Source organism: Mobula hypostoma, chromosome 9, assembly GCF_963921235.1.
Source record: "Mobula hypostoma chromosome 9, sMobHyp1.1, whole genome shotgun sequence".
NCBI classification, from domain to species: Eukaryota; Metazoa; Chordata; class Chondrichthyes; order Myliobatiformes; family Myliobatidae; genus Mobula; species Mobula hypostoma.
Window position 1 is genome coordinate 44,848,492 of NC_086105.1, and position 144,179 is coordinate 44,992,670.

At 41.4% G+C, this 144,179-nt stretch overlaps 1 protein-coding gene across 2 annotated transcripts; it reads left to right on the plus strand.

Annotated features, from left to right (window-relative positions):
* Positions 1-4,361: 4,361 nt before the first annotated feature.
* Positions 4,362-68,032, plus strand: LOC134351695 (glucoside xylosyltransferase 1-like). 2 transcript variants are annotated; one of them, XM_063058209.1, is made up of 8 exons: positions 4,362-4,701; positions 29,738-29,830; positions 45,126-45,321; positions 45,954-46,085; positions 49,497-49,748; positions 56,160-56,283; positions 56,572-56,744; positions 64,216-68,032. In XM_063058209.1, the coding sequence occupies exons 1-8, from the start codon at positions 4,553-4,555 to the stop codon at positions 64,375-64,377; spliced, it is 1,281 nt and encodes a 426-aa protein (XP_062914279.1). In that variant the 5' UTR covers positions 4,362-4,552; the 3' UTR covers positions 64,378-68,032. The 2 variants fall into 2 exon arrangements, with proteins under 2 accessions (XP_062914279.1, XP_062914280.1); XM_063058210.1 differs by lacking the exon at positions 29,738-29,830 and having other exon boundaries at positions 64,216-68,031.
* The last annotated feature ends 76,147 nt before the right edge of the window (positions 68,033-144,179 follow it).

The following is a 144,179-nucleotide window of genomic DNA, read 5'->3' on the forward strand; positions in this document are numbered from 1 at the left end:
ATCACAATTTATTTGGCCAGGCCGGCTTCTGTTTAGGCGTTGAAGTTTTGTTCATGTTCACTTTCATTCCTGACTGCAACTCAATTGCTCCCATTTCTTTTGATACAGCATTTTCAACTGCTCTTTTAAATGAGATGTGCTTCATATAGGAACCATTTTGAATACTTTCTTCTAAGATTCCACAAACTGAAAATCTCCCAGTGCATTAAGCCCATCACTGAACTGACAATGCTCAAACAATCTCTTCAATCCAGCCACGTACACTGAAATGGATACATGCCCCTACCTTTTGATTCTGCTTATGAAACATAAAGTGTTCTGCAATCAACAATGGTTTCGGTTCTAAGTGTTCTTGCATAGAAGAACATTTAAATAAATCCAAGAAGACAGCCTAACCTGTTGAAGCGCAGCGAGACATTCAAGTTTTAAAAAAAGCGCAACATGTTTGTTTCATCACTACTGTTACGTTCTAAACTCCAGAAATATCTGCAAGGCTCATTTGGTTGTTTGGAGCAGTAAATTGCCTCAGCGAACTGTATGCATTTAAACCCAATGCACTCAGCAAAACTGGCACTCGCTTTTCATTGGCTATTTCACTTGCTTCAATTCAAACAGTACACAATATCCACTTATCTCATGTAGAATTGAATGTGTCTATCTTTCTGATGCAGCCAGCCGTTTTTGGTTTTTTAAAATTTATGACTGTTATCACTTAGTCCTCACTGTTTATGAACCCATGAATTTTGTCCGTTTTCTACCTTTTTTAAAAAAAACTCTACTGTCTTTCTCTTGTCCTTGAGAAGAAACACACGTGTTGCGCTTTTTTAAAAAAACTTGAATGTCTCGCTGTGCTTCAACAGGTTAGGCTGTCGTCTTGGGTTTATTTAAAGTGTCCTTGTTACTACTGTTACGTTCTATAATTCCAGAAATTAATCAAAAGAAAAACATAGGAGACCGGCATAAACATGTTGACTCTTAGGTTTGTTTTTACTTTTAGTGAGGTGTACACTTATGATGTGGTGGTGTGATGACGTATACCATTCATGTACTTTTACATATAACCCATAATGAATTATTTAAATGAAGAATGCTTAATCAAACAATATATTTATAATATTACTCAAATATTTCCAAAATATTCAATACACAACAATATCTAATGAAAGATTGCTGGTCCTGGTACAGCAGAGATTCACAAGATTGATCACAAGGCTGAAAGACAGAGATATATCCAACTAAATCATGTTCCATATGGAATCGGAGAGAGTTTACAAAGGAGACCATTCAGTCCACTTTGCCTATGCTAGTTGAAAAAGGACTACCCATCCTAATCCCACCTTCAGCACTTGAATTATTTTCCTGCAGGCCATGGTATTCCAAGTCATAGTCAGGCACTTTTTAAACGTGGCATGGGTATCTGCATCTACCATCCTTTCATCCAGATCTCTACCAAACTCTTGGTAATTTTTTTGTGCTCATTTTCTTTCTAGATCTTGAATGTTAAATTAAGGCCCCTTTTTACCCCCCCCAACCCCCAACTAAGGGAAACAGATTCCCCCTATATACATACATTACCAAGGCTTCTCATAACTTTACATATTTCAATTGTCTTGCCTTGGCCTCCTTTACAGCAACCCAGATAGAGGGGAAAGAAAGCGTAGGATGGTGGTGTTCTCTTTTTCAATTATATTTGTTCAGGGATTATCAGTTTCATTGCAGCAACCCCTTTTTTTTGCATTAAAAAATGAACACAAAATTACCATAAGATTAGATTTACTTAAATGTGTTTATAAAATCTGTCTGAAGTAGATTACTATAAAAATTGCTCAAACAAAATAAAAAATCTTTACAAAAATTATCTGTAGCTTTCTAGTAAATGAACGCTCAAGGGGAACATGGTACACTTCATTCAGTTATGAGTTGCTTTGAGGCAATATTTCTGATTAAATAAAATTGCAATATCACTGACTGGCAAATATGTTTTATGACAAAATATAACAGTTACTGAAGATTTAATTTATGTGTATTGTCTATAGTTGTGAAATGGGTGGTATTCTTGTGGAGATTATGAATTAAAATCTCACTTCAAGGGCTCCAATATTCCAACAGTCCTTGGTGCACTTAAAATAAAAACACCCTACATGCTTATGCCATCAGCTCATTCAGTTTACTCACACTTACAGTATGTTAGTGTTCATTACCTTAAAAATTTTCACTTCTGCCCTTGACATGTTTATTGTGTTTTTGGCTGTGACAACATATGCAAAACATTACAACGCACACCAAATGCTGGAGGAACTGAGCAGGCCAGGCAGCCTCTATTGAGGAGTAAACAGTCGACATTTTGGGCCGAGACCCTTCATTAGGACTGGAAAAAAAGGATGAGGAGTCAGAGTAAGAAGTGGGGAGGAGGGGAGGAAGATGGTAGATGATAGGTGAAATCAGAAGTGGGGGAGGGGTGAAGTAAAGAGCTGGGAAGTCAATTGATGAAGAGATAAAAGGCTGGAGAAGGGGTAATCTGATAGGAGAGGATAAGACACCATGGAAGAAAGGGAAGGTGGAGGAGCACTTTACCTTTATCTCCTTCACCAATTACACAACAGTTCAGCATCCAAACAAAAATGAATTAAAAGTGCATTGGAGTATTCATTAAAATGATATTTGATGGTCTAGGGAACATGTATGCTCGTCCAATCCTGAGTGTATTGGACAACCAGAATTCTACCATAGCGATCAGGATCTGAGGGGATACAGACAAGCTTCTATTTCCTTTAATAAATGTTTTTGACTGTGAACTACGGTAGATGGAATAATTTCTGGAAAAATGTGAGGTTGCAACCCAAGTAGAAAAACAGAAATGCTGTGCATTTTTTTTTAATGATGAGATTTAAAACAGGTGGAAATGTAGATAAAAAGAAAAAAAAACTAAGATGGACAGAAAAGGTTTAGAATATTACAGGTCAAATGCAGAAACATAGAAAACCTACAGCACAATACAGGCACTTTAGCCCACAAAGCTGTGCCGAACATGTCCTTACCTTAGAACTACCAAGGCTTACCCATAGCCCTGTATTTTTCTAAGCTCTATGTACCATCTGGGAGTCTCTTAAAAGACCCTATCGTATCTGCCTCCACCACTGCCGCCGGCAGCCCATTCCACGCACTCACCACTCTCTGCATAAAACACTTATTCCTGACATCTCCTCTGTACCTGCCTCCAAGCAGCTTAAAACTATGCCCTCTCATGCTAGCCATTTCAGCCCTGGGAAAAAACCTCTGACTATCTACACGATCAATGCCTCTCATTATCTTGTACACCTCTATCAGGTCACCTCTCATCCTCCATTGCTCCAAGGAGAAAAGGCCAAGTTCACTCAACCTATTCTCATAAGGCATGCTCCCCAATCCAGGCAACATCTTTGTAGGTCTCCCCCGCACCCTTTCTATGGTTTCCACATCCTTCCTGTAGTGAGGCGACCAGAATTGAGCATATTACTCCAAGTGGGGTCTGACCAGGGTCCTATATAGCTGCAACATTACCTCTCGGCTCTTAAACTCAATCCCACGGTTGATGAAGGCCAATGCACCGTATGCCTTCTTAACCACAGAGTCAACCTGCTTAGCTGCTTTGAGTGCCCTATGGACTCGGACCCCAAGATCCCTCTGATCCTCCACATTTAGCATTAATGCTATATTCTGCATCATATTTAACCTACCAAATATCTTACACTTATCTGGGCTGAACTCCATCTGACACTTCTCAGCCCAGTTTTGCATCCTGTCAATGTCCCGCTGTAACCTCTGACAGCCTCCACACTATCCACAACACCCCCAACCTTTGTGTCATCAGCAAATTTACTAACTCAAATGTTGGCAACTAGGACTAGCTTAGATGAGCATCTTGGTTAACATTGGCTAACATTGGCTAGATGGGCCAAACAGCCTGTTTCATTGCTGAATAGCATGAGGATATGGGAAGCAAGCAAAGGGACCTGACTGTCATTGTGCCCAAGTCATTTGGAGCTAATTCATAAGTGAAACTTCCTCCTATCTTTTACATAGCAAAGCCCTTTATAAAATATACTATAATAAATGCGGAGTTTTTTTGAATGTAACGAAAACAATAGAAAATGTTGCAAATACTCAGCATTGCAGACAGCACTTGTGGAGAGATAACTTTTCAGGTCAATAACGCTGCACTGTAATTTTGACATTTTATAGCATTGCTTCAATTTCTTTCGGAACTGCATTGGTCGAGCCAAAGAGCGCGCGCTGAAGCAGTCCTGTTGCTAGGCAACCAGTCTGCCGCGGCTCCTCCACGGAGAAGACGCCAATAAAGTCGGCAACGATTGGACGCGCCTGACAGCATCATCGTGACTGACGGAAGGAAAAGTTCCGAGGGGAAGAATGTGGGCGGGGTTGCCATATAACCTTTCCTTTAATAAAAAGTTTTTGCCAGAGATGAAAAAAAGAGCTTGTGGCACCTTTCCAACGGTGCGAGTGTTCTAGCTTGATTGCAAACGTCGAGCCAGCAGGCGCAGCGGTGAACGGCATGCGGCGCTACCTGCGGGCCGTGCTGCTGTGTTTGGCCTTCGCCTTCATCCTCGTCCTTTATGTTTTCAACGAAATCGCGGGAGCGGAAGAGGGCGTTCGCGGACAGCCCGCTTGGAATAGGAGAAATGGAGGGCGCGAAGCGAGCAGGTAAAGCGGAGGCCTGTGTTTAAGTGAGGGTGGGGTGGGGGAAGGTAGCGATGGGGGTTGGGTCGCGGGGGGGTGGGGGGAGGCCGAGACCGCGACCGCGACCGCGACCGCGCGGGGGCGGTGTTAAAACCCGCGGCCACGGCGCTCCTTCTGTTGCGAGCGCCCCCTGACGCTTTGGAGGTGCAATACCGTCGCTGTGGGCAATGTGGTCGGCTAGTGGCGCAGCGAGATCAGCGCCGGGCTCGAGAACAGAGGTTCCCGAGTTCGATCCAGTGACTGGTTGATGTAGAGCTCGCAACTAACACACACACACACACCTCCAGTTTCAATATCCCACGGGGAATATTGTGGAGGATCAAATACCCAAATTTGTGGGGTGGGGAGGATAATAGGTGGCTTGATTGTAATGGACACTTGCAGGCGGGAAGTCATTAAGACAAATCGAGCAAGATTTGCAAAGTAAATGATAGAACTCTTGAGGATTGAGACATAACTTTACCCCCGTTTGTATTTCCCTCAGCTTGTACTTATGTGGTTATGTGCCTTTTTGTTTATTTTGTCACATAAGTAGTTTATAACGTATGTTATTTAAAGATAATGTAAAATATGCTATTCATATTTGTAATTGATAAGCACGAGATGCTGGAGGAGTTCAGCAAGCATCAATGGGAGGATAAATAGTAGAACCTGCGCAAGTGGTAAAAATGAGTACAATTATGACATTTAGAAGGAATTTGGACAGTTACCTGAATAGGAAATGTTTAGAGGGGTAAAGATCAAACACAGGCAAATGGGACTAGCTCAGATAAGCAACTTGGTCACTATGGACCTGTTACTGTCATGTTTAACTCAATGAATCTGAGTGAATCCGTGTGTGTGCTTTCTCGGCCACACTGCTTTTGTAATACATAATTCGGTGTTTTGGAGAGTCGTATAATAGAAGAAGCATTTTCTTCAATTCAATTCAAGTTTAATTGCTATTCATCCGTAAATGAATAATATGAAAGTAAGCTAGCTGGTAATATTTTTAAAAAATGGTCCCCACAATGTATAAAAGTCTTGGCTAGATTCAAAAACTGAACAACGGATCTTCTCTGAATTTAAGCATGACATAACATCGCGTAACCATTGAGCTTGAGTAGACGGAGCAGCATCCTTCCATTTCAGCAAGAGCACCCTCCTAGCTATAAGAGAAATAAAAGCCAAAATATGTAAATCAGGAGTCTCCAAAATAAAGTCTTTTCCTCCAACAATACCAAATAATGCGGCCAAGGTACCGAGAAAGTTTGAAATACTTCCTTCCAGTATCTTTCTAGGCTCGGACATGTCCAAAACATGTGAATTAATAAAGCTTCGGGGGACTTCCGGTAGCGCTCATGGAGTGAAGTCGCGTTCTTGACTCGCTCCATTACCTCTGAGTTTTTTTTCTCTATGGTCAGCTATACTTTAATTAACCATTAAGGCATCAATTCTTACAATACTTTGAATTAAACTGAATTCTCCGACAATTGGATGATACTTAGATCTGCTATGTCTAAGAACGGGAAAAACGGCAAGGATGGTAAACCTCCGGTTAAACCGAAAGCTACGGATTTCCCCCCGACTGAATCACCGGTGACTTTGAAAGCGATATCGGAGTTAATTCAGAGGGAAATTTCAACCTCTGTTAGGGAGATGATTCGTACGGAAATTGCAGGCTCTGTTAAAGACCTAATTCATACGGAAATCTCAACTAATCTCCAGAAAATTGCCGATTCAATTGATAAGATGCAAACATTTATTGCGGAACATCAGTCGGCTATATCTGATCTTCAAAAATTCGCGCAACAAAGTGAGCTTAAGATGGGGAAAATCGAAGAAACAATTAATGTAATGAAGAAGAAACTTGACTTTTTGACTTTTAAAAACTCTGACTTGGAATCTAGAATGCGACGGCAGAATTTACGAATGATCGGGGTGAGGGAAGCTGTGGAATCCAACAACCCCATGAAATATTTTTCTCAACTTTTAAAAGATGCATTCCCTACTGTATTTCCTGACCAACCACCGCTTCTGGATCGTGTTCACAGAATCCCATCATACTCGTCTAGGTCAGATAGACCTAGGCATGTTATTTTACGTTTTCATTATTTTCAAGACAAGGAGAGACTGTTTCGATTCGCTCGATCTAAAGGTTTCATTGATTTTTCGGATCTTAAGTTCCGATTCGTGGAAGATTTCAGTAAACCAATCTGGGACCAACGGGTTCGTTACAGATCCGTGATGTCGGAATTCTATAAGATGGACTTAAGACCAGCGCTGCTGTACCCTGCACGTCTAAGGATTCGCATGTCAGATGGAGCCCTTCGTTTTTTTGATTCTCCATCGGATGCCCAGAGTTATCTGGATCAACTTTCATCTTCAACATCTTAATTGCCTTTTTTTTTAATTATCTCCGTTGATCGGAGGCTGTGAATTGGTTGGTTTTAACTTTTTCATGCCCTATCTGGGCAGAAAAGTTTACTTTTGATTTCTTAATATGGTTGCTAAACTTTCTTTTTAACTGCGTCATTTCTTTCTTTTCCCAGGGGATTCTGGGTGGTTACTTCCCTTTTGTCATCTTACGTATTTCCTGTGTGGCCTTAAATTTTGTAGTTTTTTAAAATTTTATTCTGTTTTGCTTTTTATAACCACTTTATGTCAATAATCTTATTTTTTCTTGTTGCTGTGTCTATTCATGGGTTTGAGGTTTATTGTGGTTTTTTTTTAATATATATTTTCCGGCTTTTGTTCTGTTCTGTGTGTATTTTAATTGAGCTACCTTTTTTTTTACTTTTTTTACTGTTTTACAATTAGCTGATCCTTTTCATATTTATACCTTTTTTTTTAGGGAGCGTATACCGGAAGTCATGGGGGTAGTTTTAGCGCTTGCTTCTTTCTGGCGGGTCTGCTTTAGATTTTGCCTTGGGGTCTTGGGGCGGGGGGGGGGTGGTGGGAGGGGCTTCACGTTTTAGTTTGTTTCTCTTTGGGCTATATACATTATTGAAGTACTGGTTGCGTCCTTTTTCCCGGTATCTTTTGTATGTTCTGTTTCCTCTCCGGGTTTGTGGGTCGCGCCTATCGTCAATCCTCCTTGTTGTGGGTTGACTTTAGGATTTATGGAGTCTATTATTAATTTTGTCTCCTGGAATACTAATGGTCTTAATCATCCTATTAAAAGGAAAAAAGTTTTTAAAGTGTTCCGGAGACTTAAAGCACAAATTTTATTTTTACAAGAGACCCATGTACGGAGGGGAGACAGACTACGTTTTTTCAAATTCTGGAAGGGACAACAATTTCATTCGAACTCCAATGCTAAGATTCGAGGCGTCTCTATTTTTATAGATTCCTCAGTTACTTTTATACAACAGGATATTATCTCTGATCCGAATGGTAGATTTTTATTGGTTAGTGGTTTACTATTTAATAAAAAAGTAGTTTTGGTTAATGTTTATGCTCCTAATATGGATTGTCCGGAATTTTATAAATCATTGTTTGATCAGTTTCCGAATTTGAACGAGTTTTCATTGATCTGGGGCGGAGATCTTAATACCTGTTTGTCTCCAGCTTTGGACCGTTCGGCTCCTTTACAGACTTTACCTAATAAATCTGCAAATCTGATTAATTTTTTCCTTTCTGATTCTGGGTCGACGGACATTTGGCGTTTTCTGCATCCTCAGGAAAAAGATTTTTCCTTCTTTTCACATGTTCATCATTCCTATTCAAGAATTGATTATTTTTTCATTGATTCTCGTCTTATTCCTTCAGTGATTAAATGTGATTATGATTCTATAACCATTTCGGATCATGCTCCACTTAAGCTTTCTATTAAAATTATGGCCAATATACCAAATAATAGACAATGGCGTTTTAATTCGCTGTTGCTTCAGGACTCGGACTTTGTTAATTTTATGAATGAACAGATTGAGCTTTTTTTTACAATTAACCATACAGAAGATATTTCGGTTAACACTCTTTGGGACACTTTTAAAGCCTATATTCGGGGTCAGATTATTTCGTATTCTGTTGCTTTGAGGAAGAAACAGAAGCAGGAGGAGATGGCAATTGTGGACAAGATTAAAGAAATTGATAAGAAATATGTTATGGCTCCTTCTGAGGAGTTATACAAACAAAGAACTGAACTTCAAATGGAACACAGTTTACTACTCTCGTCCTCGATTGTAAACCAATTAAAGAAAACAAGAAGTGACTTTTATGTTCACAGTGACAAAATTGGCAAGCTGCTGGCTAATCAATTGAAATCTAATTATGTTAAATCTCAAATCAATCAGATTTATAACCAAAATGATCGATTGATACTGGATCATGTGGGGATTAATCAAACCTTTTGTGATTTTTATTCTTCTTTATATCAATCAGAGTCTCCTCGAGATTCTAAATATATGAATGATTTTTTAGATAAGTTAGACTTCCCTCAGATTTCACAGGATATGTCTTCTTTATTAGATACTTCCATTACAATGGATGAGATTAAGAATGTTATTTTTTCTATGAATCTGGGGAAAGCTCCTGGCCCTGATGGGTTTACCGTTGAATTTTATAAATGTTTTGCTTCTTTATTGATTCCTTGGCTCTGTAGGGTTTTTGAGGCTTCTTTGAAACTTGGTAAACTTCCGGAATCTTTTAATAGAGCATCAATTTCTCTAATACTAAAGAAGGATAAAGACCCTGCTCAATGTGCATCTTATAGACCAATATCTTTATTAAATGTTGATTCTAAAGTTTTTTCTAAGTTATTAGCAAATAGACTAGAAAAAGTACTTCCTTCTATTATTTCGGAAGACCAAACGGGTTTTATTAAAGGTCGTTACTCTTTTTATAATATTCGTACATTGTTAAATATCGTTTATACTCCCTCACAAAATGTTCCTGAGTGTGTTATTTCTTTAGATGCCGAGAAAGCTTTTGATAGAGTAGAATGGCCTTATTTATTTAAGGTGCTTGAAATGTTCAATTTTAGCTTGAAATTTATATCCTGGATTAAACTGTTATATCACTCCCCTGTAGCCTCGGTTCGTACTAACTCTTTAAACTCACCTTTTTTTCCTCTCTTTCGTGGTACTCGACAAGGCTGTCCTCTTAGTCCCCTATTATTTGATATTGCATTAGAACCTCTTGCAATTGCTATTCGAGAATCTTCAAATATTACTGGGATAACTCGGGGATTAAAGTCCCATAAATTATCACTCTATGCTGATGATTTACTTTTATATATTTCTAATCCTGAGAGATCCATTCCTGCTGTTTTAGAGTTATTAGCACAATTTGGTCTTTTCTCAGGTTATAAATTAAATCTTAGTAAGAGTGAACTTTTTCCGATTAATAAACATCTTCCCTTATATTATAAATTTCCATTTAAATTGATTAATAATTACTTTTCATATCTTGGGATTAAAATTACTTGTAAATACAAAGATTTATTTAAGACTAACTTTTTACCATTAATAGACCATATTACTCAACTTTCATCTAAATGGTTTCCCTTATATTTAACTTTGATTGGTCGTATTAATGCAGTTAAGATGTTTTTTTTGCCAAAATTTTTATATGTGTTTCAGGCATTACCAATTTTCGTTCCAAAATCTTTTTTTGATAAAGTTGACTCTAAAATTTCTTCATTTATTTGGCAGAATAAGAATCCGAGACTGGGTAAAATACATTTACAGAAAGCTAAGAGAGATGGAGGTTTAGCATTACCTAACTTTAGATTCTATTATTGGGCTATTAATATTCGACATATGAAATTTTGGTTACTTGACCAGGACGTACTATCTATTCCTAAATGGGTAGCATTGGAATTACAATCTGTTCAGGGTTATACACTTGGTTCTATTTTAGGCTCCTCTCTCCCTTTTGATTCGAAACGTCTTAAGCAGGTCTCTAACCCGATAGTTAAATATGCTTTGCGCATTTGGTTTCAATTCAGAAAATTTTTTGATCTTAATCAATTCGGGTTAGCGATTCCTATTTTAGGTAACATATTTTTTCCTCCCTCTTTTACGGATCGCGCTTTTCAAACTTGGAAGACTAAGGGTATTTTACGGTTTTTGGATTTATTTTTAGATGGTTCCCTTATGTCTTTTGAACAATTATCTAATAAATATAACTTATCAAGAATACATTTTTTTAGATATTTACAAGTTAGAAATTTCCTAAGTACTATACTTTCTTCCTTTCCAATGCTTCCTCCTACATATATTTTAGATTCGATAATTAACCTTAATCCATGTCAGAAAGGTGCATCGGCTATGATTTATAATATTATTATGAAACTTAGGAAAGCTCCATTTGATAAGATTAGGGTAGATTGGGAACAGGAATTGGGGCTTACCATTTCTGTGGATGATTGGGGGCAGATTTTACAATTAGTTAATACTTCCTCTATTTGTGCTAAACATTCCCTAATTCAATTTAAAGTGGTTCAGAGAGCACATATGTCCAAAGATAAGTTAGCGCGTTTTTACTCGCATATTAATCCTTTCTGTGATAGATGTTCGGGGCAGATAGCCTCTTTAACTCATATGTTTTGGTCTTGCCCTACTTTGGAAACTTTTTGGAGAGATATTTTCAATATTATTTCTAAGGTATTAAATATAGATATCTCTCCTCACCCTATTACTGCTATCTTTGGACTACCTAAAATTTCTAGTAATCTTTCCCCTTCAGCCCGTAGAATGATTGCATTTCTTACTTTAATGGCGAAAAGATGTATTTTACAACATTGGAAAGAGCTTAATGCTCCAACTACCTTTTTTTGGTTTTCTCAGACGATTTTATGTTTGAATTTGGAGAAAATTAGAAGTAACCTTTATGATTCTTCATTTAAATTTGAACAGATTTGGGGACCTTTTATTCGATATTTTCATTTAATGTAATATTTACCCTTCTTGTTTTTTTTTCACTGTTTTTAATGGAGGTCGGGATTGAGGACGTGATTTTAAGTTTAACTCTGTTTGGTTTCAAGTTAGCCCATTGCTTTGCCTTGCTTTTAGTTAGCTGCACGGTGGGTTTTTTTTGGGGGTTTTTTTTTTTTTCTTTTTTTTTCCATTGATATATATAAAATTTAGTATACTATTATGTTATCTTGGTTTCTTATGTTTAAATTACATTGTTTGTAGTATTTTCTTTTTGGTATTGATATCTTTTGGAATTTTATTATACTTTAACATTGTATTAATGTTTATATGGCTTACCTTTTTTGTATACTTACTCAATAAAGATTTAAAAAAAAGAAAGCTTCTCCATTATTACATCTATCACAGAAAGGAGATGTATCCGAATAAAAACGAGACAGCTTATCTTTAGACATGTGAGTCCTATGAACCACTTTAAATTGTAAGAGGGAATGACAGGCACATAACGATGAAGTGTTCACCAATTAACAAATTTCATTCCAAATTTCCTCAGAGATTGAAGTCTGTAAATCTTGTTCTTAAAGATTTTTAATTTTGTCTATAGGAACATTTCTCATTCCTAGCAACATACCATAAATATTGGATATTGAACCATTATAAAAAGGTTTCAGATTAAAAATTACATGTAATAAGTCCTTATCGGAACTTAAAGGAAATGTATATAATTGAGAACGTAGAAAGTCTCTAATTTGTAAATAACAAAAAAAGTGAGTTTTGGGTAACCTATATTTAGCTGACATTTGCTCAAAAGAAAGACGACTTCCTCCACAAACAAATCCTGGAAGCATTTAATACCCAATCTATCCCATTCTTTAAAAACTGAATCGGTCATTGAAGGTTTAAAAAAGTAGAACAAATGGGACTAGACAAAGAAAATCTCAATAGACCAAAGAATTTCCTAAATTGTACACAGATCCTCAAATTATGTTTAACTACCAAATTTTCAGTTAGTTTACTAAAAGATAAAGGAAATGAGGATTCGAGAAGAGAAATAATAGAAAATTTATTGACAGCTTCTAAATCTGTCCCTGGCCCATGCAGTTGTCCCCACAAGCTTCAAGATCGTCACCATCATGCCAGTGCCGAAGCATTCCACTGCCACGGGCCTGAATGACCTCCGCCCAGTTGCACTCACTCCCATCATCGCAAAGTGCTTTGAGAGACTGGTTCTATCATATCTGAAATCCTGTTTGCCCACTACCCTGGATCCCCATCAATTTGCCTATCACACCAACAGGTCAACAGAGAACACCATCTCCATGGCACTTCACTCTGCCCTGACCCACTTGGACAGCCCCAACTCTTACGTCAGAATGCTGTTCATTGACTTTAGTTCGGCATTCAATACTGTGATCCCCTCCAAGCTGATCACCAAACTTTGCCAGCTTGGTATCAGCTCATCCCCCTGCAATTGGACCTTGGACTTTCTGACTAACAGACCCCAATCAGTTAAGTTAGACAACCTGCCCAAAACTCTCACCCTGAACATTGGCGTGCCTCAAGGCTGTGTGCTGAGCTCTCTTCTGTACTCCCTTTTCACCTATGACTGCGTTCCTGTACTTGGTTCTAACTCCATAATCAAGTTTGCAGACGACACCACGGTGGTTGACCTGATCAGAGGTGATGATGAGACAGCCTACAGGGATGAGGTCCAGCACCTGGCCATGTGGTGTGCCGACAACAACCTGGCCCTTAACACCCAGAATCATTGATCATTGTGGACTTCAGGCATGCTAGGAGCCACACTCACGTCCCCATCTACATCAACGGAGCTGTAGTGGAGCAAGCTGTATCAAGCTTCAAATTCCTTGGTGTCCACATTTCCAAGGATCTCACCTAGTCCTTGAACTCCTCCATCCTGGTCAAAAAGGCACAACAGCGCCTTTATTTCCTGCAGAGCATCAGGAAAGCCCACCTCTGTCCCAGGATAATGACAGATTTTTACCGCTGTACCATTGAGAGCATACTCACCAACTGCATCTCAGTGTGGTATGGCAATTGTCTCGTATTGGACCGCAAAGCACTCCAGCGTGTGGTGAAAACTGCCCAGCGGATTATCGGCACCCAATTGCCCACCATTGAGAACATCTACCATAAATGCTGCTTGGGCAGGGTGAAAAGCATTATTAAGGATGCATCTCACCCTAACCATGGACTTTTTACTCTCCTCCCATCCGGTAGGCGCGACAGGAGCCTCTGCTCCCACACCAGATGGCACAGGAAGAGCTTCTTCCCTGAGGCTGTGACCCTGCTGAACCTCACATCACAGCACGAAGCAGTATTGCACCCATATTGTACTGTCTCAGTACTTTTATATCTGTGTGCTGTAGCACTTACTTTTTATTTGCAGTTATTTTGTAAATAACACAATTCTTTGCATTTCTGGTCAGATGCTAACTGCATTTCATTGGCTTTGTACGTGGCACAATGACAATAAAGTAAATCTAATCTAATCTAAAGAAACCCATATTGGACAGTCCACCGGTAATATTAAAGAGGATTCCAAAAGTTTCTTCAGATACATAATGTCAAAGAGAGGTGAGAGTGGATGTTGAACCACTGGAAAACTGTGCTGCACAACAAAGAAATGGCTTATGAACTGAGTAAGTATTTTGCATCAGTCTTCACCTTGGAAAACACTGGCAGTATGGGGAAGTTCCAGGTGTCAGGGGTCATGAAGTGTGTGAAGTTACTCTTACTAGAGAGAAGGTTCTTGGGAAACGGAAAGATCTGAAGGTAGGTAAGTCACCTGGACCAGATGGTGTATACCCCAGGGTTCTGAATGAGGTGGCTGAAGTGATAGTGGAGATATTAATATTGATCTTTCAAGAATCACTAGATTTTGGAATGGTTCTGGAAGACTGGAAAATTGCAAATGTCACTCCACTCTTCAAGAATGGAGAGAGGCAGACAAATGGAAACTATAGGCCAGTTAGTCTGACCTCAGTGGTTGCAAAGATGTTGGAATCAATTATTAAGGTGAGGTCCCAGGGTACTCGGAAGCACATGATAAAATAGGCTGTAGTCAGCATGGTTTCCTCAAGGGAAAATCTTGCCTGACAAATCTGTTGGAATTCTTTGAAGAAGTAACAAGCAGGGCAAACAAAGGAGAATTGGTTGATGTTGTGTGCTAGGATTTTCAGAAGGCCTTTGTCAAGGTGCCACACATGAGGCTGCTTAACAAGCTACGAGCCTATGGTATTACAGGAAGGATAAAGCAGTGGCTGATTGGCAGGAGGTAAAGAGTGGGAATAAAGGGAGCCTTTTCTAGTTGGCTGCTAGTGACTAGTAGTGTTCTGCATGGGTCTGTGTTGGGATCGATTCTTGTGTTATATGCCAATGAGTTGGATGATGAAATTGATGGTTTTGTTGCAAAGTTTGTAGATATGAAGATAGGTGGAGGAGCAGGTGGTCTTGAGGAAATAGAGAAGCTACAGAAGGACTTAGATTAGGAGAATGGACAAAGAAGTGGCAAATGGAATACGGTGTTGGGAAGTGTATGCTCATGCACTTCAGGAGAAGAAATGAAAGGCCTGACTATTTTCTACATGGTGAGGATTCAAAGGAGGTTCATGAAAATTATGAGAAATTCTGTAGATGCTGGAAATCCTAATGAAGGGTCTTGGGCCGAAATGTTGACTGTGTACTCTTTTTCCATACATGCTGCCTGGCCTGCTGAGTCCCTCCAGCATTTTGGGTGTGTTTAGTGAAAACTATTCCAGGATCGAATGGCATGTCATATGTAGAGTGTTTGATGGCTCTGGGCCTGTACTCACTAGAATTCAGAAGAATGAGGGGAGACCTCATTAAAACTTATCAAATGGTGAAAGGCCTTGATAGAGTCATTGTGGAGAAGATGTTTCCTATGATGGGAGAATCTAAGGCTAGAATAGTCACAGCCACAGAATAGAGGGGTGTCCTTTTAGAACAGAGATAAGGAGGAATTTCTTTAGCTAGAGAATAGTGAATATGTGGAATTCTTTGCCACAGGCAGCTGTGGAGGCCAAGTCTTTATGTACATTTAAGGCAGAGGTTGATAGGTTCTTGATTGGTTAGGGCTTGAAGGGATATGGGGAGAAGGCAGGAGACTGGGGCTGAGAGGAAAATTGAATCAGCCATGATAAAATGGCAGAGCAGACTCAATGGGCCAAATGGCATAATTCTGCTCCTATTTCTTATGGTCTTATGTTGAGTTGGCAGTTTCTTTATCACTGTCTGTTCAGTTTTCTTCTGTTCTGTCAACTCTTAATAAAACAATCATAAAGGAACAAATATTGTACCTCATTCTTGACTTCTAAAACAACCTTGGATTTAAACGCTAGAATCCAGAAAGTGGTGTAGTCAGTGACAGGATATTCCGGAGTTTATGAGTTTGTTAGACTCGAAAACAAAAGGTGGGAATTTTTAGTATGCATTATAAGGGGTAACAACTGATTCTGTTACTCCTTTGTCTGAGGGGAAAAAAAAGTTCTGGCTTTGAATATCGGATGGAGATCAGGATTGAGGACTGCTGTGTTGCTATTTAAGTTAGACCAAGTTTGACATCCAGGAACTTGAAACTGCTCACACTCTCCACTTCAGATCTGTTTGAAGATTGGTATGTGTTCCTTTGTCTTACCCTTCCAGAAGTCCTGAATCAGCTCTTTTGTCTTACTGTCATTGAGTGCCAGGTTGTTGCTGTGACACTACTCCACTAGTTGGCATATCTCGCTTCTTTACACCCTCATCTCCATCTGAAATTCTACCAACAATGCTTGTAACATCAGCAAATTTATAGATGGTATTTGAGCTATGCCTAGCCACACAGTCATGGGTGTAGAGAGAGTAGAGTAGTGGGCTAAGTACATACCCCTGAGGTGCACCAGTGGTGATCGTCAATGAGGAGGAGATATTATTACCAATCCGCACAGATTGTCTTCTGGTTAGGAAATCGAGGATCCAATTGCAGAGGGAGGTACAAAGGTCCAGCTTCTGAAATTTATCAATCAGAATTGTGGGAATGGTGTTAAATCCTGAGCTATAGTTGATGAACAGCATTCTGACCTGGGTGTTGGTATTGTCCAGCTGGTTTAAGGCCATGTGAAGAACCACTGAGATTGTGTCTGCCGTTGATCTTTTGTGGTGATAGGCAAATTGCAGTGGGTCCAGGTCCTTGCTAAGGCAGGAGTTCAATCTTGTCATGTCCACCCTCAGAGCATTTCATCATTGGAGATGTGAGTGCTACTGGCCAATAGTCATTAAGGTAGCTCACATTATTATTGTTATGCACTGGTATAATTGTTGCCTTTTTGAAGCAAGTGGGAACTTCTGCCTGTAGCAGAGAGAGATTGAAAATGTCCTTGAATATGCCCACCATTTGGTTGGCACAAGTTTTCAGAGCCTTACCAGGTACTCCATTGGTATCTTCCACATTGTGAGGGCTCACCCTCTTTAAAGACTGCCTAACATCAGCCTCCAGGACAGAGATCACAGGATCACTGGGTGCAGCAGGGATCTTCACAGCTGCAGTTATATTCTCCTTTTCAAAGCGTGCATAGAAAGCGTTGAGTTCATCTGATAGTGAAGCATTGCTGCCATTCTTGCTATTGGGTTTCGCTTTGTACGAGGTAATGTCTTGCAAATCCTGTCAGAGTTGTTGTACATCTGATGTTGCCTCCAACCTCGTTCAAAATTGTCTCTTTGCCCTTGAAATAGCTCTCTGCAAGTCATACCTGGTTTTCTGGCACAGACCTGGGTCACCAGACTGGAATGTCACAGGTCTAGTCTATATCTTTTTTACCCCTTTAAAGGCAATCATGAACAGGATAGTTCAAACTCATCTAAGTGTGCCTACTAATCTGTCTAACCGTGTTATAATCTTATGAATACTTTAAAGAATATATACCCTTTGATATTCCTTCAGCAAAGAAGTTTTTTTTGATTATTTCATATGTAACCTATATACCACAAGTTTTCTTGCCTCTGAATTTTCAGATGTAATGATTCTAAATGTGTGATTTAGAAGCAATGGTGGTGGTGGGGGGGTGGAAATTGTTGGATCGGACTGTTTTTAATTGTCATTTTATTTGTAGTTTAGCAGTTAATCATCTGTTTGTATTTTAAGTAGTCTTTATAAGCATAACAGTTTACTATGCCTCTACTGGCTATACAAAATATAATTTTGGAATGTTTGCACTGCATTAGCAGAATTAAGTGTTTTTCTCATTAACTTGTACTGCAGTATTGACTAAGTACAGTACTTTGTAATTGAATTATTATTAGCTATAGACTGGAATGGAATTTTCCTCATCTCTTTTGGGTATAAAATAATCCATTTTGGGTTAGGCACCATTTTTTTGTTTTTGAATCTTAGCTTTCCCTGTCATTGCCTGTTCAGTTTTCTTCTGTTCTATCAACTCTTAGTAAAACGACCATGACGCAACAACCATATTCCTGATTTCTAAAGAACCTTGGATTTAAACATCAGAATCCATCAGCAGAAATTGCATTAAACTTGAAGGCTGGTGGGATGGGAACTCTATTCTCAGAATCAGATTCAATACTTTATTTTTTGTAACTCACCTGCTTGCTGCACATGGACTCTCACTCCTCCTCCTAGACAGAGTAAATATTTGTTGTCCTGCCAAAACTGCACTGCGTGTACACTCAGTACCTCAGTCCTCTGCTGCTATAGCCCATTCACTTCAGGGTTCAATGTGTTGTGCATTCAGGGATGCTCTTCTCCACACCACTGTTGTAATGTGTGGTTATTTGAGTTACTCTTGCCTTCCTGTCAGCTTGAACCAATCTGTCCATTCTCCTCTAACCTCTCTCATTAGCAGGGCATTTTTGCCCACAGGACTGCAGCTCACTGGATTTTTTTTCTCATCATTCTCTGTAAACTCTAGAGACCTGTGTGTGAAAATACCAGTAAAGCAGCAGTTTCTGACATATTCAGACCACCTGTTTGGGACCAACAATCAAAGTCACTTGGATCACATTTCTTCCTCATTCTGACATTTGATCTGGGCAACAACTGAGCCTCTTGACTATGTCTGCATGCTTTTATGCATTGGGTTGCTGCCACATGATTGGCTGGTTAGGTATTTGCATTGATGAGCATGTGTACAGGTGCACCTAATAAAGTGGCCAATGAGTGTAATAGGCACTGCAATACCTGTATATATTTATAAACACAAAATATTCTGCAGATGCTGGGACAAAGCAACACTTACAACAAGCTGGAGGAACTCAGCAGGTCGGGCAGCATCCATGGAAACGATCAGTCAACGTTTCGGGCCGGAACCCTTCATCAGGACTGTAGAGGGAAGGGGCAGAGGCCCTGTAAAGAAGGTGGGGGGAGGGTGGGAAGGAGAAGGCTGGAAGGTTCCAGGTGAAAAACCAGTAAGGGGAAAGATAAAGGTGTGGGGGAGGGGAAGCAGGGAGGTGATAGGTAGGAAAGGTGAAGAAGGAATAGAGGACAGCACAATGGGTAGTAGAAGGAGGCGGAACCATGAGGGAGGTAGTAGGTAGCTGGGGGAAGGGCAGAGTGAAACTGGGATAGAAGGGAAGGGAATTACCGGAAGTTGGAGAATTCTATGTTCATACCAAGGGGCTGGAGACTACCCAGACAGTATATGAAGTGTTGCTTCTCCAACCTGAGTTTAGCCTCATCATGCCAGTAGAGGAGGCCATGTATGGACATGTCTGAATGGGAATGTGAAGCAGAGTTGAAGTGGGTGGCAACCGGGAGATCCTGTCTGTTGTGGCGGACGGAGTAGAGGTGCTCAACGAAGTGATCTCCCAGTCTGCGTCGGGTTTCACCGATGTAGAGGAGGCCGCACTGGGAGCACTGGATGCAATAGATGACCACAACAGACTCACAAGTGAAGTGTTGCCTCACGTGGAAGAACTGTTTGGGGCCCTGAATGGTGGCAAGAGAGCAGGTGTAGCACTTACGCTTACAGGGATAAATGCCGAGTGGGAGATCTGTGGGGAGGGACGTGTGGATCAGGGAGTCATGGAGGGTGCGATCCCTGCGGAAAGCGGAGAGGGGTGGAAAGGGAAAGATTTGCTTAGTGGTGGGGTCCTGTTGAAGGTGGCGGAAGTTGCGGAGGATAATGTGCTGGATCCGAAGGCTGGTGGGATGGTAGGTTAGGATAAGGGAACTCTGTCCCTGTTGTGGTGGCGGGAGGATGGGGTGAGGGCCAAAGTGCGGGAAATGGAGGAGATGCAGGTGAGGGTATCATTGATGACGGCAGAAGGGAAACCACGATCCTTAAAGTAAGAGGACATTTGAGATGTCCTGGAACTGAAAACCTCATCCTGGGATCTCATCGTCTGCCTGCTGTGCCTCTGCCAGCGCTCCATAGTCCACCCCTTGGGACAGGGCCTGTATGGTAGGTCTGGATAGTGCGTCCGCCACGACTTTGTCCTTTCCCAAGACATGCCGGATGTCCGTTGTGTACTCGGAGATGTAGGACAGATGTCGCTGCTGGCGGGACGACCAGGGGTCGGACACCTTCGTGAACGCAAAGGTAAGTGGTTTGTGGTCTGTGAACACGGTGAAGGGCCTACCTTCTAAGAAGTACCTGAAATGCTGGATTGCCAGGTATAGTGCCAATAGCTCCTGGTCGAAAGCACTGTATTTGAGCTCGGGTGGTTGTAGGTGTTTGCTGAAGAACGCCAGGGGTTGCCAGCGACCCTCGATGAGTTGTTCCAGCACTCCACCGACTGCTGTGTTGGATGCGTCCACCGTGAGGGCAGTAGGAACGTCCATTCTGGGGTGCACTAGCATCGCGGCGTTTGGCAAGGCTTCTTTGGTTTTAACGAAAGCAGCTGCGGCCTCGTTTGTCCCAGGTAATGTCCTTGCCCTTACCCGACATCAGGGTGAACAGGGGGCGCATGATTCGGGCAGCTGAGGGGAGGAAACAGTTGTAGAAATTCACCATACCCACGAATTCCTGCAGGCCTTTGATTGTATTGGGTCAGGGGAAGTGGCGGACCGCGTTGGGGGTTGCCCTGTCTTTAGTAATCCTGTGGCCCAGGAAGTCGATGGTGTCGAGTCCAAACTGGCATTTGGCCGGGTTAATTGTAAGGCCGAATTCGTTCAGTCGGGCGTAGAGTTGACGGAGGTGGGACAGATGCTCCTGACGACTACTGCTGGCTATGAGGATGTCGTCCAAATAGATGAATGCAAAGTCCAGGTCGCATCCCACCGCGTCCATTAGCCGCTGGAATGTCTGTGCAGCATTCTTTAGGCCGAGCGGCATTCGGAGGAATTCGAAAAGGCCGAATGGGGTGAGGAGTGCTGTTTTGGGGATGTCGTCCAGATGTACTGGGATTTGATGGTATCCCCGGACAAGGTCTATCTTGGAAAAGATCCTTACACCGTGTAGGTTTGCTGCAAAGTCTTGAATGTGCAGCACAGGGTAGCGGTCTGGCATTGTAGCCTCGTTCAGTCTGGTAGTCGCCGCATGGTCTCCAGCCCCTCCCCCCCCCCCCCCGGTTGCCTTGGGCATCATGTGCAGTGGGGAGGCCCATGGGGGCTGTCAGACTGTTGTATGATCTCCAATTCCTCCATCTTCTTGAACTCCTCCTTCGCCAGTCAGAGCTTGTCCGGGGGAAGTCTTGGAGCACGGGCGTGGAGGGGTGGTCCCTGGGTTGGGATGTGGTGCTGTACTCCGTGTCTGGGCATGGCTGCCGTGAATTGCGGTGTTAGAACTGATGGGAAATCCACCAGGACCCTGGCAAATTCGTCGTTGGACAGCGTGATGGAGTCCAGGTGTGGGGCTGGCAACTTGGTTTCACCCAGGGAGAACGTTTGAAAAGACTTCACGTGGACGAGTCACTTCCCTTGCAAGTTGACCAGCAGGCTGTGAGCTCGCAGAAAATCCACCCCCAGGAGTGGTTGGGCCACGGCGGCCAGTGTAAAGTCCCACGTGAACCGGCTGGAGCTAAACTGAGGCCGCACCGTGCGGGTGCCGTAAGTCCGTATTGTGCTGCCATTTGCGGCCCTCAGGGTGGGTCCTGGTTTTCTGTCGCGGGTGTGTAACTCGTTGGAGGTAAAACGCTGATCTCCGCTCCAGTGTCGACCAAAAAGCGGCGTCCCGACTGCTTGTCTCAGACATACAGGAGGCTGTCCTGATGGCCAGCCGCCGTAGCCATCAGTGGCGGCTGGCCCTGGCGTTTCCCGGAAATTTGCAGGGCGGTCTACAACGGTGGGCCTCTGTGCCCCACCGCTGGTGGTAGAAGCACCATTGTTCGTTGAACTCCTCACTCACGTCGCCAGGTTTTGTAGGCTCTGCTGCCGGGCCTGGTCTGATCTGCCATTGGGCACGCGGCTTAGTGATCTGTGCGACGGATGCCCCTCTCTCCTTCTTGGCATTCCACAGCACATCTGCCTGGGCTGCCACCTTCCGGGGGTCGCTGAAATCTGCATCGGACAGCAGCAGGCATATGTCCTTGGGCAGTTGCTCTAGGAACGCCTGCTCAAACATGAGGCAGGGTTTGTGTCTTTCAGCTAGGGCCAGCATTTCGTTCATTAATGCCGACAGCGGCCTGTCTCCCAAACCATCCAGGTGCAGTAAGCTGGCAGCTCGGTTGCACTGTGAGAGTCAGAAAGTCCTTATGAGCAGGGCTTTGAATGCTGTGTATTTGCTGTCCTCCGGGGGCGACTTTGTACAACTTGTGCCGCTGTCTCCTGGTCGAGGGAGCTCACCACGTAGTAGTAATGAGGTTATCTGCCGAATGTAGAATTGGGCTTCTGCTTGTTCGAACCATAGGCGAGGTCGCAGCGTCCAGAAGCTTGGCAGTTTTAACGAAACTGCGTGAACAGATGCAGCGTCGGTCATCTCTGGTCCAAATTTTGTTTGGGCCGTCAGGGTCACCAAATGCAGCGATGTGCTACACACAGCACTAGAATAACAACACGTAGTCGGTGAGTTGTAGTTACGAAATAAGAGATTTATTCGAACTTCGCGGCCTCCTTTAAAGCCTTCCTGTTCCCGCCCTCCCCGAGCGGGACTGCTGTGGGGAATGCATAATTGCAGACCCCGCGCGCGGGTTTTTCCCCCGCTGGTGAAGATGGCCTGGCGCCCTTTTTGGGGCCGGCCTCTCTGCCAGCATGCACCGTTTTGTGAGCCGGTTCGAGTGTGCTGGAAAGTGGGTCACATTTACTGAGATAGTGAAAAGTTGCGGTTTGCAGCCATCCAGACAAATAATCTCCGTACATAAGTACATCGGGCAGTAATAAGGAAAAGGGAGTGTAGAAAACTGTGCTACACTACAGACACAGAAATAAAGTGCAAGGACCACAATGAAGTAGATTGAAAAAGCAGGAATTCATCTTTTAGTATGTGAGAGGTCTATTCAACAATTTGGTAACAGCAGGAATGACACTATCCTCGAGCCTCGTGGTACGTGCTCACAAGCCTTTTGCCTATGGAAGAGAGAATGTCCAGGGTTGGAAGGGGTCCTTGAGTGTGTTGGCTACTTTCCGGAGAGAGCAAGAAGTGTGGAGGAGAGACTGGCTTGTATGATGGACAGGACTTCATTTGCAATTCTGTGGTCTTGGTTAGTGCAGTTGCTATTCTAAGCTAGGATGCATTTTGAGGTGCCATTGTAAAAGTTGTGAGACTCATCAGGAATTCCTTGGCCTTCTGATGAACTAGTGTCATTGATGTTCTTTCTTGGTCATGGTATCCACATGTCTGGACCAGGGCAACAAATTGTTCATGATATTTGCACTTTGGAACTTGTAGCTCTCGACCATCTTTACCTCAGTACCATTGATACAGATAGGCATGTGTACTTTACCCGCTCCCTAAAATCAATGACTAGCTTCTTTGCTGAAATTTACAGAAAGGTTGCTACCTTGACATATGCTGCTAGGCTGTCTATCTCCTCTTTGTACTCTGTCTCGTTGTTTGGTATCCAGCTCATAACTGTGGTGTCATGTGCAAACTTGTAAATGGAAGTACAGCAGACTTTGGTCACAGAGTCATGAGTGTATAGGGAGTTGAGGAAGAGGCTGAGGATGTGCCTTGAGGGGCTTAGTGGTGAGGATAATTTTGAAGGTACTGTTGCCAACCCTTGCTGATTGAAGTCTGTTGGTCAAGACATTAAGTTGCAGAGTCTTAGCTCATTGAGTTTGTATGGAATTATGAAAATAAATAGGAGATAGAAGAAACTGCAGATGTTGGAATCTAGAGCAAAAACTATAAGATGCTGGAGGAACTCAACGGCTCAGGTAGCATCTGAAGAGGGAAATGGACAGTTGATGTTTTGGGTTGAGACCCTTCAACCAGACTGAGAGAGGGAAGATAATCAGTATAAAAAGATGAAGGGAAGGAGTGGAGCAAACACTAACAAAGCAATAGGTGGTTCCAGGTGAGAAGGGGTGATGGGAAGTTGGAGGGGAGAGTGGAAAGGTGGAAGGTGATAGGTGAATGTGATAAAGGTTAAAGATAGAATCTGATAGAAGAAAGTGGAGCAGGGAATCAAATGACAGGAAGGAAGGCAGATGGGAACAGAGGGGGCAGGGGAAATCAGTGGGAGGAGTGTGAGTGATGGGCAGGTGTATTGGGTGGAAGAGGGGGAAGGACCGAGGTGAGTGCATGGTCTGAGTGTAGGAAGAACTGGTTGGATCAATAGGACAGAGAAAGGGGATTGATAGAAAGAGCAGTTTATCTGGATTTGGAGAATTCAGTTTATACCATTCTGTTACAGATTACCCGGGTGGAATTTGAGGTGTTGTTCTTCTGGTTTGTGTTTAGCACCCAGGCAGTGTGGGAATGGAGCAAAGAATTAAAATGTCTCAAAGCCAGGAGCTCAGGGCAGCCAAAACAGACAGTGTGCATCTGGACTAACTGGTGTAGGGAAGGCCACATTAGGAGAACTTGATGCAATAAATGAAGCCGAGGGGCATCTCTCACCTGGAACGGCTGTATAGCGACCTCATTGCCAAGTGAGGTTAAGTGCAAACTAGGAGAATAGGTCCTCCAACTCTGCCTGGCTAATCCCTGTGCCCCTTCCTCTCCTCCTAATCTACCCAGTGCTTGCTATACTCAGCTCAACCCTCCATCACTATCTTTTACTTCCTCGAACCCTTCTTCCTCCTACTCCAACTTTCCATTACTCACACCAGGTCCCATGCTTCATCTTTCTCTCTGATAAGATTTAATCATCAGCCTTTTGTTGCCTCCACCTCCCAGCTCTGTCACTATTCCCGTATCCCCTCCTCCATTTGCCTATCACTCCTCCTCCTCTGGATTCACCTATTGCTTGCTAGCTTTTTCTCCACCCTTTCAGCTTTTTATACCGGATATCTCCCTTTTATCTTTCAATCCAGATGAAGGATCTCTACATAGTGTTGACCCCCGATTTTTCTCAACAGGTGCTTCCTCCCCCACCAAGTTCCTTCAGCATCCAGCAACAGGAGTCTGACATCAGTGCCTTTGTTATCCAGATGAATGTAGGGCCAGGGAGGTGGCATTAGCTGTGTATCTGTCTCAGTGGTAAACAAATTGGATTAAGGAAGTATAAGAGGCTAGAACTGATGTGTGCAATGACCAGTCTCTCATAGCACTTCATGATAATACATGTCAGATACACTGGATGGTGGTAGTCATGAAGGCAGTTCCCTTATTTTTCATCAACAGGATGATAGTGGTCTTCTCAAAGCAAATGAAAACTTCAAATTTAGATTAAGAAAGAGTTAAATATGTTTGGAAATTTTATGTTTGTATTTAATGACCATTAGCCATTTGAAAGCAACTTTCATTACCTTTGAAATCAGATCCTCCTTTTCATTAATCGCTAATTAAATCTGCCCACGACACTGCATTGATCGGCCTAATCTCAAATAATAATGAGGCAGCCTACAGAGAAGAAGTCATCTCTCTGACACAGTGGTGTCAAGAAAACAACCTCTCCCTCAGTGTCACAATGTTGTGGATTACAGGAGGCATGGAGACGGGCTGACCTTTATGTTCTGGCTGGACTTTGTCCTTAAACTGCTGGAGAACACTGCGGAAAGAACAGGTGCTGTTTTCTCCCAGTAGGGATCAGTTTTTAGTTCCAAGTGCTCCTGCCACATTTTGTCACCCTGCAACCTTCTCCTTCAATCTCTTTAAATTGTGGAGGACAGCAAGTATATAAATGTCTCTCTCTAGCAGACTTCATCATGACGAGTATTTCTACTATTTTTTAATTGTACATATAATTTTTTTGTGTTCTTTCACTGGGCAGCAGTGAACCATCTGATTGACCTATCAGAGTTCTGTTTGGAAACTAGTTGACTTGATCAGCATTTCTGATCTGGCTATTGTTCACGATTGCATTTAATAAAGAAAAACAAACCCCTATTGACATCAATGGATCTGGGGGTTGAGAGGGTAAACCGCTTTAAGCTCCTCGGTATCCACATCACCGAAGAGCTCACGTGGTCTGTACATACTAGCTGTGTGGTGAAAAAGCCACAGCAGCACCTCTTTCGCCTCAGACGGTTGAGGAAGTTTGGTATGGGCCCCCAAATTCTAAGAACTTTCTACAGGGGCACAATTGAGAGCATCCTGACTGGCTGCATCACTGCCTGGTATGGGAATTGTACTTCCTTTAATCACAGGACTCTACAGAAAGTGGTGTGGACAGCCCAGCATATTTGTAGTTGTGAACTTCCCATGGTTCAGGACATTTACAAAGACAGGTGTGAGAAAAGGGCCCGAAGGATCATTGAGGACCCAAGTCACCCCAGCCACAATCTATTCCAGCTGCTACCATCCGGGAAATGGTACCACAGCATAAAAGCCAGGACCAACAGGCTCCGAGACAGCTTCTTCCACCAGGCCATCAGACTGATTAACTCATGCTGATATGAGTGTATTTCTGTTTACATTGACTGTTCTATTTATTAGAAATTACTATGATTGCACATTTAGACGAGATGATTTTTACTCCTCATGTATGTGAAGGATGTAAGAAGTAAAGTCAATTCATTCATTCATTAGGAATGTCATTTACTGAGTTATTTAGAATTGGGTCAAAAGAACTGTTCTTGGTAACCTGTCTGTTTTCAGTCCTATCTTTGAAACCATTCACACAGTTGTATCAATGAAACATGTTAAATAGGTCATTATCAGCTGCTTTCTGTTACTATAAATCGGGCTGACACAGGTAATAAATTATTAAGTGTTGCTATTGAATCCTTAGTATTGTGATCTGATATCAAAAGCAGTGCCATTCTGGAAACTGCTCCATTCAAAGCCAATCGGCATTATCTACCTTCCCAAAAAGGGTATAACTATTACTTTCAATCATATTCTTATTTTCCTATCCCTTTGTGAACTTACATAATTTTGGAAGTCCTCCAGAGATTATAAACCTGGGAAAATGTTCTTCTAAAATAATTTCTAACTCTTGATACACTTGAGAAGGGACTTCTTTCCTGTTTTTACCCACATTGCTAATACTAACATCCATTACAATTATATGCTTCCTGCTCTTAAATCCTATAGCCTCTGAAGATGGTTTGATTACTAAGGATGTTATCTTTTTCTTAATAATGAAATCCCCTGTGGCTACCATTTAGTCCCCCCCCCCCCCATCTGAGTCTCCTGTTCTAATTAGTCATTATTCACATTTTAGCTGTCCATCCTTGTCCTCACAGTTTGACCTTGTTGCAACGTGCTCCTCATTTCTTAGTTTGTGTTAACCATTAACCTCAAGATTCAAATACAGTGGATTCTGGTTAATTGGGCCATCAGTTATCGGAGAGCTGCTTATTTGGGATAACTCTTAAAGAACAAAATCCAATCTAGAAAATAGCTGGGATCCCTTTCATTTATTTGGGACACTATGCTGCTTGATTGGGACAGGAGATTGGTGCTGAACAGTTTCTTACAGTCGCATGTACTTGTGTCTCGCTGTTAGACACTACACTGTGCTTTGAGCAAATAGTTTCTAAATAGCTCCAGCTGCGTGTGTGTTGAGTTCAAAAAGCAGTGATATTTGTCACTAATAGTTGGTGAAAAATGAGCAGTAAGACAATTCAGAACAGTTTTGTTTACTGCGGTTTTAAGAATTCAGGCTTGGAGATGCCAGAAACATCTGGGAGCGAAAATGAAATAATTTCACTACTTCAAAAAGTTGGGACCTATGAAGAATTTGAAGGTATCAACAGTCATCTTGAATGTTGTAATGAAAATGAAAATTTCGAGGATGCAGTCGTCTAAATCTTTGTCTGTCTGAAGATGGTCCATTTTCTGCACTAGGTGTCTGCGCTGATTTCGTTCATTTACAGTAAATCAAAACACGGCAGTGTACACTGGATAAATTCCTCCATTGATAACAGTTCTATAGTACTGTGGTTCAAAAGTCAAGTTTAATGTCAGAGAAATGCGTACAATATACATCCTGAAATGCTAGAGAAGTGCCCCAAAGAATGAACAACAGTTAAACATGAGAACCCCAAAGTCTCCCACAGCTCCCCCGTCCCACATGTAAGCGGCAGCAAGCAACGATCCCCCTCCCCCCATCGTAAATAAACGTGAATCGATACTATCACCGAGCCCAAGCGTGTGCTAAGCGATAGCAAAGACACAGACCTTGCAGTTACCCCAAAAGATTCGCATTTCATCTGAATTCGACAACCTACAGGTTCTCTCTCTCCCTGGCAATGGAGAGGGAGGTATCCCCCATTTTCACAGCAGGGGAGAGACATAACAACAACCTGCTGGTTTACGATGTTAAAAGTCCATTTCGTCACTTTGTGGTAGTGTTGCTTATGTTTTAATTTGTTCTGTATTTCATTTAAATACATAATTTGTTACTCAGTTAAACTGTAGTTTGTATTTTTTTAAATACCTTTTTTAACTATTTCCATGAAACTTCAGCCAATTTGAACAGCCGCATAATTGGGCCAGAATGAACTGATCCCAATGTATCCCAATTAATCAGAATCCACTGTACTTACCAGAGAATTTAGCTGTGACAGAATTCCTTATGTTAACTCTGTTTCTATACGACCCCAATTAAATCATTCTTGAACAAGATTCTGCTAAAATGGGCATCTGGGATAAAGTAGATGGCGCAAGTTCACAACACTCCCTCGGTCGACATCTTCCAGATAGCCCACGAAAATATCTATTTTACTACTTTTATGCCTATTTTTCACCTTAAATGTATTTCTGCGACCGTTAGAACCTGCAGTTTACAGATTGGAGATCATTTGAGTGATCCAGCTAATGTGTTCAACTCCATTTCACCGATTAAAGCGTTGAGGAAGATTGGGGCATTGAGAAAAATGCAGATGGCAAGCAGGAATTCAGCGCCAACTGCCTTCCATTTGATCACTGCCAGAGAAGGAGTCTGTGAGCGGCCTGTCGCCGTGGCAGGCGGATAGGCCTCTGTGCTCGTGTGGTGTCCCTCTCTTTCTATGAATGTCGGTGATACCAGAGAATGGTATCGTGCTTCTGCATTCACGGATTGGACTATTGTGTTTACGGACTGTGGACTTTTTCTGACTTGGGGTTTTTATATTTTCTGTTTTGTTGTGTGAGGGGAAGGGTTTTGGGGGTCAATGTACTTATTCCATTTTATACAAAGGGAGGGGTTTTGGGGGATGATGATTGAGGTGCCGTTCTTTTTTTGTGCAGGGCATGGGGTTGGTGTTTCTCTCGGAACAACTTTCATGTTCTTTCTTTGTTTCGGGGCTGCCTGGAGAAGACAGATTTCAGAGTTGTATATGGATACATGTTTTGATAATAAATTAATCTTTGAACCTTTGAAATTTGGAACTAGTAATGGAACAGATGCAATGCGAACTAACTCCTCCCTGTTTTGTAGCAAACTGGAAAATATGGAGTTGATTTCCATCCTGACTTAATTGCATGTTGGATTTTTTTTGCTGTTTCAGCTCAGTAGTTTTAGATATACATGTAGCTTCATTAAATATTGTAATATATGACCTTTTATTGACAATATATAAGTAGATTGAATTAAACAGCACTTTTGATGGGTTTCTTAATACTAAGTTATTTTGTTGTATTTTGATAGAGTTGGTAGTGATTTTTGATATATAGACCACTTTGTTTTTATTCAATTAGGTGTAAAGATATATCTGTGTCTTTCTGGAATCCATATTGGATGCTGCCCACTGATGTTTGTGCAGTGAACTGCTTTTGGGATTCTGCATTTAGGTAGGCTGCCTTGTAATTTTATAGATTCATAGCTTTTTATTTCTCCCCACAATGCTAATCCTATGTGGATTTGTTATATCCAGGTTTTAAAAGGAGAAAGGATGAAGTAGGAGTAATCTAATTTCAAAATGATATCGTGAAAGTTTAGTTATTCAGTTCTTGCCAGATTTGATGGGTGTTAGTTAAATAAATGTGCCAGTTTACTGAGCCCAGGCATTCTGTCAGCACTATCTTGATGTTAGCCTGGCTATTTCCTCTAAACTGCTGGTTAATGGAGCGAGTTAATTAACCATTCTACTCTATAGAAAGTGATCTTGCTAATCTTGAAGAGGACATGACATTATTCTCTTTTTTCCATCAATGAGGGAATGGACATGTATTCTGGGAAAGGGAGACAAAAGGATGCATAAGAGGTCATTGGAAGCAACTTTTTAATTACCTTTTATGATATTGGATGTTGGTTAATCATTCATACTTCTTAACAATCTCATGTATTTTTCACAGTATGTAGTGGTTTGTCCCCACTTACTGGCAAAAAGTGGTATAGCAGTTAAACTAACAGTGTACCATTTTTGATTGACTAAGTATTAGCACATTGCCCACATGATGTAATTGTGCAACCAGTGATTATTTTATCTAAGGTATTTTTCTTATCTTGATTATGAAAATAATGAATTTTTCAGAGGGGCCAACTTTATCTTCTCCTTTTATCTTCGCCTCCTTTGCGGTTCGTTCATCTCCACTTCGTTTCTCAGCTCTTTACTTAGTTTGCATAGTGTTTGCATGTTTTGTTTGTACTTTAAAATGAGGGATCAGAAAATAACAGAGATCCAACAAGGTGAAAAGAGATTTTACATTTAAAGTTAACCTGAAGCAGAGATACAAGTTACATACCCCTCATGCTTGGGGCCAGAAGTGTTTTAGATTTTGGAGTATATAATGAGATAGCTTGGAATTGCCATCATTTCTGACTCTGAATTTATGTGGTACTGGTAAGCAGTCTTTGTCTTACTTAACAATAAAAATTATTACCTACTATTAACATAATGTGTGGAGGGTAAGAAAATAAGCACAGCAGCATTGGGAGAATACCTGAAACAGCTATAGAATAACAACTAACAATGGCAGGCTTTTATTTTTAACCTACAATGCTTTTTTTTGATTAAAAGGTTATAATATACTGTGTTTTATATTTTGTTTTTATTCTTTACATAATCAGCATTGTAGACTTGTTCTGGTGTTAGATGTTTATCAGTGACTATCACGGCAAATTCATCAATGAATTTCTCTGCTGCTTCGTGATTAGCAGAGGTTTTAAAAATTTAATGCATTTTCTTAATTTTCTACAGCAACCCTGCTGAATATTCACAATTTCCTTCAATTTTCCATTTGATGTGATAGATCTTTGCTTGTTTCATCATCAGCATACATTAACTCTGCTGATGAATCCATTCTTTCAATACATGCTCAACATCTTCATTTTTCGCTTTATGCAGTATTTTTCTATTTTTCATTAACTCCTGTTCAGTGCATATGTGAGGTCACATCTCAGAGCTGTGTGTGGTGTGCGGAGACCTGCGCATCACCTAGGGATCTTCTCAGCGCTCTGTGGAATTTTCCATTTGCGACGTCGTGTCAGTGCACAGAAGTTTTTCAGATAAGGGGTACTCAACCTGTATTACCATATTGTTGGAGGTGTCCACTCTGGACATTAAACATAGCCTTTGACTGTCTGCTTAGATACCTGTATCAAGAGTTCACAGCTCTGTTCAATGTAAGGAATTAAACTTTGCAGTGTCCCAGCTGGCATTTATCTCCTTAAATTCTGTTCATGACTAACTATGTAAAATAGATTAAATTTTGTCATTCCTGTTTTGTCTAAATTAAGCGGTGTTTTTATCTGAAAGTCCAACTACACGTCTAAAGTACTCCATTACTTGTGAAGCATTTTGGGGCATGAGAGATGGTGTCTATGTACAAATTCTCCCTTTACGTTGTATGGTTAGGACCAGTAAGTGCATCTTGTGTGCAGTAGTTCTACAAGTTCTCCTAGGGTTGTGAATGCCTCATTTTGCATACCCTGTACATATGAATGAGCATTTGGCAGACCAGCTGGATGGATTTGCTGGCTGCTGTGGAGCTGCAGACATCCTCTGCTGGTTGGGAACAGAACATTTTCATGCACCTTATGTGAGATATAGTGTGTTTATGGTCTGCTTTGGATTCAGCATACCTGATTCATGGTATCTAAATTCGATGTTGGTTCCTTGGCAATGATGAGAGAGAAATTCTTTCTTTATTAAGACATTAACTGTCTCCTTGTAAAGTAACACAGTCAATTCTTTAATGAATCTGAATTTTTTGGAAGATCATTCCCTATAATTCTTTCCCGTTCTTCAGTATTCTTACTTGTATGAAGTTCACCCATTACTTCCATGTTTACTCTTTTACATTAGTCTGGTGCCAAGACCCCATTCTAGGCTTCTCTTCATAAACTCCTTGCTTGGGTGCCAGAATTTGTTGGTAATACAACTATGAAGTGCCCAGGTATGTGTACTTTATAAATGCAAATCGATCGTGTGACATAAATTGGTTAACTTTTTTTCCAGTTTTGGTCTGCTGTTGTTTATTTCTTTCTCTAAGCATCACATAGTGTTCTGGAGTTGTTTTTGTGTCTCTAATAGCTGCAAGCCCCCTTCGCCACCTACTTTGAGACAAAATGACACAAGTTGCTGTAATCCTTTTGTAAACCAGTCATCTGATGCTCAAGATCAGTTTTCTAGCTCTTCTCTTTGGACCAGCAAACTGGCTGGTTCAGAGACTGGCGCCCCTCCCTGCCCACTTCTCAGGCCTGTACAGGCAGGCACCTCTCACTCTCCACCCAGCTAACAGGAGTAACCTGCCACTCATTTACAAATCATTACCTGCAGACCATTTAAACCCAGGTCTCATCCATAATCCTTGTTCACATATGAACCAGCTAGCTTCAACTCGTTTACTGCTAAATCATCTCTGCTGCTCTGCTTTTGCATTTCCTGACAGGATGATTGAATCAACAATAAACCCAGCAGAGTATGCTCACTTAAAGGAGGTTGTCTGTTGACTGGAGCTCATGATCCCAAAGCACCAGGAAATCAATGACCATCTGCTTGCTACTCTTAACCAACTCTCTATTTCGATACTGTAACCCTTTCCTAATCAACCTACTCTCTTGGAGTCCAGGATTCCAGTGCCCAAACTGGAATCCAGTGCCCAACCTGCTGCTGTAACTTCCTGTCCTGGTGTATCTTGCGTTTCAAACACCACCTCTATACGTTATTTTTTTCTTAAAGCGCTTAACTCCGAGTGGAGTCATTGGGATGCCGTCATGACAGTGTTTTTTTTTTGGCAGGCTTTCTTATTTTTACGAGGCTGAGTTGCTATCTTAATGCTCAACCCAGCACGGATGGAAAGCGTGCAAGGGAGCCGGCTGGATTTGAACTTGGGAGCCTTCGCTCCGAAGTCCGGCGCTGATGCCACTACGCCACCAGCTGGCTCTGTATGTTATGGACTGAGCTAAAATTACCTTCATCATTTCCCTCTTGACTGGGTGAGCTTTGGCCTGGGCTGCTGCTAACTGAGACAATAAAACCACCATTTGCAATAAATATGAAGAACTTACTGCTGAGATGTGTTGGGATTTTGACCACCTGGGAAGGAGATGGGAGGCAGTAAATTGGATTCTTTGCCTTCGTCAAGACTCACAGTCAGTGCTGGATTACACCGTGGAATTCAGGACCCTCATGGTGGAGAGTGGATGGAATACGGAAGTACTGCTGGCCCACTACCATCGCAGCTTCTTGGAGTGCTTTAAAGACCAGCTGTCTACCCAGGAGATGCCTAGTGACCTTGCAAGCCTCATCACCCTGGCCCTCCAAATTGACAAGCATCTTTCGGAATGGCCCTCCAGATCACCAGCCCAGAGCCCCAGTTCCGTTCCCAGAACCATTTCAGGCTGTAGACTCCTCATCATTGATGCCTCCAAAACCAGGCAGTTAGGGAGAGCTCCTTTTACTCCCCCACCCCCCCCCCACCAAAAGTGTGGGCATTGGTGGAGAAACAAATTATGCACTTACTGATCACATGTATCAAATCCATGCTTTCATGATCATCCATGCATCAAATGCTCACTGTGTCTGGGTAAATGGCACTACCATGTAGAGACGAGACGAGTGCCCTTCTATCTGGTAAGCTCCCCCTGGTCTGTCATGCCAGCACCACAGCTTGACTGAAGCTCTCTGTCCATTTCCAAACCCCAGTGGCTCCATGTATACAGGAGGCTCCTTTCTGGTGGACCCTGCCACAGGAGGCTCCTTTCTGGTGGACCCTGCCACAGGAGGCAACTTTCTGGACTGAACTCTAATGTGCAGTTTGGACTCCCTACCGAGCCCATTTCTCACCTCTTCTGCATCACTGCTATTGATCCTTCGTGGTCTAGGATGGTCAGATCAGGCACATGAGCATTGTGGAGCACAGTGAGTCCATCTAATTCCTCCTTATTGACTCGCCCAATGCTCTTTACCCTTGGCTCTCCACTCGTGACTGTCACTTCACCTGGTCATTTGGTTCACTGCTATGTTGGAGACCCACCTCCCAGGCCACCTGTTTACAACCTCAGCTGACCTCATCCCTTAAGTCCGAGGAAATGGAGGAAACTCTCAACCTTACCAAACATAGTAGTCATAGTCATACTTTATTGATCCTGGGGGAAATTGGTTTTCGTTACAGTTGCACCATAAATAATAAATAGTAATAGAACCATAAATAGTTAAATAGTAATATGTAAATTATGCCAGTAAATTATGAAATAAGTCCAGGACCAGCCTATTGGCTCAGGGTGTCTGACACTCTAAGGGAGGAGTTGTAAAGTTTGATGGCCACAGGCAGGAATGACTTCCTACGACGCTCTGTGTTGCATCTCGGTGGAATGAGTCTCTGACTGAATGTACTTCTGTGCCCACCCAGTACATTATGTAGTGGATGGGAGACATTGTCCAAGATGGCATGCAACTTGGACAGCATCCTCTTTTCAGACACCACCGTGAGATACCATGACTTAGCTATCACCTTCAGAAAAGGGAAGCTAGCACCCTACAGCCTCACAGACCACCCCCAAGTCTGGGAACCATCCCTCCCTGAGGTCGTCTGTTCTTCCTCTCCGCTCCTGAGACTCAAGCCATGAATGACTATATGGCCGAAGCACTGTAGCACGGCTTCATTCAACTGTCACAGTCCCCAGCTGGTGCAAGATTCTTCATCTTCAAAAAGAAAGACAGGGGTCTTCATTCCTGTATTGGCTACCATGGACTCAATAAAATCATCATTAAGAACCGCTACCATCTCTCCTTCATCTTAGAGCATCCAAAGCACTCTGCAGGGTCCAGATCTTCATCAAACTAGATCTACCGGGCACATACAACCTGATGCACATTCACCAGGAGCTGAGTAGAAGATCGCATTCATAGCACCCACTAGCCACTATAAATACCTGGTGATGCCTTTCAGACTTTCCAACAGTCCAGCCATTTTCCAAGGCTTCATCAACAAGCTTCTCTAGGACATGCTACACAGGTATGTGTTTGTCTGCCTTGATGACATCCTCATCTTCTCCAAGGACCCCCCAAGACTATATTTATTACGTCCGTTCAGTCCTTCAGTATCTTCTTGAAAATCAACTCTACAACAACTTAGAGAAATACCAGTTCCACGCAGTGATTTCCTTCCTGGATTATGTCCCTTCATCCCAAGGCATAACCATTGATCCAGAGAAAGTGCATGCCCCATCCTTGCTTTCTCAAACAGCTACAGTGCTTCTTGGGCTTTGCCAACTTCAAATGCTGTTTCATCAGGAACTACCACTAAATCACCTCTCCTCTCACCTCCTTCACCAGGTCACCAACTTCATGGATAACCTGGTGTGTTGTCGTGAATCATGCCTTCAAGGATCTCAAGAGACACTTTACCACTGCCCCCATTCTCCACACTCTGAACCCCTACGGACCTTTAGTAGTAGAGGTGAATGCATCTGACATGGCCATCCTCTCCCAATGAGGACTGGATGGGAAGGCACACCCTTGTGTTTTCTCATGCAAGTTCAACTGCACACAATGCCGTTATGGAGTCGGAGATGGAACTCTATTCTATTTTGTCTAGCCCCTTATGGCTTGTTATTTTGCAGTTTATTTGTAAAATATTGTTTACTGCTATATCACTTCCACTGCTCTGTTTTTGGGTCAAGCCTCTACATTTCCTGGCAATTCCCTCCACCCCCATGTCCACAAGGTCCAGAGTCAGAGTTCCAAGCAGGGAGGAGCGAGGTCTGGTGACCCCCTGGGTTCACAAATCAGCAAGTCTGGAGTTCAGGACCTAACTTTTGGTTATCAGTGGTTCCATTAGGTTGATACCAAGGATTGAGGCCCAAGGATCGAATCATAGCTCCAGAAGCCAAGGCCCATTGGCCTGAGTCCTGGGTCTGTAACTCTCTGAGGTAATCAAAGATCTAGTGTCTCAGATCTGAGTCTGCTGGAGGCAAAAAAAAATAGTGTCTAGTGTCTCAGATCTGAGTATGCTGGAGGCCAAAAAAGATGGATTAGAGGATTATGTATTTGCATGGGTGGGAGGAAGGAATGGGACTTGTTTTGCTGTTGTTGTTTGTTGTGTTGTGTTCTGCGTTGTTCTGCCAAGCATTTTGGGGATGCTGTGTTGGCATTGGAATGTGTGGTGACACTTGTCGGCTACCCCCAGCACATATTTGGGTGTGTTGGTTTTTAATGCAAACAACGTATTGCAGTGTATGTTTCAATGTGCACATGATAAATAAACTTTAATTTTGAATATTCATTGGCTCAATACAAATAAAACAATTTGGAAATGCTGATCAGGTCAGACCACTTACCCAATGAAAGAAAATGACTTAATATTTCAAACTGGTGATCTGTTGCTACTCCTGGTATGATGTGGCTACCAAAGACACCTTCTCACAGTTCTTCACAAGTAATTGGTAGAGATGATACACCTTCCTGCCTCATAGGCTGGCAATGTCTCCTTCCATGTTAAACACTGATTTATGTGCTTTCAATCTGGCATACTGCTTTTGTTACTTGCAGTGTGATCTCTCTGACACTGCAGTGTCCAAATGAGATTTGGGTGATTACTTCATGGAATTCCTTATTCAGTCAGAAAATTTGACTTTGAGCTTCTGGTCACTCATCATTTTAATGTTCTATTTATCCTACTTGCATGGTGACCTCTGTCCTTTCTTTCCTGCACTGGTCTAATGAAACATAGAATCGTTCCTCATCATTCACTTAAGCCCTTAACAGCCTCCAGGCTTAATATTGTTTTAACAGTTTTGGGACTGTGTGGTTGATAATGATTCTGCTGTTATCATTTAACCCTGCACCCATTTTTCTACATCACATTTCTTTTGCACATCATCCTTTTTAATCTTTGTTTAATTATCGATTAATTATCAGTTTTTTTTTCTTGTTTCCTTTCACCTCTGTGCAAGTTGAATCTTCTAGTTTAATGCAGCGGTCCCCAACTGCCGGGCCGTGGACCGGTACCGGGCCGCAAAGCATGCCCTACCGGGCCGCGAGAAAACGATATGATTTGGCGATATGAGTCAGCTGCACCTTTCCTCATTCCCTGTCACAGCCACTGTTGAGCTTGAACGCACGCGAGGTCATTACCCGCGCGTCATCCATGTCAGCGCGGGAAGAAGATCAGCTCCCCGAGTTTGCAAGTGACGGCGGGCTGTAAAGTATGTTTGACATAACATCTCTGCCAGCATTCTGGATCAAAGTCAAGGCTAAATATCCTGAGATAGCCACAAAAGCACTGAAAACTTTGCTTCCATTTCCAATATATCTCTGCAATGAATGCAACGAAAACTAAATTGCGGAATAGACTGGACATAAGGCACCCCATTCGAGTATCGCTGTCTCCCATCACCACTCAATGGCACCGTCTTGTTGCAGGGAAACAAGCCCAGGGCTCCCACTGATTCAGCGATATTGGTGTGTTGCAATGATTTTATATGTTCATACGGGGAAAATATGTGCTGTGTGTTTAATATCCAAACGATACTTAAAATGTTATGATGCTATTGACTTATATAACCATATAACAATTACAGCACGGAAACAGGCCATCTCTGCCTAGTCAGTGCTGAACGCTACTCTCACCTAGTCCCACCGACCTGCACTCAGCCCATAACCCCTCCATTCCTTTCCTGTTCATATACCTATCCAATTTTTCTTTAAATGATAATATCGAACCTGCCTCTACCACTTCTACTGGAAGTTCGTTTCACACTTACTTCAAGCTCCACTGTCCTCCCCTGATAATTGACTTATCACTATATTCATGCGAGAAAAATATGCACCGTGTGTTTAATATTAAATTCGTTAGATAAACCCTTTCAGAAACGAAATTGAGTATATTAGCCACTTATCACCTATATTCCAGTCGTGATCAACACCACCCCCACCCCTCCCCCTCCCCCTCTGAACAGAATCGCCGAAAACAATTTGCAGGAAAAATTGGCACATACAACACGCATGCGCACTGGTGCCCGTGCAAGGCTTCATGGTCATTGTAGTCTTTCTCGGGGTGAACCCAACGTATTTGACTGCTACTCTTGTCTGTTGGCAACCCTACCTCCCCCCACCGTCGGCCAGTCCGCAAGAATATTGTCAATAGTAAACTGGTCCGCAGTGCAAAAAAGGTTGGGGACCCCCTGGTTTAATGGAAGGCTGTTGAGTTAAAAATTGTTTCTCTCTTCTCAGAAACTGCATGATCTGATTTTGCCCCCAATATTTTGCATTTTGTTCCTGGCTTTCAGCATCAATAGCATTTCATTTTTGTGTTAATGTTATTTTACTTTAATTACTGTTACAATTGTCAAGTCTAATCACTTGCAGTGCAAATTCCACAATAGCAGGTAAAATTCTGTCAAAAATAAATCAATCGATCAGTTAACCAAGACGCAAAATTAAAAAAAAAGTTTTGATTCAAAAATGACTGATGTTAAAGTTAGAAATGAAAGATATTGAAAGGACAAAAATGTAATGGAGCTATAAAGAGACTGTTGTTTGAACCATTACCTGTCTGGTCTGTTTTAATCACTTAGTCATTTGCAGGGTGTGAATGTGCTGTTAGTCTCCAGCCTGCCCATTCCTAACTGTCCTTGAGAATATGGTGATGGTCAGTTCCTGGACTGCTGTATGCAGTGTCATTAAAGAGTGCAAGATGGTCTCATGGATGTGATGTGCTTAAATAACAAGTAAGATATAAATTGAAGAGAGCTGTATAGTATTCAATAAATGAATTTCAAATCTTGATGATTTATGAAGAGGTGGATGATGCTTGGATCAAAGATACTACCTCAAGGACCTCCTGCTGTAATGTCCTGGGCTGAGATGACTGGCCTCCAACAACTACTTCTTTCATTGCATAAACACAAGAGATTCTGCAGATGCTGCAAATCTAGAATAACATAAAAAATCCTGGAAGAACTCAGCCGGCCTGACAGAATCTATGGAGAGGAATAAACAGTTGACATTTCAGTTTGAGATCCTTCATCAGGACGACTTTCACTTTAATTCCAACCAGTGGACAGGTTTCTGCTTGATTTTGTATTGGCTTATTTTTTTTCTAGAGTGTTGTTCCAAAGTTGATTTTGAAAGCAAAATATTTTGCTTCATTTTAGTCGTTTAGCTGAAACATCTCTAATAACAGGCTTCCAACGTTGCTTATGACAAATATTAAGCTAATTGGCAAATTTCTTTTGTCTGCTCTTTGTCTCCTTCCCAAATGCTTTTTCTCCAATTTAATGAAACCTTCTCCAAATTTACTTAATTCTGGAAAACTATAAGTAATGCACCAAATTTCTGACTACATACTTCTTTTAAACCACTGGGATAAGTATCATATTTCTCATTCTAGTTCCACCCTACTATCAAACGTCTGATTTACAGCTTTTTTTTTAGTACATCACATGCATTCTCTATGGTCAAGATAGGTGCATAATACCTGAAATTTTTCTGCAATCTCCTTGTTTTTGCAATCGTAATTCACAGACTTGTCTTCAACAAGATCAGCACTAAGTTTAAAAATAACACCATCTATGAATATACTTGCTCTCTAGTAACTTGGTCTTATACTAACCATCCATTCCGCATATCTGGGGTTAAAGATAAAGGAAAATGCCTTGCACTTTGCATCCATGCACTAGCTCCATTATGATAAACAAAAATAAAGTTGTTCATGGAGCTACCTCCTTTATAGTCAATGATTATAAAGCGGAACATTTTGGATATAGCAGGTCCAGCAGCATCTGGGAAGAGAGCTGCTTTTTGTTTCTTTCCTTTTCATGAGTTGAATTATTCATGATTCACAATATAATGTGGCAAAGTTTTAATCTGATTTGTTTCTGGTGTTGCTTAGATTTAGACCGTATTTGTTGATCACAAGCAAGAGAAAAACTCTAGATGCTGGAACTCCAAGCAACACACACAAAATGCTGGAGGAACTCAACAGGCCAGGCAGCTTCTATGGAATGGAGTACAGTCAGCCTTTCATGCCGAGACCCTTCATCAGGACTCAATGAAGAAGGGTTGTGATGAAAGGTCTTCGCCCAAAACATTGACTGTACTGTTTTCCATAGATGCTGCCTGGACTGCTGAGCTCCTCCAGCATTTTGTGTGTGTATTTGTTAATGTTTATTTGTAATAGTTGTACTGAGGATTAGTAAATCATTTCAAAATAAAAAGGGATGTGTCCTCACTCACTCCTAAAGTCATTGTTTCAAAGTGCAAATAAGCTATTTTTGAAAAAAAAGGATTAAGTAGAAATTGCTAAGGAATAAATGAGAAGACAAACCAAAAATAGCAAAGGATATGGGGTATTTAATTTATTCGTTATATGCCATTTAAAATTAATCTTGTCAGCCCCTCTTTTTGATGTATTTTGTTAGATACAAACATATTAGCAGCTGTATTAGTATTTTTGTACTGTGACAGTTTGAACTGCTTTCTGATGCTCTGTGGTGGGCAGCAGGTCACCTTCCATAGGAAGAGGCTTGTCAAATATTTTGGGTTGCTCTGCAGGCAATAAACTCTAATGTTGGAATTTATACCTGAACAGTAGCAGATGCTCTCACATTTGTGTTACTGGTTCCACATCTGCATAAAAGAGTTTTAGCTTTTTTAGTCCATTGTAGAGGTTTAACTATGGAAAATAACATACTAAAGCTGAACATCATTTAATATCCTTTGTGGAATTAGCTGCCTTTTTAACAATTGCTTTAAAAATCTTAGCCAAAATGTGATTTATAAGATGCAATAATGGTAATATCTGGAATTAGATATATCTCCAAAGAATCTCACTTCATTAGTCCATGCAATTCAAACAAAAGGTTATTACATTTGCACTTAATTTTAGACAGCTTCTAACTTCAAAGATGGATGCCAGGAGTCAAACGTAATAATAGTGCAACACGAGCAATGTGTTCTGGTGTGTTATTAAGGAAATATTTATACTGACTGTTGTAAATTTTTAAAAAATCAATGTGTAAGCATGGTATTGTTCAATTAATAGACCAAATAATTTGACTTCTGTTCTCACCTGGTAACCTCAAAGACAGTATAGATTTAATTTTGTCTTTGACGAGTTTAAAATAGTAAGTCTAAGTGCAAAATACCCGGAGATGCTAGAAGCCTGAAATAAATACAGAAAATGCTTAATGGATGAGGCAGTATCTGTAAAAGCAGAGAGTTCAATAATTTTTCCTTGGGTTAAATATCTTTCCCAGGAATGGTGCCACGATCTTACTCTCTGCAGTACTGTGAATAAATTGCAGTTCGTGCTGATAATTATTTTAGAAGGCAGTCGTATTCGTAGTTTTGTTAGCTGGTTTAAATTCATTTTTCTGCTTAGCAATTCAATGAAACTAGCTGATGCTAATCTTAAAGAATGTTTCTTCTGCATCGTATTTCTGGTTTATGCTTCCATACTGTAAAAAGCTAGAAACTGCAAACTTTTTGCCAGTTTTGGTAATGAAGATTATTTGGTTAAGAAACAGATCAAATGACTGTGTGTGTGTGTGTGTGTGTGTGTGTGTGTGTGTGTGTGTGTCATCAGTGGCTATTTTAATACATGTCCATTTGTCTTAAGAAGTGCAATTGGTAAGCTTCACATTTCTTGCTGACTTATCTACATCTAGTCTTTAATCATAAAAAGTTTATGTGCACTATGGAACTTAACTTTGAATGCTGAAATTTATTTATTATTCATTTATAAATTAATCAATGATCCCTGCTAAAACCTTAATCAGAGATTGCTAGAGGAATCAGGAGGCTGAATTTTGCTGTGATATTCAATGAATATTTAACTGGAAATGAGTACAGGAGATAAGATGTTTTCCTGGATTGGAATAGAGAGCAAATTGCATCTGGAAATGCTAGAAGTGCTATGTAAAATAAAAGTCATTGTTATTCTTCCCCAGGCATCTATCCCATGATTTGTCAATGTCAGCCAGCCTTATTGATAAATTATTAGCAACATCATTTTGCAGGTTCCATTATTAAACTGTGTGTCAAGATTTGGAAAAGTTGTTTAAAAGCTGGTTTATTAATCTACTGAACTATCCATTTGAAATACTTATCAGGTTCTTGATTCAGTGGTGAAAATGTACCTGTTAGAAAGTATTTGTATCTCCATTTGAAATTGATCCAGATGAAATGGACCAATGGTATAGATGTGATGGGGAAAAGTATCTTTCACTCTTGTGGTATTTGTTCAGGTGGGTGAGGCTGCTACTGCATGGAAACAAAAGCCTGGTTTTAGTTCTTCAGTGACTTAATGAAGAGCCAAGATATCAGATTATGGAGTGCCAAGTTTAATATCTAGCTCATTGTTTATGGAACTGATTTCCATTAGTGTGGTAGACAGTAGTGCGTTGCCAAATACAACTATTAGCCCAGGTTTGTGACCGATGTTTAACAAATCTTTTCTATTTGTCCATGTATGAACCTTGGGTAGATTAGCAATGGCTATGATTGGCCATCACAGTCAACACCATCAAAAGTGCACATTTAATAGGACTGTACCACTTTCTTTTAAAAAAAAATATATTTTTCACATTTTTAAAATTATTTCCTTCCCAAGTAAGATAAATTCACGAATTACTGAGAGGATATTTGTTTATCAGTCATTCCCCACTGGGTAGAGTTAGCTCAAATTCTGTTTCTTGTAGAATATTGTTGCCAGAGTGAGTGAGTTACTGATTCAAAATTTGCAATAAAACGATGCCACTTAGTCTTTAAGAATATGGTTCAATTTTAGATCAGTGTTTACTTGTCTGTATATAGTTTGAAGTGGGAGCAGTTACAATGTTGATCAAACTGATATTTACTGTATTTTTAATACAATATCTTCCTCTTGACATTTGTGACTTTTGAATTATTATACACCACCTTCTAATAGTTCTCCAAGCAGATACATCTTTCTTATTTAATTGCTACTTGTCCAATGCTGCTAGAAAATTGCCTGCAGAGCTTTTTGTTCACACTCCTACATTGTCAACCCCTAGCACTTTTTTTCAATAATCTATCCTTGGCCCTCTCCTATCTCTCAACCAAATACTGACCCTTGGTGATATTTATCTGAAAGTACACTTCCACATGTATACTGTCAGCATCTGGTTTTCTATTGCCCCTTTACTGATTTCCAGTTGTAGCCATTGGATTCTTCACTTCACCCCATCCCCATCTTCAACTGTGCAAACATTTAACATGAAATTGCAATCTGACAAATACTGAAGAAATTTAGTAGAAATTTCTGCATCTTGTTCCTATCGCAGACACTGCTTGGAATCCACTGACTCCATTTCACTCAGCTTTATGCTGATGGACCACCCTGAGTTTGTTCTGATGTTACGTAAATGCAAGTTAACTTTTTTTTTCCTGAAACCCCTTTGTATTGGGCGTCTTTAGAGATGTGGCTCGTTAGCCTCTCACTAACAGCCACTGGACTCAGCGGTGAGAATATCACCTTTCTCAACCTCCGTACATCTAAGGTCGATATGACTTTGGTCCCACCAAACCCATGAGGTTGGGGTGCCTCACCTACCTGAATCCCAGTCTGTATGAATACTGCCCCCATGCAATCGCCCTTCAGCAGAGAATAACAAACTGTACATTGTACACAATTATAAAGGAAGTATATTTATGAATGTTAATTTAACTAAACAGTTATTAAAGAAAAAAAACCAAAAGGGCTCATCATAATTAAACAGTCAAATGTGCACAGGTTGGAGCTCAATCTTCCAAAAGCCATTGGGTCTGATGTACACATAGCGCCAACTCCTATTCACTGATCCCTGGAAGAATTCCCCCTCTTGGGTTCCATCAGATATTGCATCCTGCTGGATCGAGCTTCTTCTCTCTTCATCTCCCACTGAAAAAGACCTTGATCCACCTCAGTGTCCATCACAAAACCTCTCCCTCAACATTTTCTAGAACCTCTCCCAGTTCCACCCTCCTGATTGGATGACACAACATTCCTCAGCATCTCACATCTTTAACAGTAACCCAAACACTATCAGCAGAACACACTGCTTCTACAGAAAACCATTACATGAAATACCCTACAATATTAGCAGTAAAATCTTTACCAGGATGTTACATTCCGGAGATTTGTTAAAATTAATGATTAATAGTACTGCTAAAACAACCTACCCTTAAATCTAATTAGGAGACAAGATTGAACAAGACATTGAGATTTGCAGCTCATTTCATATGAAGTGTAAAGAGAAGAGGAATATTTACACTGATATTATAGTACCAGAGTCTTGAGTTCAATCCTGAGCTTGGTCTTGTCTTTGTGAAATTTCCTCATGGATCTGCAGTTATGATTTATTTTAAAAGTGTATTGAAGGGTTTTTTTTCACCTTTACCATTTGACAATAATATTATGGTCTTCATGAAATCTGTCTGAATTTTAATTTATAAAATTGGATGGATTCTACAGTAGATTGGACAGCCAATGCAGCATTCTCTTGCCCAATGGTAAAACCTTTAAATGAGATTTGGAAACATATTTCTCATCATTGTATAAGGAAAACACACACTTTTTTATCAGTAGATACATTAGTCATGGATTTAAAATTATTTTGACTTTTGGTGGTTTTAAAAATACAATTACTCTCATGTTGAAAATGCATTTTAACATTTTAGTGTAATTAATTTCACAGGTATGAAGTAGGAAGATTGAGGTCTACAGGCTTGTTAGAAAATTCTTCAGGGAGGATGCATCTGGCGGTGGTAGCTTGTGGCGAGAGACTGGAAGAAACACTAACTATGCTAAAATCTGCTGTTCTATTTAGTCAAAAACCACTTTATTTCCACATATTTGCAGAGGATGAACTCCATGATAAATTCAATAGCTCAGTAAGTACCTGCTTTGATATTTACACCATTTTTATACAAGTGTATCAAAATCAGTAAGTGAAATGGATTTGTTGAATTTTGCATGGTAATTTTAAAAAATCTAATAAATTTAACTTATTTCTTGTTTAGCTAAACATTTTGTGCGCTGGCAGTCCCTATGTATGGGGAAGAGGGTATTTTGCTCCAAGAAGAAAAAGATAAACTGCGTCATTTGTGCGTGCATCTAGAACTGAGAATATAAAAAAATAAATTGTGTTATTATTTTATGTTTATTTCTTTGCATAAGTTTTATGAGAGTGATTTTTATTTCCTATCTCAAATTTCTGGGTGGTGATTTGCGATTTTTCGTTACCCAATTAGTCATAATGTAGGGGTTGACTGTATTTAGACTTACTTTTGCAATTTCTTTATGCTTGAAGTTGACAGTGGCTCTGGTATCTCTTGTAAGTACTGGAATGAAAAAAAACTTAGATTTTATCTTGTATCCTATCAATATGAAAAAGGTCATGAAATTGGCTGGAGAAGTTGTCCCAATGCATTGTGGTCCCAATTGTGTCATTTTCTTTTACCACTTGCTGGCAGAAAATAACTTGTAGAAAGTGCTTTTGATAACCTTTCTGTTTTACATGCAGCTGGAAAACTGGAAGAAGGAATTTCATCAGAAGTTCAGTCACACCATCTATCCAATAACATTTCCAGCTGATACTGCAGCAGTATGGAAGAAACTCTTCAAACCTTGTGCTTCACAGCGACTCTTCTTACCTGTAAGAAATATTTAAGAGGAATGTGGGAGTGAGTTAGGGTTAGCTTCAGAGGGATCTGCAGATAGCAGTCTACAGAGAACTTTTGGACCTAAAGAACAGATTGTGGGGAGAGAGAATGTAGGTAGAGCAGTTCTCCTCTAACTTTGAAATCCAGGTTATTCAGTGTTTGGATCAGCTACAGCCCAAGCATTCAAATCTCCACTTTACTGAGTGGAGATCAAAAGCAGAGGCAGAGTGCCCATAGGGAGGACTTTCCCTTTTACACTTTGCTATGCCTCAATCTAGTCCTCCGTAAAACCCCGGAAACAGTGAATCACTTCCCATATCTTGAAAGCTGCAGTTCAAGAAAGGCTGACATCGATGATGAAATCCACTATCACCTTCATTGTGCCAGTACAGCCTTTGTCTGTCTCAGGAATCATGTATTTGATGATCAAGGCCCCAAACCCAGCACGGAGTTCATGGCTTATCGGGTTTCAATGATCTCTGGCTTCCTTTGTGATCTGAGACAATGGCTGCTAATGAGAGGTAGAATAAGCAGACTAAAGTTAAAGTTCTTGTTTAGGTCAACATTTCCTGCAATAAGACTATATTCCCATTCCTTCAATTCCAGTGGGCTGGTCACCTTATTTCCATGCCCAACACTTGACTCCTGAAACAATCATGTTTCCTTGAATTCCTTCATAGTCAGAGTTTTTAGGTGAATAGTGGGAATTAGATTCCCACTAATGGAAAAAATAAATATGAGATTCTGCAGATGCTGGAAATCCTGTGCACACACACAAATTGCTGGAGGAACTCAGTAAGTCAGGCAGCATCTATGGAGCGGGGTAAACAGTTGATGTTTCAGATTCAAGAATTATCTCAAAACATTCTTGGAAGATTTGTGAGGTCCTTATTGACATGTGTGTTGTTGGTCTGTGACTGCTCAAATGGACAAGGAACATTGAGGATGTAATTGACAACTTTGAATCACTTTGTTAGGATACACAGAAGCTGAATATAAATGACAGAAGTTGTGCGCTATTTTTGGAATTATTTACCCAACCTGGCAATCAAATGCAACCAGCGTCTGAGTCTTCAAGTTTCTTATTGGTTTTGTTATCCAACTTGAAGCCCACAGCACTGGAGTCAATGCAAATGACCCCCCCCCGCCCCCCCCAAGAGACTGTCCTAAAAGAGACGGTAGTCCATTTTGAATATTTGTTTTATTTTGTGATTGATCTTAACAGTTCTGTTATTCAAAACGACTTGCCTTTCTATTTAATAAACAAAAAGATTTCCTTTTTATAGTGATATTAGGACCAAAGTACCTTGTAGCATTGTATTTTAGAAATTCAATCTAGTATATAATGCAGGAAACTCATCGATCAGTTTGCTCCTGTTGCTTCCAGAACACAAATCTGATCATCATGAGAAGATTCTTTTTTTGTTGGGAATAATATTGATTAGGGCTCCAGATAATCTTCTGTCATTAAAATAATACCATGTCATTGTTTTATCCACCTCTGGGCAGCATAATTGTCACTTTTCCTTTTTGGAAGATGGCACGTAGCAATTCCAACAATATGGCAATGCCTTATCTGAGTTTCATCCTAGATTTTTGAGGTTCAGAATCAGGTTTATTATCACTGTCGTGTTGTAAAATTTGTTGTTTTGCGGCAGCAGTACAGTGCAAGACATAAAAATTGCCATAAGTTTCAAAAATAAATAGTGCAAAAGGTTGAGTAAGGAGATAATGTTCATGGACTGTACAGAAATGTATGGTGGTGGAGCAGAAGCTGTTCCTAAAGCACTGAGTGGGGGCCTTCAGGCTCCTGTACCTTCTCCCTGATGGGAGTAACATGAAGAGGGCATGTCTCAGATGGCGAGGGTCTTTAATGATAATGCTGCCTTCTTGAGACATGACCTCTTCAAGATGTCCTCAGTGGCAGAGAGGATTATGCCTGTGTTGTAACTACTTGCATCTTCAATCCTCGCAGCTTCTTCGAATTCCAAGCATTACCAGGCAGAGATGCAGCTCGTCAGAATGCTCTCCATGCATCTGTAGAAATTTTCAGAAGTCTTTGGTTACATACCAAACCTCCTCAAATTCCTAATCAAATAGAGCTGATAGTCTGCTGCCTTAATGATTGTATCATTGTGTTGAGCTTCAGAGATGCAAGTTGGAACCTCAACTTTCTGTCTTTGAGACAAGTTCACGGCCACATTTCCAACTTGCGAACTGTTTGGCTTACAAACAGTTCTTAGGAACAGAACCCTTTCATGATATAGGGACTTGTAAATACTCAAATCTTTGATGTAATTGCATTTGTAACCCTGAATGTTCCTAGCCCCTGTAAGTGTTTTTAGTATTTTATGATTACATTGAAATTGTGAGTTGTAGTATTGGCAAACAGAGTCAGAATTTTTTTTTAATGAATTGCCCATAACACAAGCTGGTTGATGATTGTCATATATACTGAGATGTATTGAAGAGTTTCTGTTTAGCTGGCACACAAAAGCACTTCTACATAACTGTCACAAAGGTTATTTCACACCAGTAGTTGTGAAGCTTGGTGCATAGGAACAAGGAGGATGGAGCAGCACCACATAAAAAGTGTTAGTTCTAAATATTTTTGCATTATCTTAAATAGGAGGGTTCGTTTAACCTAAGTAGTGGCTAGATGAGTGAAAGGTTGAGTTTGCCCTATAGTCAAGATTTGATTAATTTCTGAGCTAGACTAATACGTGGTAGACAATCAGATGTACATTGCTTATGAATGCAAGGGCATTAACATGTAAAAGAAGGTTCAAAGGTTTCAAAGGTACACTTAGTCAGAGAAATGTAAACAATATACATCCTGAAATTCTTTTTCTTTGCAACCATCCAAAAAAACAGAGGAGTGCCCCAATGAATGAACGACAATTAAATGTTAGAACTCCCAAAGTTCCTCCCAGTTCCTCCTTCCCTCACATAAGCAGCAACAAAGCAACAATCTCCCCCTCCCCCACCAGCAAAAAAAAGCATCAGCGCCTACCACTGAGCACTCGAGCGTGCAGCAAAGCATCAATAAAGACACAGACTTGTAGAACCCCAAAGACTACTTGTTCACCTGGTAATTCGACATACCACAGGCTCTCTTTCTCCCTAATAAGGGGAAAAGAGGTGTCTCTGTTTCTAAACCAATTCTAAACAAAAGAATGTCAAAGTTATTTATGAAAAATTGCTTGGGATATAATTTATTTTAAAAATGTAATGTTTTGCTTTTTATTTGTAACACTAGGATCTGGAAATCTGACTCCACAGCGTGGTCTATAGCAATATTTTGAGCATCGTTTTTCTGTATAGATCCACACTCTGCTGATTCAACAACATCCATCTTACTTGCTTAATGGTTCTTCCTGATGTGTTCTTGTTTTTTTTTAAAGTTGATCCTGAAGGATGTAGATTCCTTGCTCTATGTAGATACTGATGTCCTTTTTCTGCGTCCTATGGATGACATATGGGCATTTTTTGAAGATTTCAATCAAACTCAGATCGCTGGAATGGCACCAGAACATGAGGAACCACGAATTGGCTGGTACAACCGTTTTGCCAGGCATCCATATTATGGAAAAACTGGAATCAACTCTGGAGTAATGATGATGAATATGACCCGAATTCGAAAAAAATATTTTAAGGTAAGTGCATCTAGAATCATTGTGTAAAATGATTGCATCTTGTATTTGATCTGTCTTAATGCTTTAACTGATATGGGAAGCAAATGAATGCAATTTGATATCTTCTGAGTTAATTCTGGTGCAGCTTGAGATCTATTAAACTACTGTTAATCCATCGTCATTTATTGCTTAATAATTGTAGTATTGAGTTGGTTATTATGAATGAATTAAAAAAATATATTGTGTAAGGCTTAAATGTAACTGAATGAAAATGACACATAAAAATCAATTGTCAGAACCTATATGATCTTTGTGAACCTAATTGCCAGCTCCATTATACTAGATGAATTGTTATTTTGAAATATCTTTTTAATATTTTTACAATTGTGATTTTTGTGTTGTTGTTGTAGGAAGAGTGCGGAATATATCTGACAGTGGAATTATCATGGCTAAAGCCATTCTTGTTTTTACCCAATATTCACATTCTGCCACTTTCCCCCAGCAATCTCTGAATAGTGCTCAAGATATGTAAACCTGAATTATACTGTCAATGCCTTTGATTATTTTTCCTGATCTTTTCAACTCAGGTTGCTGATATCACTAATTATTCAAGAGCACTAATTATTCAAATAGTTGATGATAGCATCAGAGTACGGTCAAATTAGAGAATCGTGCCGCAGAAGAAATTTTCTCGTTTAATAGGAACATGAGTCCGTTACACATAGGAGCAGAATTAGGGCATTTGATTCATTAAGTCTGTTCTGTTATTCAATTGTGGCTGATTTATTTTCTTTCTCAACCTCATTCTCCTGCCTTCTCTTCTTAACCATTGAAGTTCTTACTAAACAAGAACATGTAAACCTCTGCTTTAAATATACCCAATGACTTGGCCTTCACAGCTTTCTGTGGCCGTGATTTGCACAGGTTCATCACCCTCTGGATAAAGAAATTCCTCCTCATCTCCATTCTACAGGGACGTCCTTTTCTGAGAGTATGCCCTCTGGTTCAAGAATCCTCCACTATTGGAAACATCCTCTCCATGTACGCTGTATCCAGACAGGATACTTGGTAGGTTTCAATAACCTCCCTCATTCTTCTAAACTTTCGTGAGTATAGGCCTAGAACCATCATTCTTGTAAACCTTCCCTGGACCCTGACCAAGGCCAGCACAACCTTCCTTAGATACGGGGCTCTAAGCTACTTGCAATAAAGAGGTAGTGTTCATGGTTTAATGTCCATTTAGGAATCGGATGGCAGGGGGGAAGAAACTGATCCTGAATCACTGAATGTGTGACTTCAGGCTTCTGTACCTCCTTCCTTATGGTAACAGTGAGAAGAGGGCATGTCCTAGTTGATGGAGGTCCTTAATGTTGGATATTAAGGCATCACTCCTTGAACATGTCTTGGATACTATAGAGGCTGGTATCCAACTTTCTGTAGTTTCTTTTGATCTTGTGCAGTTGCCCCACCTGCCCATACCAGACAGTGATACAGCCTGTCAGATTGCTCCCTACTTTACACCTGTAGAAGTTTTTGAATGTTTTAGGTGACAAACTGAATCTGATCCACTTCTGATCCCTCTATGAGGATTGGTTCGCATTTCCTCGTCCTACCCTTTGAAGTTCACAATGCCTCCACAATTTCTTCAGCTACGTCTTTCAGAACCCTGAAGTGTAGTCCATCTTGTCCAGATGATTTATCTACTTCCAGATCTTTCATCATTCCAAGCACCTTCTCTTTAGTAATAGTAACAGCGCTCACTTCTGCTACTTGACACTCAGATTTCTAGCATACTGCTAATGTCTTCCATAGTGAAGACTGATGCAAAATACTTAAGTTCCTCTGTCATCCTCTTGTCGTCCATTACTTACTACTACAGTGTCATTTTCCAGCGATCCAATATCTATCCTCGTTCTCTCTTTTTTTATAAATTTGAAAAAGACTTTTGGTATCCTCTTTTATGTTATTGGTTAGGTTTCCTTCATATTTAATCTCTTCTCTCCTTATGGCTTTTTTAGTTGCCTTCTGTTGGTTTTAGAAGCTTCTCAATCCTTAGACTTCCCAATAATATTTGCTAATTGTATGCCCTCTCTATTGCTTTTATGCTGCTTTTGACTCCCTTGAAAGGCACGGTTGCTCCACCCTCAAAAACAGTTACTTACTCCAAGCAGTAAGGTTGATCAACACCTCCACCCACGAATTAACCCATCCACAACCCCAACCACTACTACTTTATCATTTCTTGTCAGTCACTTTATGTACAGACACACCTGTGCCTAGCATCACTTTACCTACACATTAGTCATCTTTTGCATTTATATTTGTTGTTTTTTTTATTATTGTTTATCTTAGTGTTTTTATATGCTGCATCAGATAATTATTTTGTTCTCCTTTACATTTGTGTACTGAAAATGACAAACAATGTTGAACCTTGAATTTAGTGATATAGCATGGTAACAGGATCTTTTGGACAAGCCCGTGCAACGCAATTATACCCATGTGATCCATTAACCTATTAACCCAGGCATTGGTCTTTGGAATATGGGAAGAAACTGGAGCACCTGGTGGAGAACTGCAGCAAGAACGTACAAACTGCTTAAAACAGCAGTGACATTGAACTTGCGTCACTGGTGCTGTAATAGTGTTAGCTAACCCAACACTACTGTGAATTACTCCCGGAAACTGCAGCCAATGCTGCTCTATCATCATCCCTGCTAGTGTTTGGCTTCCATTTTAGCTTTGGCCAGCTCCCCTCTCATGCCTATGTAGTTACCTTTACTCAACTGTGATACCAATACATCTGATTTTAGCTTCTTCTCAAGCTGCAGGGTGAATAATATCATAGTATGATCATTGCCTCCTAAGGATTTCTTTACCTTAAGCTCTGTAATCAAACCTGGTTTATTGCACAGCACCAAATCCAGAATTGCCTTTATTCTAGTGGGCTCGACCACAAGCTGTTTTAAAAAAGGCATCTTGTAGGCTTAATAGCAGAAATCTAAAATCTTAGAATGCATTCTCTGGGACTTAATATTAGTAAGTGCTTTGACCAGAAGATGGCGATATTGGGCTGTCATCTTAAAGTGTTTGCTTTCGAATAACGTGGGAAAAAACTATGTCGCAAACTCCCAGTTTCAGATTGGTTTGTTTCTCAACAAAAATATGTTTAAATGAGATAAAATTGCTTTTTATGGGAAAAATGACCTACAGCACTGTAAGAGGCATTTACTGTTAAGTTAGATTTTTACTCTGCACAATGCAAACTTTGGCTTGCTATGCAAAATTAGGAGTTCATTTATCACTTTGTAATGAAATCTATATGGAGTATTGGGATTTTTTTTTAAATGGTATTTTTCACATGCTCATGCACTTTATCAAATTAATTATATTATACATCAAAAACTAACATAGTTGTCATATTTTTATCTGTATTTTTGTTTGCAAAGTGGATTTGGCATTTAGTTTGGTAATTTTAGGTGCCCCCTTGAATGGAGTAATCAACAAAACTGGACAGTTAGTTATTCTAAAGAATTGCATGGTGAATTTGTCATGTTTTATATTCCTTTCAATATCAAAGCTTAGACTCTATCAATTCCACTTGCTGTTGGAATTGGAGAAATATCTAAACCCAAGGCTTTTGAGTGACATGAACCAGTTTGAAGTGTAGCCATAAAAATAACTATTGTCTCTGATACGTTAAATGCAATTATAACCTCACAACTATATAACATCTTTTCTTTTATAGTGATTGCAACATTACAGACTAAGGATAGAAACTTTGTTTTTAGAAATATATTGAAGTGAGGGTAGACCATATGGTTTGTTTAAGCATGTTCTATCATTCAGTAAGATCATGCCTGATCCTGTGTCTTCTGTATTCTGCCCAATTTCCATAGTTTTGCTTTTGACGTTATTAATAGATTGTGCTTTTATTAAGTATATTCAGTACTATTGCATTGATGGGTCTCCAAGTATGGGATTCATAGCTGTTTAAATGAAGAAATTATTTCTCCTCTCAGGACTATAGTCTAGTCTAGGTCCCATATTTTCTAGACAGTTCTCTCAATCCCCTTTTCAGAAACCTAAGTTTTGGTAAAATTGTCTCTCGTATTTGAAGCTGTTATAGAGTTCCATCCTACTCAGTCTCATGTCATTAGGTCAAGCACCTTCTAGTCAGGAATTAATCAAGTGAATATTTGTTCCACCGTATCAAAAACAGTTGGATTACAGAAACCAAAATTGCATGTTACTCTAGGCTCTAAGTAACCACTTTGTCAATTTCTTAATATTAATATCAATCTTTAGTTTCTCAAAGCCTTCCTTTGACTGAACAGTGCAGCACTTCAACTGGAAATTATTTTTGTTACTTAGTATGAACTTGGCTCTGTTTGTGACTGCACTTAATATGACGTCTGTGCAGCTCTTGTTATGAGAAATCAAGAGGGCATTTCTTGCATCTTGTGAAATATAAAAGACACATTTAAAGTCTATTACAATAATCAGTTTTGGTGTTTAACATTTGTTCCTGTACCATTGTTATGATATGCAGGATAGAGGACTGCATGACATAATAAGAGGAGGCAGATTTAAATCTATGTGGCACGTGTTCAGATCCTGTCTGCTTGAATGTTTCCTCTGTCTACCAATTTTTAAAAATCCTTTGAATTTTAAGCTATTGAGATTTTTTTTTACCTAATTGGTCAGCAACCTAAGATTGCCCAATTAAGCATCAAAAGGCAATTTTATTCACAAATGAATAGCTCGTATGTTTGTGTATGCCGTAGTAGATGCTTATCAAACTGGTACAAAGAAATGAAAAATTAGAGTGTGTAATTGTTTTATTTACACGGCATCCTAGATTGATGGTGTTCTGTATGAGCAATAAAATCACAAAAGAAGTTGAAGGGCACTTTTCCCAAGAAAAGATAGGGTGAGATGTGACATGATTGGGGTCCCTGAGGAAATGAATGCCCGATAATCACCACAAGGGAATTAGGGAGATGCTTAGTAATTGAGAGCAGAAACTATGTAAATTGTGATGGTAATTCAAAAAACCAGAATTTGTACAATTGGAATAAATTGGGCAAACGCACATGCAGAAGGGGGAAAAAAGGATATGGTACAGAACAGTGGAAGGGAGTTTCTCTTTGTAAATTTATCCATGAGTGGAATTGCTTTAGGGATTCTTTTCTCTTTGTAGATCTATCCTTGAGTGGAATTGCATGAGTGAAACTGTCCGAAACAAAGAATTTAGCAAATTTATTCTGACAGTTTCAGGTCTGAAACATGCCCATTTGTGGTCTCCTTTGATGTTCACAAGCTGGTATAAATTGGGTGTAAAATGTGCTGCAAGCATTTGGACCAATGTATGGTGTGTTTGATGATGAAAAGCTGCATTTCTTTCCCGTCAACATAATCAACGTTTGATATCAAGTCAGCACAGAATCTCCAGTAGAAATTTTCTTGCTGTGTTATCAAATAGATAACTGTTAATTGGTGCTTAGAGCTTGATTATTGAATGGTTTAGCTGCGTGTATAACATGGGCATTTTCAAGTTCAAGTTCAAGTTTAATTGTCATTCAACCATACATGACTATTCATGAATACAGCCTGTACTCATGAATGTGCCAAGGTGCAAAACACAGTACCAACCGTCATACACAGCACAAGGCACATATAGCATGTAGAAGATAGCAAGCACATATAAAATAACAGTAAAATACGGTCACACAGAAAAATATAGTCCCAAGATCCTGAATCCCTTTTGCAGCATTCTGCAGTCGAACATAATCCACCTTGTCTCCTACCAAACGAACACTGGGGAGGCAGCACCAACCTCAGCAGAAACACCGTGCCACACTACCTTTGACACTCCAGTGGTACGCCCAACTCCAGTTCCTCTCCCTGGGCGGCTGCAAACAGGTGACACCATGGTCTGAGTCCTAGTCCTCAATATGACTGCAGCCAAGCAACTCCTCCCACCGTTTGCCAATAAACCAATTAATTAGATTTGCAGCATTCCACACTACCAACGTCCAACATGGTCTCACGATCACAAGAAAAGCAACTAAGATGTTCACTTTCTATTAGACTGTGCACCGACACCTCGTTGTTGCAGGTAGCATCATGGTCTGCAGCAAGTCCAGCTCCTTCCGCTTCTCTGCCATCAAGAAACTCTCAAACTGCAGTACCTTAAGTTCTTAATGACCCAGCAGGGCCTTGCAATCAAAAAATACATTTAAAAAATACAATAACACCTTTGGTTGACCCTGTAGAAGCCGCTGTGTCTGAGCACATTGCCATCTTACCAGAAGTTAAGCAACTACCTCTGAGATAATTTCTTTGAAAGCATATCCATTCCACTTGTCTATTACTTTCAGTTGTTTATCCAGGGAAACAGATTAGATTAGTTTTCTTTTCTCTTTTCTGTAGAATGATATGACAACTGTACGACTCAAATGGGAAGATTTGCTTCTACCTCTTTTCAAGAAGTACAAACTCAATATTACCTGGGGAGACCAAGATTTACTCAATATTATTTTCTATTATAACCCAGGTAAATATAATGTTTCCCTTTCTTGGTTGCAGCCTTCTTCATTAAAACTTTAAATAACTTGTTGGAAATGCAGTTTAATTTGAGAATTGTCAATGCTATTTTAATTTCAAATGGTATAGCCTGTTGAATGATTCAACATCTACTGTAAGAGTGTTTCTATTTTTGATGCATAGTGAAAAAATATTTTGGAATATTTTATTTTTTAAAATCTGATTTATTTTAAAAATAGTAATGACTACTGTGAAAAATCATTTACAGTGTGTTAATTTAGTGTTTGTCATATTGCAGAAAGCCTCTTTATTTTTCCATGTCAATGGAATTATCGTCCAGACCACTGCATGTATGGCAGCAACTGCAAAGCAGCAGAGGATGAAGGAATCTTTGTTCTTCATGGAAATCGAGGAGTCTACCATGATGAAAAGCAGCCAGCTTTCAGAGCTGTGTACAGAGCAATAAAAAATGTAAGTATTGTATCCTAGAGATGTAGTCTCAAATAATTAAAGCTCTTTATTCACTCTGTTTGAAATTATCCATTAATGTACCGTAAATGTAATATTTTAATGCAATTGCAAAGAAGCATTCTTATGAAAATTATGCATTGCAACTGCCTCTGGGTCTGGTGCTGCTCTGTGAATACATTTTTCACTTGTACAATGTTATTTACTTGGCTCCAGTTACATATTTTAAGTCTGGGAATTTCAAGCAATGGTTTCCAGTATTGAAATATGATGTAGCAGTAGTTATTTTTCTCTAAAAATCAATAGTAATGGTCCTTGTAATTAGTCCAATGCACATGGGGACATTTTTTCTTTTTCATTCTGTAGCAAAGTTACATCAATTAAAGCCAACACTCTGGCAGGTAATAAGCTCTTGTGTACATAAAAACCCTCCCATTCATGTGTGCTGCAGTTGTGTGTTCCTATTGTACTCAATAATGTTGTATAAATAAATACACCATACATTCCTTTCACTAGTTCTTTAACACCATCTATTAGCATTTCAGAACACTAGAATACTAATTAAAACTTGTTTAATTTTAAATGGAATGCTGCAAGTACTAGAGTTGGTGTATATTATTGAATATCTACCTATAGCTAGAATGAAGTGGTCTAGTAATATACCCAAGTTGCTAATGATGAAGCATGATAAATGTGAGAAGGGAACAGAGGCTGCAAAGGGTTTGGGTCTGAGTAGAAAGATTGGTGTTGTAGTATGTGGAAAAGTGTAAACACCGCCTTTGATGGGATGAAATAGCAATTATTAAATATTTAAATTTGCAGGGTTCTGTGTACATGAATTACAGATGGTTAACATATACAGTAGTAAGAAATAAGAAGAGAAAATAGTGTATTTGCCTTTATTTCAAAGCAAAAGAACTAAAAGGCTACGTATGTTTGCTGCAATTTTGCAAGGCTTTCTTGAGATGTAGCTTGAGTACCATATTCACCTTTAGTCTCCTTCCTTGACAAACGAAGATATTCTGGCATTGAAGGTTAAATCCTATGCACATCACAATGTACTTGTTCTACTTTATTCTGAAAATTGCGAGATGGTTAAGTTCACAGTTGCATGCCATACACATTTTCTGAAGTGGTCGTGATTTCTTAAATGCATAAGCTTGCTTAAACATTTTGATATCCATTATCTTTCAGACAGTAAAATAAAAATGACCAAAAATTTAAATTAAATTTTATACCATAAAATGCAAATCAAACAGTTGCCTTTTCACTGACAGCAATTACCACAATAGAAATTAAGGTGTATCCAATTTAGGAGTTGAGACTGTATTGATTACAGCGGAAGTGTATTGCTATAAAACTTTGATTGCAGTCTGTGTCCTGTGAGTATCATAAAGCTGTATATATAAAGTGCTTTTATCATGCAATTTCCTTGATGGTCTTATTTTGTATTCTGTGTACGTTAGCATTAAGGTCAATCTACTGGAAACATTAAAACATTTTTTTTTTGAAGTGCATAGAAATATGAGAAGAGAGATTGCCCTAATAATCTGGAGTGGATTTATTGGCTAAGGTGTATGTAACAAATATAACTGATTCTTCTCGCTCATGATTGCTATTTCATTAAGGCAGGAACATTACAGCATGCAAAAGGCAATGAATTCTTCTGCTGCCAGAATGTAGATTGTGTCCATTTAAGACTATAAGGACTAATTGAGATCATTCAAAGATTAATTGTTATTTAGACTGGCATCATTAGCTCTGGCTTCATTGGTGGCAAGGTCAATTGAGCGTCTATAGTATTTTTTGTATTGCTACAAAAATTCTCATTAAATTCCATAATGATATGTTAAGTGATCAGAAGTTTTTCATGTTTTTGGAATTTATGCAAGTGACATACTTCCTTTTGGTCTACTGTTCTAAAGGACATATTAGCCTATATAAAATTAAGCTGTAGACTTTAATTAAAAACACAATTCATTCATTTTGAAAGTACTAACAGTCTGAAAACTAACATGCAATGTAACTTGAATACCATTGCTTCTTTATGCGTGTCACAGACTGTTATATAATGTCTGTGATATAATCTTCCAGCCACTATACCAAAGGTAGAAATAACAGCTTTATTCCCCTTCGGATAATATAGTTCTGATTGGCAAAGATGCAAATCTGTCAAGCAGTATAAAATTTATTTTATAGTGCCATGCATCCAAAAGTGGAAACAAAGATCACATGCCTTTGGTAGCAGAATTTTCCATTGTGTCAGATGGGAAGCTGCCACGTTGCTCAGAGGGTAATGTAAACTCCGAAATCACAATAACAGGAAGCGGTTTTCCCTTTGTTCATTCCTGATTTCTGGGCATCACAAGAAAAGCCAGCATTTATTGCCCATTCTTTATTGCTAATAAACTGAGTGGTTAGTTCAAAGGGCTCAACTAGCTACTTAATCAATCACATCAGTAGGTCTGAGGCTACACGCAGGCCAAACCAGGCAAATTTCTTCCACTTAAGTACACCAAATGCATTTTTATGGCAATATTATAGTTTTGTGGCTCCCATTACCAATGTCTAATATGTTTTACTTCCTTATAGTTAACTGAATGTAACTTCCACATCTGCCTTGATCAGGTATGCTTTTGTGTCTCTGTTATTAGTGCGGACATCCCAGATTACCAGTCCCGTAAATTGACCGCTACTGTCATCTTAAATTATACAGAAGTGTCAGTTTTAAATTTTGATAACCTGATTTTTTGTTTAAAATATTCTGCTGTCAACTTCATCAATTCTATGACCTGCTTCAAACCAAATCAGTCAGTAGAAATTCTACTCTTAGTTTGATTCTTTCCTTTTCGTCATCCTCCAAACATTTGTGAATCGTGATTACACAGGTGCTTAGAGAATTGTTGTGCCTTCACCATCTTGCTGGTAAATTTTTTTTCAGATATTTTCAGTGAATTCTGAACCTGTATTTGTTGTTTTTTTTTTCAAGTTTGTGTATTTTACCATGGTGGACATTTAATGCAAATGCTTACCATTGCTCTTAGTCCATAAGACAGCAGAGGTAGGCCATTTGGCCTGTCGAGTCTGCTCTGCCATTTGACCTTGGCTTATTTATTTTCCCTCTCAGCTCTATTTTCCTGCTTTCTCCCTGTAACCTTTCACACCCTTACTAATCAAGAACCTATCAACCTCCACTTTAAATATACCCAATAAATTCCACAGATTCACCATCCTTTGACAAAATAAATCGTCTTCCTCTCTGTTCTAAAGGGGTGTTTTTCTGTTCTAGGGTTGTGTCCTATTCTGGACTCCCCTACTAATGGAAACATTTCCACATTCTCACTTATCTGGGCCTTTCAGTGTTCAGCAGGTTTCTTTAAGATCCTCCCTCATTCTTCTAAACTCCAGTGCTTTCAGACCGAGAACCATCAAATGATCCTCGTACATTAACCTTTCGTTCCCAAGATAATTCTCGTAAACCTCCTCTGGTCCCTTTCCAATGCCAGCCCATTCTTTCTTAGATATGGGGCCCAGAACCGCTCACTATGCTCCAAATATGGTCTGGCCTTAAAGCCTTAGTGTTCCAGCTATGCTTTTATATTCTAGTCCTTTGAAATGAATGCTGATATTGCATTTGCCCTCCTTAGTCCCAACTCAATTTGCAACTTAATTCTTAAGAAATCCTACATTGACTCCAAATCCCTCTACACCTCTTTGCCTTTATTCCTTCTTCCAAAATGTATCACCCTACATTTCCCTGTACTATATTCCATCTGCCATTTCTTTGCCCAGACTCCTAATCTGTTCAAGTCCAGCAGACTTCCTGCTTTCTCAACATTTGCCTGCCCCTCTGTCTAACTTTGTGTAATTTGCAAACTTGGCTACAAAACCATCAAATCCATCATCCAGATAATTAGCATATAATGTGAAAAGTAGCGGGCCCCTCTGAAGGGCTTATTTCTGTTCTGTAGTACTCTGACTCTATAACATCTTAGGCTAGCGTTGCCAGTGGTAAGGCTGAGACATTTTGTGGGCAAGGACACAATCCCTTCAGTATAACATGAATCTGAGAGCAGCACAGACTCTGGGCCATACTGTCTGCTGTCATTAAGGATATTATATGTGATGTTAAATAAATGGAAACAAAATATAGCACTTGTCAGTTAACTATTACTATGCTTTGATCATTAAACTCTTAATGGTTACTCTCCAGATCATTTAGGAAAATATGATAATAGCTAAGAGTATTTATTTAAAAGGTCTTGGGGTGGCACAGTAGCTTAGCAATTAGTGCAGCGTTTTACATTCCAGGCTGTAAGATCAGGTTTCAATTCCCACTGCTGTCTTTAAGGAATTTGTACATTCTCCCTGTGACTGGATGGGTTTCCTTCAGGTGCTGTAATTTTCTCCCACATTCCAAAGAAGTACCGTTAGGGTTAGGTAGTTATGAGAATGCTATATTGGCCCTGGAAAACGTGGCAACATTTGTGGGCTGCCCAGCTCAATCCTGACTGATTTGATTTAATGCAAACGACTCATTCATTGTATGTTTTGATGTACATGTGACAAATAAAGGTAATCTTTTCTCTTTAAATCTTTATCTAATCAGACATTAGTTTCAGAAGGCAAACACTTTCCACTCCTTTGTAGACTGGTCAATTTCCTTCCGGCCCAACCTCAAAATCACCGTCCTTCAAAGTGTGAGGTTTATTCAGGAATCACTCAAGTTCATGTGCATGTACTCTCATCCAAGAGTAAAATCTGGAAGAGGTCAGGATAATTCAATGAATCTCACAGCAAATGATGCTTGTAATAAAATTTTAATTGCATTTAATGTCAGCAAGATATCTGCTCAGGCTGGCCCAGGCACCCAAGCACGTCTCTTTGATAGGCACATGTAATGAAAGGATATTGAAGTTAGGAAGGCAGAAAGAGATCAGAAATGTAGGATGAGAAAGAAGTAAATAGAGAAATGTGTACACATGCCGTTCCCTATTTTCTCTGAGCTTGCAGATACAACTTTAGTGGTGGTGTGGATAGCATTACCAGCTGCATCCTCAACGTGTATGTGCTATAAATTTGTTGTCGCAAGCTCCAGCTTTAAACAACTCAAATTGCTATATATTCAGCTGGAAGTTGGTAAGGAGGCTTAAAAGTGAAGCCCAGAAAAGGATTTGGAAAATAGAAAACAAATGATGAATCCAAAGAGTGACAACTTGCTGGTAATTCATGGCATATAATTTGTTTTCAGTGCATCCAAAGCTGTTTCAGGCCAACTCTTCAATTCACACGTAAAACCAAATGATACAGGGATTATTCAGCAGGTGAAGCAGTATCTTTCAAGAAGTACAGTTAACATTCACGTTGATGACATTCCATTTCAATTGGGACAAATTAGAAGTAAAACCAGCTTTAGGATGGGGAGAAAACAGGAGAACAAAAGGGAAGATCTGTGTTGGACAGATGCAGCAGAAATGAAATTTTAAAAAGTGGTAGCGGAGCTGGGTGAAGAAGATATTAAAGAATAACAACAGCTAGAGCAGGAAGGAGTATATAAATAAGAGATGATAACTAAATTTGTGACATTATCAACAAAAATAAGAAGAGGTAAATAATGGATGCTGGAAATAAAGTAGCAAGGCTAGAACTGCAAATGGTCTGAAATTGCTTAGTTCAGTATTAAGTCCAGATGCTGTATTGTGCCTCATCAAAAGAAGCAGCTTTATTAGACTTTGTTGGAATTAGTTTCAGAGGCTAAACACTGACAAAATTTCAAGAGTAAATGCAGCTTGGAGAACAGTGACATACAACTGGAAATTCAAGGTCATATTTGTGGGTGTTCTGCAAAGCAGTAGTCAGATTTGTCAGGAATGCTCTTGTCAGTAAACCAACCCTTCAGGTTTAGCAGATAACGAAGACTAAAGGCCACCAAAGTTTCTGGCCTTGGTGACGTACATACTGGAGGCTTTAAAGTTGGGGGAGAAACTGTCCACAAGTAGTTTCTCAACCTGGATACATACAATGTTAGAGAAGCTGGTCAATAGTTCTCTATTTCCTCTGCCACCTTTCCAGATGCTAGAGAATTATTTAAAATGTGTATCTTCATAACCACTTCCTTCACAGTTTAGGATGGGGATCATCAGGTCTAGGGGTTTTATCGGCTCCTGTACCTGGTAAGTCTTTTATTCCCTAATGCTAATTTCTTTGATCTCATTTACCCATTCTCCTGTATTTCCTATTACTTTTTAAAATGTCTCTGAGTCTTTGGTGAAGATTGATACAAAATATTTGTTTTATTTTTCTGACTCATTTTCCTTTTGTTCTCCAATATAATTATCCTTGTCACAATCCATAAGGAACCTTAACTGCAGCTAATTATTTACATTTTGATACCTGCAGAAGCTTTACATTCTGTTTTGTATTCTACATTTTCATTCTTTAGCCATTTCTTGGCCCTCTGAATTCTGAGACTTTTACAGCTGTCAGGTTTACTGTTTTTATTGACAACATTGCAAACCTTTTTCTTTGATCTAGTATTACTTGATGGCCATAGCTAGATCTCTTCCTATATTTGGCTAAATGGGTTATATATTATTTGTTAGCAAATGTATTGAAAATTGGTATACTGTCATACCTTTTTTAAAATGTGGATCCCCATTCTACCCTGTTACTCCCTGAAGGCCACTTTAATTACCAGATCAATTAATCCTTTCATTACACAACACTGGATCTAAAATAGTCTGTTCCCTGTTTGATTTCTCACATACTTTTAATGTATGCTTTTGCACATGTTATACATTCATTCTCCACAATATTACTGCTAATTAGATTTGACCAATTTATGCAGATTAAAGTCCCCCAATGACTCTGTATTAACTTCGTTGTATGCTTTACTAATTTTCTGATATTTATATTATGCTTTTCTGGTTGGAGGCCTACATACAACTCTCACCATTGGATCTGCCCATTGTTTCTTAGCTCCACTCAAACTGGTGCTGTGCACTAAAAGAAGGTCACATTTTGTGCATCTGCCTTTTTTAAAATTGGACTCTGGCTGCACATTCCTTCAACAGAATCTTCTTTGTCTCATTTGTGTCCTTCCCTGTTTTTCATAGCTCAATGGTTCAGCTGAATTATAAGTTTGCATGTATTTTCTTAACTCGTTCCTACAGTTGGGATTGTACAATGTGGTAGGAAGGGCCTGAGCAAATCATTCAACTCTTAATGAAATGATAAGCAAAAATACTGTTGGACTCGATTATTCCACAATACCCAAGTTGGGTAATAAATTTATAAACTGTTTTAGTATTGTCCTTTCACTGGTATCTATAACAGTCATATTTTGAATTCCTGAAAACCTGAGAAAATTTGCATGCATTCATCATTTGATACTTAATTGCCTTCCTTTGACTTAAAATTCATTTGCTACTTTAATGTAACACATTAATTGTTTTCTTTCTTGCAATCTCTACAGTACCCTTTTGGCGAAGATCCCATCCATTCACTGTTAAATCCACTTGAAAAAGAACTGCAGAAAACTATGAATACGTATTGTGGAAAAATTAATCATGTCTTCACACAAAGACTGCAGAAGAGCATAAGAACTTTACAGGGAAAAATTTCTAGAGGGAGGTGATTTTGTAAAATCACTATTTTGAACTAATTTTTGCCTTGAACATCAGGAGCTTGACTTTTTCTCGTGGTCTAAATAAGATGTTTTTAAACATGAGGAGGCAAATTGAAATGATATAACTGACACCAATCACTCTATCAGCATAGGTATTTTCATTGAAACCTGGAAGATAATTTTTGTAAATGCAGCTATTATCTCCAATGAAGCACTGATTTTACCGTTTCTTTTAAAAAAAAGTTGAAGACAATGTTTACAGAGAAAAGTGTTATTCTGTCATATGAAGGTATGTTAAGACTGACAATCTGTTTAATGTGTTTCTTATGACATTATGGTAATTAAGCTGAAGTTGTGTGGTGCAACATTAACCAGGAGTATTGTATGTTCATGACAATCAAGTCTCTAGAATCTGTTGGAATCTTTGCCTCTTGTAATAGTGTGAGGACATGTTAGCAAATTATTTTTTTTCAATTATTGATGAATAAAACAAGCAACTAAAAGTAGTTTACTTGAGCCATTTACAAAGTTTCCATCAATAAAGACATTCATGCCAGAAAAGATACCAAATTGGTACCTTTAATGAACAGCTTTTCCAATCATTTTAGAAAATGAATGATTTTGCTTTGTGCACTCTAGTTTCTTTGAGTTTAAATGCAGAATGTTAATGCGGCAAATTTAAATTTGCACCCTAAAATATGTAGATGCGATGCCCAGTACTTTTATTTAATCATTTCAACATGTTATTGGAAATTTTTCTATTGCTGATATTGCAGGAAAACTCATATAACTCCTGTAATTAAAGATAACAAATATTAGCTAGTCTGGACCGAAATCTTTTTGCTCATCACTTGGCAGTCAAATTATGTTGAGCAGAGTAAAATATTTACTGCCTGCCAGAGTGGTTTATTTTGCAACTTCTGAGAAATGGAATACTATGTAAACATACCAGACCACTGTATGAAATTGACATAGTTGTAATTTAGAGATAAATTAATGAGAACTGAGTGCCATTATTTCATGAGTTTTTGCTTGCTAATTGTTCATTATTTTAGTACTTTCAGTTTGGAATCCCTGGTGGAATATAGTAATTACAAGCAAGTATAAAACATTTTATATAAGTTTGGAATTATCTACATCTATAGATTTTTTTTAAATGACAGACTTGAAATATTGTTACAGTAATTGTGAAAATGCAATGTATTTTTAATGAAATAAAACATGTTCATGTTCTGTTCATGAAACAATGTACTGTACCATGAACCATAGTGCTCTGTGATCATCCAATTAAGTTGTAAGCACCAGAGCTAGAATATAAGAAATTGGTTTGACGATTTGAGATTAATCCTGGAGAAAATGATCATAAATGACCACATGCAAGTTGGGTGTTCAGTTTATAGTCAGCTCATCCAAGCTCTGGTAGGACATCTCGGTCTTAAATGTTAGAGCAATGGATAAAAGCAGGTCACGGATAAGAAAAAATGTAACTTTTTGAATGTTGGTTGTTTATATTGTGTTTGTACATCAGTGGTGATTCAGCATTATGCTTACTACATCACCGGCAAAAGGAATGGGAATATCTAACGCTGAGAGCTACGGTTTATCTAATACTGATAGATCAGAGATGCAAAGTGCAACTTCCTCCTGATCCTCAACAGTTTAATCGCAGCAAATAAGAATACTACACTGAGGTTGACAGGTTCATTTTGAGTGCTGCTGTCATAGAACTTTACCATGCTTATAAATGTCGCTTTAATTACTGGAAGTAATGATTCCTGGAAGAAATTTGGACAGAGGATTGTATTTTTTGATCGTGGCAAGTTATATTATCAGTAGTAGTAGTTTCTAACAGAACATGTATAGTATTATCCTGGTTATGATTTCTATTTTTTAAGCATTGTAGTTAATTTTTTGAACCCAGGAGTTCCAGGTGTAATAGCATGCAATTCAGTAATATTACAGTGGATTCCAGTGAAATGGGCCATCAGTTAATTGAGCTGCTGCTTATTTGGGACAACTCAAAGAACAAACTACTAATTGAGAAAATAGTTGGGGTTCCCTTCATTTATTAGGGATGTTATACCACTTAATTGGGGCAGTAGACTGTTATTGAAAAGTTCCTAACTAGCATCAGACGCCTGCACTTATGTGGCCGTTGGACACTACACCATGCTTAGATTGAACAGTTTTTAAATAGCATCAGTTGTGTACACTTGTGTTCAAAAAGCATTGTTTTTTTTTTGTCACTGATAGTTGACGAGAAATAAGCAGAAAGACAATTTAGAACTGTAGACTGTTTTGTTCCTGCGGTTTCAAGCATTCAGGCAGGCTTGGAGATGCCAGAAATGGCCAGCAGTGACAATGAGACTATTTCAGTACTTCAGCAAGTTAGGAACTGCAAAGAATGAAGGTTTCAACAGTCATCTGGAATGTTACAATGAAAATGAAGATTTGGAGGATGTAATTGCCAAAGGCATTGTATGGTGGCAGTCCATAACCTATACTAAGTGTCTGCACTGATTTTGTTCATTTAGTCAGTCAAAAGAATGCAACTGCGTGCACTGAATTAATTCCTCCATTGATAACTATTAGAAACTAATACAGAGTTTTATAGTACCGTAGTAGTATTTCTAGTGTTTTAATTTGTTTTGCATTTCATTTAAACACACACTTTGTTATTCAGTTAAACAGTTTCTTTTTAATACCTTTATAAGTATTTTCCTGAACTTAAGCTAATTGGGGTATCTGCTTAATTGGGCCAAAATATACCAGTTCCAACCTGCCCCAAAGTAACGGTAATTGATTACATATCTTCCGGTCAGGATGGTGCCGAGCTGTGGTGTCCATTGATGTCATGGCTCAGACTTGATTGATTATTAGTTCAAAACTGTGACTGTCCCACAAGCCATAGCTGTGGGACAATGCAGGGTGTTAAGGATCAGATTAGGGTTTACACATAGGGATAGGGGAGAATGAAGATTTAGGGGCAGGAGCCTTTGTTCATATTCCAGGTTGGAATGTTCTTTGTTCGAAGGTCAACGATTTGGAGATTGGATTGGGTCAACATCACTGTAGAGACCATTGAACCCCTGGTTGCTAAATCCTAAACTGGAGGACCATGAGGGCAGGTGGACACCCCCCTCCCCCCCAACCCAACTCCAACTACTGGGATCGGATGTCCGTGCAATCTGGAAGTCCAGGCCCAAGTCACCTCACAGCAGAAGGTGAATGATCCTAGAGGTTGGTCTGGCTGAGGCCCGAAGGTTAAACCTATGATTGTTGAGTCCTGCGGTTGATAGCCAGAGCTTGGTGAATGTGGAGGTAGAAAGCCAAAATGGTCACAGATCAAAGTCAGCAACTTCAGAGGCAGAGGGATTGGAAGCCTGATTTCTGTGTCTTTAAGAATCCAGGGCCAAGGACTGGAAGCCCAGAGGTGAACCTTGCTGGCTGTCCCCAGCATATCCCGGGGTGTGTTGGTTGCTAACGCAAACAAAGTACTTCACTGTATGTTTTGATGTACATGTGATAAATTAATCTGAATCTGAAAGTTAGTCAAGCTCCGATGTATGGAATCCCATCAAAGGAGATAGTACAAGATAATGCTGCAGAGGAGTCTAATGCATTATAGACAGAACAAGACAATGTTACAGCAGTTAACCTGGAATAAAGAAGAGTTTCTATGTTTAATGTCCATAGTTTTGAATACTGGAATAGTGATGCTTAGACTGCAAGTTATAATCTGTAGTACAGTTAACATTATTATTAAATGAAAACGTACTGCTGAAACATTGTGATGTCCACCTGTTGTGTCTGGGTCTCTGAACCTGTGCTCCCCCTCATCAGGTTTGCCCAATTTCTCATTGGATGAACTTGTTGAACCCATGGAAAGCCATAAACTTGCATTGTAAAACTTGCTTTTTATTTTGGAAAACTGAACAAAAACTCATTTGGAGTATTTTGTGACCCTTGGGGAAAGTCACATTTGAAAAAGTTCAACACATCATCCAAATAATATCTTAAAAAACTTTACTTGGTCAGGATAATAGCTTGGATAAATTGAGATTTGAATTTCTTGGCAATTTGTTTAGGGAGGGAATCCAGTTGATGGGTAATTTAAGATAATTAAGGAAATTATTATGGAAATTATTATTCTCCCTCAGAAAGATCTTCAAAGCATGGAGATGCACAATAAAACTACTGCTCTGCTCTCATGGAAGATCTTTTTATTAATGGCTGACAAAGGGATGTAGAGAAATCTTTAGACTGAAAGGCCTAGCCATATCTCCTTTCTCTGAGTCAGTGGGATAGCCCCATCCTGAACCCCAGGCAAGAGATCCCTGAACAACTGCCATATTTCTGTTGTGCATTGCCCTGAGAACATCTGTTTCCAATATACGCTCCTAAGTTGCTGCCTAATAACATCATAATTAGCCCTCCTCAATTAAATACTTTCCTATATAATTTGCTCCCATTCTCAGTAGAACAACACAGAACACAAGCAACAACAGTAAAGCAACCCAACTCCTGTTCCTCCCTCACATCCAAGCACATATAGTCCTTTAGCCCCAAGATAGGCCTCTAGCTTCCAACAGACTTGAACCTGCAGACACTGGGCTTCTCAGAGGTCACACCTCAGTACCATCTTTAATGTCTATTCCCTAAGTTCATCACTCTTAATCTTTCAACATACTTCAACCCTCCAACTGACTATATATGCCCTTTCCACTACCTATCCTTCCTTGGTCCGTGCACATTGCATCTAACTTTACACCAACTGCTCCATCACTTGACCTAATGCTCTGCATCCCATTCCTCTCCCAGTGTAGTTTAAATCCTCAACAGCTCTAGCCACCCATCTCTGTTACACAGGTGATACTTTCCCCAAAAGAGATCCCAATGATCCACAAACCTGAAACGCTGTCTGCTGCACCAACACTTAAGTCATGCATTCTTCTGCTGCATTGGCCTGTTCTTACCCTTGCAGACATGTGGCACACTCAGCAATCTATTCTTAAGGTCTGGCTTTTTAGCTTCCTTCCTTCCTGACTTTTTATGTTCATCCCCTTTTCTGGCTATGTCATTGGTACCAATGTGCACCATAATTTCTGGCTGCCTACCCTCCTCCTTAAGAATGCTGTGGACTTAATCCTGGCAATTGGGAGGCAACATATCATCTAGGAGTCTTGTTCTCATCAAGTCTTCTGTCTGTACCCCGAACTAATGCATTCCTATCACTGCCCGTCTCCTCTTTTTTCCTCTCTTTCTCCCTCATCTGATCCATAGAACCAGATTCGGTGCCAAAGAATGCAACTTTCCCCGGTAGGCAGTCCTCCCCAACAGCATCCAAAGTGGTATACTTGTTATTGAGGGTAACAGCCATGGGGTACCCTGCAATGACTACCTATTCCCTTTCCCTTCCAATTCCCTGCCTTTGTAAGTCCCATCTATCAATCCTCAGCCTCCTGAATTTTCCAGAGTTCATCCAGCTCCTGTTCCTAACACACTCCACAAGGAGCTTCAGCTGAATGTACTTCTAACAAATGTAATCTAGGATACTGGAGGTCTCTCTGACTTCCTACATCCTGCAAGGGGAACATATCACCGCTCTTACAGTCACTTCAACTGCACAATCAGAAAGAAAGAGACTTTACCAGAACCTCACCTTTGCTCTCCTGCTCCACCCCTTCTCAGCAATGCCTCCTTAGCCTCAGGTCCCACTTACACTTGGGCACCAACACAATGACCACTCCTTTTGAGTTTACTACCACCTTCTGACCAACACTAAACTAGGCACGACAACCCACTTCAGAGTACTGAAATGTTACATTTATCCAATTATGTTATATGGCTCAAAATGTTGGACAATATCTAGTAATATGAGGAAACGAATTGAAGCAGCAGAGATGTGGTTTTTGAGGAGGATGCAAAGAATATCATGGACGAAATGAATATCTAATGAGGATGTCATGAACAGAACAAACACAAAAAGAGAAATAATGTATGAGATCATGAAAAGGCAATGTAACTTCATTGAACATGTGCTTAGGAAAGAGGAGTTATAATGCACAGTAATTATGGGAAAGATTGAAGGGAAGAAAGCAAGAGGAAGACAAAGACAAATGATGATGGAGATAGCAGCCAGAGAACTGCAAATAAATACCAATGAATTGATCCACTTGACCCGAAACAGGAGTGTGTGGACCATGGCAGTCAAAGCTCAAACTGGGCATGGCACCTGATGATGATGATGACCTTAATGGCAGCTCTTTTAAATCCTTTCCACTGTCCTGTAAAGTGAAACTCACCAGCCATGAGACTTGCTCTTTTAAATTCTTCCTGCTCTCGATCCTGTAATGCATAGCTCATTTACTACTACTTGGTCTGTAACTCACTGTGCTCTGGTGATTTGAGTGTATCTCCAGATACTTATTAAATGTTATGTGAATATCTGCATCCTCCACCACTTCAGGCAATGCATTCCTGATTGCAATCATCATCTGGGTTTAAAAAAATCTTCCTCAGATTCCCTCCAAATCGCCTACTCCTCTCTGAGAGATCTTTTCAGATGTTCACCACTATTTACTATATTTCTACAATACTCTCTCGGGCTTTATCATTCACAGTAAACATCCTGTCTTCATTAGAGCTGCCTCTCCCAAATTCATTCCTTTACACTAATCAGAAATAAATTACTAAGTAGATCAATATGATTCTGCAGTCTGATTAACCTCTCTCTCAACAACAGCGTGAATTTTTATGTCATCAGCAAACTTAGAAATTATACCTCCTACATTTATCACATCTTTCCCTCCCCCCCTCTCTCTGCATTCCACAGGGATCGCTCCCTACACAACTCCCTTGTCCATTCGTCCCCCCCATCCCTCCCCACTGATCTCCCTCCTGGCACTTATCCGTGTAAGCGGAACAAGTGTTACACATGCCCTTACACTTCCTCCCTTACCACCATTCAGGGCCCCAAACAGTCCTTCCAGGTGAGGCATCACTTCACCTGTGAGGCATCACTTCACCTGTGAGTCGACTGGGGTGATATACTGCGTCCGGTGCTCCTGATGTGGCCTTTTATATATTGGTGAGACCCGACGCAGACTGGGAGACCGCTTTGCTGAACATCTACGCTCTGTCCGCCAGAGAAAGCAGGATCTCCCAGTGGCCATACATTTTAATTCCACATCCCATTCCCATTCTGACATGTCTATCCACGGCCTCCTCTACTGTAAAGATGAAGCCACACTCAGGATGGAGGAACAACACCTTATATTCCGTCTGGGTAGCCTCCAACCTGATGGCATGAACATTGACTTCTCTAACTTCCGCTAGGCCCCACCTCCCCCTCGTACCCCATCTGTTACTCATTTTTATGCACACATTCTTTCTCTCACTCTCCTTTTTCTCCCTCTGTCCCTCTGAATATACCTCTTGCCCATCCTCTGGGTCACCCCCCCCCGTCTTTCTTCCCGGACCTCCTGTCCCATGATCCTCTCGTATCCCCTTTTGCCTATCACCTGTCCAGCTCTCAGCTCTATCCCTCCCCCTCCTGTCTTCTCCTATCATTTTGCATCTCCCCCTCCCCCTCCAGCTTTCAAATCCCTTACTCACTCTTCCTTCAGTTAGTCCTGACGAAGGGTCTCGGTCTGAAACGTCGACTGCACCTCTTCCTATAGATGCTGCTTGGCCTGCTGCGTTCACCAGCAACTTTGATGTGTGTTCCTCCTACATTTATATCTGTTATTATGTGGGCACGTGGCCAAGTAGTTAAGGCATTGGACTGGTTATCTGAAGGTCGTGAGTTTGAGCCCCAGCCAAGGCAACGTGTTGTGAGCTTGAGCAAGGCACTTAGTCACTCTGCGACGACACTGGTGCCAAGCTGTATGGGTCCTAATGCCCTGCCCTTGGACAACATTGATGTTGTGGAGAGGGAAGACTTACAGCATAGGCAATTGCTGGTCTTCCATACAACCTTGCCCAGGCCTACGCCCTGGAGAGTGAAGACTTTCCAGGCGCAGATCCATGGTCTCGCAAGACTAACGGATGCCTTTACTTTAATGTATATAGCAAATGGCAAAGGTTCTAGCATAAACTTTTGTGATGTGTTTGCTGGAACTGGACTGTGTACAAACTTTTTTTGATTACAGCTTACACTTTCCCCCATCTTTTAACATACACTAATCTTGAAATTGTGTTCAACTTTAGGTGCTGAGTGGTTGATCCACCTTGGCTTTCTACTTTAGGTCCCTACAATTACAGTCAGTTTGGTTCAGTCATCTGATGTCAAGAAAAGGTTGACAACAGTGAATTTAGCAAAAGCTTTGGGGTCATCTGTAGCATTTGAACCCTGATGCACTCCAGCCCAGTTTTTCCAGTACACTTTACAATGTCTCCTTGACATTATGAAAGCTTGTTCGGGTATAGAGAAAATTCAATCCAGTCCAATGTAATGGCTGCCCAATCTTTCTACACTCTAACATCAATGAAGTTATGGAAAGTGTTGGTGAGAGCATTTGTATCCAATAAGCTAATATCCCATAAGTTGATAGGCACAATGGTTAAAAGAATCCAGTGTGTGGAGCCACCTCAACAACGAAAGGTGGTTGTAATTTTTGAAATGCAATAAAACCAGCCGCACATTAGAGTTCCAGTACCTAGCAAAACTAATCCCATTTACTACGACTTAGTAACCCACTGTGCCCTGGCAACTTGCGTGCATCTCTAGATGCTTATTAAATGTTGTTATAGTACCTGCCTCATCCACTGCCACAGGTAATGCATTTCTGATTGCAATCATCTTCTGGGTCAAAAAAAATTCAGCCTCAGATCCCCTCCAAATCTCCTATCTGGACACTGTCCTGGTCCCAATCATTAAGTGCTTCACCAATGATGTTCCATTCATTAAAAATTAAATGTTCCTTTGGTAATTGTTCAGAAAATGAAGCAATTCCTATTTGCGTGTGGGAGCACATAGGCAATATGAAGGCAAAATTGCTAAACACAAGTAGCATTTGCGTTATACGAATGCCAAGTAATGAGTATCTCCATTTAAGAGGATACTAAACCATCTACTCTTAATGTTCAGTGGTATTACCATTAATCCTCCAATGTCAATAACCTCAAGATGAGGGTTAGACCGACAACTCAATATGATGGCTACAATTGCAAGTTAGAAGGCCAATACACTGGGCTAAATATGTTAGAATATCCTTTGCTTGTCAGGAAGAGTGTGTTTCCAACAGCACTCAAACATGCTAAGATCCAGGGCAAAGCTCCCTGCTTGATTAGCACCCTATCAGTCATTCTAAACATACCCTTCTGCCACCATTGCAGCATTACATACCATCTGTGCAATTAACTGCAGTCCCCAGCCACCTGTCCAGGCCTCCCTGGAGCATATCCATAACGCTGAAATCTGTCAGCAAAAAAGACAGCACTGGTGGGTGTAGTCAATACCAACTGCACATTTCCTTTTTCAGGCACCATCTTCAGTTGGAAATATTTTACGATTCCATGATAAAGACTCAGCAACAGTGAAGGATCCACCCCTTCAACTTTAGTGGGAACTCTTATCAGTAGTGTATCAGTGGCTCATTACCAACCTCTTGCATTTAGGAACAAGCAATAGATGCTGGTTTTGCTAATAGGATCTGCATTCTCTGAAACAAATGATAAAGCATTCTAAGGAACCGCACAGAATAATAAAAAAACAGACTTTTAGCACCATGCAGCATTGAGTATATTAATACAGTTCACTAAAGGCAGCCATGTACAATAAAATGAAATCTTGACCTCACATTCCAACTTATTATGCCTTGCTGCACTTTCTCTGTAACTTTATCACTATTCTGCATTCTGTTATTAAACATAGAAACATAGAAACATAGAAAATAGGTGCAGGAGTAGGCCATTCGGCCCTTCGAGCCTGCACCGCCATTTATTATGATCATGGCTGATCATCCAACTCAGAACCCAGCCTTCCCTCCATACCCCCTGACCCCTGTAGCCACAAGGGCCATATCTAACTTCCTTTTAAACATAGCTAATGAACTGGCCTCAACAGTTTCCTGTGGCAGAGAATTCCACAGATTCACCACTCTCTGTGTGAAGAAGTTTTTCCTAACCTCGGTCCTAAAAGGCTTCCCCTCTATCCTCAAACTGTGACCCCTCGTTCTAGACCTCCCCAACATCGGGAACAATCTTCCCGCATCTAGCCTGTCCAATCCCTTTAGGATCTTATACGTTTCAATCAGATCCCCCCTCAATCTTCTAAATTCCAACGAGTACAAGCCCAGTTCATCCAGTCTTTCTTCATATGAAAGACCTGCCATCCCAGGAATCAATCTGGTGAACCTTCTTTGTACTCCCTCTATGGCAAAGATGTCTTTCCTCAGATTAGGGGACCAAAACTGCACACAATACTCCAGGTGTGGTCTCACCAAGGCCTTGTACAACTGCAGTAGTACCTCCCTGCTCCTGTACTCGAATCCTCTCGCTATAAATGCCAGCATACTGTTCGCCTTTTTCACCGCCTGCTGCACCTGCATGCCCACTTTCAATGACTGGTGTATAATGACACCCAGGTCTCGTTGCACCTCCCCTTTTCCTAATCGGCCACCATTCAGATAATAATCTGTTTTCCTATTTTTGCCACCAAAGTGGATAACTTCACATTTATCCACATTAAATTGCATCTGCCATGAGTTTGCCCACTCACCCAACCTATCCAAGTCACCCTGCATCCTCTTAGCATCCTCCTCACTGCTAACACTGCCACCCAGCTTCGTGTCATCCGCAAACTTGGAGATGCTGCATTTAATTCCCTCATCCAAGTCATTAATATATATTGTAAACAACTGGGGTCCCAGCACTGAGCCTTGCGGTACCCCACTAGTCACCGCCTGCCATTCTGAAAAGGTCCCGTTTATTCCCACTCTTTGCTTCCTGTCTGCTAACCAATTCTCCACCCACACCAATACCTTACCCCCAATACCGTGTGCTTTAAGTTTGCACACTAATCTCCTGTGTGGGACCTTGTCAAAAGCCTTTTGAAAATCCAAATATACCACATCCACTGGTTCTCCCCTATCCACTCTACTAGTTACATCCTCAAAAAATTCTATGAGATTCGTCAGACATGATTTTCCTTTCACAAATCCATGCTGACTTTGTCCGATCATTTCACCGCTTTCCAAATGTGCTGTTATCACATCCTTGATAACTGACTCCAGCAGTTTCCCCACCACCGACGTTAGGCTAACCGGCCTATAATTCCCCGGTTTCTCTCTCCCTCCTTTTTTAAAAAGTGGGGTTACATTAGCCACCCTCCAATCCTCAGGAACTAGTCCAGAATCTAACGAGTTTTGAAAAATTATCACTAATGCATCCACTATTTCTTGGGCCACTTCCTTAAGCACTCTGGGATGCAGACCATCTGGCCCTGGGGATTTATCTGCCTTCAATCCCTTCAATTTACCTAACACCACTTCCCTACTAACATGTATTTCGCTCAGTTCCTCCATCTCACTGGACCCTCTGTCCCTTACTATTTCTGGAAGATTATTTATGTCCTCCTTAGTGAAGACAGAACCAAAGTAATTATTCAATTGGTCTGCCATGTCCTTGCTCCCCATAATCAATTCACCTGTTTCTGTTTGCAGGGGACCTACATTTGTCTTTATCAGTCTTTTCCTTTTTACATATCTATAAAAGCTTTTACAGTCCGTTTTTATGTTCTCTGCCAGTTTTCTCTCATAATCTTTTTTCCCCTTCCTAATTAAGCCCTTTGTCCTCCTCTGCTGAACTCTGAATTTCTCCCAGTCCTCAGGTGAGCCACTTTCTCTGGCTAATTTGTATGCTACTTCTTTGGAATTGATACTATCCCTAATTTCTCTTGTCAGCCACGGGTGCACTACCTTCCTTGATTTATTCTTTTGCCAAACTGGGATGAACAATTGTTGTAGTTCATCCATGCAACCTTTAAATGCCTGCCATTGCATATCCACCGTCAATCCTTGAAGTGTCATTTGCCAGTCTATCTTAGCTAATTCACGTCTCATACCTTCAAAGTTACCCCTCTTTAAGTTCAGAACCTTTGTTTCTGAATTAACTACGTCACTCTCCATGTTAATGAAGAATTCCACCATATTATGGTCACTCTTACCCAAGGGGCCTCTCACGACAAGATCGCTAATTAACCCTTCCTCATTGCTCAAAACCCAGTCCAGAATAGCCTGCTCTCTAGTCGGTTCCTCGGCATGTTGGTTCAAAAAACCATCCCGCATACATTCCAAGAAATCCTCTTCCTCAGCACCTTTACCAATTTGGTTCACCCAGTCTACATGTAGATTGAAGTCACCCATTATAACTGCTGTTCCTTTATTGCACACATTTCTAATTTCCTGTTTAATACCATCTCCGACCTCACTACTACTGTTAGGTGGCCTGTACACAACTCCCACCAGCGTCTTCTGCCCCTTAGTGTTACGCAGCTCTACCCATATCAATTCCACATCTTCCCGGCTTATGTCCTTCCTTTCTATTGCGTTAATCTCTTTTTTAACCAGCAACGCCACCCCACCTCCCCTTCCTTCATGTCTATCCCTCCTGAATATTGAATATCCCTGAACGTTGAGCTCCCATCCCTGGTCACCCTGGAGCCATGTCTCTGTGATCCCAACTATATCATAATCATTAATAACAATCTGCACTTTCAATTCATCCACCTTATTACGAATGCTCCTTGCATTGACACATAAAGCCTTCAGGCGCTCTTTTACAACTCTCTTAGCCCTTTTTAATGCTTGCCCTGGATTTGTCGGCCTGCCACTTTTACTTTTCCCCTTTGTACTTTTTGCTTCTACGCTCACTTTACACCCCTCTGTCTCTCTGCGCTGGTTCCCATCCCTCTGTTGTGAACTAACCTCCTCACACCTAGCCGCTTTAATTTGATTCCCACCCCCCAACCATTCTAGTTTAAAGTCACCTCAGTAGCCCCCGCTAATCTCCCTGCCAGGATATTGGTCCCCCTAGGTTTTAAGTGTAACCCGTCCTTTTTGTACAGGTCACACCTGCGCCAAAAGAGGTCCCAATGATCCAAAAACTTGAATCCCTGCCCCCTGCTCCAATCCCTCAGCCACGCATTTATCCTCCACCTCATCGCATTACTACTCTCACTGTCGCGTGGCACAGGCAGTAATCCCGAGATTACTACCTTTGCGGTCCTTTTTCTCAACTCCCTTCCTAGCTCCCTATATTCTTCTTTCAGGACCTCATCCCTTTTCCTACCTATGTCATTGGTACCTATATGTACCAGGACCTCTGGCTCTTCACCCTCCCACTTCAGGATATCTTGGACACGATCAGAAATATCCCGGACCCTGGCACCAGGGAGGCAAACTACCATCCGAGTCTCTGGACTGCGTCCACAGAATCGCCTATCTGACCCCCTTACTATCGAGTCCCCTATCACAACTGCCCTCCTCTTCCTTGCCCTACCCTTCTGAGCTACAGGGCCAGACTCTGTACCCCCTTGTACTGCATTGGTGTACTGATGTGATGAAATTATGTGATGGATAGCATGCAAAATAAAGTTTTTCACTGTACATCAGTGCATGTGACAATAATAAATAATTCACCAATGTTCTTTTCCCCTGACTGTTGTGTCCAGAACCAGAAGTCGTTCTCAAAATAAGTGGTTGATGATTTGGGACTGGCATGAAAAGAAGTTTCTTAAGCTGGAGGGTATCAAGCTTTGACATTCTCTACCCATTGGGGACTGTGACAGTGATAGGTTTTTGGATTTCAAGGGAATTGGGAAGTAATGAGTTAGTGCAGAAAAATGGGCATTTGTGGTTTCTGCTGGCTGGGACCTGTCTGGTTATAAGTAAAGTATTATTCAAGAAGAGCTTGCTTTTCAGGGTTATTGAAATGTTTAGACAATGATTTTTCTTCTGTCAGCATTTTTGTTGTGGCTTTTATTTTATGGCCAGACTAATGGAGATTGTAGAATAAAGGATATTGTGGTCAGCCCAGCAATCATAAATGCCAGTCATGCCATAGATGATTCAGATATCCTTGTAATTTCTACATTGGATGATGCTATACTGCAACAGGTATCAGTACCTGGATTAGGATTGTTGCCAATAGATCTTGTACTTTTCTCTCTAATGAAACAGAGTGTTGGTTAAGTTAAAGTTGTGTTCCAAGCATTTTGTCAGGTGGACAACTTATTAATGTTGATATCTCCAGACTTTTATTACCAATTATGACTTAACAGCAGTTTGCAACTAGGATGCAAGTCAAGATTTTCCCAAGAATAAAGAAAAAAATTCCTTCTTAGCTGTGTAATGCCCTGGTTCACATTTTTTACTGTTATGTTGTAGGTATTTCATTTAGCAGCTCTGTAAGAGCTGTTGTTCTGCTATCAGCCTGTTTGGGTTATTGTTGAAGACAAGGATAATGAGGAATGTGTGTTGTCCAATTAGGATGGCAGAACTGCGGAGAGGTTTTTTTGGTGAGGGACACCGAGGTTGGCCTTGGGGTTTTGGTTTGGCAGGATATGAAGACGGAAGACGCAAGGGAGAACTGGTCGTAGGATATGACCCGGTGGGAAACCCATTTGTTTGAGATGGATGGCGAGCGAAGTTTGGAAGGGATTGTAAGCTTTCAGGCTGACTGAGGGCCCAGTGCATGAGTGACCGAGAAGTTCAAAATGAGCTCCAACTTGTGCACATTAAATAGGCCCTTTTTTGTTTTTCTTTACTAACCCTTAAGTTAAGATTCAGAAATATAATTCCTTTAATTGTGTGCAGAGTACTCTCTGCTATTTTGTGGCACTAATTTGTAACGGGGTAGCAAATTACACAGCATCCGCACAAACCAGGGTTTGGGGTGGGAGGGCCGTCACAATCCCTCGAGTTTGGCGGGACCGGAAAGTGTCTTCCCGAGACTTACGCAGACAAGGACACCAGGGAGTTTCTTTGTAGGGGTATCGCCTGGGATCGATTTTGTTGGATGCTGTGTGATTGCCCGCAAGCATTGATCCAGTGGGTTGTGTGTTTAAGCCTGTGATAAATTATTGTCTGGTAAAGTGATTACGATACGTGGTAGTGGATGCTGCAGGGGTTGAGCGGTGGTGCGAATCCACGGGGTTATCCGTAATGAATCTACTTGTATTGAGTGGGGTAGACATTCGTATCCCCGACAAGTTGGTAGTTTGAACTTTAAGTACCGGTAAAGCAGAAGAAGCAGTTACGATCATGGAACGGAGGTTTGACAAATTGGTGGGCAAAGAATTTGTTTTAGTGCAGACTAGCACTGACGTAACGGCAGTGGAACTGCCTGGTACTGTTGGGGCCGTGCTCTGTCCATACTTTCCGGGAGGAGGGGAGTGTAAGCGAGCATGCTGAATGGGAAGCTGAGTTCCCTGTAGCTGGGGGCGGAGACCTCAGAGACAGGTTGCTCCCGTTTCTGCGGTGCGAGGGGAAAGAGTGGTCCGATGTGGAAGGTCTACTGAGTCCTCCAACGAGGAGTGAGAATTCTGAGTTGGTATCGGCCCTTACCTCCCTGGCGAATAAATAGCAAAGTGAACAGGCGGAGGGTCCTAGCTATCGAAAGCTGAGAATTTTCTCAGGAGTGAAGCGGAAGAGGAGTATGAGACTGAAGTAAAAAGATCCAGAGAGCTGAGAACATGCTGGCCTGCCTAAGTGGTGCGGAGTGGTTCAGTGTGCTGGACTTGAGGAGTGGGTATTATCAGATCCCAATGAATGAGGCTGACAAAGAGTATTAATTGCCCAATAATAGAATCTAAAGTTAGGTAATGCGAAACTTCCATCTCTCTTAGCTTTCTGTAGATGTATTTTGCCCAATCTCGGGTTTTTATTTTGCCAAATAAATGAAGAAATTTTAGAGTCAACTTTATCAAAAAAGGATTTGGGAACAAAAATCGGTAGTGCCTGAAATACATATAAAAATTTTGGAAGAATAAACACCTTAACAGCATTAATATGACCAATCAAAGTTAAATAAAATGGAGACTATTTAAATAAGAGTTGAGTAATGTGATCGATTAAGGGTAGGAAATTAGTCTTAAATAAATCTTTATGTTTACAGGTAATTTTAATCCCAAGATATGAAAAATGATTATTAACCAATTTAAACGGAAGATTCTGATAAAGGGAACTTGCTTATTAATCGGAAAAAGTTCACTCTTACCGAGATTTAACTTATAACCTGAAAAAAGACTAAATTGTGCTAATAAATCTAAAGCAGCAGGGATAGATTTTTGAGGATTAGAAATATTTAAAAGTAAATCATCAGCATAGAGTGATACTTTATGGGACCTTAAACCCCAAGTTATCCCAATAATATTTGGAGATTCTCGAATGGCAATTGCAAGAGGTTCTAATGCAATATCAAATAATAAAGGACTAAGAGGACAACCTTGTCTGGTACCTCAAAAAAGAGGGAAAAAAGGTGAGCTTAAAGAGTTAGTACAGACTGAGGCCATAGGAGAATGATATAACAATTTGATCCAGGATATAAATTTCGGGCTGAAATTGAACATTTCAAGCACATTAAATAAGTCAGGCCATTCGACTCTGTTGAAGGCTTTTTCAGCGTCTAAGGAAATGACGCACTCAGGATCATTTTGTGAGGGGGTATAAACAATGTTTAACAGTGTGCGAATGTTATAAAAAGAGTAACGACCTTTAATAAAACCCGTTTGGTCTTCCGAAATAATATAAGGAAGTGCTTTTTCTAATCTGTTTGCTAATAATTTAGAAAAGATTTTAGAATCAACATTTAATAAGGATATTGGTCTATAAGATGCACATTGAGCAGGATCTTTATCCTTCTTTAATATTAAAGAGATCAATGCTCTATAGAAGGATTCAAGAAGTTTACCAACTTTTAATGAGGCCTCCAGAACCCTGAGTAACCAAGGGATTAATGAACATGCAAAACATTTATAAAATTCCACGGTAAACCCATCAGGACCAGTAGCTTTCCCCGGACTCATAGAGAAAATAACATTCTTAATCTCATCAGTAGTAAAGGAAGTGTCAAGCATAGAAGATATATCATGTGAAATCTTAGGGAAATTTAGGTTGTCTAAAAAGTCATATATATATTTATAGTCTCGTGGAAACTCTGATTGATATAAGGAGGAATAAAAATCAAAAAAGGATTGATTAATCTCAGCTTGATCAGATATCAGTTGATCATTTTGATTATAAATCTGATTAATTTGAAATTTGGAATAGTTAGTCTTCAACTGGTTAGCCAACAGTTTACCAACTTTGTCACTATATATATAAAATTCACTTCTTGTTTGCATTAATTGATTTGCAATCGAGGACGAAAGTAATAAATTATGTTCCATTTGAAGTTCAGTTCTTTGTTTATACAACTTCTCAGAGGGAGCTGTAGCGTATATATTATCAATTTCCTTAATCTTGTCTACAATAACCAGCTCCTCATCCTTCAACCTCTTCCTCAAGGCTGACAAAGAGAAGGCAGCATTCAAATGTCCACTGGGATTCTTCCAGTTTGAAAGGATGCCCCGGGAAGCCCCTGCGACTTTACAATGTGCTATGGAGAAAACGGTGGGGGATATGAACTTGCTTGAGGTATTAGTATATCTGGATGATCTCATAGTGTTCGGGTCCACCTTGAAGGAACGTGAAGTGAGGCTACTGAAGGTGCTGGGCTGCCTGAAACCTGAAGGGTTAAAACTTTTCCTGGACAGGTGCCAATTCTGCAAGACGTCTGTCAGCTATGTTGGGCATGTAGTCTCATGGCATGGAGTAGCCACGATCCATCTAAGATAGAAGTGGTGATGACATGACCAAGGTCCCAGACTGTGAGTGCCCTGCGCTTGTTCCCTGGAGTCTGTGGGTACTATCGGAGGTTTGTAAAGGACTACTCTAAGGTGAGTCACCCTTTAAATCAGCTTCTGTGTGGTTACCCTCCCTTGGGGAAGGAAGGGAGAATGAAAGGAGAATATGGTAAAGATTATCTTAGCCCTTTGGAACCTTTTGGAGCGAGATGGGATGTGAAATGTGAAGAGGCCTTTCAGTTACTGAAGGAGCTGCTGATGAAAGTGCCTGTGTTGGCTTTTGCAGACTCCTGATTGCCGTATGTACTGTATACAGATGCCAGCAGAGAGGGCTTAGGGGTGTTCCATATCATGATCAGGGCACAGGGTTGTGGCCTGTCATGTTTGTCAGCCAGAGTCTGCCACCCTCTGAGCGAAACTACCCCATGCACAAATTAGAGTTCCTGGCATTGAAATAGGCTCTGGTGGATAAGCTAACGGACTATCTATATGGTACCAAGTTCAAGGCAAGGACGGATAACAACCCATTAACTTATATCCTGACATCGGCAAAATTGAATCCCACATGCCATTGGTGGTTGGTGGCGTTGTCTGCCTATGATTTTAGCCTGAAATACTGGCCAGGGAGTCGGAACGTCGATGCCGATGCGTTGTCCTGACGTGCCAATGGAGGCTGGACAGGGAGGGAGACTGGCAGAGCGTTCCTGCCCCCGGAGTCAAAGCCATGTGCCAGTTTGCCATTACGGGGAAGGCAGAGGAAAGGCAAGGGCAGAATCGAGCAGTAGATCATTTGGGAGCTTCTGATGGCGCCATTCCACAAGTTTACTGTAACCTGACCGCTCTGAAGACAAAGCAATTGCCAGAATTGAGCCCTGGGGAAGTGGCAGCCACTCAGTGAGATGACCCATGTGTTGGTACTGTTTGGTCAGCAGTTGCGAAAGGGGACCTGGCCCAAGCAGACGAGATGAAACAGTCTGCAGTGTCTCTACTACTGAGAGGATGGCCCAGATTGGAGTTGAGGGACCGGATCCTATACCAGGTCACATCATCTCTGGACCGGCCTCGGTATTCCCAGCTGGGTCTGCCTGAGAAATATTGGAGGATTGTGTTGAAGTCACTTCATGATGATTCTGGCCATCTGGGGGTTGACAAGACCTATGGATTGCTCAGAGATCGGTTCTACTGGCCCCGACTGAAGCCGCAGGTCGAAGAGTACTGCAAGTGATGCATTCGATGTATACAGAAGAAGACGCTGCCTCCAAGGGCTGATCCATTGTCCCACTTGCAGAGTGCGGGGCCACTTGACCTGGTGTGTATGGATTTCCTGTCAATAGAGCCAGTTGCCAGCAACATGGTGAATGTTTTGGTCATTACAGATCGCTACACCAGATATGTGCAAGCCTTCCCTACCAAGGATCAGAGGGTATTCACTATGGCTAAAGTGTTATGGGAGAAGTATTTCATTTATTATGGGCTCCCCAGACAGATATGTAGTGATCAGGGACGGGATTTCGAGAGTAGGCTCATACACGAGTTACTGAGCATGCTTGGAGTCGAGAAGTTGAGGACTACACCTTATCACCCGCGGGGTGATCCTCAGCCTGAGAAGTTCAATCAGACCTTGCTAGACTTGATTTGAACCTTGGAGATCAGCAAAAAGAACAAGTGGAATCAACATATTGGACATCTGATCTACTGCTACAGTTTTACTCAGAATGAAGCTACTGGGTAATCGCCATATTATCTGATGTTAGAGGTTGAAGCATGGTTGCCCATTGACCTTTGTTTTGGGACTGGTGAGGAAGATCTACCGCAGAAGACTTGTGTCTGATACATGTAGTATATGTGTCTGATATGAGAAGGGAGCTGAAAAAGGCTTATGAATTAGCTGAGGTCTTGGCTACCAAATAGAATCAAGGTAATAAGAGGAAGTATGATCAGAAGTTTAGGTTCTCCCAATTCATGCCTGGAAACCAGGTCCTCATAAGGAATTTGGGGCTACCTGCGAAGCATAAGTTTATTGACCGCTGGGCAGCTACGCCCTATGTGGTGGAGAGTCAGATGCCAAACATACCAGTTTTCTGGGTGAAACCAAAGGATGGGAATGGGCCTGTCAAGATTCTCTAGGAACCACCCTCTACCTCTGGGAGAAGAGGTGCAGGTTGACCCAGAGCCCGACCTGGACCCTGCACCTAGTAAGAGGACTCTGCAGCGATGTGGGGAGACTGAAGGACCAGCAGCAGGAAGGATTAGACCAGCCCTTGCCCCTGAATGGGATTTGGTCTTGGAGGATGAGGAAATGGGGGTGTGGTATGTGCTGCCTTTCGCTAACTTCCCACTAATTGAGGAAGAGATTCCCAACGCTTCTCATGCTGGGGAAGGTGAAATAGTGGGGAGGGGACTAGCAGTAGACAGGCAGGCTTGCAGCTGGATCATGAAGGGGGGCTGGGCTCTAAAGTACTGGGAATGAAACTGAGCTCAGCCACGTGGCAGAGGGACCTGAGATGTAGGAACGCACGAGCAATAGACAGGGGAGGCCTCGCCATGTAGATCAGAAGTATCCCAAGGAGTGTCTGAAACTGAAGAAGTAGATGATGGGATAAGGAGGTCTCAAAGTGACAGAAGACCTCCAGATAGGCTGGCCTTTGTAGCATCAGGGAAACAGAGTGTTATGACTGTTCCCCTAGTGAGATAAGTCACTAACATTAACAAATGGATTGGAGGTTTAGGCATTGTGAAATTCCTTTGAAAACGGTGTTAGTGATGACGGGTTGACAAATTATTTCGAAGTTATGAGGACATGACTATCTGTGATGGGGGGAGAGTGTAATGCTCTGGTTCACATCTTCACTGTTATGCTGTAGGTATTTCATTTCACGTTCTGTAAGAGCAGTCTGTTCTGCTTCCAGCCTGTCTGGGTTATTGTTGAAGGTGAGGGATGATGAGGAATGTGTGCCGTCCAGTTAGGATGCCGGAACTGCAGGGAGGTTTTTTTGGTAAGGGGCACTGAGGTTGGTCTTGGGGTTTTGGTTCGGCGGGAAATGAAGACAGAAGATGCTGGGGAGAACTGAGACTCGGTGGGAGAGTTTGTTCGAGATGGATTGCGAGCGATATTCGGAAGGTGGTCTGCGCCTTCGCGCAGACCGAGGGCCCAGCGCGTGAGTGACCGAGAAATTCAAAATGAGCTCCAACTTGTGCACATCTGACTGTTTAATTAAAATGGGCCCTTTTCTTTCTGTTTTTCTTTACTAACCCTTAAGTTAAGATTCATAAATATAACTCCTGTAATTGTGTGCAGTGTCCTGTCTGTTACTTCACAGCACTAATTTATAACAGGGTAGCAACTTACACAGCACCCACACAAACCGGGGTTTGGGGTTGGTAGAGCCGACTCAATCTAACGAGTTTGGCAGGACCGGAGAGTGTTTTCCCGAGACTTACGCAGCCAAGGAAACCGGGGATTTCAGCTGTATTCTCACGGGTTTGGCGGGACCGGAGAGGGTCTTCCCGAGACTTACGCAGCCAAGGAAACTGGGGGTTTCAGCTGTAACTTCAAAGGAGTCTAATGGAGTAAAGCGGCAAAGGCAGTGGAATGGATAGTCTCAGTCTCAGGGCAGACAAGCGCATGCAAATTGCAGCGGACGAGGCTGGGGGGCAACAGGGATACAATTAAGATAATTAATTGGCATTTTTTTACATTTCAGGTATATATGTAATAGAGAGCAATTTTGGCAAAGTTCAAGTTCAGGTTTATTATACCTCAATTATATACATGTATACATCTAGATGAAACAAAGTTCCTTTGGGACCAATTTTCAAGACACAGTACATACTGAATATCACAAAGGACACATCACATAAAATCAACACAATAAATATTAACAGATAATAAAAGTATTCTATAGATGTGCAAACTGACAAGAAGTGCATATACGACATATCGTTAAATAAAATGCTACAGGTACTGTCATAAATAATTTTATTGTGTACTGGGTGGTAACGTGTTTAGAAGAACAGTTGCAAGCATTCTATGTAGTTGATGTATATTTGGTGTCAGTTGTAATTTAGTAGGTAACTCTGTTGTTTCAGACTCAGAAGATTGAAGTTCAAGTCCAACACTAGAGATCTGAGCACAAAAAAAAATTCCAATGCTTTGCTATCGAAGAAATGCACCATTGTAAAAGGTGCCATCATGCAGATAGGTTGTTAAACTGAAACCTTGCTTGCCTTCAGGGTGATTATAGAAATTCCTATTATGAAGTAGGAGATTTCCGTGTTGTGTTTTGGTCAATGTATATACCTCACACAACATTGAAGAAGATAAACCAGTTATCTGATTGTTACTTGTGGGAGTTTGCTGTATGCAAAATTCGCTGCCAGGTTTCCCAGAATAGTTGCATTTAACTGTACAACTTTGGATCCAAAACAAATTTGGTTTCTGTGATTTGTATATGGAAGCCACTATAGAAATGCAGGTCTTTTCTCAATTTACAATCACAGTAAATAGATAACAGAAAATGAGTTTTAATACTTATAAACCATGTTATAAATAGGCAAGTCTTTCTATTTATTTTCAGTAATGGTGATTTCACATGCACAAACCCTCTATTCTAATCCCAATCTCCTGTTTCTTCCCATAATCTTTTTAATATTGCTCTTCTGAGAAGCACTTAAAATAATTTATGGATGTTCATCGAAAAATTTATAGCCGAGAATCTAAATTGTAGCTGTTTTGTGCATTGAGATTTTTTTCCAAACTCCCCTTCATATTTTGTACAATTTACTTTAATGAAACCATAATACGATCTTATCAATCACCAGAATCACTCTATTATAGTTTATCTGATTTTTGCCACCCAGTATTTAAAGATTTCAACCATATTCTTAAAGCTTGGTACCTGTCATAATTTCACTAATTTCACTGTTTTATTGCTTCTTTCTCCTATCTATAATTTTTAAATTTTGATAACATTGAATTTCCATTTTTATTCAATTTTAGTATCCTTCCAAAAAACAACTCAATAGTTTGATTGCAACTCAACTAAGATATTGCATCAAGTTGACTACCTGGTCAATTCTATTTTGTGCAAAACTGCCTTACTTACTTGAACTTAGAACATAGAACATAGAACAGTACAGCACAGTACAGGCCCTTCGGCCCACAATGTTGTGCCGACCCTTAAACCCTGCCTCCCATATAACCCCCACCTTAAATTCCTCCATATACTTGTCTAGTAGTCTCTCATAGTTTGCTAGTGTATCTGCCTCCACCACTGACTCAGGCAGTGCATTCCACGCACCAATCACTCTCTGAGTAAAAAAACCTTCCTCTAATATCCCCCTTGAACTTCCCAACCCTTAACTTAAAGCCATGTCCTCTTGTATTGAGCAGTGGTGCCCTGGGGAAGAGGCGCTTGCTATCCACTCTATCTATTCCTCTTATTATCTTGTACACCTCTATCATGTCTCCTCTCATCCTCCTTCTCTCCAAAGAGTAAAGCCCTAGCTCCCTTAATCTCTAATCATAATGCACACTCTCTGAACCAGGCAGCATCCTGGTAAATCTCCTCTGTACCCTTTCCAATGTTTCCACATCCTTCCACTAGTGAGGTGACCAGAACTGGACACAGTACTCCAAGTGTGCCCTAACCAGAGTTTTATAGAGATGCATCATTACCCAGCAACTCTTAAACTCTATCCCTTGACTTATGAAAGCTAACACTCCATAAGCTTTCTTAACTACCCTATTTACCTGTGAGGCAACTTTCAGGGATCTGTGGACATGTACCCCCAGATCCCTCTGCTCCTCCACACTTCCAAGTATCCTGCCATTTACATTGTACTCTGCCTTGGAGCTTGTCCTTCCAAAGTGTACCACCTCACACTTCTCCGGGTTGAACTCCATCTGCCACTTCTCAGCCCACTTCTGCATCCTATCAATGTCTCTCTGCAATCTTCAACAATCCTCTACACTATCCACAACACCACCAACCTTTGTGTCGTCTGCAAACTTGCCAACACACCCTTCTACCCCCACATCCAGGTCGTTAATAAAAATCACGAAAAGTAGAGGTCGCAGAACTGATCCTTGTGGGACACCACTAGTCACAACCCTCCAATCCGAATGTACTCCCTCTATCACGACCCTCTGCTTTCTGCAGGCAAGCCAATTCTGAATCCACCTGGCCAAACTTCCCTGGATCCCATGCCTTCTGACTTTCTGAATAAGCCTACTGTGTGGAACCTTGTCAAATGCCTTACTAAAATCCATATAGATCACATCTACTGCACTACCCTCATCTATATGCCTGGTCACCTCCTCAAAGAACTCTATCAGGCTTGTTAGACATGATCTGCCCTTCACAAAGCTATGCTGACTGTCCCTGATCAGACCATGATTCTCTAAATGCGAACAGATCCTATCTCTAAGAATCTTTTCCAACAGCTTTCCCACCACAGATGTAAGACTCACTGGTCTATAATTACCCGGATTTTCCCTACTACCATTTTTGAACAAGGGGACAACATTTGCCTCCCTCCAATCCGCCGGTACCATTCCCGTGGACGATGAGGACATAAAGATCCTAGCCAGAGGCTCAGCAATCTCTTCCCTCACCTCGTGGAGCAGCCTGGGGAATATTCTGTAAGGCCCCGGAGACTTATCTATCCTAATGTATTTTAACAACTCCAACACCTCCTCTCCCTTAATATCAACATGCTCCAGAACATCAACCTCACTCATATTGTCCGCACCATCATCAAGTTCCCTCTCATTGGTGAATACCGAAGAGAAGTATTCATTGAGGACCTCACTCACTTTCACAGCCTCCAGGCACATCTCCCCATCTTTAAAAACTTCATTTTTAATGATGTGCATCTGCAAATGTCACCTCCCCTGTATTCCTCCTTCAAGAATCTAATTGTTCCATTGATCTTTATTCATTTTATTCCATAAGTTTACACAGAGAAAAAAGCATAATCTGCTACATAATTGTCACATAAAGTCACTTGGACTCGTCTTATTAAAATATTCCCTTTGTTCAATTTATCCCTTCCCACCTTTACTGCTACTAGTAACAATTGTCCCCTTTTCCCAGCTCTGATGAATGTGAACTCTTCCTATATCCACACAGGTTAATGACCTACTGTTGTTTCTAACATTTTCTACTTTATTTCTGATTTCCAGCATCTGCATTAAAAAAATATTGTCAGTCTGCGTTTAGTCCCTTATAATTTTGAAAATTGGAATTGCATTTTCTACTTTCTGTCTTTAGATACAACTTTCCTTTTAATTTTGGGAAGTTATTGAATTACTAGTACTATTTTCTATAGCTATTTTTGGGATCCTTGGACATAAGGAAGACAGACAATAGGTATCTTGCATTTTGAATAACTTCAATGTCATTTATCTTTAAATTGTAACCAGCACTAATCATTTACAATTGCTCAGCAATTGGAATAGTTCATTTCTACATGCATCAAGTTTTAACAACATTTAAGCATTGCTGTTAAGTGTCAGAGAAGAGCCAGGTAATGACACCCTCCATCAAGAGAGGCATTGGTATTGACGCTTTCAGTAACGTTGCAGTGACTTAGTGCTTCACCGTCAACATTCTGGAGTCACTACTACCTAGAAACTCCACGGAACTAGGCACATAAACACCATGGTTAGATATCCTGCTATCATAGACTATAAAACACAAGTCAGGATTGTTGTGAACAACAGTCCATTTGCACGGATGAGTACAGCTCCAATAATTACCAAAAAACAAGTCGACATCATGTAGGCCAAAGCTTCACTCTTAATTGGTGCCCCATCAATGATCCAAGCATTCACCCTGCCACTGTTGCACAGTTGCTTCTTTGCAGTAAATTGCTTACTGTCTCACAGCAGCCCCCTCCTCCAAACTCAAGATTACTGCCCCCAACAACGAGAGCTGCAGATGCTAGGAACCTCACAGCCTACAGCTTCTCTCCAAGCCCTGATTTGGAAATCCATCGCCGTTTCTTCACTGTCTTTGGGTTAAAATCCTGGAACATTTTACATAATGGCACTTGTAGAAGGGTTGCTGTGATCCAGAAGGCGGCTCACCATCAATTCCCTAGGGCAATTAGAATAGCTGATAAATGATGGCCTTGCTGTTGATAACCTGGTCTCAAAATTATGAACAAATGACAGGGTTTTGCAATCTCAATAATTAACCGCTCAGCGAAAACTGAGGCTAAAAACCAACCAGAACCTTTTCTAATATACCCCTTGGCAATGTGTTGTGTGTGTTGAACTAACAATAACTGATCCATTAATTGGGTAGTTTTATACCAGATTCTCCGCAATAGAAGTAAAACCTAGTGCAACATAAGGCAGATAAAACTAAGTTCTGACTACATCTAAGGACTCTGCAATTATTTTAAAATTGGATAAGAGATATGCTAAACTAATACTCAAAATGTACTTAATGAGACACCAAGGGGTTATTTGAATTGAATCTATGAACAGTCTGGGAAGATGATTATCAATTAATATTCTGCCATTTAATGACTTCAAAGTTCATCTAAGACTCTGTTATCTCAACAGGCATTTTGAATTTTAGGATCTATTCAATAGAAATAGACTTGTTATGATTGATAATTTTAACTGGAGCCAACTGCATTTGCCTCCTGTGCTTCAGAGCCCTTTTCTGTTCAAAGTTAAAGGAACTCAGTAGTCAAGTATAAAGTTCCTTTATCACAGCGAGTGCACACAGATACCATCCACTGCTATTTTATGATGATAAGCTGCATATAATAGAATAGACCACCAAGAAAGTGTGGCCAAACTGTACTAATTGTGAAGCAATGGTATTTTAAACAATTACTTATATTGTTGCAATTGTAAATATAAGTGATATTATCCCACTGTCAACCTTGAATCTTTTGCTACCTGTTTTAATTAGTTTACAATAATGCAGAAATACAAAAGCCATCTAATAAATTTGCATTGTATGAAAAATATTGCCTCACTAGTTTGAGATAAGACCATAGGACATAGGAGCAGAATTAGGCCATTTGGCCAATTGAGTCTGCTCCAAAATTTCATCACGGCTGATCCAATTTTCCCTCTCAGCCCTAATATCCTCCCTTCTTCCTGTAACACTTCATGCCCTGACTAATCAAGAATCTACCACCCTCAGCCTTAAATATGCCCAATGACTTGGCCTCCACAGCCACCTGTGGCGACAAATACACAGATTCACCACTCTCTAGCTAAAGAAATTCCTCCTCATCTTCATTCTAAAAGGATGCCCCTATATTCTGAGGCGGAGTCCTCTGGTCTTAGACTCCCCCACCATAGGAAGTATCCTCTCCACATCCACTCTGTCGAGGCCCTTCAACATTTGATAGGTTTCAATGAGATCCCCCTTCATTCTTCTGAAATCCAGTGAATACTGACTCAGAGCCATCAAACACTCGTATTATGGCAAGCCTTTCAATCCTGGAATCATTTTCATGAACCTCCTTTGAACCCTCTCCAATGTCAGCACATCATTTCCTAAATAAGGGGCCCAAAATTGCTCACAATACACCAAGTGAGGCCTCGCTCGTGCTTTATAAAACCTTAACATTACATCCTTGCTTTTATATTCTCGTCTTCTCGAAATGAATGCTAACATCGCACTTGTCTTCCTCACCACTGACGCAACCTGCAAATTAACCTTTAGGGAACCCTGCACAAGGAGTCCCAAGTCCCTTTGCACCTCAGATTTTTTAATTTTCTCTCCATAGTTATATTAGTCTACATCAGAAAATTTAGTTTTTATGCTGAAAGTACAACAGTGCTGAAGATTAAATATTTTACCACATTTTACATATTATCATCAGCTGTCAGTAAGTTCTTCAGAATAATTGAATGACAGTAAACCTACTTGAATAATTGATCTCTTTTTACAGTCTGTAATAAACTTGAACTAAATCCTGTTACCTCATACTTCATGTATTGTCTGACAGCTTATGGATGTGTGTCAAATGAATTTACAACTACTGGTTAAATTGTGTAATGGAGGTCACTGCTTTACTTTATAATGCACATCCCAGTCTACATTGCTGTTATTTGTTCAAATGCAGTAAAATATTTTATGATTAGCGTTTATTTCACTCCTGCCTCAGTTTTTCAAGAGATTGCACTGACGTAATTCACGAAAGTACTGAATTGACACCTCCATTTTAGCTTGATTTGCATGCTGTCAGTCCATGTGTAAACAGCCATGTTGGAGTGGTGTGCTGGTAGCATTTGATTACCTGCAACAACAATACTTGGGCTTTATTTTATTCATAAATTTAATGACGATGAGCTGTTTGTGTGATGGAAAAGCTGTAATTTAATAAGTCGTCCCCTCCACGTATTATTAATTAAATTTCACTTGCTTACTTTGGTTTTCTGAATTGAACAAATGTTCTGGTGTAAAATTTGATTATGTGGTGTTACAGAGAGATGATAGTATTAGGGAGTTGTGTCACACTGATACAGCAGCTGTATAATTAACATACCGCGCTCCATTTATAATGTCACTCAGAGATTGGAGCAGGATCTATGTCTGTAGCATCAAGCTCAGAGTTAATGTAAACTTGACAAATTCATACACTCTGAATCAGTTCTGGCACAAACGAGGCCTACCTCTTGGGGCCAATTTAGAAACTGTACTGTGCAAACTGTCAGTGGATTCGTTGCTGCATTAGCCATTGAAAAATGTGTGTGACCTAGAGCCAGCTGGAGGAACTGGATTAGAATGAAGAATGGCCTAATGCGGGTCTTGGGCTTACCCAGGGGACCCTAAACTCTCTCACTACTTACTTTGTTTGGAATGAATGGTAAAACTTCCTATCTTCATTAACCTGACAACAAGCAATACATTAACTTATTTGGTTTAAAATACATGTGAATTTCAATCCTAATGACAAGTTTTGATTGGCGAAGCAGCACAATGATTTTTATACATGATTTTATTGGAAAACAACTCTTAATGTTTATGAGTGTGTACTCATTGAGTTCATTAATAATGGTAATACGCTTGGAATGAAAGCTCATTTTGTGTTTGTAAGGTTACTCCCTGTGAAACTGTAAATTCAATCCTAGTTTAACGTACAGATATTAACAGAATCAAGAGACAAATTCGCACTAAAGTTATGTAAAATGAGGAAGCTCTTCTGAACTTGGCATTGGTCACTTTTGATGACCTAAAGCTAAGAGCTGGGAATTTTACATAATAACATCAAAATTTGTGGGTTGTTAGAAGATGAGAAGAGGTTTTAAATGAAGCAGATTAAGAGTAATAAAGTGAACAATACTTTAATTGTAGAATTTGGATTAGATTAATTCCTCCTCTCCTATCTAGCCCATCCTTTTCCTCAAATAATTAGAGTTTTGTTCTTGCTCTGAATGGAGAGATGTATGTTTAAGATTATTTGAATTCTCATGAAATCAATTATGCTCAGGAATGTATTCTAGTGAAATGGACTAAATACGCCAAAATGATAGCTTTGAGTTAGGCCTGCCGTGGAACAAAATTCAGAGGCAAATTAGAATGTGCTACTGCATAGCATATTTAACTCACAAAACTGCAGATCAATTTCTAGATGTTGCACTTTTCAAGCTCGTTCATCATATTGCTCATGAAAGATTGTTAACATAAAGCACTGCAGGACAGTAAAAGAGAAGAACGTACTCACTAGTTAGTCACCCCATCTTTCTATCCTTTGGCGTACTTGTCTTGTCTTGGCTCCCATACATTCAAAGTTCAAATGTAGGGTTTGCAAGGTATTATTTGTGTTTGAATGAGAATGACATGGCAAAAATTGGTCTCATAAATAGTAACTGAAATGCATGGCTAGCTGATATGTTTTTATGGTGTTATTCGTTTTTAGAGTATGCCATCTTTGCCAATAGTGAGTGCCATTGGCAAAGGCATATGTTATCCATATCTAATCTTGGACAACTTAATGGAATTGAGCAATCTCATAGCCATTTCGAAGATCATGTAAAAATCAAGCAATTTGTCATTTTGTGGGACAAGTTATGTTAGGTTGGGCTGGGTTATGATAACATATTTTTCATTGAGTACTGGAGTGCTGTGCATTGCCCAGTACTGCCAAAGCACTTCCAAAGAATCTAATTTCTCAGCAAGTGACTTCAATCTCATACCACTAGGATTAAAATCAGAAGTTTCTACAAAGTTGTCAATTCATTTATTTATCTTTTGCATTGTATTTGATTTTATTAAATTATTGCCTTTTACTTTTGCCCTTGTGCATTTGAACTTATGAAATGATTTGCTCAAGTTAGGAAACATTGCTAGGTCATTGTGATCTAGATAGGACATTAATGCACACTAAGAAACCAAAATATGCCTTTGAGGAGAAACTTGATAGATGAAAGAATTAAAATAAAATCTCCCCAAATTTACAGGTTAAAGTCAAAATTCCATATTGCTTTTGTTTTTCAGTTACAAACTCAAAGTTGTCAAGGTAGTATGACAAGACTACAGATTTATGCTTCAAATAGAAAGTGAAGGAAATTAATTTTCTATTTATTTGGCAATACTGACCTTCTGATATGAAGAAGGAAATGAATTTGGTTGCGTTCAATGTCAGAGCTCTTGATTAGTATAAGCAGGGCATGATTCCCATGACAGCTGGCTGAAATGAACTCATTTTCACATTTCATTTTACATTCAAGCCCCCACATATCTTTGTCTTCATGGGTCATTTACTTACAGTATATATCCTAGTCTTCTAGGCCGATCGTTACCATGCCCAATCATTTTTAAGCTTTTGACGTACAGATGGAATTATCAGTGTATTCTGAATACTAGTGCACAAAGAAAAGCCCACCCTATATACCCAAGCTTGTCTAATTCGAAAAGATCACGCTATTTACAAGTAGTGTGCCATGGCAGTGTAGCGGTTAGCATGGCGCTTTTGCAGCTTGGAGTATAATTCTGCCGCTGTCTGTACAGAGTTTGTACATCCTCTCTGTGAACGCACGGGCTTCCACCTGGTGCTCCAGTTTCCTCTCAGTTCCAGGGATTTACTGATTTGTAGGTTAATTGGTCATTGAAAATTGCCCTGTGATTAGGCTAGGGTTAAATAGGAGGCCTCCAAGAGGACCACAAACTTGTCATTGGTGGAGGTTCGCGTGCCCCAATGACCCGGAGAGCTATGTTGGCTGGAATCAGGGCTTTATGCTTTGGTTCTTGGTAGGGACGCCCACGGCTAACAGGTCAAAGGGTAGAGGCCAGACTAAGAGTGGTCCACCGATCCTCCAGGTTCGGGGGTACAGCTCAGGCTAGCAACCCTGACTGGTAAAACAAATTTGTAACAGAAACAGCAATGAAGAATCCTCCTATATTTGTGTGCGACTGTATGGACAGACAGGGTGTATGGGGAGTCAGGGAGGGGTAGCACCTCTGGTGGGGGAACATGTCGCGTCCTTTTCAAGGCTCTTAGTCCACTTTTGGTTCCTACCTGGCACCTGTGGCTCCCCATAGCTGTTTGCATGCGACAGCGGCCACACCCCAGGCAATGGCTTAGACAAGTTGGCTAAACCAGGTGAGGGTAGCTGACGGGTCTCAAACCCTCGGTGAGATAGGGAGTTGTCTATCCCAGCATGTGAAGACAGACTCCGCGGATTGAGCGGATGAGACCAACGGAAGGTCCAACGGTCAAGAAGGTGGTCTCTGCAAGCGTCGTGGAACGTGTAGAGCAGGACAAGACACAGAAGATGTCCTGGTCATCCACTGCACCTATTCCCATCTCCAGCCATCTTGACTCTGTCTTGCCACTGGATCCAGATGGGAATTGAGAAGAGAGAGTGAGAGTGAGGCAACTGTCCCTCACTTAAATCCAAATCATGCACTCTCGACACCATCATAATGGTGTCGAGGTCCTCATCAATGTTGATGATGGATGAACACATATGGGCAGACAGGTGGAGGACCTTCATCGGTGCCCGAAGCACCAGCGACGTAACAGGCAGTAAGTAAGTGAGTTAGTCGGTGGGTTGTTGGGTGGGAAAGGCCTATTTTGCACTAAATCTCTAAATAAAATTAAGAAACATAAACTGCCAATGGACCTCTTGTTGACATTGCCTGGATTTTCTGGGGTTCACAAGCCATCCCTAAATTTTTTTGCTGATCATTCTCCTAACAAATTTCTCAATATATGCCAGTGATATTAGGCCTGATTCTGACAATTAGCACAAGTACTGTGGAAAAGGGAAGACATCTTAGACAGGTTTCAAAACAAATGATTGAAGCTTGCCACCTGATTAGTCAGCCACGGGGATTCTGCTTATCAACATCACACACCTGGTTGTTTTGATTTTTGCAATGCCGTCCTAAAGGCATCAGAGAAATAATCCTGCTTTTGCTGGACTATTTGTCAACGGACACGTGATAATATCCACAGATACAGTCAGAAATGCAATTGACATATTGACATCGATGAGGGAATACCAGTTGTAAAAGATATTGGGAATTGTTTTTGATTAATTTAGTGTCCAAAGAATTTCTGCTCTGGCTAGCAGTATTGCTTTCTACAATTGTTCAAGAGTAAATGATTGAAATCTTGTCACAAAACACGCAATGTAATCAGAACAGCCTGCGACATATTAAATCTTTGCTTCATATTTTACAGCAACATGTTCTAATTTTCTGGATGTATTAACCTGCATTACTGAAAGTAAGGCTTTGTAAATTAGCTCAGCAGTAGTCTTTTCCTTGTGATATTGTAAGGTGAGTTGTGCTCAAGCAATTGGTAAGAGTAATAATTTGCATAAAGGTGTTTTGTAATATTATTTGCTTGGTTAATTGGGCAGTAGCTCGCATGCTTTATGTGCTTTCATTACTAAAGCAATCTTCTTTGAAAGGGTGAAGCAGGAGGTGCTGAGCGGGCTGGGGAGAGGCGGCGGGGAGACTGGTGAGTGTGCTGGGGAGTGGTGCGGGGAGACTGGTGAGTGTGCTGGGGAGAGGTGGCGGGGAGCCTGGTGAGTGGGCTGGGGAGAGGTGGCGGGGAGCCTGGTGAGTGGGCTGGGGAGAGGTGCGGGGAGACTGGTGAGTGTGCTGGGGAGTGGTGTGGGGAGACTGGTGAGTGTGCTGGGGAGTGGTGTGGGGAGACTGGTGAGCGGGCTGGGGAGTGGTGTGGGGAGACTGGTGAGCGGGCTGGAGAGTGGTGTGGGTAGACTGGTGAGCGGGCTGGGGAGTGGTGTGGGGAGAGTGGTGAGTGTGCTGGGGAGAGGCAGTGGGGTGGATGTTTTGTGGGCTGGTTTATGAGAAGGTATAGACAATTCAATCCATCATACATGCACCATATTCAGTAAAGTCATGGCTGACTTTTTGAGTTTCACACAATAATTTCGTATCCTTGATTCTCTTGCTTTAAAGCCTATAAACTCTTAAATATACTCAGGACTGAGACTCCTCCACTCTCTTTTTGTTAAAAAAGTACCTAGGTTTACTCCGACTGGATGAAGAAATCTCCTCTTATCCTAGTCTTGAATGGCCAGCCCCTGCTTTTTGAATGTGACACGTCAATCAGGGTATACAAGCCCTGTGAGGTATTCGGAAGTTTCAGTGATATCACCAAGCGTGGGAGTTGAGTGAAGTTAGGTGGGTTAAGGAAGGAAACGGGAGATGAGAGGGAGGTGGTGAATGCCAGGAAGGATGGAGTGTGAAGGAGAAGTGCTGAGGTGTGGGGAGGGGTGCTGTTGTGTGAAAGCAGAGAGTCTTGGAGGGAGAGGTTGAGTGAAGAAGTGGGAAATAAAAGGTAAGGAATTGAAAGGGTACATGAGTGAACAAAACTGGAGGGTGAGCAGCAGCTGTCGTGGTCCACATCGGTACAATAACATGGGTAGGATGGGTGACAAGCTCCTGCAAAGTGCATAGACGGGAACTAAGGAGGGGTAGTCAACAAGGCTTTGCACATGGTAAATCGTGCCGAACCAATCTTAAAGATTTTTGAAGAAGTTACCCAGAAAAGTTAATGAAGGTATGGCAGTGGATGTTGTCTATGTGGACTTTAGCAAGGCCTTTGACAAGGAAGCTAGTCAAGAAGATTCGGTTGCTTGGCATTCAAGATGAGGTAGTAAATTGGATAAGACATTGGCTTCATGGAAGAAGCCAGAGAGTGGTTCTAGATGCTTCCCTTTCTGACTGGAAGCTTGTGACAAGTGGTGTGCTGCAGGGATCAGTGCTGGGTCTGTTGCTGTTTGTCATTTATTTCAATGATCTGGATAATAATGTGGTAAACTGGATCAGCTAGTTTGCGGATGACGTCAAGATTGGGAGTGTAGTGGATAGCGAAGAATACTACCAGAGCTTGCAGTGGGATCTGGACTAGCTGGAAAATGGCAGATGGAATTTAAATCAGAGAAGTGTGAGGTGTTGCACTTTGGGAGGACCAAGCAAGGTAGGTCTTACATGGTGAGTGGTAGGGCACTGACGAGTGCGGTCAAACAGATGGATCTGGGAACACAAATTTATAATTCCTTGAACGTGGCGTCACAGGAAGATAGGGTCGTGAAGAAAGCTTCCGGTACATTAGCCTTCTTAAGTCAATGTATTGAGTACAGGAGATGGGATGCTATGTTGAAATTGTATAAGATGTTGGTGAGGCTTAATTTGGAGTATTGTGTGCAATTATGGTCTCCTACCTACGGGAAAGATGTAAATAAGACTGACAGAGTACAAAGAAAATTCACAGGGATGTTGTCAGTCCTTGAGGACCTGAGTTATAGGGAAAGGCTGAATAGGTTAGGATTTCATTCACTAGAATATAGAAGATTGAGGGAAGATTTGATAGTGGTATACAAAATTATGAGGAGTATGAATAGGGTAAATGAAAGCAACACACATAAAAGTTGCTGGTGAACGCAGCAGGCCAGGCAGCATCTCTAGGAAGAGGACCCTTCGTCAGGACTCGGCCTGAAACATCAACTGCACCTCTTCCTAGAGATGCTGCCTGGCCTGCTGCGTTCACCAGCAACTTTGATGTGTGTTGCTTGAATTTCCAGCATCTGCAGAATTCCTGTTGTTAGGGTAAATGCAAGCAGGCTTTTTTCACTGAGGTTGGGTGAGACTAACAAGAGGCCATGGGCTAAGAGTGAAAGGTGGAATGTTTATGGAGAACATGAGGGGGATCTTCACTCAACAGGTGGTGATAGTGTTGAATGAGCTGCCAGTGCAAGTGATGGATGCGGGATTGGTTCCAACATTTAATAGATATTTGGTTAGGTACATGGATGAGAGGGGCATGGAGGGGGTTGGTCCAGGTGCAGGTCCTTGGTACTAGGAAGATTAATGGTTCAACACAGACTAGATGGGCCAAAGGGCCTTTCTTCAGTGCTGTAGTGTTCTATGATTCTATGAAGGGGAAATCTGTGGTAGTGAAGTCAAGTCAAGTCGCTTTTATTGTCATTTCAACTATAACTGCTGGTACAGTACACAGTAAAAACAAAACAACGTTTCTCCAGGACCATGGTGCTACATGAAACAACACAGAACTACACTAGACTACCTGAAACAAGACAAAACTACACTAGACTACCTGAAACAAGACAAAACTACAGTAGACTACTGGAAACAACACAAACCTACACTAGACTACGTGAAACAACACAAAACTACACTAGACTAAGTGAAACAACACAAAACTACAACACACTTCAGACCTACACGGGACTACATAAAGAGCACAAAACAGTGCAATACAGTACAATAATTAATAAACAAGACAATAGGCACAGTAAAGGACAAATTACAATATAATAAAAATGTAAATTTAAATATAAACAATGTAAACAATGTTTTAGTAGGAATGGAGAAAGAAATGAGAAAAAATTGCAAAGGGAGTGGAGTGGCGTTCAGTTGAGTGTATGTGTATCCAAACTAGGCATCACTGAGTAAATCCTGCTCAATGACAATGACGTATTTCAGCGCCTCAATTATTGAGAGGAGGCTAAACTGCATTTGTCTTGCTTTTTGTGTGCAGGACCTATCTCTGGCAGTTTTGTATATGATTTAGTATTTCATCTGTATCTGAACTGTTTGGCTAGATGTGCACTAGTCCTGAAGCTCAGGTCTCCAGTACAAAAGCTGTGACATTCCTGGAATCAGAGTGTTTGCTATACCTTCACATCACATAAAGTGAGTTGCCTTGGCTTAAAGCTGTTCCCAGTGATGGTGAGGATCTCAGGAGAAAGCTGAGATGGGCAATCCATTCAGCATTTCCAGATGAACACAGTCAAGAAGGAAAGTACTGAAGAGGGTGAGAGGGGACTTTCCCAAGATAGTTTTGAGAGTTTTTTCACTGTCCATCTGTTAATCTCTTTCCATGACGAAGCCTGGATTATTTTGATGGGAGTCTGATATCAGATATTGGAATTATTAAGTGTAATTAGGGACACAAGGTTGAAGATGTCAGTCTAGGGAGGTTGTTGATATCAGTTATCCTTTCCATGGATTTGCAAAATTTGTAGAATCACTATTTATAATATCTCTCCAATGAATTAGATATCTATATGTTGCTCAAGTCTGTTTGCCTGGGATCTCAGAGGAACCATTACTGCAGGACAACTGAAGAATCCATTGTCATTCTCCCTCTCAAAAAATCATTCATCCAGAACTGCCATGGAGCTCCTACCGAGTGTGATTGCAAGATTTTGGTTCCAGTCACTATGCAGGGGTGTTAACCTCTGTTGCTTCTGAACTTAACCATTAATATTTTGATTTTGCAACTCCTTATCTGGGTTTCGTGGATTATCTAGAAGCTATTAGAACATGTTGAGGAGGCTCAGCCCAAAAGCAGAGCAGCAGAAACAGTTTTCTGCAGGTCTGACAGGGCCCAATGGCCTAGAAAGATCCAAATGGGTCCAGTGAAACTCCTCAGTGAGCGATGGATTTAAGATGTAATGGATGGCACCCAAGATCTCTCCTCCAGGCCAGACCCTTCCCAGATGAGTGCCGCCCTGTTCACCGTGATGTGAACCCATCAACCGGAGAACCGTGTACACTGAACCACCTTCCACTATCCTTGGGCCCAGAAGTGCAGGCTCAGGTAGGTTGAGTGGACAATGAGCTTGAGGTAGGACTCGAGGGTACGTAGGAGTGATCCTGAGGGACAGTGGCAGCTGGAAACTGCAAGTGACTGGATTGATGCGATGGGTAATCTTGAAGAGACAAATGAACTGGAACGAGAGCTTGTGGGTGTTCAGTGCGCAGAGACAGATCTTGGGTAGACACTCAGACACTGTGCATCACCGGCGGTCCTGGTCAGCAAGTATGGCCCTCTGTGCGCTCTTCCAAGTGTTGTGGCAGCAGCAAACCAAGGCCCTTGCAGGTGGCACCTCACTGTTAGCTCCTCTGAAGGGAAAAAATAGGGATTGGTAGCCATGAACCACATCAAAGGGTGACATTCCTGTGGCGGAGGAGATGTCTATTGTGGAACAGCTTGGCCCAGAGCAGATACTTTTTCCATGTGGAAAGGTTAGAGGTGGCAAAACATCTCAGAAACATCTCCAATTATTGATTGGTTCTTTCTGACTGACCGTTGGTCTGCAGGCAATAGCCAGAGGACAAACTCACTCAGGTGTGGAGGAAGGAGCAGAAGGCTCGTCGGAAGCAGGAGACAAATTGTGGGCCTTGGTACAACACAGTGTACTGAGGGAAGCCGTGGAGATGAGCTACGTGTTGGGGAATCAGGTCCGCCATTCTTAGCAGCTGATGACAATTTGCAAGATGGACCACCTTGGAGAACTGGACCACCACTGCTATGATCACCATCACCCCAATGGATGGTGAAAAATTCATGGTGATATGTGACCATGGGCGTCGAGAGACCGGCAGGAACCACAGCAGGCAAAAGGCCTGCTGGTTAGAGGAATTGGACTAGGCACCTTGAGAGCAGACAGCAACGAACTGGCGTACATCTGTGTTCATGGTGGGATACCAGACCGGTAATGCAGAAAATCCAGAGTCCATCTTGCACCTGGATGGCTGGAGAAGATTGAGGATTGGGCCCACTGGAGTGCCTCAGTGCACACGGCTACCAGGTACATGCGGCTGTCGGGTGTGTCGGCAGGAACAGACGTGCTGTAGGGCATGGCGGATCTGGTTCTCAAGGTCCCAGATGATCAGAATGAGGATCTGGGAGAATGGAATGATGGGCTGAGGGTCAATCTCTGTTTCAGCTGGGTTGAACTGTGGTTACAGGACATCTGCCTTAGTGTTCTTGGAGCTGGGTCGGTAGGAGATGGTAAAATTGAATTGCTTGAAGAAGAGGGCACAACAAGCCTGAGATGGGTGAGTTGGTGGGTCTGTTGTATGGATATGAGGTTCTGGTGGTCAGTCCAGATCAGAAGGGGCTCGCTGTTTCCCCATCAACCAATGTCTCCATTCCTCCGAGGCCCATTTGATGTAGCTCCCTATCTCCTACTCCATAACAACGCTGTATGGAGTTGAACTTGTGCGAGAAGAAGGCACAGGGATGTGTCTTCCCACCTGGTTCTTGCTGGGAGAAGATGGTCCCAGCACCCATGTCAAATGTGCCCACCTTTACCACAAATGGAGGGGTTCGGATGGTGAGAATGGGAGTGACGGAGAAGCGTCTCAAGCTTCTTGAAAGTGTGGTCTGTGGCGGCAGACCAGGTTGTCTGTAAGGTAGGACGTTTGGTGTGGGAAGTGAAAAGAGCAGCCATTTGGCTGTGATTTTTGATGAACCAACGGTAAATGTTGGAGAAGCCCAAGAAGCTCTGTAGCTGCTTGAGGGAGCGTGGTCAGGGCCACTCAACGATGGTGTGCACTCTCTCTGGGTCCATGATTATACCTTGAGGTAAAAGGACGTAACCCAGGAAGGAACTGGCATTTTTCTAACTTGCAGATATGTCCAAAGTAGTCAATGCAGGGACAAAAACCCCCACCTTTCTTCTTAACAAAGAAGAATCCTGCACTGGCAGGGGACTCGATGGTTGAATGAAGCCATGCTGTAGCATTTTGGTGATGTAGTCATTCGTGGCTTGGGTCACAGGAGGGGAGAGGGAGAACGGATGATCTCGGGGAGGGATGATGTCCGGGAGGAGGTTGATCATGTAGTCATGTGGTTTCTGAAACAGCTGGCCTCCTTTTTATTGAAAGTGATGACTAGGTCGCGGTACTCCTGTGGGAATTTGGAGAGGTAGAGGATTTCTGCCGTCTCCATCGATTTATGTGGTGAGGTTAACTGAGGTTGCTGGCAGGTGGTCTGGCAGATGGCTCCCCAACTCAGCAGTGAACTGGGTGACCAGGTGAAGTGAGGGTCCTGACTGGAGAGCCAGGGGTAACCCAAGATGAGAGGAGTGTTGTATGAGTTGATCAGAAGGAACTGGGTGGACTTGCGGTGCTCTCTGATGCTCATGTGCACAGGCCGTGTGTGCACTATCACCATCCCAGGCACCAAGGTTCGCCTGTCAGTGGCTGTGATGCAGGCAGGGTGAGAGAGGGTCTCAGCAGGGAATCCAAGCTGCGCACTCAGAGTCCGGTCCAGAGAGTTGCCTGCTGTGCCGGAATCTACCAAGGCCACCTGTGTGCGTCGAGATGATGGGATGCGGAGGAGGACAGAGAGAGCAAGTTGGGCTACTTTTCTGGAACAAGAGGCTGGGAGAGCTTACCAGATAGAAGGTCCCTCGTCTGTACCTGGTAGTGCAGTTCTCCCAGATGCAGTGGGCATTGTTGAGTGGGTGATCGGAACTCTGCAATGAACACACAAGTTGTTTCTCCACTGACAGGCACACTCTTGGTAGGGTTAAGGGAGCTCTCTTCTAACTGCCCGATCTGGAGACATTGATCATGAGGGCCCTGCAGCCTGAAATCGCTCTGGGTATAGAACTGGGGTTCTGGTTGATGACTTGGAGGGTTGTTCCATAAGGTGCTTGTCAGTTTTAAGGGTCAGAGTGATGAGGCTTTCGAGGTCGGTGGGGATGTCCCGGGTAGTCAGCTCGTTTTTATAAAGCTCTGGGAGGCTGTGATGGCGATGGGCCAACAGCACCTCAGCTGCACTCCGCCGCAGGGTCCTGAATTCCAAAGTGTAATCCAGCACCGAACATGAACCTTGGCACAGGCTACATACCTGATCCGCTGGCCCCCTCCTACTTCCCGGCTGGCCAAAAACCAGGCGCATTTCAGCAGTAAAGTCTTCATGTTGGTTGCAAATGGGGGTTTTATTGTTCCAAGTTTGAGGTGGTCCAGGTCAGGGCTCACCAAGTCAAATGAGAGATGATGAAAGCAGTCTGGGCTTGGTCCATATCATACAGAGGTGGCTGGAGCTCAAAGTGTGAGATGTACTGGGACAGGAAGCTGAGACATCAGGTTGGTGATCCACTGAAGCATTTGGGCACCAGAATCCAGGGCACTGGGGGTGGGGGGGTAGTGGAGATTGACTGGCGTGGGGCTGCAGTATCGAAATGGAGAACTGGTGAGAGTAGCGCGCAAATTGTCTGGTTTCCTGCTGCTTCTGGATCGTGTACTTGTATTGGCGGAAAACTTCCTTTTGGTGCACAAACTCTGCTGGGTCAATTGTTGGTTCACGTATCCTGTCAGGGCATGTTGAGGAGGTTTGGCCCAAAAGCAGAGTAACTGTGAGAGCTAACTTTAATATTAAACTGCAAAACAACAAGCCACAGGAGGCCACAAACCAAGGCAAAACCGATACTAAACACCACAAGCAACAAGGTAACTGAAGGCTAGGAGTAACTGGCTGAGTCCAGCTGGCTCGTATGAGTGAACAAGGACTATGGATGAGAGCTGGGTTTAAATAGGCTGCAGGTGGTGTGTTAGAAATGAGCGGCAGGTGACTCCTATTAGCTGGATGGAGACTGGGAAGAGCCTGCATTGTGTTTCCTGACAGAAGCAGCATTCTTTCTTTGCCTTGACCTCTTGGTCTTTAGTGATGAAGCTGTAGTTCATCTGCTTTCTATTAATGACAACAATCTGATGTTCTGACTCTGTGATCCCAACCTTCTGTTCTTTGTCATATTAACCTTGTCATGGGTTTATCTAACTTTCCAAATTGGACACAATGGCTCACAGCTTGGATACTGCAGCAATCCTAACCTACTACATCTTGCAGAGTACAATTTTTGCCCGTCAGTCATACCTATCCACTCAGTGCGTCAGATGGTTTGCTCCAATTACACAACCTGTCCAAAGCCAAGTATTTCTAGCTTGCCATGTGTATGACAATAATTCTTCACCATTACATTAGGCCTTACAGGATGTTGCCTTGGGCTCTTTGATATTGATTTAGTTGTAAGTACAGTTTTATATATTTTTATTTAACACTTGTGCAATATGCCACCTGCGGGTGTATTTGGCATGAAGGATTCATAGACATTCATGTAGTTTATTGAAGGATGTGATTTGTACAGACCTTAGTTGCTTGAGGAAAGGGGGGCCAAGCACTTGACATTCCACAGTAGGGAATCAAATATCTCCGATCAATTTTTTTTGTGAAAGGATGAAGAAGTATCGGTGTGAACATTTATTTTTCTTGGGCCATGTTCCACATATCAAAAATCAATTGGAGTAACAATATAAATTGCCTTCACATATGGGACTTCATAAAAGATAAAAAGACATTAATCCCTTTTGTAAATTGTGGCTGATAGATTTTTCACTTTGCTGTCTCTTGAAATAATTGAAGGACTAAAGTGGCTTTGTTGATGGATTGACTGGCATTGGCCAGTTATTTCATGGTAAGTATTAATTGGCCAGATTGTGACTTGGCTTGTGATTACCATCTGCATCAGAACAAAAGGATATAAGAAAAAGGAGCAGGTGTAGGTCAGATAGCCCCTCATGTCTAACTTGTCATTCATTAAGACCATAGATAGTTTTGGTCTATCTCAAATGTATTCAACATCCACAGCTCTCTGGGGTAGAGAATTACAAAGGTTTGCAACTCCCTGAGATAAGAAATTCCTTCTCATCTCTGCCATAAATGGGCACCACCCAAATCTGAAACTGTGTCCTCTAGTTCTATATTCCCATATGAAAAGAAACCTTTTGAAGCCTCCTCAGAATCTTACTTGTTTCAATAACATCAATTTTTATTCTTTGGAAACCCAGCTAACTCAACCTCTCCTCAATAATAAATCGCTGCAACCCAGGAATCAATTTCATGCACCTTCTCTGAACTTCTTTCAAAATGAATATATCCCTATTTAAATCTGAGAACAAAAATTGTTCCCCTATACAGTTTGAGGAAGACATATATACTCTATTCCCTTTACAGTAAACAACAAAATGACCTTTATTGCTTGTAAATGTTCTTAGTTCATGTAGTAAACTTTCAGCTGGTGTCTTATGTACCAGCTCTCCACTATCCACATTGTTCATATCCTCAGACCCATAATGCCTTTGTCAAACATGATTTCCTTTCCATAATACCATCTGACTTTAAATGTATTATGATTATATGAATGTACTGTTGTCACATCCTCATAATAGAAGTGTTACTTTTGAAGTTTTTCAATCTATTTGACCTTTTCTTGATTCTGGGAAATTTTGGAAAATCACAACTAATATATCCACATTCTACATAACTCTTTTGTATAATACTTGAAGAGAAAGTGCATAAGATCAAAGAGGCTTGTCAGCCTTTAGTCTTGGCACAGTCCATGACACCAGTCTAAACTAATCCCATCTGCCTGCACATAGTTCTGAAACTCTCTATTCTCTGTCTGCTCACAAGTCTAAGTGCCCCTTAAACATTGCCATTGCAGATAATTCTTCTACCTTCCCTAGCATCATGTTCCAGGCACCTAGCACTCTCTGCATACGAAGTATCCTTACCTTGCACATCTTTAAACTTCCTCCTTTCATATTAAACCTATTCCCTCTAGTTCTTGACACTTGCACCATGGGAAAAAGACTTGAATGGCCAACAATGTCTATGCCCCTCATAATTATGTACTTCATTCAGGTTGTCCCATTGTCTCCAATATTCCAACAAAAAGAATTCAAACAATCCAACCTCTCCTTATGGCTAATATACTCCAAAGCAGACATCCTGGTGAATGTCTTTGCACCCTCTCCAAAGCATTATTATTGTCACTTCAATATTTTTTGTTTGCATAATTCAAGAAGTACAAGAAGACCTATACTTCTGTTTCATTGACTACACAAAAGCCTTTGACATAGTGAAACACCAAGTTATCATGAAAACGCTTAAAGATATTAATATTGACGGAAAAGATCTAAGAATAATCAGGAATATCTACTGGCAACAAAGTGCTGCCATACGGATAGACAACGAGATTGATGAATATCAGCCAACAAAGCGAGGAATCAGACAGGGTTGTGTTCTATCACCAGACCTGTTCTTCCCGTACAGTTAAAACATCATGAGAACCATGCAAGACCTTCCTGGAATACATATAGGAAGATACAATATCAATAACCTTCGCTATGCGGATGATACAGTACTGATAGCAAACAGTGAACTAAATTTACAGAAACTAGTATCTGCCATCAACACAGAGAGCGAAGGACTTGGCCTAACCTTAAACAAAAAGAAAACTGAAGTAATGGTAATATCAAAGAAACCTGATATCCCAAACTGTAGGATCGTATTGGGAAATGAAATCCTGAAACAAGTTCACAACTTCAAGTACCTTGGATCATGGGTAACATCTGACGACAAATGCGAAACAGACATAAAAGCAAGAATAGCAATGGCAAGAGCAGCATTTACAGAAATGAGAAACATCCTAACGAACAAGAAAATAGCAATTGACATCCGCCTTAGAACTCTCAGCTGCTACATTCTTCTGATATTGATGTATGGCTGCGAGTCATGGACCATCACAAATGCAATGGGAAAAAGAATCAATGCAGCAGTGATGTGGTTCCTCAGAAGAATGCTATGCATATCCTGTACGGACAGGATAAGCAACGAAGAAGTTCTAAAGAGAACGAAAACAAAACGTACATTACTTAAAAAAATCAGAAAACAGCAATCAAAATTCTTTGGACACATCATGTGAAGAGAGACATTAGAACATTTAGTTACAACTGGAAAGCTGGAAGGAAAAAGAAGCAGAGGCAGACAGAGAATGGAACTGTGGTAAACCATGTATATATGTTGTAACTCGGTTACCTGGCTGGACACACCCCTCTGCTGACTGCCTCTGTGGCTCCTCCCACAGAGTCCTGTATAAAGGTGTTTGCCTTGCCCCTCCCCCTCAGTCCAGGGGCAGACACTCACTGTGGATGTCGTATTGTACAGCGAATAAAAACCTTTCAGTATTTTACCAAACCTCAGTCTTTTGGAGTAATTGAAGGTGCTTCAGGAACTGATAGATGGAATAACACCATGCTTAGAAACAGGGGAGGCAACAGCTACAATTCGGAGGGTCAGGGACCATGATGGATGGAGAGACATGATCGCCCATGCCAAATGGCAAGGCACTTGAAGAAGGAGAATTCAAGAAAGCACCACTGTCTTTACATCAGTCTGTCATTTTGTGCTCATCACAGCGTTTATAGAGTCATGGAACACCACACCACAGAAGCAGACCCCTTGGCCCATCTAGTCTATGCTGAATAATCTGCCTAGTCCCATCAACTTGCACCTGGACCATAGACCTCCATACCCCTCCCATCAGTATACTAATCCTATCTTAAGTGTTGCAGTTGAACCTTCATCTAAAATCCTTTGGCAGCTCATTCCACATTCGTACCACCCTCTGAGCGAAGAAGTTCTCCCTCAGGTTCCCCTTAAATATTTCAGTTTTCAGCTTAACCTATGAACTCAAGTTCTAGTCTCACTCAACCTCTGGTAAAAGCCTGCTTGCGCTTACCTTCATAATTTTGTACAGTAGTAGTTACTGCCCATTAAGTCATTGGTGTTTAAGGCAGCAATGAAGGTCCTCCATCTCTGTCTGTCCTTGGCTATCTTCTCTATTGTGCCCCAAGTGTGGTTCAGGGTCCTTATTTCTGCCTCTATGCTATGGTGCAAAGTTGTCTTTGGTCTCCTGTGTTTCCTTGCCCTTCAGAGGTCCAATTAAGTGCTGTCTTGATGATGGAGTTGTGCCCAATTCCTCTCCAATGTTTCCTCATGATGATTGTGGCCATGTCCTCTTGGTGACAGTGAAGCAGTAGGGCGTGGTTGGAAAATACAGAGGATCTTCCGGAGGCTCATGGTGTGAAACGACAGCAGCGCGGCAAGGTCACTCTCTGTCATGTGCCAGCATTCTGACCCGGACAAGCGTGTGGACAGAACACAGCTGTGGTACAGCTTCACATTGGCGTGGACACTGAGAACTGTTGAAACCCCCTTTGACCGGGCATCTCTGGAAATGTGGCTCGCTGACCCCTCGCTAACAGCTACTGGACTCCGCGGCAAGAACCCACCTTTCTCTGGCTTCGTACGTCTAGGAAGTATATGACTTTGGTCCCACCAAATCTGTGGGGTTGGGATGTCTTGCCCACCAATACTCCAGTTTAGGTGAATGCTGTGTGATTTACTGCCTCTGCCATAGCCCGTCAGCATGAAATAACAGATCCACACTGCATACAATTATAAAGAAGTGTATTTATGAATGTTAACTTAACCAAGGAGTTAGTAAAGAAAAGAAAGAAAGAAAACTAAAAAGGGCCCATTATAATTAAACAGTGAAATAGCACAGGTTGGAGCTCAGATCTTCCAAAAGCCATATTCACCGATCCTTGGATCCTTGGCTCCATCGACTCATGTTTTCCCACGGGATCGAATCCAACGACTGGTTCCCTCCAGCAACTCCTATCTTCAACTCCCCCCCCAAACAAAAGACCAAGCGCAATCACTAAACCTCTCCCCCATCCAGCGTTCTCTAGAAACTTCTCCCAGTTCCACCATCCTAACTGGATGACACACATTCCTCGGCATCCCTTATCTTCAATAATAACCCAATCAGGCTGAAAGCAGAACAGACTGCTCTTACAGAGCTGCTAAAATGAAACACATACAGCTTAGCAGTAAAAATGTGAACCAGGGCATTAGACTGTTTTACCAGTTGCTGCCTTTAGTCTGCCAGACCCTGTCCATCTGCTTTCACTGACGCCCAGTATTGGTAGGTTGTAATGACACATTTCTGCTGTTACTTGCACTAGCTTGCCAGTGTTGTACATGGTTTGTGTATTCCAAAAAGCAAATCTGGTCTTTACTTGGTGGCATTCAGGGCTTCATCATATGAGTAGCTTCCTCTCAGTTTTCACTGCTGTCAGCCATGCAAGTCCCGGGTAGACACTCAGGAATACTGTCGCACACAGATATAGGATTCTTCATTGCTGTTTCCGTAACGATTTTTTTTGACCTGTCAGGGTTGTTAGCCCTGAGCTGAACCGACAAACCTGGAGGACTGGTGGACCACTCTTAGTCTGGCCTCTGTCCTTTGACCTGTTTGGCATGGGTGACCCCACCAAGTCACAGCACAAGGCCCTGGCTCCAGCCAACATTGCTCTCCAGGTCATTGAAGCACACAAGCCTCCAAACCCTGTGACAAGTTTGTGGTCCTCTGGGAGGCATAATTTTGTATACCTCTTTCAAATCTCCCCTCATTCTCCTATGCTGCAGGGAATAAAGACCTAATCTATTCAACCAAGCCTTATAACTCAGGTCCTCAAGTCCTGACAATATCTTTGTAAACTTTCTCTGTGCACTTTCAAACTTATTGATATATTTCCTGTAGGTATGTAACCAGAACTGCACACAATACTCCAAATTTGTCCTCACCAATATCTTACCAACTTCAACATAGCATCCCAACTCCTGTACTTAATACTCTGGTTTATGAAAGGCAACGTGCCAAAAGCTCATTTACGTGTGATGCCACTTTCAAGGAATTATGGATTGCGCCCCCAGATCCCTCTGTTCTACCACACTCCTTGGTGTGCTGCCACTCACTGTGTAAGTCGTATCCTGGTTTGTCCTCTTAAAGTGAAACACCTTACACTGGTCTGCATTAAATTCCATCTGTCATTTCTCCAGTTGATACAGATTCTGCTGCAAGTTTTGATAGCTTTCCTTGCTGTCCACTATGCCACTAATCTTGGCTGCATCTGCAAATTTCCTAATCCAGTTTCCCACATTATCATCGGGATTATTCATTTAGATGACAAACAACAATGGACACAGCACCAATCCCTGTTGCACAGCACTACTCACAGGCCTCCAGTCAGAGAGGTAACCATCTACTACCACTCTCCGACTTCTTCTGTGAAGCCAATGTCTAATCCAATTTACTACCTCATCTTGAATGCTGAATGATTGAACTTTCTTGACTAGCCTCCCATGCAGGACTTTGTCAAAGTCCATGTAGAAAAGGTCCACTGCCTTTCCTTTATTAAATTTCTTAGTAACCTCATCAAAAAAACTTTATAAGATTGGTTAGACACATCCTACCTTGTTCAAAACTATGTTGACTAGCCCCAATCAGGCCCTGTCTATCCAAATACAGGGATAACAATTTTTAGAAGGTTAGAATATCTTAGATGTCCCTCAGAATATCTTCCAATAATTTACCCACTACTGATGGCAGGCTTACTGGGCTATAATTTCCCAGCTTATTCTTAGATTCTTTCATGAACAATAGGTCAACATTTGCTTTCCTCCAGTCCTCTGACACAACACCCATGGTTGAAGACATTTTAAATATCTCTACCAGAGCTCTTCAGTTTCTTTACTAGCCTCACACAAGGTCCAAGGGGACAAGTCAGGCCTGAGGACTTAGCCAACTGAACTTGTCTTAAGGCAGCAAACATCTCCTCTTCTGTAATCCATATACGGTCTTCGACCTCTCTCCTGTTTTGTCTCATTCCATCTCCCGAGTAAATACAGATGCAAAAAGTTCCATTTAAGATCTTCCTCATCTCTTTCAGTTCATGCACAGATGACCATGCTGATTTTCAAGTAGACCAGTTTTGTCCCTTGCTATCCTTTTGCTCTTAATATATATTTGTAGAAGTCTCTTCTCTTAAATGCACAGTGGAGAGCGTCCTGATGGTTGCAACATGGCCTGCTAGGGAAACTCCAGTGCCCAAGAATGGAAGTCTACAAAAATTGGTGGATATAGCCTAGTCCCTCACAGGCAAAACACTCCCCACCACTGAGCACATCTATGAGGAGAACTGCCACAAGAAATCAGCATCCATACCAAGGACCCTCACCATTCAGGCCAGGCTCTTTTCTCACTGCTACCATCACAAAGGAGCTACAGGAGCCTTAGGTTCCACACCACCAAGTTCAGGAACAGTTACTACCCTTCAATCATCAGCCTCTTGAACCAGTCAAGATAACCTCACTCACCTCATCTTGGAACTCATTCAACAATCTACACACTCACTTTCAAGAACTCTGCAAATAATATTCTCAGTATTATTTATTTATTATTCAATTTACATAGTTTGTCTTCTTTTTCACGTTGGTTGTTTGTCAGTCTCTGTGTGTAGTTTTCATTGATTCTATTGTATCTCTTTGTTTTGCTGTGAATGCCTGCAAGCGGATGAATCTCAAGGTGACACATATGTACTTTGATAATGAATTTTCTTTGAACTTTGAAGCCCTCAGGATTCTCCTTCACCTTGTCTGCCAGGGCAACCTCATCCCTCCTGATTTCTCTCTTAAGTATTCTCTTGCATTTCTTATATTGTATTTATGATTACCACGTCTACTGTTCACTGTCTTGCTTGAATCCCATTTCCAGCATAGTTCCCTTTTCTCCCCTTTTCTCTGCCTTCATTAATCTCCTTATATTTACACCTCTTGCAGACAGATTGGCTGCATTAACAGACCTTTACCAGCTTCCTCAGCCAGCACCAACAGCTTTGTCTCAATGGAGGATTTCAACCTGAATTGTCTCAATGCAGGATTTCCGCTATGGATACTGCTTAACCCATTGATCCAGATGCCAGCGTTTGCACTCCCTTGTGTTGCCACCAGCTTTTATGTCACTCATTCTTCCACATTCCTTTTGTTCTCTGCACCACTCTGCCTTCGCTGTCACCTAAAGCACGTCAACTTTATAATTTGTCAGCGCTGCAATGTTAGTTTTGCTTCTTTTTTCCAAGAATAATGTCTGACTTGAATATTTCCAATATTTTCTGTCTTGTATCCTGTAAAATTTTGATGTTTTAGATTAGGAAGTACTTCTCTACTAGTTTTGTGTACTGGCATTCAGCTGCTTTAAAATAATGAAGAAAGAGTAGAGAACTAATATGAGGTGACCAGGGAGCCAATGAAGGAGAACTAAAAGCATCATCATAGAAAAGTTCAAAGTAAATTTACTACCAAAATGTATATATGTTACCAAATACTGCCTTGAGATTTATTTTCTTGCAACTGTTCACAGAAAAAGAAAAAAAATATTATAATACATTTGCAAATAACTATACATAAACAAAGACTGACAGACAACGAACAGCTAACGTGAAAAAGAAGATAAAATGTGGAAATAACAAAATACTGAGAGCGCAAACATGAGGAAATCTGCAGATGCTGGAAATTCAAGCAACACACACAAAATGCTGGTGGAACGCAACAGGCCAGGCAGCATCTATAGGAAGAGGTACAGTCGACATTCTGGGCCGAGACCCTTCATCAGGACTAACTGAAAGAAGAGCTAGTAAGAGATTTGAAAGTGGGAGGGGGAGGGGGAGATCCGAAATGATAGGAGAAGACAGGAGGGGGAGGGATGGAGCCAAGAGCTGGAAAGTTAATTGGCAAAAGGGATACGAGGCTGGAGAAGGGGACGGGAGGCCTAGGGAGAAAGAAAAGGGGAGGGGAGCACCAGAGGAAGATGGAGAGCAGGCAAGGAGTTATTGTGAGAGGGACAGAGAGAGAAAAAAGAGAGAGGGGAAAAAATAAATAAACAAACAAACAAATCAATAAATAAGGGATGGGGTAAAAAGGGGAGGAGGGGCATTAACGGAAGTTAGAGAAGTCACTGTTCATGCCATCAGGTTGGAGGCTACCTGGACGGAATATAAGGTGTTGTTCCTCCAACCTGAGTGTGGCTTCATCTTGGCAGTAGAGGAGGCCGTGGATAGACATATCAGAATGGGAATGGGACGTGGAATTAAGATGTGTGGCCACTGGGAGTTCCTGCTTTCTGTAGCAGACAGAGCATAGGTGTTCAGCGAAACGATCTCCCAGTCAGCGTCTCACCAATATATACAAGTTCGGCGAAACTGTCTCCCAGTCTGTGCAAAGTGTCCTTGAAAGTGAGTCTGTAGGTTGTGGAATGGGTTCACAGCTGTCATGATTGAAGTTATCCAGGCTGGTTCAGGGGCCTGATACTTGTAGGATGATAAGAGTTCCTGAACCTGGTGGTGTGAGATGTAAGACTTCTGTAACTCCTGCCCAATGGTCATCTCAAAAAAGAGAATATGGCCTAGATGGTTTGTAAGGGTGGGAGGGGTGTCTTTGATGATGGATACTCAAGAGGTTGTTCGTTGGTGACGTTGTGCGAGGCTTAAAGAGAGCTCGGCTGCATATCATCTCTTTTTCGGAGGGCTGCAATAAACCTGGGGCAAACAGAAAAAGGAGGTGTAGGCAGAGTGGTCATTGTGTGAGTGGACTGTGTTAGAATGGTTTGGCTTTGGCTCAACAGCATCAGGCAAGAGCAGGCTTGGGCAAGCACAAGTGGAGGTTCTAAGTAAATTTCTAGAATTTTTTTTACGTAAGTACAGAGCTAGTGAACTGGGAATAGGTCCAGAGGTAGTGGTATGTTCTTTGTGTGAGATGTGGGAACTCTGGGAGACTATCCTGTCTCCCTGATAACTAGATCTGTTTAAAGTGCATCCAGTTGTAGCTCCTAAGAGACCTTGTTAAGGAGTTGGAGCTGCACCTCGATGACCTTTGGCTAATACGATAAAATAAGGAAGTGATAGGTAGGAGCTACAGGGAGGTAGTCACCCCTAAGTTTCAGAAGGCATGTACCTGTGCAATTGTCAGGAGAGGTAAAGGGAGTAGGCAGCCAGTGCAGAGTATCCCTGTGGTGGCTCCCCTCAAAAGTAAGTATACTGATTTAGATACCATTGGGGCAATGACCTACCGGGAGAAGCTGCAGCGACTGCTTCTCTGGCACTGAGTCTGGCTCCGCAGCTCAAAAGGGACGGGGGAGAAGAAGAATGCAGTAGTGACAGGGGATTCCATTATTAGAGGAGCAGAAATCAGATTCTGTGGATGTGAAAGAGACACCCAGATGGTATGTTGCCTCCCAGGTGCCAGGGTCAGGGACGTCTCGATCAGGTACAAGGCATTCTAAAGGAGGAGGGTGCACAGTGGAAGTCATGGTGCTTATTGGTGCCAATAACATATGTAGGAAAAAGGAGGAAGTCCCGAGTTTGAAAATATGGGGAGTAAGACAGAAAGCTGAAAAGCAGAACCTCCAGGGTATTGACCTCTGGATTGCTGCCAGTGAGGACAAGAATGGATGATATGGCAGATGAATGCGTAGATAAGGAATTAGTGCACGGGGCAGGGTTTCATATTTCTGGATCACTGGGATCTCTTCTGCAGAAAATATAACCTGTACAAAAGGGACGAGTTACATCTGAACCCAAGGGGGACCAATATCCTTGTGGACACGTTTGCTAGAGTTATTCAGATGGGTTTAAACTAATTTGGCAGGGGGTTGGGAACTGGAGTGATAGTGCTGAGGATGGGACATTTGATGTACAACTAGGTGCAGTGTGTAGTCGGACTGTGTGGAAATTCAGGCAGATGACAGGGCAAAACCGCAGTCAGTGGGATGAGTTAAAGTGTAACCGGGGCCAGAATTGAAAAGGGTGGTAAATACAGGACTGAAGGTGTTCTATTTGAATGCACACAATATATGGGATAAGGCAGATGATCTTGTAATGAAGTTAGAGATTGGCAGGTAAGATGTTGAGAACATCACTGAGTCATGGTTGAAAGAAGCTCAAAGTTGGGAATTTAACATTCAAAGATACGCATTGTATCGGTAGCACGAGCAGGCAGGCAGAGGTTGTGGGGTGGTTGTGTTTGTAAAAAATGAAATCAAATCCTTAGGAAGAGCTGACATATTGTAGATGTAGAACCCTTGTGAGTGAACTTAAGAAACTGTAAGGCTAAAAAGGGCCTGATGGACGTTATATACAGGGTTCCGAACAGTAGACAGGATGTGGGCTATCAATTACAACGGGAGATAGAAAAGGCATGCAAAAAGAACTGTTGCGATAATCATGGGGGATTTCGATATGCGGGTAGATTTGGAAAATCAGGTTGGTGCTGGATCCCAAGAGAGAGAACTTGTAGAATGTCTACGCGATGTCCTTTTAGAGCAGCTTGTGGTTGAGCCCTCGAGAGGAATGAATTGGGCATTATGTATTGACCCAGATTTGATGAAGGAGCTTAAGGTAAAGGCATCCTTAGGAGACAGTGATCATAATATGATATAATTCACCCTGTAGTTTGAGAAAGCGAAGCTAATAGCAGATATACAGTGGAGTAAAGAGAATTACAGAGGCATGAGTGAGGAGCTGGCCAATATTGATTGGAAGGGGACATTAGCAGTGATGACAGCAGAACAGCAATGGCTGGTGTTTCTGGGGGAAAATTGGAAAGTGCAGGAATGATGAAGAAGTATTCTAAAGGGAGGTTGAGGCAACCATGGCCAACAAGGGAAGTCAAAGACAGCATACAAGCTGAAGAGCGGGCATATAATAAGGCAAAAATTAGTTGGAAGGTAGAGGATTGGGAAGCTTTTAAAAACCAACAGAAAGTAACTTAAAACACCATAAAGAGAGAAAAGGTCAACTATGAATGTAAGCGAGCCAATAATATAAAAGAGGGTACAAAAAGTTATTTCAGATATATAAGGAATAAAGTGGATATCAGACCATTGGAAAGGTAGTAATGGGGGACAAAGAAATGGCAGAATAACTGAATAAGTATTTTGCACCAATTTTCACTGTGGAAGATACAAGCAGAATGCCGGAAACGCAAAACTGTTGGAGGCAGAAGTGAGTGTTGTTGCTCTTATGAAGGAGAAGTTGATTGGGAAACTGAAAGGTCTGAAGGTAGGTAAGTCACTTGGAACAAATAGACTACACCCCGGGTTTCTGATAGGGTAGCTGAAGAGATTGTGAGGGCATTAGTAATGATCTTTCAAGAGTCACTAGATTCTGGGATAGTTCCTGAGGACTAGAAAATTGCAAATGCCATTCCACTCCTTAAGATGAGAGGGAGGCAGAAGGAAGGATATTATAGGCCTTGCTGACTTCTTTGGGGAACTAGCAAGCAGGATAGACAAAAGAGAATCAGTGGATGTTGTTTATTTGGATTTTCAGAAGGACTTTAAGAAGTTGGCGCATGTAAGATTGTTTAATAAGATAAGAGCCCATGATATTACAGGTAAGGTACCAGCATAGATAGAGCATTGACTGATTGGCAGGAGGCAAAGAATATGAATAAAGGGGGTCTTTTCTGATTGGTTGCTGGTGACTAGTGGTGTGCCACAGGGGTTGGTGTTGGGACCACTCTTTTTCATGTTATATGTCAATGACTAGATGAAGGAATTGATAACTTAGTGGCCAAGTTTACAGATAGGAGGGGGGACAGGTAGTGTTGACAAAGTAGGTTGTCTACAGAAGGACTTCAACAGATTGGGGAAATGGACAAAAAAGTGGCAGATGGAATACAGGGTAGGGATGTGCATGGACTCATGCACTTTGGCAGGAAGAAAAAAGGTGTGGACTTTTCTAAATGGCAAGAAAATTCAGAAATCAGAGGTGTAAAGTGAGTCCTTGTGCAGGATTTTCTAGAGGTTACTTTGTAGGTTGAATTGGTGGTAAGGAAGGCATGCAATGCTAGTATTCATTTTGAGAGGAGTAGAATACAAAGGATGTGATGCTGAAACTTTATAAGGCTTTGGTCAGACTGTAATTGCACTTTTGTGAGCATATGTGTGCATCTTATCTAAGAAAGGATGTACTAGCCTTAGGGAGGGTCCACAGGAGGTTCTCAAAAATGATCCCAGGAATGAAAGGGTTAATATATGAGAAGAGTTTGATGGCTCCAGGTCTTTACTCACAGGAGTTCAGAAGAATGTCGGGGGTTACTTATCAAATATTGTAACACCTAGATAGAGTAGATGTGGAGAGGGTGTTTCCTATAGTGGAGGAGTCTAGGACCAGAGAGCACAGACTCAGAATTAAGCAATGTCAACTTAGAACAGGGAAGTAGAAAAAATGTCTTTAGCAAGAGGATGGTGAATCTGTGGAATTCTTTGCTATAGACAATTGTGCAGGCCAAGTCGTTGGCTATATTTAAGGCAGAGGTTGATAACTTCTTGATTAATCAGGGCTTCAAAGGTTAGGGGGAGAAAGCAGGAGAATGGGGTTGAGAAAGATAATAAATCAGCCCTGATAGAATGGAGGAGAAGACACAATTGGCTGAATAGCCTAATTTTGCTCCTGTGTCTTATGGTCTTATGTTCTAAAAGCAGAAATAGACAGGCTGATACACTTCATACTTTAGGACTATATTATTTATGTCTCTGCTCTTGAAATTTATGTTTCTAAATAAACTCAAATGATGATGTATTTTTCACTCTCTTAATATTCGTCTTGATTTATTCACCTGGTATACAGGTCTACAGGTGCAAGTCATTTTCTGATGCCTTAGCCAAATCTCCGCTGTTAATGGATGTGAGTTCATGTAACCAAATCATAGTCATATTTTGCTGATAAGGGCAGGACCCTCTGAGATTTTCTACTGAGCCCAATGCAATTGCATCCAAAATTAACATCAGTGTATTCAACTCTCCGAGGAGAGTTTGGCCTTTGGTGGTTTGCTTCTTCATCCATCTGATTGCATTTATTTATTTTGCTAAAAATTTGCACATTTCCCACTTATCCGATATAAACAATATTTAAGATGTTGTATTACGGTGTGGTTAGCCACTTGCTACTCTGGTTGTGACTTATATTGAGCTGCGTTCTTAGCTTCAAAATTATTTTTATTTATTGAGCATATTTCTGGTTCATAAAATGTTCATTACATAGATGAGCTCTTTCATAATCATGCAAACCTGAACAACCATATACGCTGCTCATCAAAGAGGTGCATGTAAGAGAAATTATGATTTGTAATATATATTATTGATGTGTAACATTGCAGCTTTCTCATTTTCCAGTACATTGATAGATGAGTTTTTGTGGATTGTGAAGCATAATTAGCTTTGAGTGAATAGCCCTAGTAGCTTGCTCAATTCTTTTTCTTGATGGATGTGGCCAAATCATACATATCTTAATACAGCAAGAAATTTTTTAGATCTCCAACCAAATATCTTTTGAGCCTCTTTATAAACACATCTTCTTCACTTAAGGTGACACTGGCCACATCAGCAGCTATTTCACATCTTTACCTGAGTTGCTGCATACTCTTTGGTTATGATTCTGCTGGATGGCCTCAGAGAGGGATGACCAGATATTGATTCAATGGTCATGTGTGTCCAAGACTCAGGTAGTATCTTAAGGGAAAAGATCTCTGCATAGGGCAACCTCCTCATAACAGGAATCAATCTACTGTTGGTCTCCAAAGCTAAATGGATGGGAAAATATTACAACTTTGCCCAATTGTTACATTATACTATACCTTTGCATTAAAAATACCAAGTGCTTTGCCTTTAATTACACTGGAAATTTGGAAGTTCCAATGATGTTATCTTGACTCCTACACAATTTCTTAAGATTATAACTCAAGATTAAGAAACAAATGCCCAGTCTTCTGACCTGAGCCGCTCAGGGAAATTTGTTTAAAGAGTTGAAAATTCTATAGTCAATAGTGTAATATGAAGCTATATCTTTGCTTTATTTTGGTATAATTCCCATCTTCACACAGACATCATAGAAACTGATCTGGCATCTGCAATTGTTTTTCCAGTCCTGTGATGACAAGAAATGGGACTCCTATTGGGAATTTGCCTTTTCATATGTTTCATATGATCATTAGTAGGATAACAGGTTGGAAACAATGGAAGATGCCCACTTGAAAATTCTACACTGCTCACTTTTATAAATTGAGGCAAGTTTTAAAAAATTTGGAAGAAAAAGACATGCTTTCAGAAAAATTTCCAGCAAGTTGTCAGATTGCAATAAATAACTAAATAGTTTTCAAATACCCTTTAGATCAAAAACCTTCCATCCTAATCAGACCTGACTCTTGTTCCATAGCAATGTGCTAATCCCTTGACAGTCTTCTGAAATGACACAGCAAGTTACACAGCACAGTTACACAGGTGGATTAAGAAGGTGAATCTTCAGTACATTTTGGGATGCGCAATAAATGCCAGCTTTGGTACTGAGAGAGTCAACTTGTAAAATCTCCTGAATAATTAACTTAATTTATTGAGAAACTATAGCACTCTTCTATCATTTATGCTTCAAGTTTACATGTAGTAGAATTTGGATTCAGTTTAGGGCACAAAACAATATTAACAAAGCTTGTGAAAACAACTTTTATCGTGAGAAAATCATGCCTTGTATATAGTCTGACCCCAACATGGTATAGATTTAACATATGAGTGAAAGCTTTACATTAAGTTTCAGATTTAACATAACATCTAGGCAAATTGAGTTAACAATCAATATACGGATTTATTCTCACAATAAAATTGGTGAAATTATAGATTGCATGTTCTTAACACTGAAGTGTTAATGTCACTTAAGTAATCATACAGTTAGTGTTTGCTTTCCAAGTCTGCAATGTACTTGAGTAGTAAGATTTATAGACAATAGACAATATATGCAGGAGTAGGCCATTCAGCCCTTTGAGCCAGCACCGCCATTCACTGTGATCATGGCTGATCATCCACAATCAGTATCCAGTTCCTGCCTTATCCCCATAACCTTTGATTCCGTTATCTTTAAGAGCTCTATCCATCTCTTTTTTGAAAGCATCCAGAGACTTGGCCTCCACTGCCTTCTGGGGCAGAGCATTCCATATATCCACCACTCTCTGGGTGAAAAAGTTTTTCCTCAACTCTGTTCTAAATGGCCTACCCCTTATTCTTAAACTGTGGCCTCTGGTTCCGGACTCACCCATCAGCGGAAACATGCTTTCTGCCTCCAGCGTGTCCAATCCCTTAATAATCTTATATGTTTCAATAAAATCCCCTCTCAGCCTTCTAAATTCCAGGGTATACAAGCCCAGTCGCTCCAATCTTTCAATATATGACAGTCCCGCCATCCCAGGAATTAACCTTGTGAACCTACGCTACACTCCCTCAATAGCAAGAATGTCCTTCCTCAAATTTGGAGACCAAAACTGCACACAGTACTCCAGGTGTGGTCTCACCAGGGCCCTGTACAGCTGCAGAAGGACCTCTTTGCTCTTATACTCAATTCCCCTTGTTATGAAGACCAGCATGCCATTAGCTTTCTTCACTGCCTGCTGTACTTGCATGCTTGCTTTCAGTGACTGATGTACAAGAACACCTAGATCTCGTCGTGCTTCCCCTTTTCCTAACTTGACTCCATTTAGATAATAATCTGCCTTCCCGTTCTTACCACCAAAGTGGATAACCTCACATTTATCCGCATTAAACTGCATCTGCCATGCATCTGCCCACTCACCCAGCCTGTCCAAGTCACCCTGCATTCTCATAACATCCTCCTCACATTTCGCACTGCCACCCAGCTTTGCGTCATAGGCAAATTTGCTAATGTTACTTTTAATTCCCTCATCTAAATCATTAATATATATTGTAAACAACTGCGGTCCCAGCACTGAACCCTGCGGTACCCCACTGGTCACCGCCTGCCATTCCGAAAGGGACCCGTTAATCGCTACATTTTGTTTTCTGTCAGTCAGCCAATTTTCAATCCATGTCAGTACTCTGCCCCCAATACCATGTGCCCTAATTTTGCCCACTAATCTCCTATGTGGGACTTTATCAAAGGCTTTCTGAAAGTCCAGGTACACTACATCCACTCGCTCTCCCTTGTTCATTTTCATAGTTACATCCTCAAAAAATTCCAGAAGATAAGTCAAGCACGATTTCCCCTTCGTAAATCCATGCTGACTCAGACCAATTCTGTTACTACTATCCAGATGTGTCATAATTTCATCTTTTATAATTGACTCCAGCATCTTCCCACCACAGACGTCAGGATAACCGGTCTATAATTCCCTGTTTTCTCTCTTCCTCCCTTCTTGAAGAGAGAGACAACATTAGCCACCCTCCAATCCACAGGAACTGATCCTGAATCTATAGAACATTGGAAAATGATTACCTATGCGTCCACGATTTCTAAAGCCACCTCCTTAAGTACCCTGGGATGCAGACCATCAGGTCTCGGGACTTATCAGCCTTCAGACCCAACAGCCTATCCAACACCATTTCCTACCTAATATAAATTTCCTTCAATTCATCCATTACCCTAGGTCCTTTGGCCACTGTTACATCTGGGAGATTGTTTGTGCTTCCTAGTGAAGACAGATCCAAAGCACCTGTTCAACTCGTCTGCCATTTCCTTGTTCCCCATAATGAATTCACCCAGCTCCGTCTTCAAGGGCCCAATTTTGGTCCTAACAATTTTTTTTCCTTTTCACATAGCTAAAGAAGCTTTTACTATCCTCCTTTATATTCTTGGCTAGTTCACCTTTGTACCTCATTTTCTCTCCGCGTATTGCCTTTTTAGTTACCTTCTGTTGCTCTTTAAAAATTTCCCAATCCTCCGGCTTCCCACTCGTCTTTGCTATGTTATACTTCTTCTCTTTTATTTTTATACTGTCCATTATTTCCCTTGTCAGCCACGGCCTCCCCTTACTCCCCTTAGGATCTTTCTTCCTCTTTGGAATGAACTGATCCTGCACCTTCCACATTATTCCCGGAAACACTTGCCATTGCTGTTCCACTGTCATCCCTGCTAGGGTACTGTTCCATTGAACTTTGGCCATCTCCTCCCTCATAGCACCATAGTTCCCTTTATTCAACTGTAATACTGACACTTCCGAGTTTCCCTTCTCCCTCTCAAATTGTAGATTAAAACTTATCATATTATGGTCACTACCTCCTAATGGCTCCTTTACCTCGAGGTCCCTGATCAAATCCGGTTCATTGCACAACACTAAATCTGGAATTGCGTTCTCTCTGGTAGGCTTATTTAAAGCAAATTTGTAGGACTCTAGCATAACTTCGTGAGCCAAGTGCACTTCCAGCCATTTTATCATCATGCTCTTGAGCTGTAACATTATACGTTTAATCCATATCATAGTTTCCATTTTCAGTGTTTATACTTTGCCATTAGTAAGATAACCTAAAGTTTAAAGGGAGATCCTTGAAACTGATCTTGATCACAGTTTGTTTTAAGTTATTGCTAGTTTCCAAAAATAGACAGATTTCTGATAATGAAGGGGTGAATGGTTATTGGTGTAAATGGGAATGCAGAATTAAGATTACCGTCAGGTTGACCATGATCTTATTTGTCGAACTTATAATACTATTTCAACATTATTTTCATAATTTTTGATAGATCCAAAAGGCACACAAATATTCAATGGTAGTGTTAGCTTTGGTAGCTCATCAATTGTCAAAGCTGTTGCTTGCATCCAGCCTGTATTGAGGTATCTGCCGTGCTGCTCTCCACCAGACTGAAGTGCAGGGAGCCAGGATCCCAATGGAGGATGGAGCCAGAATCCCGATTAAGGATGGAGCCAGAGGCCACAATAAAATAAGCATTGTAGCTCTTGGACATGCTGAGATTTCACAGCAACAGAGTATCTAGATATCCACCCAATTAATTCTCCCATCAACCACAATGTACTGTTCATTTGCAGCAATGCATAAAGCATTTTGGGAACTCAGCAGGTCAGGCAGCAGCCGTGGCAGGGAAAACAAAACAGTCACCAATTTTGGGTTCAGAACCTTTCATCTGTGCTTTATGCTTTACTCTAGATTCAAGCATAAGCAATCTGTTTATTTATCTTTGATTCATTGGATCTCATTAAACATGCTATTTCCTGCCCACACACTAGATGGTGTTAGCAATCGTATTTGCCTCAAAGATCCCAAACTGCCACACTTATTTCGTATGAATGTATATTTGTTCCATTCTTTGGAGTCCTGTGATTATTTTTTGGAAGATCACTATATGGCTTCGTGCTGCATCATAAGTCGAATGGTAACCCAGACTGCAGACTGAAAGTGGCAATCAGTAACTTGAGCCAATGTAGTAAACTGTTGAGAGTGACGTTCAGAGTTATTTCCACAACGATTACTGCTGTGTACGTACTGTGCTATAAAATTTATCAGTGAACATTCAGTCAAAACTCCAAATATATTTTTACTTCTGGATGTATTTTGGTGTTACTTCAATATCTGTCCAATAAGTTTGATAAGTATTGTATCAGGGTTTTGACTGTCAGATCTGAACTATAGTGTATGGCATCTGTAAAGTACATGGCAGCTATTCACCAAGCCTTTTTTGTTGTACATCTACCAACTAGAAGGACATTGGGAACACCACCATGTGCAGGTTTCCTTCCAACTTCCTGTCCCAGTGTGTCTTATGTTTCGAGCTCTAGCTGTCTCTGTATTCTACAGACAAAGCCAAGATTGCCACTCTCATCTCTCTTTTGACTGGGCGAGCTCTGAACTGGGACAATAAAACCCCCCACTTGCAAAGAATATGAGGATTTTGCTGCAGAGATGCACTGGACTTTTGACCATCTGGGATATTAAAGGGAGACAGCAGATCAGATGCTTCACCTTCGAGCTTCATGTTCTTTGCTGGATTACGCCATGGAATTCAGGACCCCTGCGGTGAAGCACGGCTGGAATGCAGGTGCTCTGCTGACCCACTACCATCATGGCCTCTCAGAATGTCTGAAAGTCGAGCTGTCTACCCAGGAGATGCCCACCGACCTCAAAAGTTTCATCACTCTGGCCCTCCATATTGACAAGTGTCTATGGGATAACCCTCCAGATCATCATCTAGAACACCAGTTCCATTCCAGAACCATTTCAGGTTGCAGGACCCTCATCATCAATATCTCCAGAACTCACCTAGTTAGGGAGAGCTCCCTTAACCCAATGCTCCCTTAAGTGTGGAGAAACAACTTGGTGCAGTTACTGCAAAGTAGTCAGTCACCCACACGGTGTCCTTAGAACAACACCGCTATTTAGAGATGAGGGTCTTCTATCTGCTTAGGCTCCCCTGTCCCCTTGTTCCAGCACCCGACTCATCACCTCTGTCCTCCTCCACGTCCAGATGCTTCGGTGGATTCTGGTGCTGCAGGCACCTTTCTGGACTGGACTCTGTGTGTGCAGCTTGGACTCTCGGATGAGCCTATCTCTCACCCCTTCTGAATCACAGCCATTGACAGACGTTCCTTGGGGTCTGGGATGGTCAGAGTGCGCACTCAGCCTGTGCCCATGAGCATCAGAAAGCACCACAAGTCCACCCAATTCCTCCAGCTTGACTCATACAACACTCCTCTCATCTTGGATTATCCCTGTCGCTCCACTCACGACTGTCACTTTGCCTGGTCATCCGATTCACTGTTGAGTTGAGGTCCCACTTACGAGACCACCTGCCTGTAACCCCATTTAACCTCATCCCTTAGATGCATGCAGACGGAGGAAACCCTCAACCTCACCAAACTCCCACGGAAATACCATGACTTAGCGATTGCCTTCAGTGAAAGGGGGGGCCAGTGCCTCGCCACCTCACAGACCACACAACTGGGCAATAGATGTCCTCCTGGGCACCACCCCTCCCTGAGGTCATCTGTTCTCCGTCTCCCCTCCTGAGACACAAGGCAAGAATGACTACAAGAGTGCTACAGCAAAACTTCATTTGACCTTCCCAGTCCTCAGCTTGTGCAGGATTCTACCTCAACAACATCCTCGTCCTTTCCAAGGACACCCATCTGTTACATCCATTCAGTCCTTCAGCGTCTCCTTGAAAACCAACTCCACTGCAAGTTAGAGAAATGTCAGTTCCACACCCCAGCCATTTCCTTCCTAGATTACGTCTTTTCACCCCAAGGCATCATAATTGACCCAGAGAAAGTGCACGTCTTTGTTGAATAGCCCCATCCGCACTCCTTCAAACAGCCACAGCATTCTTGGGCTTCTGCAACTTCTACCGCTGTTTCATCAGGAACTACAGCCAAATCGCTGCTCCTCTCACCTCCTAACCAAATCACCAAATCACCTGTCTCATGGATAATCTGGTCTGCTGCCGTGGACCATGATTTCGAAGAGCTCAAGCAGCACTTCACCAATACTTCCATTCTCTGCCATCTGAGCCCCCCCCAGACTTTTCATTGTAGAAGTGGATGCATCTGACATGGGCACTGGGGTCATCCTCTCCCAGTGAGGACCAGACAGGAGGACACACCCTTATGCCTCCTTCTTGCACAAGTTCAACTCTACACAGTGCCATTAGTCATAGTCATACTTTATTGATCCCGGGGAAAATTGGTTTTCGTTACAGTTGCACCATAAATAATAAATAGTAATAGAACCATAAATAGTTAAATAGTAATATGTAAATTATGCCACTAAATTATGAAATAAGTCCAGGACCAGCCTATCGGCTCAGGGTGTCTGACCCTCCAAGGGAGGAGTTGTAAAGTTTGATGGCCACAGGCAGGAATGACTTCCTATGACGCTCTGTGCTGCATCTCGGTGGAATGAGTCTCTGGCTGAATGTACTCCTGTGCCCACCCAGTACATTATGTAGTGGATGGGAGACATTGACCAAGATGGCATGCAACTTAGACAGCATCCTCTTTTCAGACACCACCATCAGAGAGTCCAGTTCCATCCCTACAACATCACTGGCCTTACAAATGAGTTTGTTGATTCTGTTGGTGTCTGCTACCCTCAGCCTGCTGCCCCAGCACACAACAGCAAACATGATAGCACTGGCCACCACAGACTCGTAGAACATCCTCAGCGTCGTCCAGTAGATGTTAAAAGACCTCAGTCTCCTCAGGAGATAGAGACGGCTCTGACCCTTCTTGTAGACAGTGTTCTTAGGCCAGTCCAGTTTATTGTCAATTCGTATCCCCAGGTATTTGTAATCCTCCACCATGTCCACACTGACCCCCTGGATGGAAACAGGGGTCATCGGTACCTTAGCTCTCCTCAGGTCTACCACCAGCTCCTTAGTCTTTTTCACATTAAGCTGCATGGAGTAGGAGGTATGGAGCTACTTGCTATTAAATGGGCCTTGGAGGAATGGAGACATTGTATGATAGGAAACACTGGGCCCTTCTGACTGGACTGACCATCAGAACCTCATATCCATCCAACAAATCTGCCAACTCAACCCATGTCAGGCCCCCTAGGCCTTCTTCTTCGAGCAATTTAACTTCATCATCTCCTACCTATCCGGTTCCAGGACCACTAGGTGGACACCCTGTCACGACAGTTTGACCGAGCAGAAATGGACATCGACCCTCAGCCCATCAATCCATTCTTCCAGATCTTTGTCCTGATCATCTGGGATCTTCAGAACCAGATCCGCCTGGCCCAACAGCACAAGCCTGCTTTGGCTGACACACCTGATCACTCCGTGTATGTGCTGCTGGCCATGCGCTCTGTGACACTCCAGTGGGCCTCCTCCTCACCCTTTTCCAGCCTTCCAAGTGCATTTTTGACTGGATTTTCTGCAACGCCAGTTCTGGTGGCCCACCATGATCACAGGTGTACGTCAAAACTACGTGTTGGGCAATGCGTGACACCCGTATTACCATGGGTTTCATCACGGCTTAGCCATCTTCCAATGGGGTACGATGGTGGACCAGTTCTCAATGGCGGCCAACTTCATTGCCCTCCCCAAACTTGCGTCAACCCCTGAGACAGCAGACCTGGTTCCCCAACATGTAGTTCCCCTCCACAGCTTCCCTCAAGACATTGTGTTAGACCAGGACCCACAATTCGTCTCCTGTTTCTGGTAAGCTCTCTGCTCCCTCCTCCACACCTCTGCGAGTTTGTCCTCTGGCTGTCATCAGCAGACCAATGGTCAGTCAGAAAGGGCCAATCAGCAAGTGGAGAAGTGATGCTTCGCTGCCTCTAACCCTTCCAGATGGAAGAAGTATCTGCTCTGAGCCGAGCTGTCCCACAATTTACACACTTACTCTGCCACAGGTTTGTCACACTTTGAGGAGCTTCATGGCTACCCCCCTCCCCCGCCACCCCCGTGGAGGAGACAACTGCAAAAGTCCTGTCTGCCACGCCCCTGGTTCGCCAATGCTGGAATGCTCAGCAAATACTGTGCCTACTGCTGCCAGCCCACCTGCCTGAGGTACCAGCCAGACTATCCTAGCTTGGGGAGTGTGTCTGACTGCCACCCATGATCTGCCCCTGCTCACCAACTCCCGCATGCTCTCGCCCTGGTTCACTGGGCCCTTCAAGTTCACCCATCGCGTCAATCCGGTCACTTGCCGTCTCCAGCTGCCTCCGTCCCTCAGGATCATACTCATCTTCCACATGTCCTGCCTCAAGCCCGTTGTCCATGGACCACTCAACCTGAGTCTGCACCTCCGGAGCCTAGGATAGTGGGAGATGGTCCAGTGTATACCATTCACTGGTTGATGGATTCATGTCATCGTCGACAGGCTGTGTAGTACCTGGTCGACTGGGAAGGCCTGGAGGAGAGATCTTAGGTGCTGTCCAATTACATCTTGATCCATTACTCATCAAAGTGATCCAACAGACCCATCCAGATTATCCTGTACCGTTGGGTGCCAGCCATAGGAGGGGGTCCTGTCAGACCTGCACAGGCTGGCACCTCCCCGCCTCCACCCAGCCATCAGGGGTCACCTGCCACCCATTTCCAACTCATCTCCTGCAGCCTATTTAAACCCAGCTCTCATCCGCGTCCGTGTTTGCCCATCGAACCAGCCAGCCTCAACCAGCTGCTCCGAATGTTTAGTTACCTTGTTGCCCGTTGCATTGAGTATCTGTTCTCTTCTTTTGTGGCCCCTTATAGCTCGGTGTTCAACACGCTATCAGTAAAGTGTTGTTTAATGCTCAATAGTCTATGCATCTCTTCTATTGGGTCAAGCCTCCTCTACGTTTCTTTGCCTTTCAAATATTATTTATTACTACCTTAAAATCTATTACACAAATACATGGTGACTCTCATGCTGAAGTATCTCCCATTATGTATTTGCCATTTGATCCACCATTTTATCCCCTAGATATATTTATATAAACGGACACATTAAACTGGGATACATCCTAGTTCAACGCACTCATGCTGAAATACAGTAAAATGGAAAAAGATGGAAATATAAGATATAAAAGAATATAGATTCCAGCAAAAAAGCATCTGTGGAGAGATAAATATAATTTTCAGGTTGATGATCTTTTGTTAGAAAATCTACAGATCACTGGAAAGTCCTTCTGAGTTATGGCTTCCATGAAGGTGTTATCCTCCTCTCTTCAGTTCAGTGAGACCCTCTCTCACTGCTCCCTTTCTGTGATCTTTGCTGCTCTCCAGTTCTTTAGTACTCTGCCCCCTCCCCCAACCTTCTTAATTTGACCTCTGCCCCTTTCCTTTCCAGTCCTGATGAAGGGTCTCAGCCGGAGACATTGGCTGCTCATTTTCCTCTATTGATGCTGCCTGACTTGTTGAATTCCCACAGCATTTTGTTTGTCGCTCAAGGATTGCAGCATTTGCAGAATCTCTTGTGTCACTGATTATGTTGAACTCTCCAGCCTCTTGAATATTTTTTCCAAAGTGTCCCCTTTTCATCTTATTCACTTGTCTCCTTTGTTATTTCTAAATGGAAATGGCACTCTGGTTGAATGGTACCACAAAAGCAACCTCTCACCCAATGTTAACAAGGCCAAGGAGTTTATTATTGACTTCATGAGGAAGAAACTGGAGGTCCATGATCCAAACCTCATTGGGGGATTGGAGGTGGAGAGGGTCAGCAACTTTAAATTCCTTGGCATTATCGTTTCAGATGATCTGTCCTGGGACCAATACATAAGTGCCATTACAAATATATTTTTGTGCCTCTACTTTCTTAAAAGTTTGTGATGATTTGGCATGCCATCTGAAACTTTGACAAACTTCTATAGATGCACAGTGGAGAGTATACTGTCTGATTGCCTGGTATGGAAACACCAATGCCATCGGACGGAAAAGCCTACAGAAAGCAGTGCATATAGCCTAATCCATCACAGGAAAAACCTTCCCCTCCATTGAGCACAAAGGCATTGCCACAAGAAAGTAGCATCTATCATCAAGGATCTCCCGCCCCTTCCTGTCCATGCTCTCTTCTTGCTGCTGCCATCAGGAAGGAGGTATAGGAGCTTTAGTCCCTCACCACCAGGCTGAGGAACAGATCTTACGCTTCAACCATTACACTCCTGAACCAACATGGATAACCTCACTCACCTCGACACTGAATTGATTCAACAACCTCCAGACTCACTTTCAAACACTCTACTACTCATGTTTTCAATATTATTTATTATATATTTATTTTGATCTTTTAAAAATATTTTCACAGTTTGTCTTTGTTTGTACATTGGTTGTTTGTCAGTCTTTGTGTGTAGTTTCTCATTGATTTGATTGTATTATATCTACTGTGGATGCCCCTAAGAAAATGAATCTCAGGGTAGTATATGGTGGCATATACAGTATGTACTTTGATAATAAATTTACTTTGAACTTCCAACTTTTAACTTGGATATCTAAACAGTTTCCATGGTTGCAACACTGGCTGCCTGTTTCTTGCAAGAGGCTAAATCATAACCAATATCTCAAAGAGCAGTCAACGAAACATGGAAAAATAGGAACAGCTGTAGGCTAGTTAGCTCTTTGAGTATGATCAAAGAGATCATGGTTGACCTGTGACCTAGCTCCATAAATCTGGAATTCCTCACAGCCCTTAATGTGTTTGGTTTACAAAAATGTTAGCCTCAGAATTAAAATTAGGCTAAATATAAATTTTATTTGTAGAAGGGAATTCTAAATTTCCTCTACTTCTAGTATTACATCCTCATTAAGGTATCAACCATAGGTCAATTGCAATATTGCACATGGTTTGTTGTAGCTACACTGGAACAACTTGGCCAGGAGTGTGGCAAATTCTAGACCAGGTCAAGACTAAAGAAAACAAGTCAATGTCTATTCTGCCGTTCCCTTCAGGGTATTATATGTTTGAATAAGGTCACTTTTAATCTTCCAAATGTATTTTAACTGTCTAGCCCCTGTTCATAAGACGTCATTCTCATCTCAAGAATGAACTAGGTGACTCACTTTTGGGCTGCATCCAATGCTATTATATCCTCTGTTGAATTAGGGGATGAAAACTGTTCATCGTATTCCAGGTGTAACCTCAGCAACACCCTGTTACTAAACCTCCCTATTCTTAAATTCCAACCCCTTTGTGATAAACTGCAAAAAGCCATTAACTTTCTTAACTGCTTGTTGAACCTGGCTGCTAACTGGGGATACTCTATTTTTCCATTTGAAGTTGGGGCTGATCTCCATTCTTCACCCCCCCCCCATTCTGTGTATCATTTGAGATTCTTCATTGTTGATTACCCTTAGCACTTTGAATCTCCCAATCTTTACAGCAATGTTAAACAATGAGCCTGGCACTGCCAAGATTTTCCAGCTTGTCTGGACTGCTGAATGGTGGGAGTCCTCTGAATGAGTGACACCCTGGGAAGAAATGGAGTACTTGGCTCTACGTGGGGCATGCGAATGGAGTGAGAGGAAGCCTGAGATGCAGACATCACCAGTGGAAAGAGCCAGTGAGTGGCAAGCAAGGAGATGCCATCCAATGTACCCATATGAAGTCAACAGTTACTTCCGCAATTCTTTGCTGTTTCCCCAGCTTATTCTTGGTGTGATTTGCCAGAATCTACACATTTGCACAGTTGATTCTGAAGTGCCAAATGTGAGTGAACGCCTTGATGGATTACAACACCAGCAAAAAGTTTATGATGCAAGATTTAACAGATTGCTCTGGGTAGGCTAAGTCGAATCCACCTGCTAATCCAAAATAATTTCATTATGAAAAGAGCAAAGCCGAGATGAGCAGTCAGCAGGTTAAAAATTTACTAGTTCAAAACTTTAGAAGTGACATATTTTACCCAGGCAAACATACATCTGTTAAAATTTAGAAAGTTGCAATAAGTGTCCACAACATCACTAACAATCTCACATCCTGTAATTGAATATAACATGGACCTTGTGTAAAGAATTTTATAAGAGTGCATACAGAAAAACAGTTAGAAGCAAGTATATATGGAAATGATAAAGGAGTTTAGGATTAGATGAGATTGTAATCATTAAGGGACAACGTGAGGAGATTGTATGAGCACAGAAGCAAAAGGCTAATCAAAACGAGATGGGGTCTAGTGAGAAATGAAATGTCCAGAGTGCACATGAGCGTGAAGGAATGCCAAAGATGACTAATCGGTGCATTGCACCAATTTCTACAGAGGCAGATAGTTAGGAGCAGATGTGGAGAATATGGAGAAACCACAAATTATTAATCAAATGCAAATGGGACTGAAGGAAAAGCATGGCACATCCAGGTGCAATGAATTCCAGAGAGCTGAGTAAATACTCAGTTGATCAGATGTGCAGGCTCCCTTCCCAGATCTCACTGACCTAACTGACTTTAAACTTGTCTCACAACTGACCACAGCAAATGGTGAGATTTCCCAGTGATAGCTTCCATGACAAGTAATTGTCCAGAAGCTGGTCAATAAAGCTATCTATCTTCACCCCCTTCCTTGTGTTAGAAATAAATTGATCAAGCTGCAATTGTAGGTTTGAATATCTGGAGTAAGCTTGAGATGAGACAGTGTATACAAACAAATCTTTAATTCATCTTCGTTTTGTCACATTTACTGAATTAATGGTTGTAAGGTAAAGGGAATTTTATATCTGTGTGAGCCACTTTAATTTCAACATAAGTTTCAATGCAAGTCACTTCCACCTGTTTTCAGTATAAAGCAATTACGTATCTCTAAACAAAATAAAATAAATTTAAGTGTCGAGGGGTACTAGGAAGAAAGAAAGAGAAATGCAACTAACTGGATACATGGAGAATATTGCTTTCTTAACCTGAATGACATATTCATTATGTGAGTCTAGGCTTTTATATTAGTATTCCAAGACTATGTTCTGTTACTTAAGGGATCTCTCCACCATCCACCACCACCCCTCATTAGTGTTTTGATCTGCACAGCTTTACTGCGGTCGCACAGCAGGCAAATTCCATCAGAACTGCATCTAGCTCAATCCTAATAAATCTGTCCTTGATGTAAAATCATTCTTGTATATTGATCAGATGCTGTTCATGGACACATTCCTCTGGCTTATAGGAATCTCTCCATGGTCATGAGGTTGCTTTTGTGAAAAATTATCTGAAGAACCCAGAGCCAGCCATGTTGTCAATTGTGTTGTTAGAGAAGTGGGATGGGAAGTCCTCCTGTTTTAAACAGCTCAAAGCAAAATAATTATTTTGCCATGTGTTTGTAAATAGGCCTGTTATATTCAGCTGATGAAGCTTCAGTGAATGAAGCTGTGCTAACTTTCATCCATATGGGTGAAGGTGGCATGGGAAATAAAAAATATATTTCTCTTGGGTTCAAACTTCTAGTATCTCAGCTTTTGTGATTTTTCCTAATGGTAAGCATCGTCATCAATAAAGGATGCGAAAGAGGACGTAATGCAGATTATGTTTAATAGCCAAAACATTCTGTTTAGGTTTAAGCTAAGCAAATTTATTTCATCAAAATGCTGGAGGAACTCAGCAGATCAGATAGCATCTGTGGAAAGGAATAAAGAGAAGAAGTTTTGGGCCAAGACCCTTCAGAGTCCTGACGAAGGGTCTCAGCCTGAAATGTCAACTCCTTATTCCTTTCCATAGATGCAGTCTGATCTGCTGAGTGTCTCCAGCATTTTGTGTGTGTTGCTCTGAATTTCCAGCATCTGCAGAATCTCTTGGGTTTACAAATTTATTTCATGCTTCTGTCCTAATTTGCATCCAGTAGGCTATAGCTTGGTGGCAGTGCTTTTGGCTATGTCAAAAGATTGTGAGTTCAACTTCGACTCTTAAGACTTCACTGTTAATCTAAGGTGACACCTTCATACTTTACTGAGAGATTCCTGCACTTTTTGGAGGTGATGATGTGATACCCTTTCAGGCATAAAAGATTTCTTGGCACTGTGTCAATAAGTATAGCATTATTACAAGGGCTCTGCCAATATCTGTCCCTTGAGTAACAAAACCAAATAACCAATAACCAAATCAATCCAGTAATTTATCTAGTTGCTGTTTAACGCTTTCTTTGCAGAAATTGGCCTCTGCTTTAACACACGTGAAATATCATCAGACCAATCGTGTTTAGCTAATTTCATAGAACATCACAGTGCTGTTGGTATCTGTTAATATTGGAGGATGAGTTTTGAGTTTTCTGGAATCCTGTAATATGAAATATTACATATATGGTAGTCGTAGACAGTGTAGTCCATTCACATTTGTGCAGAGAAAACTAATGATCCTTCAAAAATACAGTTTAAGAGGGGAGTCTCATTGAAACCTCTTGAATATTGAAAGGCTTAGAAAGAGTGGACGTGGAGAGAATGTTTTCTTTATGTAGTATATGCACTGAGTGGCTTGTATATTTCTAACAATTATAGTTTTTGGTATCAATTTCTCCTTTGTGTATTATTATCACTCATGTAATTGCTAGTTTCTGCTTGGATTAACATCTCTGGCCTAAAAGACGATGCCACTCCCATTTTCCTGACATTCATGGTAACACTAACCCTGTTGTGTAAATCATGGTAATTGAGAAAGGCCAGAGATGAGATTGCTTGGGTCTTGACCAATATCTTCATGTCCTCTCTTGCCAGAGGTGAGGTCCTGGAGGACTGGTGAGTAGCTAACGTTGTTCTATATTCAAGAAGGGAGCTAGGGATAAACCTGGAAACTATAGGCCAGCAGCTCTTACATCAGTAGTAGTGAAGTTACTGGACAGGATTCTTAGGAATAGGATTTGAGCATTTGGAAAACCATGCCCTAAATTAGGAACAGTCAGCATGGCTTTGTGTGAGACAAGTTGTGTCCAACTAAATTGATGGAGTTTTCCGAGGAGGTGGCTGATAAGGATAATTCAATGGATTTTAGTGAGGCATTTGATAAGATCCTTCATGGAAAACTCATCCAGGAGTTTAAGATGCATGGGGTCCATGGTGAATTGACCGTTTGGATTCAGAATTGGCTTACCTGTAGCCAACAGAAGGTAGCTGTCGATGGGACTTATTCTGGCTAGAGGTCTGTGATTAGTAGTTTCCCACAGGGATCTGTACTAGGATTTCTGTTACTTGTGATATATATAAGTAACCTGGATGAACACATAGATGGGTAGGTTAGTAAGTTTTAAACTATGCAAGGATTGGTAGTGTTTTGGAGGGTGTAGTATATGCCCAAGGATACAGAGATATATCAGAGCTTTTGCAGAAATGGTAGATTGAGTTAACCCATCCAAATTTGAAGTGTTACACTTTGGGAGATTAAATATAAAGACACAGTATGCTGTTAATGCCAGCAGGTGGTGTAGAGGCATCCGCACCGGACTTTGAGTCAAGCGGTCACAGGCTCAAATCCGGCTGGCTGCTTGCGTGTTTTTTATCCGTGCTGGATTGAGCATTGAGCTAGTAGGTTGGCCTTGTGAAAAACAAACAAATGCTAAAGAAACAGCAGGGTTGCTGCCTGATGTTCCACAAGGCGTGGAGAATAACAACAATACTGTTAATGGGAAGACCCTACTTAGTGTTAAAGTCCAAATCCATAGATCTCTCAAAATGACTACACAGGGTGATATGGTGGCAGATGGCATACTTGCCTTGATTAGTCAAGGAATTGAGTTCAAGCGTCAGAAAGTTATGTTGCAGCTTTATAAAACTCTAGTTAAGCCACATCTGGAATATTGCATTCAGTTCTGATTGTCCCATTATAGGAAGGATGTTGAGGCTTTGGAGAGGGTGCAGAAGAGGGTTCTGCCTGGATTAGCAGACATGAGGTTGGACAAACTTGGGTTGTTTTCTCTAAGCAGTAGAGGCTGAGAAGAGATCTGATAGAGGTTTACAAAATTATAGAAGTCCTAGACAGAGCAGATAGCCAGTATCTTTTTCCAAGGGTTGAAATATCTACCAAAGGGAGGCAAGTTCAAAGGAGGTGTGCACACTGAGTGGTGGGTGCCTGGAAATCACTGCCTGGGGTAGTGGTGGAGCAAATGCAATTAAGGGTGTTCAAGGGGCTTTTAGATAGGCAAACAATGTGCAGGACGTTGTGTAGGGAGGAGTGATTAGTTTAGTTGGGCAATTGATTACTAAGTTAATTAGTCTGGCACAACATCATGGGCTGAAGGGCCTGTTTCTGTGCTATACTTTTCTATGTATATAAAAAGCAAGAACTTTAGTGTTGAGTTTTGCAGTCTTTGTGTACTGCTGTTCTGAAACTGTTAGTATTCCCTGTGGTTATCCTTCAAGTTCTTGTCATGATCGGCGTGTAGTCAAGTAGGTGCTATCTTTGTAACCAGTTCCAAAAGGAACTACAGGGGATTATTACTACTGAATAAATGAATGAATGAATGCTGTAAAGAATTGAGCATGAGAATACTCTCATGGGTTCAAAGAAACTGGACAGATCAATAAAGAAAGATATCCATATTCTTTGTACAGAATGGGCCTTGGGCTGAACCCTGCAGCCAGGCACTTTTGCAGAAAGGTTTCTGCAAAGATATGAACGCAGTACCTGAATGATAACATTTTGAGACGCTTACAGTATTGGTAAATACCTATGTAAATACTTGTTGGTTCATTTTATTCCATATCCATACTTCTGATGTTATGTTTATACTACAATTCTTCAATCTTTATAATTGTTAAATGTTGTTTCTTTATTGCATGTTGTGCCAGCATACCATAAGACCATAAGATGTAAGAGCAGAATTGGGCCATCTGGCCCATTGAGTCTGCTCCGCCATTTCATCATGGCTGATCCAATTTTCCTCTCAGCTCCATTCTCATGCCTTTTCCCCGTATCCCTTCATGCCCTGAGCAGTCAAGAATCTATCAACCTCTGCCTTAAATATACATAAAGACTTGGCCTCCACAGCTGTCTGTGGCAAAGAATTCCACCGATTCACCACGCTCTGGCTAAAGAAATTCCTCCTCTATTCTGAGTCTGTGTCCTCTGGTCTTAGACTCTCCCACCATAGGAAACATCCTCTCCACACCCATGCTATCATGGCTTTTCACCATTCGATGGGTTTCAATGAGGTCACCTCTCATTCTTCTAAATTCCAGTGAATACAGGCCCAGAGCTATCAAATGCTTTTCATATGTCATTCAATCCTAGAATCATTTTTGTGAACCTCCTTTGAATCCTCTCCAGTTTCAGCACATCCTTTCTAAGATAACAGGCCCACAATACTCCAAGTGAGGCCTCACCAGTGCTTTATGAAGTCTCAACATTACATCCCTACTTTTATATTCTAGTCCTCTTGAAATGAATGCTAACATTGTATTTGCCTTCCTCACCACTGACTCAGCAGATACCATAGCAAATTCCCAATACATGTAAATGTATATGGCAAATAAAATTGATCCTTGATGTCTGCTTTGCCTGCTGTTCAGTGATGAAGGTAAGGTGGTTTTATTCTTCCCATCAGGCTGGAGGCTACCCAGACAGAGTATAAGGTGTTGCTCCTCCAACCTGAGTGTTACCTTATTGAGATAGTAGAGGATGAGGCAACACTCAGATTGGAAGAGCAACACCTTATATTCCATCTGGGTAGCCTCCAACCTGATAACATGAACATTGATTTCTCAAACTTCTGGTAAAGCCTCCACCCTTTACCATTCCCCATTCCCTTTTCCCTCTCTCACCTTATCTCCTTACCTACTCATTGCCTCCCTCTGGTGCTCCTCCCCCCTTCCCTTTCTTCCGTGGTCTTCTGTCCTCTCCTATCAGATTCCCCCTTCTCCAGCCCCGTATCTCTTTCACGATTCAACTTCCCAGCACCTTACTTCACCCCTCCCACCCCCAATTCCTGGTTTCACCTATCACCTTGTGTTTCTTCCTCCCATCCTCCAACTTTGACTCTTCACCTTGTTTTTTCTCCCGTTCAGATGAAAGGTCTTGGCCCGAAACATTGACTATACTCTTTTCTGCCTGGCCTGCTGAGTTACTCCAGCATTTTGTTTATGCTGCTTAGAATTAGTAAAGCCTAATTTTTTGTTTGTGAATAAGTTTTTCTGAAAAAGGTTTGTTTGTTTGTCTTATCAACTACACAAAAGCATTTGATAAAGTGAAGCACAATAAGTTATTCAAAATATTACAGGAAACTCAAGATCTAGATTCGAAAGATCTCCGCCTAATCAGAAATCTGTACTGGGAACAAACTGCCGCTGTAAGAATAGATGGAGAAGTGAGTCAGTTTACGAAAATCAAGAGAGGCATTAGACAAGGGTGTGTTTTCTCCCCTGATTTGTTTAATGTGTACAGTGAAACAATATTACAAAAAATAAGAGACATCTTGGGAATCAAAGTTGGCAGTGAAAACATTAATAATTTTAGATATGCAGATAACACTGTGTTAATTGCAAGTATGGAGGAAGAACTACAAAACTTAATTGATACAGTTGTTGAAGAAAGTGCAAAAATGGGTCTATCTATCAATTACAAAAAGACAGGATGTATGGTGATATCCAAAAAGAAGGAGGATCTTGTTTGCAGGCTGAGAATAAATGGGGAAGACATAAAACAAGTATAGAACTTTTGCTACTGGGTGACATCAGATGGCAGGTGCGACATGGACATCAAAAGAAGAATAGGGACGGCAAAAGACACCTGTACGAGGACGAAGAGTATACTGATCAACACTAAACTAGGCACGACAACCCGTCTCAGAGCACTGAAATGTTACGTTTATCCAGTTATGTTATATGGCTCAGAATGTTGGACAATATCTAGTAATATGAGGAAATGAATTGAAGCAGCAGAGATGTGGTTTTTGAGCCTGATGCAAAGAATATCATGGACGAAACGAATATCTAATGAGGATGTCATGAACAGAGCAAACACAAAAAGAGAAATAATGTATGAGATCATGAAAAGGCAATGTGACTTCATTGGACATGTGATTAGGAAAGAGGAGTTCGGATGCACGGTAATTATGGGAAGGATTGAAGGGAAGAAAGCAAGAGGAAGGCAAAGACAAATGATGATGGAGACAGCAGCCAGAGAACTGGAAATGAATACCAATGAATTGATCCACTTGACCTGAAACAGGAGTGTGTGGGCCATGGCAGTCAAAGCTCAAACTGGGCACGGCACCAGATGATGATGAATAAGTAAGAACTATTGTTTTTCAAAACAGCGAGGTTAAAATTTTTAGTACAGGTACGTTTTTCATGATGCATCACCAATAATGTCACCTGTGGGAGTCTTAAAACTGGAAAGAAAGTGTAAGGAAAAAAAGAAAACTACCAAAAATGAGGAGCCAATTTTTTTGACAGGCGTTAAGGCAGTAAGAAATGTGTACAAAATTGCTCTGCTGTAGGTTAAGTCCTTCACAACAGTGCAGCACTGATTTTTTGTTTGAAGATGTGCAAATGTATTTCTAGCCTGTTGTGTTTGTTTGAGTACTAAAGGCACGATCAATCATTCTGTGTGTTCCGTTAAGTGTAGGATCAAGCTTACCGTTTGCTTTGAGCTGTGTCATCCTTTGAGGTAGAGGTTTATCTGTAATAATGAGTCCTTGTTGCTTTGACTTAAGAAGTCTCAGTAAAAAAGGAATGTGTTTTACAGGTTCTCATTGGCACTCGTTTGCTGTGACAATTTTCTGAGTGTTAACTGTGTACAAAGTTGCATTTCTACAGTTCTTTCCAGTTTAAATACTGCCACAAATAAAATGATGAAATATCATGATTCAAAGAAGCCATTGTTCAGATGTTAAAAAAAAGAGTAAGATTTATGTAGTAACTTCCATTCTCCAAGATACTCAGAATATTTTACACCCAATTGTGAGTTTTAAATTAAGTTTAATTAGTTAACCAGCCAGACTCTCACTCTAAATCTTAACACTTGTCTCTTAGCTCTCTGCAGATCTGAGTGCACAAAGGATATAATGAAGAATCCCTCTCCACCACCCTCTCATCCCAAGTGTAGTCTTGCGAGGTCTGGCATCGGTCCTCCAACTCTGCAGAAGTATTTGAATCCTGCTACGGTAATGACGTTAGAAAGAGCTTTTGCTGGAATGAACCAGTGAGTAGTGGGGTGCAGTGTCCTTGTCAAGAGAAGAGAGCCAGTGCGGGTGGAGAGTTATCAGCTTGAATGAGGATGAGAGGCCAGGAGAGTCCCCTACTGGGCTGCTGGCACGTTCAGGCTCAGAAAACAACAGTGCAGTGACATAGCAGTAAAGCTTGATGCCTCGTAGCTCCAGTGACCCAGGCTCAATCCTGAACCCCTCCCCCCCAAGAGCCGACTGCATGGACATTTCTCATGACCACACAGATTGCTGCTGAGCAGTTTTCTCTGACATCAAAGATGAGCTAGTAGACTAAATGGCCTCTGTAAATTACCCTCTTAGCAGCAAAAGATTGGCACGTGAAAGGAGAGGTTGCAGAGAAATACTGAAAAAATAATAGGGCCTCTGATGTCTTTGCAAAACTACATATATATTAAATAAAAGCACACATGTGGGAGATGGTGTTAACTGGTGTATTCACATTGCAACAAGAGAGAGGGAGAGAGAACTATACGTTGATCACATCACATGCGTAGACAACAGATCAATACATAGTGCTCAGGGGGAGAGACATTACTCTAAAAGAAATAGATCCATATATTACACTTCCAACCCGTTTAGATTAATGCAACATTCAATTTCCCTTTCATAAACCCAAATAAACGTGCTTCACAATAACAGTCCATAACTAACTTCACTGTTCTAAAGATTCAGCCTTCTGGATGGTGCTCTGTTTCTTTCAGGATAGCAAATCAGGACCTGTGGAGTGGCATCTGGTTTGGAAGGCTTTTTGTCAATGTTAACATTCTCATTGCGCCACTGGGCCTGTGGAGTGGCCTGTGGTTTGGTGGGTGTCTTGTCTAATTCAACGTTCTTGGTTTCCAGTCTCACATTGCTGTCAGTAAGTCCGGTGACTGTAATGTGTCTGTCTTGTTGGATGCAGTTGACTCAGGTGTGTTCTTTGGTTGAGCATCCAGTATCTGGTCCACATGACATCCCCATGTCTGATCTCCAACTTCCACTGTGTATCAGTGGTCCAGTACTTGTGATGCCACACTGAGGGCTTTGATTGAGTGTCAGTCCAGTTGGATTTTTTTCAACTATTCATGTCCGAAAAGTGCTTGCCCTCCACTTTTCAATACGTAAAGCTCTAACTGCTGTGCTTGGCCCCCATATGTCACTTTCACTTTCAGTTTGCCTTTGGGGGCCACTTTTCCATCTGTGTAGGACTTTAGCATCACTGAGGTCTTCTCTTATGTTATCTTAGGAAACAGTCTGTTGTATCAGCCTCTGGAATTATGAACAAAGCTGGACCCGTATCCAGCTCCATTTTTAGTTTTACACCAGACACATCTATTGTGATCCATATTGTGATCTGCTTCAGTAATACTATGCAGTTCTAGGCATGGCAGTTCACTTTTGTCAGACTCTATGTTGCCTGATTCTGTTTTACATTCAATAACTTTATTCATTTGCTTAGTTTTGTGTTTGAGACCTATCACTCAGTTGTGCTTTTTGTCGGCCGTGCACACTCTCTCTGTGACCTTGTCTGAGGTACTTTCTGCAGACTTTTTCTTTGAACCAACTGTCATTTGCATCATGGGAGGATTTGCCACATCAATAACATCTTTGGCTTTTTGCACCATTCAGGGACATTCTGTGCATTTCACATTCTAACCTCCTTTTCTGTAGTTCTGCTACATCCTTTGCTGCAGTCTTTAACAATATTGCAATGGTCAATGCCCATTCTAAGGTTATGTCTCTTTCTGCCAGGAGCCTCATTTGAATGCTTTGACTATGCATGCCACATACATGCCTTTCCCTTAATGCATCAGGAAGCCCATCTCTAAAGTCACAGCACTGGGAAAGTTTGTGGAGTTCTGCAATGTATTCAGAAAGGCTTTTGTCTTTTGACTGGTTCCTTTTATAAAATCTAAATCTCTCAGCTATTACCCTCAGTTTAGGGCTTAAGTGATTTTGTAAGATTGCAACAATTTCTTTAAACATCTTGCTTCTTAGCTTTGCAAGAATTATTAAATTGCATAAGAGACTGTACGTTCTTTGACCCATTAATTGTTACATACACCTGTTAGGGTGCATTCTCCAGATACGTTTTTAGGTACCCGTAGCCTTCAGCCAGAAGCAGATGTCATCAGGTGGTTCCCAACCTTCACAGAGTGTTTTGACCCTTAACCATGACACTCTCCAGTTGGTGGGCCAGCAGTGGTGGCCAAATCACTGCCCATCTGCTCCTGGCTTCCAGCTTCCCTCCTCTCGCCTACTCCAAATCCAACAAAAGGCTCATTCTGCCTCTTCCCCCATCGTATCAGCTGCTTGTTTTTTGCTCCTTTCGTCCAGGCCCAGAGCTGACAACAACCACCATGCTGATTTGGCTGGGAAACATCTGCAGCCGATCTCCACAGGGAATAGCCATGCCTGCCATCCCTTGTCTTTACACTCCTGCACTAAGGATGGTCCTTCAAGGCCTTTCTCTCGTGGGCCTCTTCCCATCCCTCCTCCCACAGCACAGTCAGCTCAACCAGAATTATTTTCCTGTCTTCAGTTTAAGCTAAGAAGTGTAGGTGCTTTCTTTTGCTCCTCCACGTTGTTCATGTTACAATACAGTTCAGTCCTCTTGACATACAATTCCCAGCCTTCACTAGCGCTATCAAATTCGTCAATTTCCCCGTCTGAAGCCATCGCCATGTTATTTTCGCTTTAAATTCCGTGGGTCTTTCACTGTTACTCGGGCGTTCTTTGTTAGCGTCTGTGACAGCCTCCTCTGTACTGTTTAACATTTCTTGTTCTGTCCCGTAACTGTGCCCTAACTGTCGGTGCAGTTCGTGATATTTTCTGACATTCATGTTCATGCTCATTGCCAATTGGTTATGTCTGTGCACAATACATATATATTAAATAAAAGCACGCATGCAGGAGATGGCTTTAACTGGTGTATTCACATTGCAATGAGGGAGAGGGAGCAATGTATATAGGTAGACAACAGATTAATATGCAGTGCTAACTGGTGGGGAGGGGGCAGAGGTTATTGCTGTTAAAGAAATAGATCCACATATTACAGGGCTGATGGGAGTGCTGTGTTGAGAGTTACCATGGGTCAAATGGCTTCCTTTTGTATCAAAGTAAGTAAATAATTCAGCAGTCTCATTTTACAATTGACATCGCCTTTGCCATGGATGTTTCAAGTGCTTATCTAATACTGAAATGTAAGGATATCCCCTTGGGCAGCACATTCCAGATTACAACAGTTCAGATTTAATGATTCAGGTCTATGAACCTTCATCAGAACCGGGAAAAGTTGGAAAATACACTTGTTTAAAGTTGCTGAGAAGAGGGCAGGGTGGAGGGAGCAACATGAGATGGAGACCAAGAGAGGCTGAATGATATTAAGGAGTGGTGGCTTTGACTAGTGTTGGTGAAGGCTCAGTACTCACAGCTGATCTACTTGGAGCTGATGTAAATTGAGAGGATAGAATGAGAACAGAGGAGAGTGAAAAGGAAAGCTGTGGTGAGAGACCTGGACGAGGGTGGTAGGACCCAAATACTGGAGTATCCAAAACTATAATCGAGACCAGATATGAGACTAAAACGAGGACAGGGACTAGCAGGGGCTAGACGCTAGAC

What these genes read in the sequence shown, in the direction of transcription:
- LOC134351695 (XM_063058209.1), top strand. Translation starts at nt 4,553, where the DNA reads ATGCGGCGCTACCTGCGGGCCGTGCTGCTGTGTTTGGCCTTCGCCTTC. An exon ending in GGAGGGCGCGAAGCGAGCAG is followed by an intron (nt 4,702 to 29,737) that starts GTAAAGCGGAGG and finishes TTATTCAATTAG; the next exon opens with GTGTAAAGATATATCTGTGT. An exon ending in ATGATAAATTCAATAGCTCA is followed by an intron (nt 45,322 to 45,953) that starts GTAAGTACCTGC and finishes TTTTACATGCAG; the next exon opens with CTGGAAAACTGGAAGAAGGA.